The sequence below is a fragment of the Nelumbo nucifera genome, chromosome 4 (genome assembly GCF_055504915.1).
Source record: "Nelumbo nucifera cultivar China Antique chromosome 4, China Antique-T2T, whole genome shotgun sequence".
NCBI classification, from domain to species: Eukaryota; Viridiplantae; Streptophyta; class Magnoliopsida; order Proteales; family Nelumbonaceae; genus Nelumbo; species Nelumbo nucifera.
The window spans coordinates 21,967,334-22,111,512 of NC_142652.1; the positions used below are offsets into that span (position 1 = coordinate 21,967,334).

General features: G+C 39.0%; 7 protein-coding genes, 2 long non-coding RNA genes and 2 other non-coding genes across 18 annotated transcripts; 7 read left to right on the plus strand and 4 right to left on the minus strand.

Moving 5' to 3' along the window:
• Positions 1 to 17,374: 17,374 nt before the first annotated feature.
• On the minus strand, positions 17,375 to 21,119 carry ASPGA1 (N-terminal nucleophile aminohydrolases (Ntn hydrolases) superfamily protein). Its single transcript, XM_010259633.3, has 4 exons — positions 20,908 to 21,119; positions 19,422 to 19,655; positions 18,742 to 18,828; positions 17,375 to 18,046 (listed from the first exon to the last, which is right to left on the minus strand). The coding sequence occupies exons 1-4, from the start codon at positions 21,067 to 21,069 to the stop codon at positions 17,570 to 17,572; spliced, it is 960 nt and encodes a 319-aa protein (XP_010257935.1). The 5' UTR covers positions 21,070 to 21,119; the 3' UTR covers positions 17,375 to 17,569.
• A 6,940-nt stretch (positions 21,120 to 28,059) lies between these two features.
• TRNAS-CGA (transfer RNA serine (anticodon CGA)) lies at positions 28,060 to 28,141 on the plus strand. Its single transcript has one exon. It is a non-coding gene; the product is annotated as a tRNA-Ser (tRNA).
• Positions 28,142 to 42,707: 14,566 nt separating this feature from the next.
• Positions 42,708 to 47,077, plus strand: LOC104597873 (large ribosomal subunit protein eL8y-like). The gene is made up of 7 exons (XM_010259632.3): positions 42,708 to 42,840; positions 43,981 to 44,028; positions 44,411 to 44,612; positions 44,832 to 45,001; positions 45,523 to 45,651; positions 45,765 to 45,857; positions 46,738 to 47,077. Exons 1-7 carry the CDS (start codon positions 42,838 to 42,840, stop codon positions 46,867 to 46,869), a joined length of 777 nt encoding a protein of 258 aa, XP_010257934.1. The 5' UTR covers positions 42,708 to 42,837; the 3' UTR covers positions 46,870 to 47,077.
• Positions 47,078 to 49,853: 2,776 nt separating this feature from the next.
• TRNAV-UAC (transfer RNA valine (anticodon UAC)) lies at positions 49,854 to 49,926 on the plus strand. Its single transcript has one exon. It is a non-coding gene; the product is annotated as a tRNA-Val (tRNA).
• A 190-nt stretch (positions 49,927 to 50,116) lies between these two features.
• On the plus strand, positions 50,117 to 59,010 carry LOC104597872 (D-aminoacyl-tRNA deacylase-like). Its single transcript, XM_010259631.3, has 9 exons — positions 50,117 to 50,569; positions 51,053 to 51,233; positions 51,413 to 51,555; positions 52,604 to 52,667; positions 54,818 to 54,870; positions 55,840 to 55,895; positions 56,220 to 56,294; positions 57,073 to 57,261; positions 58,640 to 59,010. Exons 1-9 carry the CDS (start codon positions 50,468 to 50,470, stop codon positions 58,725 to 58,727), a joined length of 951 nt encoding a protein of 316 aa, XP_010257933.1. The 5' UTR covers positions 50,117 to 50,467; the 3' UTR covers positions 58,728 to 59,010.
• Positions 57,268 to 58,421, plus strand: LOC148792078 (uncharacterized). The gene is made up of 2 exons (XR_016085800.1): positions 57,268 to 58,091; positions 58,179 to 58,421. It is a non-coding gene; the product is annotated as an uncharacterized LOC148792078 (long non-coding RNA).
• An 861-nt stretch (positions 59,011 to 59,871) lies between the features above and the next one.
• On the plus strand, positions 59,872 to 63,261 carry BASL (breaking of asymmetry in the stomatal lineage). 3 transcript variants are annotated; one of them, XM_088904521.1, is made up of 6 exons: positions 60,575 to 60,707; positions 60,866 to 60,966; positions 61,755 to 62,092; positions 62,225 to 62,329; positions 62,502 to 62,662; positions 62,742 to 63,261. In XM_088904521.1, exons 1-6 carry the CDS (start codon positions 60,583 to 60,585, stop codon positions 62,848 to 62,850), a joined length of 939 nt encoding a protein of 312 aa, XP_088760647.1. In that variant the 5' UTR covers positions 60,575 to 60,582; the 3' UTR covers positions 62,851 to 63,261. The 3 variants fall into 3 exon arrangements, with proteins under 3 accessions (XP_010257930.2, XP_088760646.1, XP_088760647.1); XM_010259628.3 differs by having other exon boundaries at positions 59,872 to 60,966; XM_088904520.1 differs by lacking the exon at positions 62,225 to 62,329 and having other exon boundaries at positions 59,874 to 60,966.
• A 749-nt stretch (positions 63,262 to 64,010) lies between these two features.
• Positions 64,011 to 69,329, minus strand: MPB2C (movement protein binding protein 2C). Its single transcript, XM_088904427.1, is given in 6 exon segments — positions 64,011 to 64,457; positions 65,331 to 65,512; positions 65,515 to 65,548; positions 67,472 to 67,828; positions 68,670 to 68,753; positions 68,931 to 69,329. Coding segments are annotated over 6 exon segments (1,032 nt in total). The 5' UTR covers positions 69,135 to 69,329; the 3' UTR covers positions 64,011 to 64,286.
• Positions 69,330 to 79,490: 10,161 nt separating this feature from the next.
• LOC148792079 (uncharacterized) lies at positions 79,491 to 89,256 on the minus strand. Of its 2 annotated transcripts, XR_016085952.1 has the most exons (4): positions 88,763 to 89,256; positions 85,057 to 86,659; positions 84,556 to 84,780; positions 79,491 to 80,586 (listed from the first exon to the last, which is right to left on the minus strand). It is a non-coding gene; the product is annotated as an uncharacterized LOC148792079 (long non-coding RNA). The 2 variants fall into 2 exon arrangements; XR_016085951.1 differs by lacking the exon at positions 79,491 to 80,586 and having other exon boundaries at positions 84,035 to 84,780; positions 88,763 to 89,255.
• Positions 89,257 to 103,846: 14,590 nt separating this feature from the next.
• Positions 103,847 to 109,483, plus strand: LOC104597869 (uncharacterized). 5 transcript variants are annotated; one of them, XM_010259623.3, is made up of 6 exons: positions 103,847 to 104,597; positions 105,157 to 105,228; positions 106,763 to 106,876; positions 107,151 to 107,968; positions 108,649 to 109,073; positions 109,160 to 109,483. In XM_010259623.3, exons 3-6 carry the CDS (start codon positions 106,867 to 106,869, stop codon positions 109,266 to 109,268), a joined length of 1,362 nt encoding a protein of 453 aa, XP_010257925.1. In that variant the 5' UTR covers positions 103,847 to 104,597; positions 105,157 to 105,228; positions 106,763 to 106,866; the 3' UTR covers positions 109,269 to 109,483. The 5 variants fall into 5 exon arrangements, with proteins under 5 accessions (XP_010257925.1, XP_010257928.1, XP_010257927.1 ...); XM_010259626.3 differs by having other exon boundaries at positions 106,763 to 106,860; XM_010259624.3 differs by lacking the exon at positions 103,847 to 104,597 and adding an exon at positions 104,661 to 104,977.
• Positions 109,484 to 137,655: 28,172 nt separating this feature from the next.
• On the minus strand, positions 137,656 to 139,551 carry OBP4 (OBF binding protein 4). The gene has a single exon (XM_019197875.2). It carries the CDS (start codon positions 138,908 to 138,910, stop codon positions 137,999 to 138,001), a length of 912 nt encoding a protein of 303 aa, XP_019053420.2. The 5' UTR covers positions 138,911 to 139,551; the 3' UTR covers positions 137,656 to 137,998.
• Between the last annotated feature and the right edge of the window lie 4,628 nt (positions 139,552 to 144,179).

The following is a 144,179-nucleotide window of genomic DNA, read 5'->3' on the forward strand; positions in this document are numbered from 1 at the left end:
ATTAGAAAGTAGGAAAATTCCCATATTTCTTAGTCTAAAATATTTTATATCATAGATTTAATTTTTGTAATTTATTTTTTAATAATATCATTGTAATTTATGAAATTTAAAGTTAATTTTTAAGTTTAAATCTTTTGAACAAACAAACTAACAAAAATAGACCCAAATCGATACAGCCCGAATTGGTGGGTTTTCAGTAATGGTCAATTGGTTTCGAGTGACAAACTGTGGACTTGATCAAATCGATTTGGTTGGTGAAACAGCTCGCAACTAAACTGAACCAATCATTGAACACTCCTAATTTCAACTAAATTTATAGTCTAATCTCTTATAAACAACAATTGTTTAATCTTCAATAATTATTGAAATTTTTTAGCAAACGTACACAATCATTGAAAATAAGTTTACAATGAAAATATAATAGATATATAATAAAAATACAATAATTACAAAAATATAATAAATACTAAAAATATACTAAATTAGTCAATAAATTGTGTAATCTCAAATAATAGTTTAATCTCTAATAAGTATTAATCTATAAATTATAAAAATATATAACTACTAAAAATAAATTTATGACAAAAATACAATAAATACGATAAATTAAATTTCAAAAGTTAAATAATGGTTGTTTAATCTCTAATAATTATTGATAATTTTCTATTAAAAAAATAAAAATAGATTTATAAATAATTATTGAAAGCATATTTATAAAAAACAACAAATAATTACTGAAAATAAATTAAATTTTTATTATTGAATAATTCATAAAATTATTATTTATATTGTTACTACATAATTTCATGATGAATTTTGTAAAAATATTGAATTTCTAATAATATAAATATTATTAAATATATTAATTTTTTGTGTTTTGAATAAATATTTTAAATTTAGTATATAATTTTGTTATAACATTTAAATAGTTCTGAATTTTTTTAATCGAAACTTTCTTTAGATAGATATAGATAAAAAGTGGGGGAGAGGATAAATAGGAATTAGAGATAGTTTATGAGAGAATCTCTCTACTACATTAGAGATAATTTAAGAGATAAATAGGAGTTTGAGATAATTTAGGAGATAAATAGGAATTAAAGACAATTTAGGAGTAAGTGGGGGAAAGTGGTGCCACTTGGCTAAACGTTAGAAAAGCTTTATGGTTGTTAGAAATAGTTAGGTATATGTGATTTCCTTGTTGGTTTAATGGGTAATTATGTGGAATTAAAAAAATAAAAAATTCAAAAAAATAGAAAATTAGGAAGGGGGGTTTCTTGCAAGGAGAGATATACTAGCACTCTAGGAATACGGTTTGGAGTTTTAGAGTCATTTGGGGGGGGGGGGGTGAAAGAATCTTACTTTTCCCCTTTATTTATTTTTTTCGGTTTTTGGCCGTATCTTTTTCGTCGATACGCTACCGATTCACCCCGATACACGTCCGATACACCTCTGATACGCCCCGATATGCCCCTAATACGGGTCCGATATGCATGAAAAAGGACGATACACACAATTTCCATGTGTATCCCGTATCTGTTTATTAAAAGATACAATACGATATACCCCGTATTGGGTGTATCGTATCGAAATTTTAAACCTTGCATTTATCTGAAAAATTATATCATTTTTAATATTATATATTTTTCCTGAAATATTATTTATTAAATAAATGTTTGTCTCTATTTATGTTGAAAGTATTGAGGGGGTTTTCTTTTTAATATTTTTTTCTTGAACACCCAGCTGCTTTTTTCACTGTTCATCTTATATAGCACCTTATGTTACTTTAAAAAATCATCAACAAAACATTTTCAACCGTTTCTCTTGTTTTTCAAGATGAAGAAAATAAACAAAATAATAATAATAATATGTGTTAAATAAACGTTAACGAAACCGAACAGCCTTACAGCCCCTTTGTTTATCTCATATTTTGCTTGAAAAGCGATCATATACACTAAATATTTTTACACAACCAAATACCATAAAAAACTGCGATGCAACCAAACAGAACCCATAGAGAAAAGGTGCCCACATCTAAAAAGATTAAAGAAGATAACAGAGTATGTTGGCCTTTATTATAACAGCTCCATTATAATTACGTGCAGGTGTCACGTTTAGGTGGTATTTTAAGGGTTACTATGTAAAGAATATTAGCATTCCACTGGTTATAAACCATCAATGAATGGATATATTCCTTAAAATATTTCAAAAATCATCACAGAGAGAAAATGTTATTTAGCTCATCAAGTTAATCAGCGTTTGATCCATATTGAGATTGACTGTATAGTGCTGGTAGAACCGTAGAAACAATGAACAAAGAGAACAGTATTGATTTCAATTATTTGGTTGGAATCGGAATAACTTTATTGAGTTCGTGTTTGCGTTTTCTGATTTAGGTCGAATTTGATTCATAGGAATAGGGGTTTGGAATCGGAATTGGAATGGGTCATATTGATTTCAATTATTTGGTTGGGTGGAATTATAGAATCCTATTTCCATTTCTGGTGGAATGACATTTCCCCATTTGAGAGAATGGTTATTTCCTTCCCCACCTTTAGGAATGAAATCTCATTCCAACCGATTCTAATCCCTATTTCAATTCCTGTTTAAACCAAACAGAATATGAGAATAGACCATTCCGATTTCAATTTGAGGAAACACTACAATCCTCCGTCTTTTTCCTAATAAATATCATTGTCGAAATAAATCACTTGGCTTCCGTTCATTTTTTTGCATACAATTAATTAAATGCAACTCTAAAGTCTAAACTGAAGCAAAAGCAAGAGATATATTTAAAGAAAATCTTAGAAGGAGCAAATCATTTCCGTATTTATCATTTATGATCAGGATTGATGAAAACTTAGGACCCCATAGAAAACACAAAATTTAGCATTTACAATATTCAATGGTACACCATACAAATACAGCTTGATCAAGCTATATGGGTGGGGACAGAGCAGTATGCACATTTATGACTCTTTCAATATTTATTTCTTTTCCTTGTTAGTTATGGTTGTCATCACTGCATCATTCATCTAAGCATCAAATGGAAAGTCAAAAGGTAGGTAGTTGAATGTGCCTCCATGCATCCAAAGACCCGACGAATGGAAAATAAAAGATTAATTGAAGATCCTTGTACCCTTGTTTTATTGATTTCTTTATTTCTTTTAATTGAATTCATTTGAATATAAAATTGAGGGAAATAACAATTTTCATGCAAAACTTTCTAGAAAATGGGTACTGGTTGTAGAAAGAAAACGACATTCCTTTCTGTCTTCTGAAAATCTTTTCTTTTTTTTTTTTCAATAAGCGTTTTGGTCTTCTCAATTTGAACCCCAACAAACACATTTATGTCTGAACTGTGAACTATTTAGGTTTGTATTTTTAAAACCAAACATAAGGAAAATCAGAAAATAAAAAAGGTTGAAGGTTCGTTTTTGAATCGAATATCATTATTGATATAATATCGCAACATTTGCGTAAATTAAATTAACTTTCAGAGCATGCAACTACTAAAAAACTAACTTGGAATGAAAAGCTTTCTACTTCCTAGGAAGATTTTGTTAGTTGAGATGATCAGCTGTTCACATTAAATCAAAACGAAGAAATAAAAAAACCTGAAAAGAAAAAGAAAAATGGTGGGTCCTGATTCATGAAAATTTTAGATCCATACATAACAAAGAGGTCCAGAAGTTGTTGTGCGAAGAGGCGATGAGTACTAGAGGATGGGGGTTAGCTTTAGCTAACAATCCGTGTGGTTACAAACTTGATGACCCTTAGGCTGTGTTTGGTTTGAAAGAAAAAATAGGGAAAGGAAAAGAAACCTTTACAAACCTTGTATAAGTTTCCTTACATTTCCCTTCTTTTCCCTATTTTTTCCTTCAAATAAAACAAAGCCTTAGTCAGCAGACTCAGCACTGAAAACTGTAGATAGTTGGTTGATATTGAATGCTAATTAAAATCCTTCTTTCCAACAGAAAACTAGCTTAGTTGTTCCTCTGTTACTGGTCAGTGGCCACATCTAATATTAACTCTTACTGCTACGATGTTGCACCACTTTCATTTGCTCCTTTTTGCATTAAGTAGTTAAATCAAAACAAAGGCGACTTAATGAAGAATTGAAGAGTAGTGCTCTCCCTCTCATCACTTGAGGTGAAAAAAAACCAAAAACGAGAAACACAACTCGATCGGTTGCGGTTGCTGTCCCGAGTCCTGAGGATTTATGAAACTGGCTCTCGATGAGTGGTTAATTAAGCTTATTCGTAATACAACTTCAACATTTATAGCTTTGTGCATGCAGTACGTAAAAAGGGGAAAGACGGTTTTAATTAATGATCTTGACTGCAATATATCTTATGCATCCATGGATTTGAGGAAACCAAATCTGTAAAGTATGAGCTGTTACTAAGGTGGCAGTTGCTGTACTACAGAAGCCACTTTAAGATGGGGCTAATTCTTCTCACTCATGTATAGTACGTACGTTACATCTACTTGCTGCTCGCCTTCATGGATTGAACTTCACGACTGCACCTCTTGATAGATCACATTAAAGAGAGAGCTTGTCTCCGTTACAATTTTGTGTCGGCAGAGCTTTGTTAATTTGCTTCACTTCACATGGCAAATTACATTATCAAGGCTGCATGTTAATTAATGTTGGAAAATATTAATAAATAAAGTAGAATGTAACTTATCGGTGAATGATTTCTAAACCAAATTTCAGCGGTGTTGCAGAATTGTGGAGAGGAGATTAAGATTAATGGTATGCTCGTTTGTTTTGAAGTCTGACATCTGAAAGTGCAATAATTACATTAAGAGATATATTAGTATTGGTGAATTTTTCTTTCCTCTGCACTCTGAATGCAGAGAATGTTGTTTTAAACTCTGAACTCTGAATTTTGAATATTATCAAATATCTATTTTGACCCTATATATTAGAGTTTTTGTTTGCTTTTTTGGTGTATCATTGGAAAACAAAAAATTGTAGGATTGCATTTTAAGAGATAAGAGATAAGAGATAAGAGGAAACGAATAACCATTTTTCTCTTAAAGTTAAAAGGTTCCTCTTAAGAGATAAGCGTTAAGAGGAAACGAACAGGTCCAATTGTAGACGTGCACTTGCTTACCAGACTTCTATGAACCACAAAAGAGAATGCATAGGAAACAAGACAAAAAGAGAACTTTGATTTTGTTGTTGTTGTTTCACTGGGTTGACCACCACTCTACTTATAGAGTGTTCTCAGTCACCCAAATGAACACAAATGTGTCTTTTCAAAGAGAAGTATCTCTCCATAACAGTGCATAAGGCACTTGTTCGAAGGGCCAGAGAGACACAAAACGAACATGTAGAAGAAGAATGAAAATGTTTAAAAGAAACTTTGAAACTCAAAAAGTCAACTTGATCGGTTTAAACCAATCAAAGGCAAAAAATGATCAGTTGGGGTGCTCGTGTACCTGCACTTGCACCCTCGCCCCGACCCAGTACGGCTTGGCTTGGCGCATGCATGTGCATGTGCATGTGCATGTGCATGTGCATGTGCATGTGCAAAAAGCACCCCCACCCCTCACATGCATGTAGAGATATATATTGCTCTCCTCCTATGGGTCCCTACCCATAGAGAAAGCAATCCTAGTAATAAACTCCAAGCCAACTCTTTTCCCAAGCAATGTGGGACAAGAGTCTTCTATCTACATGCAAGAGGAAGGAAAGAGAGAAAAGAAAAAAACTAAAACAAAAATGAGGGAGAGAGGAGATTCTTGAAATCTTGAATAAACCTCCAACAATCCCCCATAAGATTCAAAATTACAAGAAGATCGGATATCCTGAGCATCACAGTGAGAAAGGTATTCATGGTAATGTCTTTTGGACTTCAATCAACACTTAGGTATGACAGACTATGTTACAGAGTACGAGTAGAGTTAGACTCGTTCTACCTTTCCTCTTTGTTGTAACTAGATAATTTGTCAACCAACTCAACTCACCAATTCCTTAGTGGTTCTTTTGTTTTGGAACATTTTGGCCTTGTTCCCCTTGAGTGTTTTAGAGAGTCAACCTTAGAGCTCTCATAGAATAGAAGTTGCCACACTTCACACTCACTTAGGTCAGTTATTTAGCGTGCATTGCACACATTGTTCTTAACCGATTATTCGATTAATAGTGTTACACTCACCCTCCTCAAACTATAGTTAGCACTATCTTACTTTGGCATTTGTAATTGGGCACAAATTGATAGTTCTTCTCAAGTCATCTAGTGATTGCCTTTCACATTGGTTGGGTGTCCATCACCAACGATTTATGTAACGTGCTTCAGCCCCATTCCTACCAATGCCTCATAAACCACTATAGAAGTTTGTGGTTTGGTTAACGAACTTGCAAGATTCTTTTCAGACCTTACAAAATCCAGTGCAAAGTACCTCCACTAAGGTATTTTCTTACCAAGTTATGCCTTAAGTGGATGTGCCTCATTTTACCGTTATATGTTGTATTCTTGGCTCTATCTATCACTGCTTGACTATCACAATGGAGAGATATAGTTGGAACCAGCCTTGACCAAAGTGGTATACCTGCCAGTAAGTTCCCTAGCCACTCTGCCTTGGACTTCGACAATTCTAATGCAATAAATTCGGCCTTCATTGTCAAACTTGTATTATAGGACTACTTTACCGATTTCCAAGAAATTGCTCCACCTCCTAGGGTAATGACATGCCCACTAGTGGAAGTACCATCCTTTGAATATGAAATCCAATTTGTATTAATAAAGCCTTTTGAAACAGGAGGAAAACCTAAATAATGCAAACCAAATTGTATTGTTCCCTTTAAATATTTTAATAATCTTATTAAGCTTCCTAGTGTTCATTCCTTGGATTGTGAGTAAGCTAACCTAGTTTTCCAACCGTTGTTGCTATATCCGGTCTTATGTAGTTCATTAAGTATGACACTGATCCAATTATGCTTGCATATTCCTTTTGTGAAATAGGTTCTCTTGCATGTTTTCTTAAATGGATACTACAGTCAAGAGGTGTCGCAACAGGTTTATAGTCATAGTGTCCAAATTTCTTAAGTATATTTTCCACATAGTGTGATTGAGAGAGGATATAGTTTCCTTCTTGTTTTATGAATTTTAATCCCCAGGATTAATCAGCCTCATCCATGTCCTTAGTATCCAATTTGGACAATAAGAACTGCTTTGTTTCTTTTACCACTTCCAAACTTGTACCCGTTATTAGTATATCATCAACATATAGACAAATCATAACTCCTTTATTATCTACAAACTTGTTGTAGACGCATTTGCCATAATCATTTCTGCTATATTCATTTGTGATTAACACATTATCAAACTTTTCATGCCATCGTTTCGGAGCTTTTTTCAAGCCATACAAAGATTTAATTAATTTACATAATTTGTTCTCTTGTCCTGGCACTATAAAGCCTTCAAGTTGCTTATTATATATTTCTTCCTCTAATTCCCCATTTGAGAAAGTTGTTTTTACATCTATTTGATGAACTACTTGTTTATAAATGGATGCTATTGCAACCCAAATTGTAATTCTAGTTAATCTTACAACAGAGGAATATGAATCAAAGAAATCTGCATGTTTCTTTTGTCTGAAGCCTTTAACAATTGATCTGGCTTTAACTTCTCAAATATCTACTTACAGTCTAGAGATTTAGTTCCAGGTGGAAGATCTATAAGTTCTCAAGTGTGATTAGTAATCAATGAGTCTATTTCACTTTTTATGCTTCTTTTTAGAATACTACATCAAAGGAGATTATTACTTCCTAATATGTTACTAGACCTTTGTCCACAAAAAATGTGAGCATTTTGTCACCCATTTGTTTCTTTCCTTTGCCTTTTACTTTTCCTTAAGTCTGGTTTTTGATTACTTAAGTTAATATTTTTAATACTATGTGGAGTACTAGCATCTTGAGAATTTAACCCTTGTTCATGGTTTCTGTTATAAACTTGTAGTGGTTACCTATTTATAATTTCCTCTTTCAATGGGAAGATATGCTCAAAGAATTCAACATCTCAGGACCCAATGATTGTGTTGTACATTACAACATTATCAATTGTTTTAATTACAAGGAACCGATAAGTTACAATATTTTGTGCATATCTAATTAATACACAATCACATGTTTTTTGTCCCAATTTCTTTCTTTTAGGTTTTAGAATCCCAACCTTTAGTAAACAACCCCAAACCTTTAAACAGTTTAAGCTGGCTTTCCTATTATGCCAAAGTTCAAATGGTATTTGTCATTTCTTCTTGGGAAGTATCCTATTGTACAAGTAACGAGCCGTAAGGATTGCTTCCCCCCTACAAGTTTAAAGGTACACGTCAACTAATTAACATAGCAATCATCATTTCTTGTAATGTTTTGTTAAGTCTTTTTGCAACTCTATTAGATTCGGGTTGGTAAGGGGTTGTGGTTTCATGTATAATTCTATTTTCTTTAAAGAATTTCCTTATGATTTCTTTATCATACTCAATCCTTCTATCTGTTCTTTTTATCTTCTTTTCTAATTTCTACTTCAGTCTTATATGTTATAAAAGCTTGTTCAGTCTCATCTTTTGGTCTAAGCAAAGCAACATTTGCATGTCTGGAGAAGTCATCTATGAAGGTTATATAATATATTTTTCCTCCACTACCTTCATGAAACTTAAGATCTCCTAAATCAATGTGTACAAGTTGCAGCAATTTGAATTCTCTTTCTACACTTTTATCAGGTTTTTTAGTAAATTTTGCTTCTACGCATATTTGACATTTTTTACTTGTAAAATTTATAAGAACTTTCAACATTCCTAACTTGCATAATCATTTTAAATAAGGAGCACTACGATGTCCTAATCTGACATGCCAAATATCAAATGATTCAACAATATAAATAGAAGAAGAGGCATTCTTATTCATAATAATATCAGAAATATTTAGTACAAATAATCCACAAGCATTATATCATTTTCCAAAAAATACATTATTTTTAGTTAACATGGCTTTGTTTGCTTCAAATGTGAACTTCAATCCTACATTGTTGAGAAGTGCACCCGATACCAAGTTTCTCCTGATTTCTAGCACACGTGGCATATCATTCAGCATTAGGATCTTTCCTAATGTTAGTTTTGGAGCATATTTCCTTTCCAATGACATTCGAAGTCTATGAATTTCCCATAAAGACTTGCTCTCCTTTAGCCTGAGTTGTGTACTCAGAGAAGAAGCGTCACGGTCTCCATATACATGCTTGGTAGCACCAATATCTAATACCCACTTCTTTGCTTTATCAACCAAGTTTGCCTCAGTAACCATTACTACAATGACATCTTTAGTTAAGTTGAACTTTGTTTTCTCAAAGTTTTTCTGCTTTCGGTAATGGTAATCCTTCTTGTAATGCCCGAGTTTGCCACATACAAAGCATTTTCCTTTCTTTTATTGCTTCTTAAATTTCTGATTATTTTTCACATTCAAATTCTTTTTGACTTTTGTAGTCATTTCCTCTGCCAGATTTGTTTTGGAAATCTGATTTTTCTCATCATCATATTTCTTTCTATTATTTTCTTCTATTTTGATTTGAACCATTACTTGGTCCAAAGTGTGTCCTTTCTCTTGTGCTTAAAACTTGTTTTGAAATCATTTCATGTATGTGGCAATTTCTCTATGAGAGAACTGACAATAAATTCATTTGATAGTATCATGCATTCCTTTGCTAGTTCCCCCACAAACACCTAAAATTCATCTATTTGGGCAGACACACCTATGTCTTCTTTTATGGTAAAATGCAGGAAATTGGCAATGGCATACTTCTTATTTCTTGCACTTTTCAGAGATATTTGTTTTCCAATGCATTTCAAATTTCATAGGCAAAGTTGTAGGAACAATAGACATTGTATAATCCATTGGATAGGCAATTTAGGATATGTGGTTCTTGTAGGAAATTGGCAATGACATACTTCTTGTCTCCAATGCTTGTAATTGGTTCCATTGAAAAGTTTGATCTTAGAGAAATCGAGAACTATTGACAATATCCTGTTCCTCATAATGGGATTAGCAGAGATAGGTTCCATAAATGTGGTTTTAAAAATAATAATAAATAAGACAGAAAGAAACTTATCGGTGAACGCTTTTCAAACCAAACTTCGCTAGTGTTGTAGAACTATGAAGATGAGACTAAGATTTGTAGGGAAAATGAGGGCTAAGTCATACCACTTGGTCACTCTCCTTAAAACCGCATTTTCCCCCTACGGTACAGTCGGGTGATTGCAAATCAGTCGCCAAGATAAAACAACCTACATGCTACTAGTAGTCGTGCATTCGCTTACCAAATGAGTGTTCTCAATCAATTGAATGGACACAGATGTGTCCTTTTAGAGAGAAATGTCTCTTCAAAATAGTGCATAAGACACATGTTTGAAGGGATACAGAGACACAAAACGAACAGGTAGAAGTAGAACGAAAACATTTAAAAGAAACTTTGAAATTCAAAAGTCAAATCGGTTTAAATCGGTCAAAGGCAAAAAATGATCCAATGTGGTGCTCACAAACACACACTCACGCCCTCACCCATGCCCTAGCTAGGCGCGCGTTGTGTGAAAAGCATGGGCCCATGCGGACCAGCCCATGAACAGGCTTAGCCCATTTGTGGCTCAGCCTGGCCTAAGACTTGGCCCGCGGACCAGCCTGGCCTGTGGCACTACACGGGCCCATGTGGGCTCGGGCTAAAATAAAATTTTAAGATCTTCTTTACTTTTTTTGTCTATTTTTTTATTTATGTTAAATTTCATTATCTTTTTCAAAAATTTTAAAAAACATGGATTTAGCCCGGTTCATAGCTCCCGACTTGGCCCGCGGACCAGCCTGACCCGTGGCACACCACGGGCTTGGGCCATATATTATATATAATAATTATATAATATAATATATATAATTTATTTTCAATTTTATTATATTATTTCACTTTATTATTGCATATATAAACAATTCTACACATCAAAATTCATACAAAATAAAATTTTAAGATCTTTTTTAATTTTTTATCTATTTTTTAATTTATAAAAACATGGCTTAGCTTAGTTCATGGTGCGATAATAAATTTTAAGACCTTTTATACTTTTTTTGTCTATTTATTTTAATTTATGTTAAATTTTTCATTTTTCAAAATTTTTAAAAAGCATGGCTTGACCCGGTTTGTGGCCTGGCTTGGCCTAAGACTTGGCCCATGGCACGGCACGGGCCCGCGCTGGCTCATGCCATATATTATATACAATAATTATATAATATATTATTTTATTTTATTTTTGCATATGTAAATAATTGTATACATCAAAATTCATATAAAATAAAATTTTAAGATCTTTTAAAAGTTTTATCTATTTTTTAATTTTTTAATTTATGTTAGTTTTTTATTATTTTTCTAAAATTTTAAAAAACATGGATTAGCCTGGTTCGTGGCCCGACGTAGCCTAAGACTTGCTTCGCAGACTAGCTCGGCTCGTGGCATGACACAGGCTCGAGCCGAGGGCTGCATTGTGCTGACCCCCTAATGTATCCTAGGGGAGGGAAGCACGACACAACCCAACACGACCCAATTGTAAATAAAATGAGAGATAAAGACAATTTTTAACAAATATGAAAATGGTAGAAATTTAGTGGCATCATTGTAAATAATTAGCAGTGGCACCATTATAAATAATTATATGTTTAGTATCAATGAGGAAAAAGAGAAAGGACAAGTTATGATTTTTTTTATTCAATGGCATCACCATAATTAATTAAATGTGTAATGGTAATGGTTAAAAGTATGAAAAGAGAAAGATTATAAGATTTCACATAGGCTATATAAAAAAGATTATATTTGGCAAATGCACAACAATCTACCATACAACCTTTTGCTTTTAGATTATATATATAGATATATAGATATTCTTTCTTAGCTAGAAGTTTGAACTAAGTCATGCTCAAATTGCTCTATCATGGTTCTAAAAGTTTAAATGGCTTTGGTGTATGCGCTCCAACGGTCTTTAGTTAAGGTCTAATGCTTTTGACGTGGCCAGAGTGAGATCAAAAACGGCTATTCCTACTAGTGTAAGAGGAGTCCGGATCTAGTTCCACACAAGGTCCTAACATCCGGTCCCAACAGTCTTTGCAGCCCCTGTATTGGGAACATCTTCCTTGTCTTTCATGGTGAAAAGTTTCCAATATACAGTTGGAATAGATGTTGGAACCAATTTTGGGGATATCTGGACTCCACAAGAGTTTGTTGGGACTTTGTGTTGGGACCAGATCCGAACTTGTGTGAGGGTGAGAGCTATCAAAATGTTTTCTGAAATGTGAATTCTAAAAGGTTTAACAGTTTGGCTTGACTCATTCCAATAGTCTCAACATATTGATTAATCACGCAATTTTTTCTTACATTTTTCTCTAGTCAAGCACTTATTTATATCAAGTAGGGGTGGCCACAAATCGAGTTCTTCACAAGTTATTTGAGTCAAGTTTGAACCCAATTTATAAACCCGTTTATTAATTGAGTCAAGCCGAGCCTTGTACTGTCTTGGCGAGCCGAGCCTAACCTCGGCTCAAATCCACTCCAAATACCAAGTTTCAATAAATTATCAACACTCACAATGAACTTTTTTTAATGAGTCTACATCTAGTCCCAACAAGCCATTGCAGCCGTGCATCAGGAACATCTCGCCATGAGAGACAAGGGAGATATATGGCTGCAATGAATTGTTGGAACCCTGTGTTGGACTAGACTTGAACTATGGAGGAGCATTTATTGCAATTCACATAGGTGTTGGCATATGAAACAATATGAAACAACTGTTTGGTTTCACCATTTATCAAATAAATGGTAGAAAACTAAAACACGTTGATTTTTGTACATGGGGCATTTGAGGAAACATCAAATTCTTGTTTCCCCCAATGCCCCATCATTTTTTGAATCCAAATGCTAATGTAGCACAGCACACTTTAATATGTATTATCTGAGGTGGAAAGTTAAAAAACATTTAAAGTGATGTCCAACCAAACAACAAAAATAGTAAATGTTTAAAGTGAAAAAAGTACAAATAAAAGGCCCATCCATAAACACCCACGAAACAAAATACATACGTTTTCGATGTCTGACCATTGGGTCTGAATGAGTGACCCACTCTGACAAAAAAAAATACAAATGGCCAAAAATCATTCTCTAAATCAATAGTTCAACTGCCCAAATCAACAGTTCACTAATCAAATCAACATCAACAGTTTTTGGCCAAATAGTGGTTTTGGAGTGAAACGGTCCGATCCGTCACCTGACTCGCCTCACTAAAATTGCACTTTCAGTCCTGCTCTCAACATTTATAAAATTGATTGATTATAATTCTCAGTACAAATGAATATTATTATACAAAACGTAGAGTTGCTTTGAAAAATATGTCATAGGATTGCAAATAGCTGGGCTCAACAGAAGGCTTTTTAGTTTCTGGGGTCTAACTTGAAGGCCCATTCCAATGTCTAGAGAGGCCGCCCAGTACGTATGTCCAATTGTGAGGCAAGAACGCTGATGAATAAAAAAAAAAAAAGCTCTTACAAAATAAAATTTCGGTATCAATAAATACTTACCCTTTACCGAAGAAACACATTAAAATATAAAAATTTTATTTGTTAGTATGAAAATTGGTTGTATCCATAATTTGTGTTGCTATTATGCCCCTCAAAATGAAAAACAAATTATCGTTGTTGTTGTAAGGTTTAAAGTATCGAAAATGCTATGTGTATTGGAAAGGCAAATTTAAAATATGTATCGGGATATGCCTTGGATACATATGGATACGGACGAAAAATTAAGATACGCATAGAAATGCTATAAATACTCCAATAAATCATAAATAAACATTAATATCATTAAATATTAGGAATAAATGAGCTATTTATGCAAAAAAATAACATATTTAGTGGGTTTTATGAAAAAAACATATTATAATCAATATACGGGAACAAAAACATACTATTTAATAAAGTACTTAATTCAGTTCCAATGTGTTTGCTTGCTTTATTCTATAAATTAAATTAAAATTAAGAAAAGTAAATATGTAATAGAAAAATTGAATGGACTTATGGACATGATAGATCGAGTAATTATTTTGCATGTTTCATTCTAATTTTCTAAAAACTAAAAAATTATTTATTTTTATTCAAATAATTATTTTGGATGTTTTAGTCTGAAAATTAAATTAAAATTAGAAAAGTAAATATGTAACAGAAAAATTGAATGGATTTATGGACATAATAGATCAAGTAGTTATTTTGTATGTTTTATTCTAATTTTCTAAAAACTGAATAATTATTTATTTTTATTCAGATAATTATTTTGGATGTTTTATTCTAAAAATTAAATTAGAAATAAGAAAAGTAAATATGTAATAGAAAAAGCGAATGGATTTATGGACATAATAGGTCAAGCAATTATTTTGCATGCTTCATTCTAATTTTCTAAAAACTGAACAATTATTTATTTTTATTCAAATAATTATTTTGGATGTTTTATTCTAAATATTAAATTAAAATTAAGAAAATTAAATATGTAACAGAAAAATTGAATGGATTTATGAACATAATAGATCAAGTAATTATTTTTCTTTTTTCATTCTAATTTTCTAAAAATTGAATAATTATTTATTTTTATTCAAATAATTATTTTTCATATTTTATTCTAAAAATAAATTAAAATTAAGAAAAATAAATATGCAACAGAAAAATTGAATGGATTTATGGACATAATAGATCAAGTAATTATTTTGCATGTTTCATTCTAATTTTCTAAAATCTGAATAATTATTTATTTTTATTCAAATAATTATTTTGCTTGTTTTATTCTAAAAATTAAATTAAAATTAGGAAAATTAAATATGTAACGGAAAAATTGAATGGATTTATGGATATAATAGATCAAATAATTATTTTGCATGTTTCATTCTAATTTTCTAAAAACCAAATAATTATTTATTTTTATTCAAATAATTATTTTTCATGTTTTATTCTAAAATTTAAATTAAAATTAAGTAAATATGTAACAGAAAATTTGAATGGATTTGATCTATGCAGATGGTAAATCATCCACAGATCTACAACATACTCAGCCTATAGGGTTAAATTACATAAAATTCAAGAAATTATAAATATTTTTTATTCCAAAAATTAAAATATATATATATATATAAATCAAATATTTATAAAAAAAAAATTCAATTGATCTATGGACGTGGTTGATCATCCATAGGTCTACAACATAATTAGCTTATAGGGTTAGTTCACATAAAATTAAAGATTTATATATTTTTTTATTCCAAAAATTAAAAAATAAAAAAAAATCAATTATTGAGAAAAAATTCAATTGATTTGTGGACATGGTAGATCATCCATAGATCTACAACATAATCAGCCTATAGGGTTAATTCACATAAAATTAAAGAAATTATATATTTTTTATTTTAAAAATAAAAAAAAAATCAATTATTTAGAAAAAAATTCTATTGATTTATGGACATGGTCGGTCATCCATAGATCTACAACATAGTCAGTTTCTAGTGGTAGATCACAAGAAAAAACCTAAAAATTTCATTTTTTTTCAGATTTTTTATTATTCTGGAATTTCTTCAAATATTCACAAAGATTTACATATAGCAACAAAATAAGTGAAATTTTTTGCACAAGAATAGCAGATCAACATACATAAAGATATTTTCAGGCATCCAAACTAAAACAAAAAAAAAGACAAAAACATTGGCTGAAAATGTAAAAAATTTTGAAAAAACATACCTATTTTCGCTACTTTTTAAACATACCCTCTAAGAATGTGAAGATTCTGGAGGGTTTAGGGAAGAAAGAGGGCTTCTGAAATGGGTTTAGAAGTCCTCTTTTGAAGGCTATTTTATTCATATTTCCGCAACAATGAATTCATAGTGTATCGGCCGATACACTACCGTATCGGTAGCGTATCAGCCGAAACATAATGAAACGGGCCGATACCAGCCCAATACGAACTCAATAATATTTCAGCACAGCGAAAAGAGTCGGTACATTTGATTTAGGATCGTCTCTCGTGCTGGTAAGTTGAAAAACTGATATTTATCAACCGATACGGGCCGATACGTGACAAAATTTTAAACCTTGTGTTATTGCATTTGGATAAGGAATTTGTGCTTTCAAAGCCCTAAAGCACAAAACCCCAAATTTCAAAACTTAAAAGTACTTTGGATTAGTATTATGTTTCCAAAAGCATCTCTTACCAAACTCTCAAATCACTCTTTTGGCTCATTTTTGTTTCCCACATCCTAAAGCTCAAAGCAGAAACTTTTATAAATAAAGCATTTTAGGGGGCGTTCTTTCATAGTTGTGTTTATAATTCATTTGGTTTACAAACACAATCAGCATTTTAGAAGTCATTTTCATTTTGTGTTGGTTCTACCGTTCTAGAGGAAATAAATCATGATTCCAGAGCCAACAAAATCCCTATTTCTTTAACACTATGAGAGATATATATAGCTTTTTAAACACAACCACATGATTCAAAAAGAAGGCTGATATGGCAAAATGATTATAAATGATTCTATGTAATTGGATACAACTACGGGTGGCCTCCCGTTGGATGCCCACCTCATCCAACCTTTGGGCTAGGTTGTCTAGCCTGTCAAGGACCAGCTTGAACTGGTCCATTGTGACTAGGTTCTGAGCACTTTGAGTTTAGTCTTGCTTATCGGCCATGTAAAAAACTTGATTAATTAAGTAAAGTTGTTTCTTAAAGGGAAGTCTTGAAAACATTCCTGCAGACGACGCCGACTGTTGCTGCCAAATATGAGGCCAAGAGTAACAAGGGAATTTTGCTGATGTTCGAGGCCGACAGGTCCGACCTATAAACAAGAGAAGAGTACATGTCAAAGGCCCAAGGTGTTATCCTAGGTGTAAAGACTCCGACGGTCAAGTTAGCCGAGTGCTTAAGAGGGGTCAGACCAAGCTAGAGACAAAGGCTTAGAGCTTAATCCTTATTAGACAAAAGTGATTCTCTTGAGATTCTAAATGCAAGTCAGTTAGTGTCTTTACCTTGAAATGAGCACCCCTTTTTATAGCTGATGTTGCCTTATAATGGTTGTAAGTTGATGATGTGCGACCAGGATTCGACTTGATCGATGCCATGTGGTGCAATCGGAGGCCCACCAAATATCCCTACATTATTAAGTATTAGCCCAAACCATATATTTGACTATAGTCAATTTAAAGTCAACCCTAACAATTGAACGGTCAACGAGATCAATAGGTTCCAAAACTTAAACCTCCTCCGATGGCCAAAAGGATAACGTCTAACATGTTTCAGGCGGTTCCAAGGAGGCCCAAGAAAAATTACAGGGCAAGGCATGGCATCATTTTAATTTGTTGTAACATCATCAACCATTAATTACATTTCATACACAAGCACCTCCAATTTTTATTTGTGATTGTTCAAGTAATGTTTCCCACTGATTGGGTGATCAAGCACAGGCTGCAGTGCTGCACAGCTCACAAACTAAAACTTGATAGAATCTCTCTGTGTTACAGTTACACTGAAGGCCATATTCCAATTTCAGAAAACCCATCTTCTGTAGCACAAGCCCTAAACATGCCTGTAGTATTGAACTGCATGGTGACTTCCCCCGTGGCAGAGACGGCAACTAAGCCAGCATCGCCTTTTGGAACGCATTCCTCTATGACGTAAGCTGCTGCTTCCTTGAGAGAAAGACCCTTGTACTCCATTAGCGCAGCTACATCCCGAGCCACAGTTGCACGAATTATTGACTCACCTTTTCCTGTAGCAGAGACCGCACAGAACCGATTGGCATAAATTCCAGCACCTATGACGGGGGTGTCTCCAATCCTTCCCACCATCTTGTTCACTAAACCCCCTGTGGAAGTTGCAGAGGCTAAGTTTCCTTGGTCATCAACAGCCACACATCCAACCGTTCCAATTTGGCTATCTCCACTGGCAATGTGTGTTTCATTTTGTAGGTCTTTCTGGATGGGCTGCGTGTAATCTATCTGCAAGGCATGAACGAATTGATAAATCACTTTAGCACTGCAGTTGAAGAGACATGGTAATTCGAGTGCTTTTATTTCTTTACGATCTGAGCTTTTGGATGTATCATCTCAGTGATAAGAAAAAACATGAATTTATTAGATATGGATCTGTAAGAGTGATATTTGCCTGAGAACAAGTGGTGCAAAGCAAACACTTGGAAGTTCTTCTAGAAAAGACAAAACGCATTGATATATGCATCCTTCTATCAATTTAAAGAAGATTGTTTGCATTTCAACTACCCATTTTTCAAATTTCCTGTCTAGGCCTGGCTATAAGAAACAACAAAACTTAAAGTAGTAATTCTGAATATCTACTTAGGCTCACACTTCAGGTTCACTAGACTGGTATAAAAGAAACCAAGAACAGGTGAAGCAAGCTGGATCATCACAAACTAGCTTCATATAAAAAGGTCATCATCAGCTATATGGTCACAAGCTACATATCAGGAAAAAAAAAATTGTAAAAGAAACAAAGAACAGGTAAAGCAAGCTGGATCATCACAAACTTCAAGCAAGCTGGTCATCACCAGCTATATGGTCACAAGCTATATGTCGGGAAAAAATTGCAAGTATGGTCAATTATGGCATTTAAAATGTAATGAGCACCGTTTTCTTCTCAGCTATGTCAGAACTCAGAAAGAAGGCAGGGGGCATACCTGAACCCTGTTGGCTTCTTTTGCTTGTTTTAGCCTTTCTATATTTTCTGGGGTAATGAAATGGCTTGCATCTACAGTTTCAACACCCTGTACATATAAAACAATAATAGAGAGTCAAGCACACAAATTTATAGAAACTGCATTTTTTGGCTGAAAATGTAAGAAAGAAAAACAAATGGCAAATGACAAGAGGAAATTTTAGATTAACATTAGGCCCCGTTCGCTTTTTGGTAAGTTATTTACCCGGCTAAGTGTTTCCCAGGAAAGACTTACCCGGCTAAGTGATACCAGGAAAATAAACTTTCCCTAGTCCCCACATAAATCTGAAAAAAGAACATGGGATTCTTGGTCAATGGGAATCAAAATCCCACCAACCAACTCAAAATCCAGAAAAAAGAACGCCCCCTTAGAATAAAACAAGACTTTAATTCTCCAGAATACCCATGGATGCCTCATTCACATTTATGTGTGACATAAAAAATGTGCTTACCAAGATCATTGATATTGATCCTTATGTAACTTGTAGAACTAGAAGTGGGAGCAGAAGCTGAAAAAAATACTGGTACCTGGGAAGCCCTCACACTCAAAATAAGTAGGGAAGCAAGATGACAGCTAAGAAAGGCATCCATATGATTACAATTTACAAAATAAGCATTTAAAAAAGGATAAACTTTACTAACTTGTTCCCTTGCAAATGCCTCTGCGCCTTCAAACGCCAGATAAATATGAGGGGTTTTCTCCATAACAAGTCGGGCAAGAGATATAGCATTGACAACGGTGGAAAGACCAGAAACTGCCCCACAGTTCTTTGTATTACCATCCATGATGCAAGCTTCCATTTCTACTGTGCCTTGGGTAGTCAATACAGACCCCTTACCCGCATTAAAGCAAGGACTATTTTCAAGCTCTCGAACCTGTGGACAGAAGACTCACACAGAAAATTTGTTAAGACCCTTCCTTTTTACACCGTCAGCAGTAGGGACTTCACTTTAATCAAACCAAGATATGAATTAACAACTAGTCCGAGTAGAGATAAAAGCCAAAGCCCATGAACACCAGAAGTCTTTAAGGAGCTAGAAGTTCTTATCTGAGGAAAATCATGCAAGTTTCCATGTAAACTAGCATGAAAATAAACATAAAGTATTTATTTGATTGACTTTTGTTCCCAAAGGAATATGAAAATGAAAACGGGCACATATTACTGTAATGCCTCCATGGATTGACTTGGTCTTGAACACTCGGTTCAAGTATGAAAATACCAAAATGAGCAGACATCTTCTATAATAAATTTATAAGCATTTAACTGGTAAATATAGCAATAAATAAAAACAAAGTCATCCAGCACTATGAAATATAAACAACCCAATATAGCCCCTCCAAAGGGCAAATGTTAAAAGGAGAAAACGGGGATTTCATGTATCTGCCAGTATATAGGAAGAACCAGCAACAAACTCAATCAAGGCACACAAAGATAATATTGATAATGCAGGTTCTAAGCAGTCACTAAGCAAAACCTACAAAAAGCAAATAAATCATATAAAAAAACCATTTACAGAACATATATCTTTGCAGAATGAGGCAACAATGAGAAACTCACCCCTTCTGATCACTGCACGTAGTGGCTCCGATCGAGCACAGTGACAAGTTCTATAGTGGTAAGTCAATTTAAATCAATAAAAAAAGTACAGGAGACGAAAAATATCATATACAGTTATGAACCAACACCAGCTACGGAAAATGCCGAGAACGATAAAGAGGGAAAACAAATCGAGACTGATAAAAGAATGGTACTAGTTTTTATTATAAATGAGCGAAACACAATAAGGAAGAAAAAAATCAAACACAAAGGGGGTAGCCCATAGAAGTCTGATATATAATTCGATATACAGGGGATAGATGAAGAATCGCGTTCGCTCGAGAAAATAACTAGATTATAAAGAAAGTCTCAACCATCAAAGAATATCTGTTCCAGAGAAACAAAGGTTCAATCCGCAGACCCAAACAGCACAATATGTCAACATAGAAACCGAAAGAAGAATTTTAGTGATTCCGAAAACTAGAGAGAGTTGCAAAATAATAAGTAGACATTTAAGTGGGCAAAACTTCCAAATAGCAAAGAAAAATGGGTATGAGATTGCAGAAGAAAAATGGGACGAAGTGGGTTACCACTAGTTCAACAACATCCAATGGTGGTTGTTTAGCCTTGAGAGCTGCGACGCCTAGTTGGAGACAATGGCGAAGAGCAGCTTCGCGTGGCGCTCTGCGCTCGGGTGGCAGCGAGAGCGGGATGTCTCCGGCACCACCATGTAGAGCAATTGCCCACCCCATCTGTGTGTGTGTGTGTGTGTTTGGACTTTGGATTAGTTTAATAGTGTGTGAGCATCCCCATTTAAGCAACGCGGAAATGCTTATTGAGGGAGTTTTGCGTAATTTTAAGAAGCTTTAGAAGCATACATGTTAGATGGTTAATGATAAAAATAGACATAAATTTTGTTGCATGTGACTGGATCTGTGTGAGCCGTCCTCTTCCACTCCAGTCTTGAATAAGATTCCTTGAGCAACACAGTTGATGATGATGGAGCAAGACAACCAATCTTTTTATAGCACCATAAGGTTTTGGAATGGATTCTTGTGCTGATGATGATACGGGAAGCCAGGTAGGAAGGCATTAATAACAAATGACATAACCAAGCCAGGTAGGAAGGCATTAATTAGGTATTATTTATCTGGGTCATTGTCTGGTCTGGTGATAGGATGCTTGGATAATGTCATTTGTTATTGGGATTTCAAACCTTTATATTGTTCTCATGTGGGAGTAAGTATGAGACCATCAGACTACTATTTTACAAGAAATGTGATGGATTCTCATTGAAGCACAAGGATAAGGATAGACGTGAGACTAGAAGATCCCATCTCCATTTTTTTTTCTGTTCCGAAAGTAGACAACCACCTCACAGTCTCACACCCACCATTTTTTATGATTGTATCTCAAGTGGTTAAGCCTAAAGGTGGCCTTTAGATCTCTGGAGAGTGGAAACAACCAAAATTATGGTCATTCATTCACGGGCATGGCCAATGGGCCCCATGTCCACTCTGCTTTGTCCCCTAAGCTTGTGTTTGGTTGCACTCTAAATCCATTTGCACTAATGCAAAATTACGATAGTATAAATGATTTGGGTGCAAATTATGATTTATTTTTATTTCAAGTTTTATTTTATTTTGTTTGATCGTAATATAAATGAAGTAAAATAAGACTTGAAGTACAATAAAGCAAAATACAAAACAAAATTAAACCAGAATTTACATTCCTATACAGTTGTACTAGTGCAAATAAAATTACACAGCAACCAAATACAGTCTAAGGATCACTTATTCCCACCCATGTGTTCTAGCAAATGGGCTACACAATGGATGCATAGCTACCCTCCTTCAAACCCCAATACCAGTTTTTTAAATTATAACCCATCCCGTTGCACCGATCATTTGGTCACAATTCGGTTTCGGATCAACATCTAATCCAGTTGCAAAAATCCATTGACCTGGTCAATAACCTATCAACCCCATATCATTGGTTGGACCGGAAAAACTAGGAACCGGTCATTTTCCCCCAAAACCGTTGATTTTGGTCAGCAAACCGCTGAACCGGTCGGTTAATAGTTCGAACCATTCAAACGGTTTTGACCGTTTTTCAAATTTTTTTGTCAAAATGGGTCGAATGGTCAAACCGTTCAAACCGGTAATCGAACCCCTGACCAGTTCGGTTTTTAAAAACCATGCATTGAACTGTTAACCTATCTGACTTGACTTGTTCAATGACAACAGCTTGACCCATTGATCCGGAGGGAAATACGGTTCAATCTCTAGACCAGATTATTTATCAAAAAAAAGTACTTTAGACCAGATTTTCTTCTAAAACAACATAAACAAATGCAGGATACAATCCCAATTCCCCTCTAACAACCAACATGAGAACTTACCATTGCCATGAGGCCTACTTTAAGCCATATAGGGATTTGTGAAGCTTGCATACTTGGTTCTCCCCATATTTGGCAAGACTCGTGGAATTTGCATGTAAAATTCTTTGTGAAGATCGCGATGTAAGAATGCATTATGGACATCAAGTTGGTCAACCAGCCAATTGTTGATTGCAGCAACTACAAGGAGATAACACACAGTACTCATCTTGGCAATGGGAGCAAACGTCTCATGATAATCAATGCCTTCGACTTGCGTGAAGCCTTTGGCGACAAGTTAGGCATTGTACTAATCAAGTGAACCATTAGAGTTGTACTTTATTTTGAAGACCCATTTGCATCCAATGGGTCATTTACCAGGAGGTAGGTCCACAATGGACCAAGTGTGATTAGCCTCAAGGGCCTGAATTGCTTTGGCCATAGCGTCACACCAATGTGGGTCCTTAACAGCTAAAGTGAACGAGGTGGGTTCAAGATGCGTGTTAATGGACATAGTGAAGGCAAAATGGTGTGGACTTAAGTGTTTGTAAGAGAGGTAATCAGAAATTGGATACAATTTACTTGATGAAGTGGTGAGTTGGCCTTGGTCTCGAACATGACAGCAATAGTCATCAAGGTAAAGTGGAGGCTGACGGGTCCGAAAAGGAGACAGTGGTGCAGCCAAAATGGATGTATCATGGGACTGTGTTGACGTGGATGAGAGAGGCACAAGAGATGTTGATGGTGACAACTAGTTAATTGGAACATCCATGGAGCGAGGGTACTCAACAATGGATTGAGGCAAGACACATGGAGTGGAAGAGGAAGAAATGCCAGGGGTAGAAGACTTGAATGGGAAGATGTCTTCATGGAAAACCACATCACGGCTTACAAAGATGGAATGGGTGGATAGGTCATACAACTTGTATGCCTTTTGACCATGTGGGTATCAAATGAAAATGCACTGGCGAACCCAAGGACCAAACTTGTTATGGGAGAGATGCCTCGTGGATGCATAGAAAAGGCAACCAAAAACACGAAGGTGATGAATAAGAGGTGATTTGTGAAATAACATTTCATGGGGTGTGCGACCTTGAAGCAATGAGGAAGGTGTGTGGTTGATTAAGTATGTAGCAGATGCATTCACCCTAGAAAGCAAGGGGAAGGCTAGATTGGAAATGGAGGGCACGTTGCCACGTTAAGTAAGTGATGATGCTTCCGCTAGACTATGCCGTTTTGTTGGGAGCTAGAGAGTAGAGATGCAACTATGGTGATGGAGAATGCCCTTTGTAGATAGGAAAGACTGCATGGGATGTGAAAAAAGATTCTTTACCATTATCAGTGCTAAAATTTTAATGGAGAGATTAAATTGGGTCGTTACATAGGAATGAAAATATTGTAAAATGTGCAAAGTTTTTTATTTAAATTGCATCAAAAAGACCCATGTGCATCTAGTGAAATCATCAACAATGGAAATGAAGTATTTTGCTCTAGAAAAGGAGAGCATGAAGTACGGACCCCATATGTCACAATGGATTATAGAGAAGGGTGAATCAATAGTAATAGAACTCTTCACAAATGGTTGATGTGTTTGCTTAGCAAGGGTCAAACATCACAATGTAAAGATGAACAAGAAGCAGAATTAACATCAAGAAAGCTAGACGTAAATGTATTCAAGGGCCTAGTGCCATAAGTCAAAACTGGATTGGGTAGAAGTGAGTGATGTTGGTGGTGTATCACCAAAAAAATAATAGATTCCGTCATGCTCTTTACCTAGTCCAATCACCATCTTCGTCACAAGGTCCTGAAACATGCAATGATCACAATAAAAGGTCACTGAACAATGTAATGAAGAAGTCAATTTACTGGCAGAAAGGATATTGAAATGAAAACTGGGTAGGTAAAGAACATTGGTAAGTGGTAGATCTTTGTTAAGTGAGGCACAACCAATAGATGTGACTGGTGTAACACGACCATCAAGTAAAGTAATAGGTGTTAGGGGTTTGTCGTGTTTGGTGGTGGAGGAGAGCAAGTTAGGATTCCCCACCATATCTTCACTAGCACTTATGTCAATGACCCAATTGGTGCTATTCCATGACTGAGAAATTAGGCAAGATGACATTCTAGCAAAATTAGCAGGAGGAGTGGAGAGCTTTATCTCATTCAGAAGTTTGATGAATTGACTATATTGTTCGGTCAAGATTTGAGTGTTGGCAGTTGATGAGGAATTCGAGTTGTTGTCTAGATTATCTCTTTTGATGGGCACGACTTACTTGCATTATTACTGTGACGCTTGAAATGTGGAGGGTATCCATGGAGTTTGTAGAACATGTCCCGAGTATGCCCCACAACTCTTTTGATTTTGGTGGTCACGATGCATTGGCTGCCAAGGGTAAGTTAGTAGAAATTTCTGTGCTGGTTGTCGACGCTGATTTCACACTAAGTGCAGCACTGTCAGGAATAATTGTGGAGTGTGATTCAATAGTTGTGTGTGTTTCATCTTGTAAGATCAAAGAATATGCATGCCTTCCCAATGGTGGGCAAGGGATCCATTAGAAGGATCTGAGAACGAACATTATCATTGAGACCCATCATTGAGACCTATCATTCAGACCGTAGCAGCTGAATCTGCGTACCACTGTTTTCAAAACCGGACCAGACTGGACGGTTGGACCAGAAAAACCGGAAACCAGTTATCTGACCGGTTTCATTTTCCTTCAAAACCGCTTTTTCCCCCAAAACCGTTGATTTTGGTCAGTAAATCGTTGAACCGGCCGGTTAACCGTTCGAACGGTTTTGACCGTTTTCCAAATTTTTAATTTTTTTTATTTTATTTTTGTCAGAACAGGCCAGCTATTCGGTTCAAACAGTCAGACCGTTCAAACCGGTAATCGGACCCCTGATCGGTTCGGTCACCGATTCGTTTTTAAAAACCATGTTGTGTATAGTACACTTGGAGCAAGATCTCAGTGTATGGCATTCAATATCCATGAAAGAACCATGTTATTTGTTCGCTGCCACGCTAATAAGTTTGCCTCAGATGTTTTGGGCTTTGTGATGCTTTTATCAACAAAATCAAGCTTATTCTTGGCCGAAAGTGCCATGGTCATGGCTACGCTCCAAGTAGCATAAATCTCCTCCATAAGTAAGTTGGTTACTAGAACTGTGCTAGGATTATCTGAGTGATGGAGGTAGTATGGACCATGGTTTTCAAAACCGGATTGGATGGTTGGACCGGAAAAACCGGTAACCGTTCAGCTCCCTGGGTCCGGTTATACTATAAATCGGTAAAGCCTTAAAACCTGTTGAAAAAGTCAAAAAACCGCTGACCTGGGTGGTTGAACCGCTAAACTGTTCGACTTGGGCAGTGGTTCGTGGGTTACAAATTTTATTTTTGCTGATATAAATAAAATAATAAAAACAAAAATAAAATGACCCCACATCCCCAATCTCACCTCTTACGAATGTTTAGGGTAGAACCCCATTTTTCATTCTAACCCTTCCCTCATCTCAGCCCTCACACCCAACCGATCACCTGCGGCAGCCATGACCTACAGCGTCTAACAATGATACACAGTGATTGACGGCAATTCACGGCAACCGGTGACAGTAGTGAGCTTCATTTATGGCAGCCAGCGTGGATTTTGCAGCAGGTTCAATAGTAACCTAAAGTGTTAATGACTTGCAGCGATGGGATAGAGGATACCCAGGTTCCGAAGGCAGTAGCAGTTAGTGCCTGAGCAGGTGGTGGATTTTGGACAGTTATGTTGCCATTGACACATTGATCCAGTGGAGATTGGTGAGTCGACATTCCTACAGACGTGTGCATCTTCAGATACACGATGTGTTGGTGAGTGTTGACTACTATCCGTTAGCACTCCGAATATCGGACATATGATAGAGGTACAGGATATGGGATACCCAGGCTCCGAAGGCAGCAGCAGTTGGTGGCTGAGCAGGTGATGGATTTTGGACAGTTATGTTGTCGTCGACATGTTAATCTAGTGGAGATTGGTGAGTCAACATTCCTACAGACACTTGCATCTTCATCTTTAGATACACACTGTGCTAGTGAGTGTTGACTGCTATCCATCGGCACTCCAGAGTCCAGATGTTGGACATATGGTAGAGTTACGAGATACGGGTCCAGCAGTAACCTCTGTGTATTTTTCTTTTTTTACAAATTTCTGTGTTTTTATGTAGGTTTTTGGATTTTCTTTTGCATTTTCTGTACATATATGAGTATGATTAAATACATCCTAATTTATCTTTATTTTTTAATATTTTTTGGTGTTTTTTCTGTATTTTTAGAATGTTTTTATACTTTTTTGTATTTTTTATTTGCTATGTCTTTTGTTATTTTTGTATTTAGATAGTTTTGTTTTTCTGTTTTTTTCTGCATTTTTTGAATTTTTTTGTGTTTTTTTCTGTATTTTATTTTTATATTTTTTGGTAAGAGTATTTTATTTTTATATTTTCTATGTGTTTTGTACTATATTATTTTTGTATTTAGATAGTTTTATTTTTTGTATTTTCTGTATTTTTTCTGTTTTTTATTTAATTTTATGCTATTTTTTATTATTTATAAATATATTTTTAATTTTTAATTTATTTATGACATCACGAGTCGAACCGTTCGACTCGAACGGTTGAATCGCTTAACCAGAAACCGGTCCCCTTACCGGTTCTATTTCCGGTTTGTTTTTAAAAACCTTGGTATGGAGTCTATGGACTGCTTGAGTCCTCAACACTGATAGTGTCGACCGTGGGTTCTTCAATCGCAATGATCAACCAAGGTGAGATTTGCTCTGATACCATGATAAATTCTTATCAGAGATTTATGATATCGATAGAAAACTTATATTCAATAATCGGAAGTACAAGTGTTTATATACAAGAAGTAAATGAAAAGATAAAGTTGGATAAACACAACAAGGATATCCGATAACTCTAGCTCGATGGGAAGTATTAGTTTTCTGTTGGAACATGCCTCGCCTCTAATAGCATCTTTAGAGTCTAGACTTTAGAGCATGCATCTCTTGTGTTGGGAGATTTCAGTGGAACTTTGAGCAACTTGATTTAACAACATAAACACGCACCTTTACTCTTTTAGGGCTGTTTTTATATGGATTAAAAATTTGGAATGGAAGACAAAGCAACATTTTGGACGTAATACAATTATAGACATTTGGCTTGTCCAGTCAGCACTAAACCTGAAAAGCTATTTCCCATATATATATAGGTTTAATAGGCCACTTTGGACTTCCAAGCTCCATCCTCCATCCATTGTGGGGGATTCATGGATCACGAAAATTTTGTTTCTATATACTATTTTATAATATGATTACTAACACGAAATCAGATTGTCGATATGTCCGAGTGGTTAAGGAGACAGACTCGAAATCTGTTGGGCTTTGCCTGCGCAGGTTCGAATCCTGCTGTCGACGGTTTGCGTTTCTTTTCATGCTTCTTCTCTTTCTTCTAATTTTTTACTATATTTATAACTTTATAATTATATTTATGAAAAAATGATGAGATCCGAACTCACACGTGTACCAAGTGTTGAATCCGGTCGGGATTTGCTCGTCACAAGGCGCACCTCACAGCCCATCCCACAATGTACTGCGAAAATCTTTCTTTAAATAACAACACAAAGTATGGGTGTATGGGAGATGTTCCCAATGTGCGGCTTGTATGCATTGTGAGATTTGTACTATATAATGTGAGTGAAAAGCCAATTTGACTACTAATATATGTTGGTTTTGTGCTTAGGCTCGGTCGGGGGTTGGCCCCCCTCAGGCTCGCAAATTTTAAGGTAAGGCTTGAGCCTAATACTTCAAATCCGGCCTACATATATTTAAGCATATACATTTTGTGTATAATGTACATATTATCTTACATTATTTTATGTATAAATATGATAATATGACATGTATAATTTATATTTTATATTATATAATGTATAAAATAAGTCTATAAACATGTTATATCTCATTTAATATAAAATATTATATATATGTATGTATGTATGTATGTAATGTTTGATATATGAAAGACATAGGCCCAGCCTAGCCCAGCCCAACCCAACCCAGGCCCGTATAAACGTGTTAGGGCTTATGTTTTAGGCCAGAAACCCCAGGTCAGGACAGGCCCAAGCCTAGGCTATAGCCCTTTTCATAAGTGCAAAGCCTGACCCAGCCTATGATCACCCCTAAATATATGGCTCCAAGGCAATGGATTGTAAATAGGGATGTAAATAGATCGAATTTGAATCTGATCAGGCAAAATCCAAATTCAAATCCGATTAGAAAATTCAATGCCTGATGGATATTGAAAATTAATATTCGAATTCGATTAAATTCGAATTTGACTAATTAATCATTTTAGGTAATTAATAAATATATAAAGTAAATATTTTATTGATATAAATCAAGGTTCAAAATATCGTTACGTATCGGCCCATATCAGTTATACGTATTGAATCGGGGTCTTCTCGATATACCCCTACAGGGGGTGTATCTGGTCAGGTCATGGTTCAAAGGGTAGTTGGGACGTAAATTGACCCCTCTAAAATATGCCCTGTATCAATATTTAGAACCTTGATATAAAGTATATAAATATATAAATTATTTATATAATTTAATTATTATATATATAAATTATATAAAACATTTAAATATTTTTATATTTTTATATTATACTATATTATAAAGCAATTAGGTCTCCTTTCTCTCTTACCCCCCATCTTTGCTCTCTTTCTCTCTTTCCTCCCTTTCCTCGACCCAGGCCTCTTATTGAGCCTAGGGTTGTTCATAAGAAGGCCCAACCCGACCAAACCGCCCAACCCGGACCGACCCAATCCGAGTCAGCCGGGTTTTCATCAGCACCGATCGGTTTCGGGTTGGGCAAATTTATAAACCGAAATATCGGGTCGGTTTTGGTTTTCTTGTGTAAAAACCGAAACCGAACCGAACTAGTCTTCCTACTTAACTAGTCTTTTACTAGTTCGGTAGTTCCTAGTTTCCTACTTAACTAGTCTTCTACTAGAACTAGAACAACCCTATCTTCTAGTTCCTACTTAACTAAATTATATATATCCTAATTTCTATAGTCTTTTACACTAAATAAGCAACCCATTAGGCAATTACAATTAGAATTAGGTGTCCTCTTTTACCTAGATTAGAATTTAGAAAGTTTCTTTAAATATAGATGTTTCAGCCTTCTTTCTATAAAACAGTTTGACTTTCTATTTTATGTCTTATTGAATATTGATAACTTTTGTCTTTTGTCTTTTAACTTTTGTCTTATTGAATATTGAATATTGATAACTTTTGTCTTCTATATAACAATTGTCTTTTATTTTATTGAATACAAAAGCTTTTTGAGTGGAATAGGGGTTAGTAAGGTTAACACTGGACCAAAGGTGAGACAAGTTTCAGAAATAAGGTTTGACTACAAGAGCAAAACCGAAACCCACCCAAATCGACCCAACCCGACTCAAACCGACCAGGTCGGTTTTGCCTATCAGTGGGTCAGTTTCGGTTTCCACCTCAGGTAACCCGATCAGGTTGGGTCAGTTGGGAAAACCCCAGTAAACCGACCCGTGTACAGCCCTAATTGAGCCACATGGCAAGACTCTATTTACCATTAACCCAAATCATGTTAAAGTGGGAAACTTCCTCCTTGGATCTCTCTCTCTCTTGTTTATCATTTCCAACTACCTCCTTAACCCACGTCATTATCCTATTCTTGCTCCTTGCAACTATCTAACATCAATCTTCAAAGGATTATATTTGGCTTTCAATAAATGGATAGGTGTTTCATCAATAACTCAATTAATTATAGGGCAATTTTCTTAAAGTATCCTTAAATTTTAGTAAATTGACTAACTCTACCCCTATTGTTTACATATTATCTTAAAGTACCACTAAGTTTTCTGACAATTGACTAAGTCCTCCTTACCATAGCATCCATTAATGGAAAGATGAAAAAGACTATTTTACCTATTATTCTTTTCTAAAGGTTCAAAATAAAACATTTGACACCTTGCTGAGTGCTTAACAGTCGGTCATCCTTATCGGTGGCAACACATCAAAATGCCAGCTCTACCACTGCAAACATAGTGCTCATCGTTTCCCCTTCCAGTATCAAAACTGGGTCCACCACCAAAGCACCCACTTGAATCTTTTATACAAATCCATGGACTCCACTGTTAAATCCCTAGAATTGTTTCTTACGGCTGGGAACCTTTAGCAAGTTGCTGAAGATTACCGTTTGGACGTCTCACTTGGACTTCTGCAGTTACGCTATCATCCTATTTCAATTATAAGGCAGAGGAAAAAGTTGCTGAAAGATAATTTGTCTAGGTGCCTTTATATTATTCTTAGCTTTTGTGGATTTTTTATTAACAAATTCACCTATAGTTTCGGTTTTGTCTTTTGAAACATTTGCATTACCATGGAATTCAGAGATGGTGCTCTGTTTTCCAAACAAGCACAGAAAACTCCAAGGGGGCGTTTTTTTTTTGAATTTTGAGAGAGGGGAAAGTTGGTCAATGGGATTTTGATTCCCATTGACCAAGAATCCTATTAGAAAGTTTATTGTCCTATGTGAGTAAGTGATACCTATCTCCTAAGAGGGTAAATAACTTTCCCACCTAGGGGGAAATTGCCAACACTTGAATGGGACAAAATACCCTTTTTAATAATAGATTTTTATGGTTAAAATGGTTATTGCCTTATTTACATGAGAAATAAAAGAACATAAGTAAATGCACTTTTGGTAAGTTATTTATCTGAGTAAATATAGTTATCTGGGTAAGTTTTGTAACTATATTTACTCAGATAAATAACTTACCAAAAAATGAACGGGCCCAAGTATAAATTTAATTCACCCATACTCTAGGCTTACTTGTGCACAAAATCCCTAGTGGCGACCTAAATCAGTAGATCTAGCCACTAATAATGACCTGAGTTAGAATCTTCAGAATGTCAACATGATGGCTTTGGACGAGAACCATCAGAGTTGGTTGCTTGGCCAAATTAGCTAAGGAGGGAATAAGGAACTAATATCAAATGTGATCTAGGTTGCATCATTTCAGTCACCGGTCTTATTGAATAGAAACCAACAAAAGAAACAGTAAAAAAACTAGTTGAATGAAAATAGAGTACCGCATCATTGCCATTGCTTGTAGAGATAAACTTAGAGGACTCACCCTTTGAACCAAAATTGTACGCTCCATTCCCACCATGGTTAATGCTTTGCTTCATAGCAGTTGACTTGTGGATGGTTGCACACCAATTTACCACCGTTCCTGTCCCAATAGTCTCTGTAAACCCAACCAAAGTCTCCCAAAACACTAGCAAAATCTTTATCAAATTGAGTGAAAAACAGCCAAATTTCAGCTAAAATAAACACGCAACAAAAAACTTTCAATGCCACGAGCTTGAACTCTTACTCTAACTCTTTCATTTGGACCTCTATACCTCTCAAGTAACTCATAGGAACTGTTCATTTGCTATTTTTTCCATCCTACAGAAGAAATAGTCCCAAGTATTGAGCTCCAAGTTATAAAGCCCCCATATCTCCTTTCTGTTTCCGATAGTCCAGAAATTAGAAACACCCAAAACCTCTTTCTTCTCTTTCCTTGTGCCTTAAATCCATCTATTTACTCCTCCCAGAATTTCTCCCTCTTATAGTGTAATCATTTCAGAAGACCAAATTGAAACTAGAGGTGACTTTGTTAATAAAAGACAAGGGTAATATTAGGATTAAAAAAAAGTTATACATCACATGGTGTCACATGTGAACGGTTTGTGATGAAATACTAATGGTGGGAGAGGGCTTAGTCAATTATCAGAAAACTTAGGGATACTTTTAGACAATAAGTAAACTTTGGTCAATTTCCTAAAACTTAGGGGTATTTTAAGAAACTTGCTCTTAATTACATTATAATTTTAATTGAACATAATACAATCTAATTAAATTATAAAATCAGTTTATTTAATTAAAATTTCCACTGCGTAACTAATATTAAAAATTAACTTGCTTTTTGGTAAAATTAATAGAAAAAGGATAAAATAATACAAGTTAGTAATTTTTTAGTTTTAATGTTTATTTTCAATAAATTGTAACCACATAGTAATTAAAATGAAAAAATAATAAAAATGAAAAATTACAATTAAGTACAAAAAATACTAAATATAAAAACAAAACTAATAATTTATAATAAAATTTGTTTATCTTAATAAACATTAAAGCTAATAATTATAAATTAAGTAGAATTTCAAAATATAATTAATAAAATATAAAAAACAAAATTAATGGAATAACTCTGAGAATTAATAAACCTTAATTAAATTAATTAACTAAGGTTTATTAATTAGTTATTAGTTTCTTAATTACATTAATTAACATAACAAATTTAGTTCACTTAGAAAATGATTATATAATTAAAAAGATTAACTAAATAGTAAGATAATTATATAATTAGTTAACTAATTATAACTTAATTACTAAAGCTTATTTAATTAGTTAACCAATTAAGTAATAACATGATAAATTAGTTAACTAATTAAGTTAATAATGTAATAACAAATATAGATAAGAATAACATAAATTAGTAAAAATTATTTTAATATAATTTTATTAATAAAGTTTTTTAAATAAAGTTAATACAAACTACTACATGTTTATTAATAAAACAACAAAAAGTAAGAAAAATTTAGTTTCAAAATTAAATTTTATATTTTGATATCTATTTATATTTCACTTAAAAAAATAAAAATGACCCCGAAAATTTGTTAATATAATTAAAAAATTAACAAAATTATTAGTCTTAAACTTATTTATTATTAATTTAAAATCCCCTAATCCACTAAATAAAAATTTAGTAAAAGTCAAAACATTTGCTTGGAGATAAAATCCCCTAATCCACTAAATAAAAATTTAGTAAAATTCAAAACAATTGCTTGGAGATAAAATCCCTTAATCCACTAAATAAAAATTATAAATTGTTTTGAATTTTACTGATTTTTTTTATTTAGTGGATTAGGGGATTTCAAATTAATAATAATTAAGTTTATGTCTAATAATTTTGTTAATTTTTTAATTCTATTAACAACTTTTTAGGGTCATTTTATTTTTTAAATGAAATCTAAATAGATACCAAAATATAAAATTCAATTTTGAAACTAAATTTTTCTTACTTTTTGTTGTTTTATTAATAAACATGCATTAATTTGCATTAACTTTATTTTTAAATAAAACTTTATTAATAAAAATATATTAAAAATATTTTTTACTAATTTATATTATTCTCATGTATATTTTTGTTACATTATTAACTTAATTAGTTAACTAATTTATTATGTTATTAATTAATTGGTCAAGTAATTAAATAAGCTTTAGTAATTAAGTTAGAATTAGCTAACTAATTATATAATTATCTTATTATGTAGTTAATCATTTTCTAAGTGAACTAAATTTGTTAAGTTAATTAATGTAATTAATAAATTAATTAATTAATTAAATTAAGGTTGATTAATTCTCAAGGTTATTTTTAATAAAAAATAAAAATTAATACAATTATGAAAGTCACAATGCTACTTCTTGGGGTGCAACTTGGGTGAGTTGGGTTGGGTTGAGGGTCAACCCAAGCCCAACCCTAAGTCTCAAACCTCGTGATTAGGCTTGGCCCAACTCAAGGTTTAGCTTGAGTGTACCAACCCAGGCTTAACTTGAGATTAACCCAAATATCAGGTTAGGCTTGGGCTTGGGCGTGTGTAGCCCAAATTTTAGGTAGAATAGATTGATGGCATGCATATATGTATATGATAAAATGTTGGGTGGGCTCAAATTAGGTAAGGTGACCCAAGGCCTCAATTCAAGCCCAACTTGAGTTTTGGTTAGGCGTAAGTTTTATTTATTTATTTTTTTTTTCAAGACCAGCTTGAAGTTCAAAAACTCAAGCACAATCTATACAAAAGCTTTGGTTGAGTTGGGTAGGGATCAGATTGGGCTCACTCAAGTTGCACCCTTATCTCCATTTGCTCTAAATTCTTTTAACAAGTTCATGCACGGCACGAGTCCCCACTAGTTATAAGAATTAAATAATCAATTGAATTCAGATATTTGTTGAATCAAATAAGGTCATATTCTTTAAATCCGATTAGATATTCGTTATGAATAGGATATCTGAATTCATCCAATTAAATATTCAAATTATATAAATTCGATTCAATTATGTCGAATCTCGAATTAAAATCGGATTTTCAAATACCATTGACACCCTAAGTGTAAATATAAATGTAAATGAATATTGGCCTCGTTCATTTTCCCAAAGTAAGGGTGGGTTAGTTGATAGGTCTCATGGAAAATAACTAAACCCACATTTGTTTTCCTGTATTAGGGAAATAATACTCTCCTCAAACTTGGGTAACTACCCATGCATGCCAAAAATCATTAATATGTGATGGGACAGTACTATCCATTCAATAATGTCAATTTTTTGGATAAATTGGTCATTATACACCTTTACTTGGGGAATAAAAGAATACTAATAGATACTATTATCCATGCAAGTATTTCTCAAGAAACACTTATTTGAATAAGTCCATTTCCCAGATAAGTCATTTCCAAGAGTTGGGCCCGTTGGGGTTCATAGGAGTAATGTCACTATAAAGTTCATCCAACGATGTTCCTGATGTGCGATAGTAGTGGCATGTACATAAGATTGTGAGAAGGCTTGTGGGTAGTTGATCTTAGCTCAAAAGGAGTTGGTAGAATGTGTTGTGTGGTTGATATTATCATTCATAGGAAGATGTACCCAATGCATGGATACAATGCATTGTGAGATTGATGTGAGGCATACTCTGTGAAGAACAAATCCGAATAAGATTTCTAAATAACTCCTATCCCCATCAATGGTTTAGACTTTAGAACACATTCACAACCACATAAGCTTACAAATTAAAATACATATAATGGTTAAAGTCTTGATGGTAAATACACTTTGTGAAATATAAAATCTATATTATGGATGTGAACAAAATAAACCAAAACTATCTAACATCTTTAACGTAATTTATTGAAGTATAAAGTATAACGCAGACCTATATAGGCCCAGTCTACTTTGGGCCTGTATCATTACATATAAAATATGATATATTTGTAATATTTTATATTGTTTAGCATATAATAATATATTATATATGTAAAGAATTTATATAATATAATATATACATAACATAGATATATTATTAAACATATAATAATATACTTTGGGCCAGGCCCAAGACAGGTCTAAAGCAGAGAGCCCAGGTCAAACCGAAAATTTCCGCCCGGGGCTGGTCTGACACTGAAGACAGAAGAACATAGGCTTAACCCCGAAACTGAAATTTGAAAATTGGGTGAGTGGTGGCCAACTGAGATTGATGTCAACTTGTATGTTTATTAACGAATTATGAGTTCAAATCTGATAATTTACAAAAAAAAAGTTATTTTAAGTTAATTTATTTTTATTTTTAACTACATACGATAATTTTTAGTTTAGTTATTAGTGTATTAACCCCCCAGTTTTTTTTTTGGCAAGATAAACAAAAATTATATTACTGATAGCAACAGGATACATAGTTCTGGATTACAGGGATATCAGTAGGGAAATAGGAAGTCAAAAACCTTTCCTGTGGATTATATTTGCATCACTTGGCTAGTTCATACACAGGAATATTGTACTTCCTATTTATATATGCAAGCTTGATAGAACTGAAGTGGGAAAATAAGTTTAAAGTAACAAAAAGAAGATGAGAAGTATTCCAATGTAGTGTTGCTTGCTGTTGTAGTGCTTGGATTACTACTTGAGAGTCAGAGCAGACAACAAGATGAATTTTTCCCAGTTGGCGCGCAATAGTTAGACCTTGATTAATTCCAAAAAGTTCTGCTTCTTCAATTGAGTGTAAGAACTTCCTACCACCTGTAACTTGTAAACATTGAAGATGGTTATCCAAAATTATTGTGCCATAAGAAAAATAAGATTGTGAGATTTTGTATTATACGAGGTTTGTAGAGTGAAAGTTGGAGGTGAAGTAGAAGATGAATGATTACCCTGATGGGTATTTTGGATTCGGTTAAAAATAGAGTTGGTTTTTTGCAAAATCCACAAGTAAGAAGTTTCAATCTCCTTGAAAATTTTTTTGGTTTCTTGCAAACCAAATATAATATAAGGCAATAGCATACCAGTTAAGAATCTGAAAGAAATCATCTTTATTTGAAATTTTTTGTTCAAGATAAAATAAACAATCAGTCCAATTATGAATTGTAGAGATATCAGATTGATGTTCCAAGGAGAAGCAAACAAAAAGGATTGCGTGAAAGGACAATGAAGAAACAGGTGAGATGTTGATTCTAACTGGTTTTGGCAAAGAACACAATCTTGATCTTGACTCTGATTGAAGATTTTGGTTTTCACAGGAAGATAATTGAAAATAATTCGCCAGAAAAGTAATTGAAAACGAGGAGGAAAATTTATCTTCCAAGTCCAATTAATACAGGTGGTTAACCGAGTGTCCAAATGGGGTAAAGAAGTTTGGATTAAATCTTTAAATGCCCTGTATGTAGAGAATTTTCCTGAGAAATGCTTCATCTAGACCCATTTCAACAATGTATTTTTAGGTAGAATGGGATTTTGGAGAATAAGTGATAGTTGGGGAGAGTCTAATTGGGTCTTAAGAAAATGTGAATTCCATTCACCATTCCTAATTAAGTCTTGGAAAGTACAATGACGAAGGTGACCATTAATAGGTTGATAAATCATTTGAAAGGAATTGCTATGTTGAATCCAAGGAACTTGAGAGATTGACATTGTAGAATCTGCTGAGACCATGTAACCGATTTCATGAAACAGATTTTGAATTTTGGGTGCCGTGGATTTCCAAAAGAAGGAGCTGTTATGGGGAATTGAGCGAGGAAAATTCATTTCGAGGGAGATATTTTGATTTCCATAACTGAGACCACCATTTATGTTGTTCATTTAAATATCTCCAAGCTAATTTTTTTAAGAAAAACCAAATTTACTAATTTAATTTCCCTAAAACCAAGACCTCCATGCGACTTTGGCTAGGTTAATTTTGACCAAGAACACTAGTGGTAAGGATGAGATTTTGTGGAGGATTTACCCCACCAAAAATTCTTAATGATACTCTCTATGGCTGAAGTTGTTTTTTGAGGCAATTGGGCTACAGTCATAACATGATTTGGAACAGATTGGAGCATTGATTGAATGAGAATACATTTTCTAGCTTGACTAATGGCTGAAGCTTTCCAATTGCTAAGTTTTTTCCTAAGAGTATCCAAGATGAAGGAGAGCTGACTGTGTTTATTTCGACCCCAAATTAAAGGAAGCCCTAGATATCTTGAATTATCTAAGAGATTCTTCATTCGAAGCTGTCTTCGAGAATTATTTTGAAAAAGTTGAAGAATTCCTTTGAGAATGTCTATTTCCTCTCAATGGCTTCTCATAAAGAGAAGGATGTCATCAACAAAAAGAATATGGGAGATGGAGGGTGCTGTGGAGGAAATTTTGATTCCTTGAACTTGATTGTTCTATTCAGCTTTATGGATCAAACGGCTAAGGCACTCCATAGCTAGAATAAAAAGGTAAGGGGATAAAGGATCGCCTTGCCTAAGACCTTTAGAGGGAATGAATTTTCCTTCTGTTGATCCGTTTAAGAGAATGGAATAAGAGACAAAAGAAATACATTCAACAATAATTTCACAAAAATTTGGTGATAAGCCAAAGGCTTTTAGAATCGCTGGAAGGAAGGACCACTCAAGTCTATCATAAGCTTTGGCCATATCAAGTTTAATAGCTAAATAGCTACTGCCCCTTTTGTGATGTTTGAGATAATGAAAAACTTCATCAGCAATAATGGTATTATCTACCATTTGACGTCTTGGGATAAAAGTTGATTGGTTCGGGGAGATACATTTATCCAGGATAGTACAGAGTATATTGGCTATAATTTTTGAAATGATCTTATATAAAACATTACAGAGACTGATGGGAAGTCTTGTACTTTAGTACAATTTTCTTTTTTAGGGATAAGACATAAAAAAAGTGTGATTTAACCGTTTCAACAATCTCTTATTTTGGAAAAATTCTTTAGCAAAGTTTACGATTTCAGTGCACATCAGGTCCCATAGGGGAAAAAAGTTCATCCAAGAAGGAAATATTAGACAGGGATTGATGGGAATAAAACTCTAAAAAATAGGAAATGAAAACTTGAGTCATTTCCTTATGCTCAGTTATCCAAGTTCCCTGATCATCTTTGATACCTTGAATATCGTTCCTTTTTTGCCTACAGATGGTACTTTGGTGGAAGTAATGAGTATTTTTATCTCCTAGTGATAGCCAATGTTGTCTTGACCTTTGTCTCCAAAAGCTTTCAATTTGAGATTGGATATTATTATATTGATTGTAAAGAGACATTAACTTATCCTGATCCCAAAGTGTATCTTGTTCCACCGAAACTATAAGAGATTCTAGTTTCTTTAATCTGATTTGGGGATCAGTGAATTTGGTTTTCCTCCAAGTGATTAGCTTCTATTTGATGTAATCCATACGGGAAGAGATCCGGAAGGCAGCATAACCATTTGTAGGACAACCCCAGCCCTTAGTAATTTCACTTCTACAAGAATCTTCTGCTAGCCACACTTCATAGAATCTAAAGGGTTTTGGGAACTGGGTTCTTCTAGGAGATAAATCAATGATTAAGGGATGATGATCAGATTCCCATTTAGCTGCCAGAGATAATGATGCTCTAGGAAAAGCTGTGATCCAATCAGGGGTGGCTAAGGCTCGATCTAAGGTACGGTTGATTAGACCACTTGATCTCTTATTTGACCAGCTAAGTTAGCCACCTTGAATAGTGAGTTCAGATAAGTCTTGTTCTAGAACTAGGTGACGATATTAAGTAGAAGTGGATTTGGCATCTAAACCAAATCGAACTTTGGATTCAACTTCATGACCTCCCTTATGAGATACTGTCTAAAGATATTGGCCGTCCAATCTTCAAAAGCATATGACCCACTCAACAAGTTACTGTTATACAAAACTATATCCGAACCAAAGTTCTTGTAACCATTGACCAACCTTTGAAGATTGGTTCGTTCTTTAGTGCTACCCACTAGGTTGTTTACCGTTATGAAGATCTCGTAGCTACTTGTTACCTCTGTGGAAGAGTAGGTCACTTTTACCGTCGTTGTTCTCAACCTCTCCCTCGTATCTCTGGGCAGACGTATGAACAATTTTTTAATCAATGAGTTATGCATAATCTTGGACCCTAGATGAGAGTAGAACTTCCCATGCGTAGATCCTAGAGACGCCCTACACTTTATGCCTTTGTTCCCAGCCCTTCCCGGAGACAGAATGATAGACCATCCTCTTCGTCTGCACCACCTTCTGACCCTCCTTCCCATACTCATTCTCTACCTACTCCTACTAAGTCAACCATAGTTAGAGTTGTCTCAGCTTTTTCCACCTCTAACCGGTCAGACCAAGCTTCTTCTTCTCTTCAGGTTTCTCCAGAAACTTTCCAGTTGGCTCTACAGACTCAAACTGCCCTTACCTCAGTCTTTTCTGACCCTTCAGAACCTTCCTCGTCTCGAGGCAAGCACCCCAAAATAGACCTCCTTCAGCACCTAGAACTCGAAAACTTGTTAGATCTTCCCACCTATGACCGACCAGATCCTTGCACCTTAAGCAATTAATATGAAAGAATATTATCAATAGTCGGTCGAAATCAAGGCAATGGTAGTTCACTGAATACCCATGAGGTTCTGTCAAAAAACAATAATCCTATAGATACTACAGATCGGCTTTGTTTCTTTCCTTGCTCTCATTTTTCTTCTCTAACAAAGGCAGTGGTGGCTGGCCTTCAACAACCACAAGACCGTCAATGTTGATTGGCAGTAAGGACTAGGAAGTTTGGTGAAACACCATAATCCTGACTTTATCTTCCTCTGTGAAACCAAAATTCCTACTGACAAAATGCAGCTTTTAGCCAATCATTTCCATTACCCTAATTCTTATTTTATTCCTCCTAAAGGAAGAGTAAGAGGATTAGCGGTCTTCTGGAATTCTAATGCAAATGTATCTTTTTTGCTAGCTGACTCAAGGTACGTCTTTCTCAAAATCTCCTCTCCTCTTGTTTTAGGTTATTGGACAATTGGTTTTATTAATGGACCTTCTATTAAAGCACATAGGAATTCCTTATGGTCCTCTCTTCATCAAAACTTATTAACCCCCCAGTTCCATCCTTCAATTGAATTCCGAATACCAATTTGACTTGGAACATTCACATATTATATATCATCAAACGATCAGCCCATCCCTGCCCATGAGTACGCTTCTCTTGCCCATAAAAGCTCATGCCACCAATGCGTGACCGACCCCATTGACCAAGATGGTTTATCAAGGCAAGGTCCTTGAGACCAAAGCCCTTAGGGTTGGTATTTCGATGATTAAACCTTATTGAAGCTTGGATAGTTTAGGAAGCCATTAATATTGCGATCAACTATAGGGATCAACAAATCACCGTAAAAAAGGATTCTAAGATTGTAATCGATTGCCTCAATGGAAGAATCTCACCCTCGTGGAAATTGAAATGCATCATCAAGGAGTGCTGATGCTACTCGATCTTAGGTAGTTCAAGAACTGGGGTCACATTTAGATAATCCTTGCCAACTGGGCGGAGCCGAGGTGGAAGGATGAAGCTGCGCAATGAGATCTGCGAATAAGAAAATGTCAAAGGCCCAAGGATTTATCCCCGGGTAGATACTCTAACGCTCAAGTCAGTTGAAGGTAGTAGGGAGACGGGCTGAGCAGTTGGAGAACAGTGCTGGTCCGAGCAGTATAACGGTATGAGAACTAGAAGTTGGATCCCTTTCCTCGAGTGGGGAGTACCTCTTTATAGCCAAAGATCCATGTCTTGATCGGATTAGGCTTTCGGGGTTGTTGGGATGAGGTTAACTGCCGAGGTTTTTGGGATAAGACCTAATCCCCAACGGGGTTGTCCCCATCCACTCTCCTGTGTTGGTCATGTTTATCCGCCTGACGTGGGGTTGTCGTGGCTGGGGGGATAAGGTAGGGACCACGGAGGTAGCCTGGCGCTAACGTGGCCGAGGTGATTGGGCAGCCATGTGGCGTTTGGAGCCAGCTTGACCATGACTCGAACACCACTCCCCCAGTTTCAAAGTCGAGGAGTAAGGTGCTTGGCGGAAGTGTAGCGTGGAAGAGAGCTTTAGTCCTCGGTTGAAAAACTCGAAGTTGAAGTCTGGTTGAGCATCTGGTCCGGTTCACGTAGGACTTGTCGAAATTCGGAGTCCGCCACCGCTTTCTGGTGCTCATCTGCGGGGTGTGACCGAGGAATTCATCGGCTAAGGAACTTTGACTTCAAAATTCGGAATCCGAATAAGTGCCGGAATTTTGTCGATTATCTTCAACTTAAATATCAAATTCAAGCATGCCTATCATAAAAGTAAATTGAAGTAAATCAAGCAGCTGATTAGTTAGCTTGTAAGGCTCAATTTAGAAAGAGTACAAATGTAAATATATACATTGTAAATACATATAAAACAATACAAAATATAAGATTTTATACTCTACATATTTGCATTTATACTCCGTTATAACTGATTCTAAAGATATAAATAATTAGGATTCGAGTAGAGAGTTAGGTTTTGTGACTTTGTATTTATTTGTGATGCGGATTTAAGGGGAAAGGCTACACCAGTTTGTGTAACTCATCTTTTTCCATCAAAAGATGATTGTCATTTCTCACTTCTCACTTTCTCAGGGTCAACGGTCAAGATTCAAGAGTCAGGACACAGGACAGGCTTAGTAGCATTTTTCTTTCTTTTACCGTACCACCTAAAATGGTGGACAATTCCCTCACTGATTCCAATCTAACGTCAAATTAGTTTTCTCCGCCCGTGTGGGGCCTTTGTTGAATCGCCACCCTTTAGGGTTTCGGGGTTTTTGATTTCAAGGATTAAAAACCTAGCAACTGTACTTCCTTTCTTCTCTAGCGGCTACGGCGGAAGTTGGGGATTCGATCTATTCCCTTCTTCGATCAAGCACAAAGAAATGGTACGCCCTTAGCATCCCTATTCTGTTTTCGTTTTCATTTTCCACTTCTCCTGCACTTGAATCTCTTTCTCCAAATATAAGAAAAGTTTGTTATATTAAAATTTACTTCATTATTTTTTTGATAGATAATTTACTTCATTCAATCTCTTTTGTTCCTCATCTCCTGCAGCTATAAAGAGGAAGATGTCTTTGTTCGTTTTTTTATTTGTTTGTTAGGCAAACGCGATGCTTGGTATCAGTGTCAGTTCTTTATTACACTAATCGAAAGTTTGGAAATACAAGAATGCTTCAATTATTTTTGTATTATTCCAGATGCTAGAGTTACCAAAATTTTAGCTTATCACGGTTCCAGTTGTCCTGATTAATCAGTTCTGGAGCTAAAAAGACTTTTTTTTTTTCTCTCTCTCTCTCTCTCTCTTTTCTTCTGTACAATTCGTTTACTATTTACTTTGTGTATCAATAGTCCCAATATGCATATCAAGCATAAATATCAACGATTTGTAGTAGTTATTTTGATGCTGTTATGACTATACTAAGGCTAAAAAATGTGCAGAATTATACTTTCAGTTATCAAATTTTCTTCTCGTTTCCCTTCTTAAATTGCATGTATGAAGGGATCCCCATAGTAATGGGGGCCAACTTGCTCCAACATCGTGGTTGCGCCTAAAGTTCTTACATTTACCACTCGAAGTTTGAATTTGACAACATTGGGGAGATGCTGATTGCTGGCTACCAGTCTATTTTAGGCTTTTTGAAGTTGTTTTTACCCTAAAAGGCGAAAAGGGTCTATATCGAATTGTTTTATCACAAGAAGTTGTGTCATTAGTGACTTTAACTGAAACATCAGATACAAGGGGCTGCTTGATGTGTGCCTATACAGTAAAGCTGTTTACTTTGCACCTGGGTTATGATACTTAGAATAGATATTGTGGACGGATGACCTTAGTGCTAGCAGTAATGCAGTATGCATGCTTATTTATTTGGTATATTGTTAAGAAACATTGAGTAAGCTGTTGACGGAGTCGTCTTTATAGTACATGTTGATATTGATATAATGGCCCAACATTTCAATATTTTGTATACGTCTTCATGGTCCTTCAAATACTTTTCTGTCTCCCTGATATATATTTTTTTCTCCAGGCACCTAAAAGAGGTGGAAAGGCCCCTGCACCGGCTAAGAAGAAGCCAGTAAGTTGCACAGTTTGTTTTATGGCTAAAGAGTGGAATTTGTCCTTTTTGTTTTCTTTCTTCAGTTTTGGGGTTCTACCATTCCCCCTATTTGGTTGTATTTGGAATTCTTAGTGAACCATCATTTGAATTTTGAGGACCATTTCTTCTTTAAATTTGACACTGATTCAAACACAAACCATTGTTTTAGCCATTTGCTTGATTATAATCATTAGGAGATTTATCCACTATCGTGGAATCTTAATCAGTTCTTTCTTACCATACTGTCCCCCCATTCTTCTCTGGTTGCTTCCTTGTATGTGCATTTATTTGTACAGAATCACACTAAACTATGCATTTTCTATATGAGCTCCAATTGAAGGGCATTCTTACTCTTTTACAGGAAAAGGTAGTTAACCCATTGTTTGAGAAGCGCCCCAAGCAGTTTGGTATTGGTGGTGCATTACCACCAAAAAAGGATCTGCATAGGTTTGTCAAATGGCCAAAAGTTGTCCGTATTCAAAGGCAAAGGAGAATTCTAAAGCAACGATTGAAGGTTCCACCTGCTTTGAACCAATTTACGAAGACACTTGACAAGAATCTTGGTAAGTTTCCTTCTGTTTCCCTTTCTTTTATATTCCCTTCTTTCATCTCTATCTCTTATGTTCTATTCAGAATGCATTGTTCCCAATTACTGCTTTTTAACATGATCAATGTTTATAAACTAGGTGTTGATTTCATGACTATGTACCTGTGTTTAAACAGCTCATCATTATTTGATATTTTTAATGTTATTTTAATTGTTTTAACACCTTACAATGTAGCAACGAGCCTTTTCAAGATGCTACTCAAGTATAGACCTGAGGACAAAGCTGCTAAGAAGGAAAGGCTTCTTAAAAGGGCACAAGCTGAAGCTGAAGGGAAGACCGTTGAGGTAAAGAAGCCCATTGTTGTGAAATATGGCCTCAATCACGTCACCTACCTTATTGAACAGGTATGCTCATTTTGATTGATATTTTTCCACTGCACTTTGCCACTTGTTGATAGGAATGTTGACATGTGTGTTTATTTGCAACACAATATTTAGACATCCTTTCTTACTTGTTTGGTTGGACTGATATTGTGTGTAAAATCATCATTGGGAAGAGTAATTATTTTCAAGTATGTGGTGTGAGGTAAGTTCATTCCAGCAGGGTAGTTTCATGTTCTTTCCTTTTCATTTCTTGTTCAAGCATGAACTAAAGATTACAAGCTTAAACATAAAAAATATGAACTACTTATTACTTTTCTGTGTTTTTTCTGTATGTTCTTTGTCTTCCCACTTAACAATCATTATTCACTTATCAAAAAAAAAAAAAAACATTTTCTGTGGTTTTTCTGTATGTTCTCTGTTTCCTACTTAACATTCATAAATGTGATTTGGATACAAGGATTTGACTTGTACTGCTAGAAAATTGCATGTGCATCACCAAGATGTGGATTTAATTACAGTTTTTTTTTTGTTAATCCGTGCAGAACAAGGCCCAGTTGGTTGTTATTGCTCATGATGTGGATCCAATTGAGCTTGTAGTTTGGTTGCCTGCATTGTGCCGGAAAATGGAGATTCCTTATGCAATTGTGAAGGGGAAATCACGTCTAGGAGCGGTTTGTTTATTTTCCACCTTTACACATAGGAATACCATTACAGCATCTTATGCATGATGCTGGAAAAGGTAAAACTTAAATCAACTAACCATTCTCTTGTTCATTTTATGCAGATTGTTCACAAGAAAACTGCTGCTGCTTTATGCTTAACATCAGTGAAGAATGAAGATAAATTGGAGTTCAGCAAGATTGTGGAGGCAGTAAAGGTGAGAATTACTGAACTTGTACCTAGAGGAGGCGTTTGAACCATTCTTCTAGATATGAGAGATACTTAGGTTTATTTTAAAATATATTGCTGTCTTCTCATAGTTCCAAAATCAAAATCTAACTTATTTTGCTGGTATTTGTTTCTGTTGAAAGTTGTGGATCCAGTATCCTCATAAAAGTTTCAAGGATTTTACCCATGTATTTTGCCTGAAACTTTATATGTGGTATTAAATAAAAAAAAGATTCCATAAATTGAAATTACTATAACTATAACAAATTGTCAAATAAAATGTTTTTTTTTTCGATGTAATTTGTGATATATATCCACGCTTTTATTTGAAGCAGGAAACCGACAGAAAAATAGTATGTCAAAGAATGGCAAGAATTTCTTTTTGTTTTTAATTTTTTTTGGGGATGGGAGAGGCAGGACTGTGTCTCCCTGTAAGTGCTGAAGAATAGTTCTAGCTATAACTAAGTACTTCATGAATTATGATGCCATACCAAATCTAGAATGTATTCCTCCTTGCTAGGCTGGCACCTCCAAGGTTCAAAGTATCTACAAGCTTGGTACTGAAAGTTTTAGCATGGAGCATATAAGCTAATGATACTGCTACCTCTTGTACTTTTGTTCTGCCTGATGATAAAGGATTGCATTACTATAAGGGTTCCTAACATTTAAACTCACAGAAGCCTCCTGCCCACAAAATTGTTTTATATTTACTTTGAACCTTGGGTACCATTAGAGTAGAAAAGCTCCGTTAGAACCTAAAGAAACTTGAATTCATCAATGGCCAATAATTTGATGTGAAATTTGAAGTTTTAGACATCTGAACTTCCTGAAACTGATATGAAGTTATTGTGTCTCTCTAATTTTTCCAGGCCAACTTTAATGACAAGTTTGATGAGCAACGTAAGAAATGGGGAGGTGGCATCATGGGTTCGAAGTCTCAGGCAAGGACTAAGGCGAAGGAGAAGCTCTTGGCCAAGGAAGCAGCTCAAAGGATGTCATGAGCCCATTCAGTTGTTAACCATGGTAGCTAGAACACCTTATGAACTTCATATTATTTGTATGTCCTTATTTGGTTTTGGTTGGGGAAGTTTACATATTTTTTTGTAGCCTTGTTAACAACTTATGTTTTTGGTTCTTGCGCCCATGAGAAATTTTGTATCGTTTTTGTAGCTCAGCAGTAGTAAGCTAAAGCTCCAGACTTCACATTCATGCCAAACAGTAATTAACGAAATTTCACATGTGCCAAATCAATCAGAAAATTAGAACGAAAAACATGAACTACTTGAAAGAAAAACAAGAAGGGACTGCACTGTTTTGTGTGTAGGTGTGGATAGAATTGTTGTGGTTTGTGCCCTAAGGCAGATTGTGACCGTTGGTTTGGTAGATCAAGCAACAAATAAACTCCGTATCCTCTAGGTAATGAGAGGATACTCATCCAATCATGATATGTTGAGCCTCACATGTATAGACCTGATTGGCGTAACGCTATTGTCCCAGTATTACAAGCAAAAACTTCAGACGGTTTAAACTTCAAAGTTCAAATATTCTATCACTTTCAGGCTAACACCTATTTTCGGTGAATCGACCCTGCTGTAAACCATTTATTCTAACTTCAACATGACTGTTCTGTTCTGCTATATGACCATAATTTGGCATGTATTTGTTATCAAGTATTTGATAAATCGTTTGTTGACAATTAGATGCCACTAGGCACCATTAGATACTATATCAGCGGGGCAATGAATATACATTCAATGAATATGATGCAAAAATGTTGATTTGATGATAATTTGGCTGTGTTTTGGTAAATGTATATTACGACCCGTATCAGTCGATACGTATCGTTTCGGGACCCTTTTAATACACCCCTACAGTGGGTGTATTGGGAGTTTGACCGGTTCAGGGGATGGAGGGGTTCTAAACCGGCTCTCCTGAATCAGTTTTGAAAAAACAATAAAAAAAAGGTAAAAAATAAAGTATCGAAACACCCGTACCAGCGTATCATTATTTTGAACCTTGCAACACATTGGTATACACAATGCAAATTATAAGGGGTGCTAGTTGACTTAATTGGTAATGTCTTTGATAGATATTAACAAAAGACCATTGATCCAAGGTTTAAAATTTTGACATGTTATATTCAACATGGGGTGTATCATATCATAGCTTTGAAGGCTTGATACAGGATATGGTGGAAAATATATAGTAAAAATTGCTTGTTTTCTCGCTTGTTGGCTTCGCCATATCTTGCTGGTTTGGTAGATGTTCTGAGCAAGCCTGTGCATTCCGAGGGACTAAAAGTCCTTACGGAACTTGGAAATACTTTACACTGACCCAATTGAGACTGGCCACACCTTGATTAAACAGTGATGATGTGGTCAACCCTGGATACGTGGTTCTTCGATGGGGGCACTAGTCGTCTGAGTGTGTGGTGTGTAGTGGGTGCATCTTTGTGTCTTCTTACTATGAGAAATCAATGAGAAAATAGATGACTCTCGTTCTCATTTTTTTTTTTCCACCATATCATACCCGTATTAGCCATGTACCAAGTTATTGGACAATATGCTACAAAAAGATACATGCATACATCATCATCATTATTGTAAAGATTACCAAGAAAAGTGGTATCAGTTGGTTAAAAGATTCTCATGGAAATTGGGCTCGAGATGCTGATGAGATCTTCTATGGTACGTGAATTTTTTTACAAACTTGTTCACTTCTTCGAACCATAACTTTAAGGATCTTCCTCCCTCCATCATCTCTCATCAGATCTCAAAGGAGATTAATTTTATGCTCTGTGCAATTCCCACCAGCGAGGAGGTTAAGAAAGCTTTATCTGACATCGGCCCTCTTAAGGCCCTCGGTCCAAACGGTATTCATGCTTTGTTTTACCCGACATGCTGGTTAGAAGTTGGACAAGATCTGGTTAAATTTGTACAAGACATTTTCTCAAACCCCACTTTGATCAAGAAGATTAATGTCACTTTTCTTGTTCTTATTCCCAAGAAGGATAATATTCAATATGTGGAGGATCTTTGTCCTATAAGCCTTACGAATGTCACTTATAAAGTTGTGACCTAGATCATCACTCATAGACTTAAGCTTCTCATGGAGTCTCTCATTACAAAATGCTTTATCTCCAGGAAGACGAATCCATGACAATCAAGTCCTTGCAAATGAAACTATTCACACTATGAGGAAAATGAAGGGGCGCAATGGTAGTTTTCTGTTGAATCTCGATTTATTGAAGGTTTATGATAGGGTGGAATGGGACTTACTTCTCTAGAGTCTTCATTTACGTGGTTTCTCTCCTCAATTCTATAAGTTGATTGACGCCTACATTACCTCTTGGTTTTTCTCTATCCTTCTAAATGGATTTCCTGCTTATCCTTTCAAGCCTCAAAGAGGTTTGCGTCAAGGCTGTCCTCTTTCGCCATATCTCTTTATTCTTTACATGAATATTCACTCTAGAGTGCTGATACAAAATGGTCTATTCTCATAGTATGTTTGGTTCAGACAGGAATGAGAATGGAAATTGAGGGTCTGTTTGATTTGAAAGAATAGAGATCTGGAATCGGAATCAGAATGGGCTATTTCCGGTTCCAACTGTTTGGTTGGGCAGAATCGGAATCCCATTCCTATTCCTGTCTGAACCAAACAGACTATGAGAAATGGACCATTCCAATTTCGATTCTGAGTACGAACCAAATGGACCCTGAAATCAGCATGAATAGGATTTCATTCCCAAGAAAGGGATAGGGAATTCATTCTAGTAGAAATGGGAATGAGATTTTAATTCCACCCAATCAAACAGTTGGAATCAGAATTCCGATTCCAGACCCTTTTCCCGCGAACCAAACGAAGCCTAAGTTGCAATCAAAGGAACACCTGGTACATAGTGGTCGGCTTAAGTAGCATATGAAAAATAAGTATTGGGATATCGGTCAATAATTATAGTAGAGCCCCATTATCCATCATCCACTCAGATGCTGTGGTGTAGTGGTTATCACGTTAGTCTTACACACTAAAGGTCCCCAGTTCGATCCTGGGCAGTATCAATTTTCTTTTCCTTTCAACACAGTTAGCACTCAGGAGCTGACGGGTTGACGCGGAAGGCGGAATCATGTACGACGAGTACGCGTACGACTATATGTGGACCGTCGAAGTGTAGAAGAAGATGCATCGTAGGGAAACACTCCCAAGTCCCAACATTATATGGTGCCATGGTGGTAATACGCAACTCGCTCGCCGACTTCGATACCCTTTGTTTCCTTTTCATTCTGATTTTGTGACGCATTGGCATAGGTCCAACACTCACCAGATACAGGACACGTTGCGTGAATCTCAGACCAACACTCACCAGTCCTTAGTCGCCAACAATGGCGGCTCTTTTTCAAATAACTAGGGGTGTCAGAGCCATCTGTTTTTGCAAAAGCAGGGGCAGGCGTCCTAACTCCTAAGGCGGTTTTCGAATTTCACATTCCCATCTCTATGTTTATATATACAAACATTGAAATCACCTCAAACTCTCAAGTCTGAAGTGAGATCGCCTCTTTACTTTTGTCTGAATTCAGAGAGAGAGAGAGAGAGAGAGCAAAGATGGTGACACTGCTGGTAGCTACGACCCTCGATCCGGCTTCCATTGGCCCTGCCTCTGCGCTCTTAGCCATGCCCGGTTGGCAGCCAGGCCCTTCTCTTCAGGTTAGCTACTTATCTCCTCTCGCGCGTAAAAGAAACACCAACCTAGCTGGGTATGCTTTAACTTGCTAAATAATTCATCTTTGCTTTCTACCATTTACTGGCATAGCAGGGGCACAAGCAAAGAATGAGTACCCCCACAGGCCTCAGCATTTTTCTTCTTTTCCTTTGATATTTTTATTTGTTTGTTTCTTGGTTGGGGAGTATAGGTAATTATTGAATTTTATCAAGTACAACGATTGTGTCATTTCCCTCCCAATTCACACGTTAGATTGAGTTGATAGATTTTCCCCCTCTATTCTGCTCGTCTTTTTAGTGGTAGTATAAAATTTTCATTTTTTATCAACCCTAGTCACTGGACATTCTTAATTAATTTATTTCAAAACACGTGATTCTTTTTCTTTTCCTTTTTAAGAGTAAAGGGTTCGAATGAATGCTAATAAGCTGTTCGATCACAAACCTTATTTATTTGATGGGTTGGATTAGGATATACCAAGCTTCGTGAATGGAGAGGTGAGACTATTAAAGCATGACAACGGCATTGTGGCAGAGGATGACCTTGATAAGCGTTGGGAGGAGGCCACCGGTGAGGTGGTGGATGAAATCATGTTCTTTAGCAGGCACACTGCTGTTTCAAACCGCCCTGCCCTCACTGTTCATCCTATCGGTATCATTTTTATTCACTAAAACCTTAGTTTACAATTTCTTCTTGAAATTGTTTCTCATTTCGTTGGTTATGTTCCTTCGCAATTCAATTCTTATCGCTAATGGTGGCTCTAGTTTAATGTACACAACAGAACCATGCTAATTGTGTTGTATGGTTATAATAGTGACCTTTCTTTTCAGGTATACCCCATTTAAGTGAAGGTGATATACCTCCTCAAGGTGGCAAGCCTGGCTGGGCTGCGCTTCCAAGTCCTCGGGTAGGGCCATGGTTGAGGCTTCTAAAGAAAATTGCCGAAACTCATAATTTAATTCCTGAATTTGAGGTATCGTTCCGTCCTATTAATATGATGAAACTCTATTCTTCATCGTTACTCTGCACTTTCCGAAACTCGTAATTTAATTCCTGAATTTGAGGTGTCCTTCCGTCCTATTAATATGATGAAACTCTATTCTTCATCGTTACTCTGTAGTTGGAGAACTGAGATGAATACTAGTTAATAACTTTTTTTTTTTTTCCAGTGGATGTTCCATTCATGCTTTGCCATTACTTGTTAATTTCTGGTTCTGTTTCTGTTTTAACTACTGTAGTGGGTACTTGCTACTTTACATCTATCTATTCTTCTAGATCTCTTTAATGAGATTTCTGACACACATACAGAGCCAATTTGATGATGTTGGTCTGTTGAGAATGTGAGATCAATAATTTCTTCACATTTATTTTGGTTGGGTTTCATATGTTACAAGCTTTCATTGAACAAGTCTTTAACTCTTCCAGTATTAAATTTCTAATGAATAGAGAGAGATTGTGAAGTCTCTTCTCTTTAACCATAAAAGATTTATCTTTAGATTCAGATAATAATTATTCAACCTTAACGTCTACTTCGCTAAAGGTAATCTAGAATGAGTAATGGTTAAGGTGATTTTTTTTTTAATTTTTTTCTGGTTCATCTGTATCTACTAGCACACAAGTTGATTGTACTATAGTGTATATCTTATGGTTTTTGATTAGGACAACCTGATCTTGTATTCTTTAACCACAAAAGGATCTGCCATTAGGTTCAGATGCTATTTTTAACTTTAACGTCTATTTTGCTAAAGCTCATCTAGAATGGAGAATTGTGAAGGTGATTGGTTTTTGGTTAATCTGTATCCTTGGTTGCACCATAGTGTGTATTGTATATTTCTCGATATGGAATCATGTCTAGCTTTGTTAATTATTACGGGCCTTTCAAGATTATGTGATTCCCATGGATTATTTCCTAGCTTCTCTTAATATGCATGTGATGAATGTTTGTCATTTCTTTTAATTTCACCATCTTTTGGTCCAAATCATAAAATGTGGTTATTCTTTTTCCCTTTTCTCTCATTTAGGTTACTCTGGAGGGTACACATCATGGTCCTGTAACCAATTCGCCAACCTTGTTTTTAGAGATTGGTAAACTTCTACTTGTTACACTTTTTATTCAATCAATTATTTGATTATGGTCGTTTCAATATCTTTTTTTTTTTATTAATAATAGTGAATTTTATTAACGGATTGAAAAATTACAAAGCAAAGGAGCTAAAATACATCCAATGTACACCCAAAATGTAAAGCAATTACAACATAGCCCAAAAAATAGAGTTTCTGTTCACCCCTTGCCTAGCTAGACCATCTACCAATGAATTTGCATTTCTTTTTACCCATGTACATTGAATTTCAATGTCCTTAGTCAGCCACTTAAATTTCCTCTTTTCATTGCTGTAATTCCAGAGCCTAGAGTCCTCTTTTAGCCAGTTCACCACAACTTCAGAGTCTCCTTGTATGATCAATTTATTAATATGCATGTCATTGACCCTTTGTACCCCTTCACTGATGTATCTCAGCCCTCAAGGAATCTCCCACCCCAATTGGACTAAAATACATAGCTAACAGGTTCCCTTTTCATCTCTTGTAACTCCCCCTATTCCGGAGGACCCTGGATTGCCCATACTGCTGCCATTGAAATTCAGTTTAGTAAAACCGTGAGGTGGAGGGGTTCAACAAGAACTTGAAACCTTCTTAGCTGAAGCTGATACTACAATCTCCTACCAAACTTCTCTCCTTATCTGAAAGTTTTCAACCAATGTATCACCCTAATATGAATGACCTCTAATATTACTTCCAAGCTTCTCTCCTTATTTGAAAAAATCCGTGAATTTCTCTTTTCCCAAACAGTCCAACAAATTGCAGCCCTAGTACATCTCCACATAATCTTAGCCCTTTTTGTTGGCCAGTTAGGTATGGAAGTGAATAAGCTTTGCACATTTAATGGGCGAGTCCACCTGCACACAAACAGAGAAGTAACCCATTCCCAAATGACTTTAGCAAAACTGATAGGAAATTAGTAAATGGTATCCAGATACACCATCAACTTTACAGAGGACACACCAGTGAGGATACAAACAGCTATTGGGTCTTTTTCTTTGAAGTAAATCTCCTATAATTAACTCTTTCTAGAAAGGTTTTCCAATAGTAACTCCCAACCTTCGGAGGTATAGGTCGACACCACACCTCTTTAACATGGAAGGACAGTCCAACAAAAGAAGGTTGTATTAGACTATTAGGGCTTTAAAGAATGAGGCACAGGTGAAGGAACCCGAGGGAGTGTGTGTCCAAATTCTACTGTTATGATCGTTTCAATATCAGCATGGTTAAACTGTTATGGTTGATAAATTTGTTTCTTCATTTGATAGATAATAAACCATTTATAGTAATTTCCATGACTTTATAACTTTAATAAGAATGCTTTTTTTAATGATGAGATAAAACTGTGCTGTTTCTTTGTCTTGTTACAAGGTTTTTAAAAAGGGCCTACAAAAATTCTAAAATGTTTTTCTTTGAAGTTCCATCTGATTCTCTTTAACTGCAACTTATAATTCATAAATTTTATAACTTAGTTAGGCATTCATGTAGTTGTTTATCGTTATCTTTATCGGTTGTTTGCTACTTCTGCACTCAGAATTCTAGGAGTTTCTCGAGGGAGATTTGTTTTAAGAGTTTTTTTTTCTTTTTACTTGGAGTAGTGTGAGAGGGTCAATACTACGGGTGCAAAAGATATTGTTGGTTGACAATGGCTCTATCTGTACATGAAATTTAAGTGGATTTGCTCCTATACTCGCTGTGGAGATCTTTCTTAAACTCCCAATAAAAATAAACTACATGAAATTGTGGATGTGGGCATCTGATGCAAGACAAAAAATGGGAAAAGGAAGTGTTTGGGGGAGGGGGGAAGGGAAGGAAAAGAATAAACTTTAGATGTCCCTTCTCTTTCTTTTTAAGAGTTACCAACATGTGTAATAAATGATTGAAACAGGTTTCTGAATTTACTTCTCTTCCTTTTCAAGGAATCTCCTTTGGCCATGGAAATTCAAGAAATCAGCTCAAGGCATGTACTATGAGCACAACCTAGCATAGGATATACATAGCAACTAGGGTAGATCACATTTACTTTGTTCCTATATGCTTGCACGTAAGTCTATGGAACTTCTGCAGTTTTCATGTATTGTATATGAACTTTTTATGATCCTTTTACCTTATGTATGAAATTCTTTTGGTTGTTACAGGTAGTACAGAGGAGTATTGGAAAAGGCAGGATGCTGCACAAGCTGTTGCTTTAGTAGGTTTCATAACACTGAATATTTTGAGTATTGATGGGTGGTGTATAACTAATATATCTTTGCATGCTGTCTCTTGGCAAACATAAAATTCTCGTGCATAACAGTATGAACATTAGTAGGAAGGTGCCTTCTTTAATTAAAGGAAGAAAAAAGAAAAGTACAGTCTGTCAACATTTGAAGTCTAATTCCACTTTAGGATAGTTAACTCTCAGTTTGTAGGAAGGTGCCTTCTTTCATAATCTAATTCCAGTTATAGACGTAAAGGTATGTATCCATGTATTCTTTAGTTCTAATAAGAGTATCATGTACAATGCTTTGGTAAACAGAAAAAGTAAAATGTTCCCCTCTTTTGGTTTTCTACCCTCTTCCCACTCTTTTGTTGTCTGCCTCTCTCGCCAAAAAGCCTTAACTACCAGATAGTTGCAGCCTCTCTCTCTCTCTCTCTCTCTCTCTCTCACTCACTCACTTGCTTGCTTGCCAAAAGCCTTAGTTTTTTCTTTTTTAGTGATAAGCAACAGTACAGAGAGCTGAAGTTGTGAAAGAAAAAAATTGGAGCATACTTGATACTTGTACTTTTTGTCAAGTTTAATACATTACTTTACCTCTTTTCTCAAAAAAAAAAAAAATCTGAAAGAAAAAATGCTAAAGATAACAAAAGTGAAGCAGAGTTTGCTGACATTATAACTCTTCTTGCTTTGTACCTTAGTTTATACTTCTTTAATGTTGGCTTTAAGTCACAAATATGATGCTAGCTGACTGTTGTAGAAAAATTAGCATAAACTGGTAGAGTTGCTAAAAAATATGGTAAGATAGCAAAAACAGAAGCATAAACTATAAAATATCATGGGTTGTATTGACTTTATAGCACCAACTAGAAGAGAGAATAGTGTACCTTAGTTTAATTTATACTATCTTTTCTTCTTTCTAGTCATTTTCATTAACAAGTTTTTTGTTTGTGGTTCTTGAAGCTAGTATGGGAAGGACTTGGGCTTGGGGGAGGTGGTTCTGTAGGAAATTGGGTCAGGTATGGTTAATCTAACCAAGTTCCTGTGCAAGGTTTTTTCAGATGCATTTCTAAAGTAATTGTATAGTATAGGAGATGTTTAAATTTCCTTCATTTGTATCATAGGATGCCACTAAGCCATTTTATGTTATAGAGTTATTCATGTTTAATGTTCAATAGTGGTTATGCTATACTTGTTGGATTGACCATGTTTTTTCTCTGACCTCAAAATGTCAGGCCATCTCTTGTCCTGATGAAAAATAGAGGCTCTTTGCTCGTTTCAGTTGCATGTGCAGACTTCAGAGCAGTTCTTCCTTCAAAATTCTGACATTTCTGATGATGCAGGAATGACAATAGAAACAAAGTACTTTTGGGAATAGGTGGTGGACATTATGCACCTCGACATATGGATGTTGTTCAGTAAGTTCTTACCACATGCAACTTTCTGCTGTGCATAATCTTTTCCAAAAATCTGGTTTTTGTATCAATTATATGCTTATGCCAAGAACCAGTTGCGTGGGTTCCAGAAGATGAACACCTGATATGGAGTGGATATGGATGAATACAACGGCTATAGTTTGATTTATTATTTCAGAAGAGGTCGTAAACCTCTGAACTGGGGCTATGCAAAACCCATTATTAGTTCATGTGTTTAAGATACACCTTGTAGTAGCAAATACTAGAGGGAGGCATGCGCTTTGCTTTGCATGTAAAATATGACATTAGACTCCTAATTGTAGTTAGGACATCACCATCTTCATGCATATGCTTTGCTTTGCTTTGATTGTAAAATATGACATTGAGACTCCTAATTGTAGTTAATGCTATCCTTCTCTCTACATTTTCTATTGTGTTATTAAGTAACAATAGGGGCAGTAAGGAATTGAAGGTAAAAATTAGGTTTAAGTTTCTAAATCCATGAAAGTATGAAGGTTTTCTCTTTAATGATTGGATATTTATGTTGGGTTTACTCATCTCATGTTAACGCAGAAGCTCAAACAGAATGGCGCACACACACATCTAAAAAATTATGGATTTTTATCATTCTAATGAGCCAGACACCAAGCCATGACTGCATGCGTGTGAGTTGCATGCGTGTGTACCTTTGTGCAAATGCCATGACATTTTGTGGGACATGTAGTGTGGATGGGTAGTTGGTACTTTCTGCTAACAAAGACTCCTAATGCAATATTTTCAGAAAAGATGGTGTTTGGGTGGGTCACCTTCTTTCTGGATATTCCTTGCCAATGGAAGACCCAGGTCGATCAAAAGGAGAAACTAATGGAAAAGACATTGGAGGAACATGGAAGCAGTCAATTAAAGTAGCACTTGAGGCCACTCAATCAGCTTTTCCAGGTGGAGAAGTAATTGCACATCTGGATCACAAGTAAGTTATTTATATTGACACTCAAGTTGGTTATAAAATGGCATGTACAAGACAACCGAATTTTGATTCTTTTAAAGGCATAAAAATAAAGAGAACACAAGTATGTTCATCCCAATAATTGTATACTCAATGCTTATGCTTCCCACATATGACCGAGGTTCCCAAGATAGAGGTCTAGATCCAATTTGGCATGAGTTCTTGACTATTGATTGGGGCCAAGGTAATATTGATGGTATCAGGATAAAATAGTGTAATATAAAATGTTTTTATTAAAAGGTTTCTTATAGTTTTGTAGATTCTGTTGCTTGAGGCATCAATTTTTAGTGCTCATTTTTAGTAACTTTATCTTAAATTTGGTGAATTGGGGTTCAATTAGTTCTCTGTAATGTATAATTAATTATAGACAAAAAATGGTCAGTTCAGTTAAGGTGGCTAGGTTGTGTAGACGTTTTGGCCTGATGAAGTTAATCAATCTAGAAAACAATTAGGTTTTACTTAAGCAACAAAATAACATTTTTTATGAATAAGAATATATATACATTATTTCAACGTACATTTGTAATAATATATAACTATTTATTACATGCTAATTATAAGCTATTAAGCTACAAAACAAATCAGTAAATGGTTTACTGATCTGATGTCAATTTAAACCAAATTTCAAAAAAAAAAAAATGAATGATAAGAGTTTTTAGCAACCTCCTTGATTCAAAGTGGAAAACGCATGTACAGCAGCGATTAAAGAGCCCTAATTGTTAGAACACGACGGTGAAATAAGAGTCAGAGAAGGCCTAAAATCTCTTAAGAAGTCTGAAGAAAAAAATTGACTGGTAAGTAGGCATTACACCAAATAAGATAGTGGGCAGAAAAATGGCAAAGAAAATGTCTTTCCAAATTTAACACATTCACTATTTCAGGTTTATGTTGCAGAAGAAACAAATAAGAGGGATGGTTGCTGCTCTGGCTACATGGGAGCCCGGATGCACATTGAAAAATAACTCCAACTACGTTCTGTCATTGTGGATTTACCTTTTAAATTTCTATTGTTTGCATCTTGTGAGTTTCCGTGAACAGTTCAGGGTCCAACAGCAACACCATACACCATATTTTTGTTTAGCAACCATAGCTTGCAGTCTGCAGCTAGTGAGCAACAAAAGTTAGTGACACACCATATGCACACACAGACGGGTTCTTGACTTGTTGCTCCCATATGGTGATTTTATAAAATATATTTTGAGTCTTTATCCCTGTACCTATAGTCTATAGGTAATTCTGATTTTTCATGAGATATTTTTGAGATTGTTTTAGATGGTGGCCTGATTTTTGGCTGTTAGAAGCAAATTGATTGTGGGGCTCTTATTCTGATTGGTGGATGCAGGAGCTTCAAAAGCTGGCAGAAAAATGCGATTATGGCTTTCCTTGCTGAACAGAATATCCGGGTTGGCAAGCCAGATGACTTTTTGTAATTTTCTTTTGAGAGATGGTTAAATGCTTTCGGTCATATATATTCTGCTATTTTATAATTTTGGGAGGTGGAAATGGAATGCATTTGTATGAGTGAGTTTTAAAGGTTGTTATTTATCTTTTAATTTTTTAGAGATTTTTCAACAGTCAAGTGGAAGGAGGGGATGCTGTTAGAGTTTCCTTTCTGAGATTCTTGTACCGAATTTCTGAATTGCAGAGAAATTTACATGTAAGGTTGTTAGGATGAACGAAGCAAAATCAAATATTCAAAAATTGTGAACACAATTATGGACGAGAACCACAATTCCAAACGATGTTAATGTGCAAGGAATTAATGTAGGCCATGCAACTTGTTGGGTGTGACGTGTGATGGACTAAGTAACCAATTATCAATGCAGAGATACACATGGTGGATTAATTTTACATTGACGATGTGCAATGAAACCAAGGTATTCACAGTTCATAATATGGAATGGCTGTTTCTCCCCTCAATCCTTCTTCTGTACTGCAGGACTATTAACTACCTATCAGGAGAATTATTGAACTTCTAGCCTTATTGGGGGCAACCAAACATCCCCCAAGTTTCACATGCGGTTATTGCTATCGTCACAGGGTGAGAGTAAAGGGAATTTACCATCTGACTTGTCCCAACTCCCAATTAAGGATCTGCTACTCCAAATTTACCCATCAAATGTTCATAACCGTCCCGTTTATTGTATCCTTTGGGTTGGGGTGCCCTAAAAATTGACATGCTGGACATGGCGTCCAGTTGGGGTTGTTACAGTTATCCATCTAACTGGATTAATTATGACATCGAAGTCTGTTAAGGATTGCTATATATCCAATAAAAACGGATCGAATTTGAATTCGATTAGTAAATTTGATATCCATATTCGATGGATATTAAAAATTAATATTCAAATTTGAATCTGATTAAATATTTGAATATTCGATTTGATTCGAATTTAATTAATTAATTATTTTAGATAATTAATAAATATATAAAATAAATATTTTATTGATATAAAGTATATAAATATATAAATTATTTATATAACTTAATTATTATATATAAATTATATAAAATATTTTATATATTATACATAAGAATTAAATAATTGATCAAATTTGGATATTTATCGAATTGAATCAGGTCATATTCGAATTCCAATCCGATTAACTATTTGGTATGTATAGGATGTCCGAATTCAACCAATTAAATATTCAAATTATTCGAATTCGATTCAACTATATCAAATATCGAATTCAAAACCAGATTTTCGAATATCGTTTTCACCCCTACATTGGTGATCCCATCCGATCCCAATCCCAACTCGAACTTACGTTATCTAAGTTCTTGATTCAAGTTTGACACTTTGGCATATCCAACCCCTTCTGGTAAGGTGCCGTGCTTTTTTAGTCTTTCTTAAATGACTTCTCCCGTGGAACTCAAAAGCCAATTAGCCAATCTTTTAACTTTTTTAGACGGACCTTTTCTGCTTTTAGATCCGATAAAAGCCCTTTTCCAAATGGGTTTTTTTCCCGTACCTTCCAAGAAAAAGCTCATTGAAGAAACACCCTTAACTGACCTTGTGCTGCTGAATTATTTTGGTTGAAGTTTCTACCGTCCTTGAGCACAAATCACCGCCACCCAAGTCTTCAAACCCAATCCGGACTCAACCCCAGTACCACACACATCCAATACTACATGCCCAATATTGTTGGATTGGTGGTCCAAACCCAAGTACCCAAGTACACGCAACGTCATGGGGCTGGGGCGCGCACGGAGATATATGCCTTGTCTTCACAACGGAATCAGAATGAATTCAGCCTTCTGATGAGTGATGACGCTTACATATGCCTTCGTTAGCGCGCCATATGAGGAAGGTTGCTGTCTTTTTGCAACTCTCACTCTCTCTCCACATTATTCTCCTCTGGTTACCATTTCAAGAATTAAAACCGATGTTATTGAATTGGATACTGTAACTCCTCCCCCCTTAGTGCTTTTCTTTGATTTTATTTTTTCAAACTTGGAGGACCCTTTCAGCACCATTTCCCTATCAAACTCAACCTCTTCGTTTATCATTCGCTCACTGACTCTCTCTTTCACATTGGTTTCCATGTCCACCTGCGAGAGAAGAGGTGAAGAAACGATGTGCACGCCGTGGACAATAGCAAGGCTGATGGGATGGCGGCTTCTGGATTGGGCGTCGGGTGTTTTCACTTGCAGGATTCCTTCGGGTAAAGCCAAACTTGATCTGGTTTAAATGAACAACAGCATTGTCCTTGTTTGACTCTTCAAGCATCCTTCTCCATCCCATCTTGTAGACTGATGGATTAAGAAGAGCGGATGGATGCCAATAAACTAGTTTTGGTGACTATGGTGATCTCTTTACCCTGTTGAATCAGGCCGGATAGGATTTCAATATGCCATCAAGAATCGTTTGCAACATTGGTTTGACAAAACAATTCCATCTAATGATCCTAACAATTCAACTTTTCTGATTTCATCCAAAGGGATATATTTTTGGTTGGTGTTTTTGTTTTTGGGTGGCAGGAAACCGGCTCCCCCAGGTCCCACTTTTTGTTTTCAAAGTAAAAGGTGTTTTGAAAATGAAAAGCTCGATAAGCATTTCTCCGAAATATTTGTTATCAGTGATGCTTAGTTTTGAAATTGGGGCCAGGGGCTCTGGTTTAGTTTTGGCTATGAAAACATGATTTTGGATCAAGATCCTAGGTTTTTGCTTCTTCTGGCGAGGATTTGCAAATTTGAATAGAATTTTACCTTACAACTAAGAAAGAAAACTACTGTTACTGTATATTGCATAGCAGAACGTTTTTTTTGGGTATTGAACAGCTACAAGTTAGAACATGGAAAATGATATTAAAGCATCTTTAGTCTCCTTAGTTTCTTCTTCAAAATTCAGACAGTTTTGACTAGATACTTTGATGGTTATTTCCGCCACAGAATTAACATTTCATGTTTTCATTTGGGTCAACATTTTTTTTTTTTTTTTATGGATTCACAGATGACGAACCAGATAATTTCCACCCTTCTGTACCGCCACCACGTGAGCCCGCCGAAACCAGAGTTTCTGAAGCGAAGGATGAGACCCGATACTATGAGATTGACCACGACTCGTTTCTCGCCCACAAACACAACCCAGATGGAAAAGTCCCCGGTTTGACCCCAACTGGAGATTCTGGACAACCGGATAATGAGGTGGACTCACGCCGGCCAATTTTCCGAGAGGAGGACTACATCGTGTTTTGCTTCAGGAAGGATGGAGCCATTCACATCATAAAGGATGAAAGGTCTCATAACCTCGAATGCAGAATTAGACAGTTAAGGACCGTTAACCGTAAGGTTGGTAAAGAACCCAGTCTAAATTTCAGTTTATTTGCATAGATCCAATCTCCAAGTGAAGCTAATCAGCCGGTTACTTTGCTCTTACTTCTAATGTGATATTTTCTTCACGCTCTCTTGGTATCGGAACAGCTTGTTTATGGTGATCAGGATGCGGACCTTGTGGACAAAAACAGCAATGGAGATGTGTTAAATAAAGATGGTGTTGATTTTGAGGCAGCAAGATCAGATGGGAAGGTCTAGTTGTGTACTCTAACAATTCTTTCTGCGCAACATCATCATCAGATGGAATATATGCAATGTTTTGTTGTGGTTACTGCATATTGAATCGTTGTGTTTGCTCTTCTATGGATCTGGTTTTTGGCTTTATAAAGCTGGAAATAAAGAGATTGGTTATTGTTGTGAACAGGGTGAAGATGGAGAAAGTGTTTACTTTGATTCCGAGTCGACAACAGCAGATATCATAGGGGAAGAGCAACGTGACAGAGGTGAAGATTTTAGAACAATATCCCTGGAATCAAGCATCTCTGTTGAATCGGACAGCAGCGCAAGTTCTTTTGCGTTCCCTGTGTAAGTTGGATGAAGTTATCGTCAGCTCCACTAGTTTTGGGTTTTATGAGGTTGTTCTAATTTGAGTTCAGACATGCAGATTGAGGTGGGAGTGGACTGGGAGTCCTGTGAAGATGCCAATGTCGGAGGACATGAATCTAAGGAAGCAGAGGGCCTGGTGTATGGGCCTTCACTGTTGTAGATATTGAAAAGCTTGAAAATTTTCAATCCCTTTAGCACAACCATATAGTTTAGTACTTTATTAGTTTTGTTCCAGTGGTGCTTTCGTTTCATCGTCTTTTCTTCAGTGTTTTGATATGTTCATTTTTCTCTTTCAAAATTAGTGTTGATTCCGAAATCGGAGCTGTGGAAGAAGTCATATGTCTAGAGGGTGTAGAAAGCAACAGTTTATTTATTTTGACAGATTTGGATTTTTCTTGAAGGTCCACGAATTCTTGGTGGGCCTCCAAGAATTCCTTAAGGCCTATATCACTGTCGTCTGGTTATGGGTTGTTTCCCTTTTGCTTCATCATTATTCGATGGCATGAAGCTTGAGGGTGTTCGCCAATATGTATGAATTATGATTTTTTTTAAAAGAATAAGTGCAAAACACTTGTCATTTGCTACATCATCAAACACTCAAGTTAATGAGTGATGAATACCATAAGACTCACACAACTCAACACAACTCCTGCTGGACTATAACTTCATACTACATGATTTTAGTTAGTTCAACTCAATAAGTGCCAGTTCAGCATTGTAGACGCGATTAACAAAAATAAAAAGTTGTTTGGTTGAGCTGTTTATCTGATAAATGGCTCTCTCAAAAACCATGTAAATTGTTTATCAAAAAACATTAAATCTGACATTTTTCATTTTCAAGACCGTTTTTTACTGTTTGGCTTATATGGGACTGATATAAATTGTTTATCAAAAAAACACTAAATCGTACAAAACATTTAAAGCAGATTTTTTGTCTTGTTTTTCAAGACAAAATCGTACAAAATGTTTATTTTATAAACACCATCAATGCCAAACAACCCCTAAATGAGAGACAACATGGTAGCGCTCACTCAATATCAAGAGCTGCCACGCTGAGTAAACTGGTGCTACTGTTAACTGATCGGGTCTGGTCCAGGTCAGGGGTAGATACAGTCCCGAACCAATAAGTAAATATGGAGAACCAGTCCTGAATATAGGGTCTGACAACCAATAAGTAAATATCAGGACTATCATGTTTTCCACTTTTATTTTTTGATATAATACGAGAATAACTAATGAGCTACCCCCCTCCTGAGTTGGCATGTTTCCCACTTTTTGGCATCACCTTCTATGAAGTGAGAGGCTGAGGTTTTCCATCACCATTATATTTTCACACCGTAATAGAACCCATGGTAATATTACGAATATTACAGAAATGTTCCATTGGAGTATTTTAAGACATTGAAAAGAGTTGATGGAAAAAAATGGGGAAAAGCATTTTTATATTGAGATACAATTATGAACAATGACAAGTCAAAGTAACTATTTCACAAGCCCTATGATGGTTTCACATATTTAGGGTCTTGAACCAAAAAAAATCTAAAAAAGTTAAAATGGACAGGCATTTTAGAGGGGGCTCTGTAAACTTGAAAGCTCTTTTCCATCAACTTTCTAATTGTTTGTTTTTGAGAACAAATGATTGAAGATGTAACCTTGCCCTGGCTGCAATAGCAATCGATTCCTCATCTTGTTTTTCTTTTGCAGCAGCGACAGCTGTAATATATGCGCTCCTTGCTTCCTCCATTTTCCCCATATCCATCTCATCCATATCATCCTGTTCAGACCAACTCAGATGTTTTAGTCAAAGATCAAAACCAACTAGAACATTCAGTCTAAACAACCTACTAGTTTTTCTGTTTTGCTTGGCATACATTGGACAACCGAGCATTGAAAATTTTGCTTGCTTCTAAATCACAAGAAGCAATTAGGAAGAAGAAAAATAAAAAGGGGCAGCTCACTTCTTTGTCGATTATGGTTTTAGTTGTATTTGTTCAACCACATATCTTGCTTATTGTTTGTTTTCTTTTTCTCATTTATGAGTTTGTACAATATTTTGCTTCATGATATCATCTCCTAGGAAGCTAAGATACTTGCTTTTGAAAAAACAAATAATGAAAAGGTGTTTTTCGAAATAAATTAAGTGGTCCTACCAGATCTATAAGGCCATAATGTTGTTAATATTAACTTGGTTCTCTTATTCTTCTTTTGTTTTCTATTCGATCGGTTGGTATGGTAGTAGCTCCAGTCTTTGTGATATTTGCTTCTAACTAAACAAAATGGGACTTGTTATGTGGAAAAGATTTAAGGAATCAGTATATGTCTTCAGGTAGCATATGCAATCAAGAATAAATTCTTCACAATAAGATGTTTCCTCTTTTCAGTTGTTCCTCATCTCCCTTCTTTACAGCATCACACAGAAAATAGAGATTGTTATATATGACATTCTATTAAACACATTGAGTTACTCTGGAAACAATTTACATAAAACACTCAAATACCAAGATCTAAATCCCTGTACATATTGAATACCTGCCATTCAATATCCAGCCCAGCACAATCACTTAGGAAATGCTTGTTGGCATATTACCTAAGATTCCGCAAAATGAGCCTACTACATAATTCATAAAATAGACGGAGCAAAGCTGACCATATATGGAAGTGGATTCAAACAATAAAGAGTGATATCATAATCTTCAACATATGCATTGGAATCATTCTTTGTCAAGCCTTCAAATAACAGCATGAATGATGAAATCTCTCCTTGCATGGAACCTAGCTCTTTCTGCAGCTTCTCAACTTTGCTGTTAGATGTCATTGCTTCCCATTGTAATTTTCAAGAGCTGCTTGCTTGTCTGCAAGCTTAATCTGTGGAAGAAGCCAGCTATTAACTGTTGTGAAGTGATTCTGTACAAATACAGACTTTCATGCATGCTCTCCAACAAGCATATACAAAATAGTCAATTAATGGTGTAATCCATATTGTGAAACAAAATCTGAAATTTGAACATAAGCATGCAATGTCTATCCAAATGTCAAATAATGAAGCATACCTCTATAATAAAAAAACAGAAAATATCTCATGCATCAGTACTGGTAATAGGGGGAAAACAAAGGACTACAAACACTACATACCTTGCAAAATCAGGAAGACTGGATCAGAAACTCATGAGAGGGACTGATTAATGAAGTGTCTAGAAAATTTGACTAATTTTTCACAATTATATCTAATGTTTTTTTAGCCAAATCCATATAGTAGGGGCAAGGCTTTGTTGAGTTGAGATGAGTAATGAGTTGAACAATGTTTCTTTCTTTTCTTTTTGATGGGGCGAGGATCAGAAGATGGGTGATAAATTCATTTCACTATTTTTACAATTAACTAGGCAGTCCTAATAAAATCTAGTGTTGCATGACAGAGACATAGGAGTTGTAATCTGTTACAGTCGCTAAAATGTTAAAGTGATTGGTTTGACGTGTTCCATCAGTCTTAAGGCTTTTGGTGTATTGGTCAAGCATGCAACATTTGGTATCTGACTATCTGAGGCTATCACCATGTCTCAAGTTCGAATCATGGAAAGGGCTATCTGGGAGAAGAGCTACCTAGAGTAGAGTGAAAGCCGTCACGGAAACAGCTACCTGGAGCCGAGCAAAAGCCACCACAGGGAAAGGGCTACCTGCTGCTAGAGGTGAATCATCGTGGAAAGAGCTACCTACCGCTAGAGTGAGTGATGTTGTGAAGAAGGCTACCTACCATTAGAGTGAAGCAGCCGAGACAGTGGAAGTGGAAGTGTTGTAGTATTTTATGGTCCTAAATTTTAAAGTGTTTGGCTTGATGCATTCCATCAGTCTTAAGGCTTTTGGCGTATTAGTCAAGCATGTAACAGAATACAACACATCTCCTAAGGGTTTGACTCGGCAAGATGAGAAAACATGGACTCATAGACATGTCTATGAAAAAGTATATGCTATTAAAATAATTCAATTTTTTTGAACCTACAAAAAATGTTGCCTTTGTTAATAAGTGGCATTTAATACCATAGATGGATTAATCTTGTAGGTTAGTTGTTTATTTATGTCAAATAAGTTAGGAGATAAAAAGGAAATGTTATGTAGAAGGGTCCTCAAGAATCCATGGAGTGTCAAGACTCGGACACGTGTCCAAGATGACATATCATCCATTTAGGAGGTTACATGCAACACTGATAAAATCAGGAATCAGGAACCAGGAACTCACTGCAGTAAAACATTTATCTTTTTTTTCCTTAAGAAAATGGGGAAAAATGAAGAATCATAAACTCATCAGAACATAAACTTGCTGGAGTCCATCCAGTGATTCAGAAATATGAATGTTTCTTTAAATAAAAAATGCCTGATGAGTAAATACTGAAACATCCAGTCTTCGCATCATATATTTAATATTTCTCATATAATTCAAACAAGTATGAAGCCTATTCCTACAACTTCAACTACTCATCTTAAGTTGGATTTCTACTGTAATTAGGGCTAGTTTCTGGAGTGTTCATAGAGAAAAGTATCAAAACTAGACAGGTTATTATCAGCAGTGGCTGGTATGAAGAAAGCCTTTTATCTTTGATACACTAGAAGAGAAGACAAAGTGCAATTTTGGCATTAGGGCATTGAACCCAGTTATCTCCAGGTTCTGCAACCTAGTTGCCCCATAGTAATCACAGGTGTAACTAGTGCTAGGAAATAAAGTGAACATATAACTACTGGCAGGAAAAAGGAATAATGAATGTTCATTCTTAAAATGCAAGAGAATCATAAACATACCTTTGCATCAGATAGTTGTGACTGTGCAGTTTTAATCAAAGAGTCCTTTTCTGCCATCTGACGTCTAAGTTCATCAAGTTTTGCTTGAACTGCAGTCATTTGGTGCTTTGAATTCTCCTCCAATTTCAGAAGCTCATCTTTCTCTAATAATTTCTTCTGTAGCTCCTCTACTTGTTTCCTCAATAACATCAACTCTTCCCTTTCCCTTTCTGCCACCAGTGACTTTGATGAGAAAATTGACAAGTCATCAGAACATGCATCTTGGCTAGCATTTTTGCCAGGTCCCTTATCCCCAAAGTCCCTTGGTTTTTTAGTTGAAATAGATTGAGCTGCTTTCCTACCTTTCGGTTCACCAATCTGTAAATGATTGACAACCAATGTGAACATCCATTTCCATAATCAGGAGATCATAATTGTGAACATTGAAGCCTCCACTCCAGATATGACTAAAATAGCAAAATGATTCGATCTACCGATCTAGAGCTGACATAGCATAGAAATATAGAATATAGACATTAAACAAGACAATAGCTCCAACAGAAAGGTTAGCATTAGAAGTCCACTTAATTGTCAGTGCCAAGTGATAAGACTTTGCCAATTTGTATGTTGTAGGTTGTTGCCTTATACATGGACTGCAGATCTTGCTCATTTACTATCTTCATGAAACATATTTGTTGTCTTTAATCTAGTGGACTTGGTATTCGTCTATTAGACTCTAATACTTTTTTTTCCCTTGATTATAAATCATAAAATTGCTTAGAATCAGTTCATAATCCTTAGTCCTTATACAGTTAACGCACATCCAGCAGCATAATAAATCATGTCAGAAGGAGTAGAACATAAAAGAGAACACATGTAAAACACAAAGCAGATGTCACCCATAAAATGGGATGCTTCAGGTTAAAATTGTAGAGCACCTATATTACAGTATAGAGAAACCATAAAATTAGCAATTATATACAGAGAAACCATAAAGAAACACCAATGATCCATACTTCAAATATCATCACTAAATCAACAGTGAGAGCAATACTTATGACTGAAACGGCACATAAGTTCTCCGCACTTCTCTAGAAAAGGTTCAAAATCTATATTCCCATTTGGTTAATTTGACATAAAAATAAAAAATCCAAACGAATTTATATTCCCATTTGGTAAATTTGACATACAAATCGAAAATCCAAATAAAAAATCTTACTTTTTTGGTATAAGATTCTCTGCAAGGCGTCTTTGTGTAGACTAACGACGCACGACGTGTGAACGAAGTATTTGCTCTCCGGTCCTGAACAAATAAAGAATGAAAATTAATATATAAACGGAACGCAATTTTTACAAAATGGAACAAAATTGAGCTAAAAATGTTTCTCAAAAATCTAACGCATAAAAGAAAAAATGAAGAAAAATAAAAAAATCAAATGCACATGAAGATCCCTTTGAAGCATCAAAGTAATGAGCTTACCATGAGAGACTCAACAAGCGGGACCATCTCGACGAGGTTCTTGTAGAGTACTTTGTCAACATTGTTGTTACTTCCATTTCCATTAGAAAGGGAAGAGTTAGCTCGTTTGGAGAGGAGGGGAGATGAGTGATCTTCTCGCGAAAGCCATGATTTTGGGTCCCCAAAGCCTTCCTGCAGGTCGACAAAATGCTGTTGCTCGAACATTTGCTCTGAAGATCGATTTAGCTCTAAAGAAAACAAAGAAACGCTAAAGAGCTCGAAAAATGCTCTCTCTTTCTTGGTAACACAGCAAGGTTTGAAACTTAACAGAGACTTCGCTTCTAGATCATGACTTCCTCCTCTTTCTCTCTATTTCTGAGGACAGAGATTTTCAATACTCAAGCAAGAAATGATTCAGAAGGAAGTAGAGGTCATTTTAAACATCTCTGGTTTTAGATTAAATTACTGAACTGCCACTAACCTCACTTTATTCAAAACCAATTGAATTCTGACGACATAAAAAGTCCCAACTCCCACGTGGCACCAAAGATGGCCTCCCGCCTGCATCCACGAGTACATTTCCTTGTTACTTGCGAGTCCCTTACGTGACAGATGGCGCAGCCAGATTGTCCTGCGGGATTAGCCACGTGTCTAATCCGACGTCCATGTCATATCATAGCACTCCTGTTGTTCACTCTTCTTCTTCCTGGATTTCCCATTTCTTCTTCCCAAAGACAACTTGAAAAACCGCATGCACCATTTTGGGTATTAAGTCGAAGTTCCATTGAAAACTTAACTAAAAAGCATGGACCCTACGACGTTTCATAATTCTTGGGTTTCAAACCTAACTACAAAAATTTATGGGATATTGGAAACAGCCCCACCTCTAACCTCTTTTGTCCAAATTCCAAACAAACTACATTTGCTACAACAGTGCCCTACCGCTGCACTGAAACAACTATCAAAAAGCTTTGATGTGTTGACATTCACCAACCTTAAATTAGATAAGGTCATAAGACAGTGTCGTAGCAAAAGTAAATTCAATTCCAAACAGAATACTATGGTCATTTTACATGTTTTTCTTTCTTTTACTGTAGGTTGAGCAAGATGATCAAGTATGTGTTTGATTTCGTTTGTGTTTATTGAATAAATATTTATACTTTATTTGTTGATAAAACTGAAAATGCAATAATTGAAACTGTTTATAACAACTAGGTACCACTTCGGGTGAATAAACGCCTGCCTAATCATTTGTGGAAGCTTCAAAAAATAACCTAATATGCACATAAAACAAAATTCATTTTTTATATTTTCAATATATACAAAAGAGTAATAGAAAAAAATATTAAGATGACACCTATGTGACACCACCAACAAACATTTACTAAATAAACATAAATGGAACCAAACACCCCTGCAAAATAACTTATATGATTGTCTTCTTTCTCTTGACAGATGGCCAAGTTTCAGTTATATAGACACATTGCCTCATGGCAAGTAAAATTCATTTTCGACAAAGCTTGAAGGACAATTACGGCAAATGGTATCCGGCCCAAAAGGCCCAACTCCTCTTCAATCTCAAATGATTGGGTCTGAAAGACGACAAAGAGTTACGTGGCCTCATAACTTCTGACATGGCTTCATTGGATTGGAAATTGGAATCCACTATTTGTCTGGTAGTCTTTTTAGTTTTTTCATTATTGCAGCCGGTGTGATTTCGTTGCATGAACTCCAAGGCTCTAATGATATGAGTTGTTAACTTGTTAATTGTCATACATAACAGGTGAACTGTTAATTAATTTAGTGACTATATCTTTGGTTATTGTCTAATATTATTCTTACTGTTGTTTATTATTGTGTAATACTATTTCTACTGTTTTTGATTATTGTCTAATATTAGCATCCGTTAATATTTCGTCAATATCCGTTAATACTAATTTTTTTTTTTTTTAAATCAATATTACCCTCGTTCCCTTCCTCTCGACCGGCACCCCCTTCCTCTACCTAAGCATTTAAAGCTTGCCAAAGTTGCTAGGAATTTCAGCGGTGATACAGTGAAGGCAGCATCACCAACAAAGAGACGAAAGAAAGCTAGTTACCAAAGGAGATGAGTATGTTGTTTCCTTCGAGCTTTATACATCCGAAAGAACTGTATTCGAAGAGCAGAGAGGCCATTTGCATCTTCAACAACAGTTGAGGCAACAACTGAGCTCAGGTTTGATGTGGTATTGCTCTGCTCATTCTTTGCAAATTTCATCGACGGTAAAACTGATATTTCATCCCTTCCGTCGATATTTAAGGTTAATGGTAATTTTCTGAAACAGTAAAGATAAGACAATAGTCAAACAGTAAAAATATATTTAGTCAATTAGCTAAAATAATTTAAAAAAATTGCCATTTTTATTTTTATTTTTTGTAAGTGTAAGTGTGGATCCATCTAAAATTCCGATCCATGACTTGCTTTAGTATTCTGCATACTTCTCTTATTTTTAGGGAATCAAATGGATAGGGTTAAAATGAGTAATTAAAAATTGCAGTATAGCGCTTTCCAAACTCACCGTTTTGACCCACGTACAATCAGGGATTTGAGATGCGCTGATGCCAAATTGCCAACTCCCTCTACACGACGAGAAAAAAACTTTGTAGGTACAATCGCTTTTAACGGTCCACGCCCCCTTGTTTTCCAATGTTGAATTTAAATCCACCGTGAAATGAAATTGGGTGATTTATGATTGTACCTACTACAACTACAATTCAATAGGAGTGAAAGTTCTCTCACAAAAGCCATATTGGATGTGCATATTCAGTTACAAAAGGCTCAGCATGAAAAGACTAGGAATATAAATATATAGAATGCAAAATCTTGTGTATTTTATATTATTTTTTATACATATTTATATTTATATTATATTCCTTCCACACTGAGCCAAACATACAATCTCTATCTCACCCTAAACAGTTAGGTTTTAATGAGCTGAATTTAACTATATATGACTTTAATTAGACGCTGCATAGCGTACCCTTTAAACCGTTGAAAACGGTAAAAGGTGAATTTCAGCTGTTTTTGTTCACATTTGAAAATCTATTTGGATAATAAAGTACATACATGAAAAGATAAACTTAATTGAGACGATGAAGGATACAACAAGGGAACAATAAGATCAACAAACACAACTAACTTCTAACACCATGGACCCTAACAACAGTAGTAAGACGAAACTGAACGACACAGTAATAAATCTAAAAAAACAAAACACAAGGAGGAGGTTAAAAGTTTTAGCACGTCTTTTAACAAGATATCCTCCAAAAAGAGTTCACCATTAATTTGTAGAACAGCACTTCTGTACTGCCATGTGTGTAGGTGTAGGTAGAATCATTTCCTCTAATCGGCACACAAGAAAAGGAAAACACCAAAGCCTTGTTTGAGAATACCCAGCAAGTCTTTAGCCTTAGCTTAGGCTAAATGTATATGCTTCTGCTTCAATATAGGCGAGGGTATTGAGCGCGAACCAATCTTGGCCACAAAACTCCCAATCTCCCATTGTAATTAGGGGGCCCAGATTTCCTACACACTTTTCCTATCCACCGTGAATTCGAGCCACACATCTTTCATTGAGAGATGTGGTAGAAAGTTGGTAGGAAATCCCGAGTGTTGTAAAGTACACGCTACAGCATCCATATCCTGCTACTATCTTTCCTTTACAGTTTAAGACCATCTATCTGCAGCGAGTTCAGATCTCCTGCCCACAAAAATCTTATACACGTCTATTCACATAATATTACAACTGTACATTGGAAACATCTCCCCGTGAAATGGTCACATGTAGATATTGAAGATGTTTCCAATGTACATCTGTAGTATCATGCGGGCAGACATGGATAGGATTCTTGTGGGCAGGAGATTCGGAGTCATCTGCAGCACCTCTTCATCCAATGGTAACCAAAAAAAGATTGGGCGGCTGGATCACTTCCCATTTTGACAGAGCTCATAGATTTTCTCTCCACAACCTAACAAAAGTATGCTTTATATGGGTTGGCCCGATTTAGCATTTTACGATTACACTGCATGGGCCTCAACCCTTTGGCCAGATTCATTCAAATTTTGACAAAAGCCCAACACCTAAGCCCGCCGCCCAATTGAGGGCTTTTGTGTGAAATAACTATTCTTTATACAAATAATAACAATTACTCTATGCAACTTACATGTTAGATATAAGGGACATTTTTCTTTTTAATTTCTAATTTCAATTTAAATTTCCCTAATAAGTGATTGTGAACAATGTACAATAGACTTGGCCATGTTTGTTTAACTCAAAATTTTGGGCCTTAATGGATCGGAATGAACTCGACTAGTAGATTTTGACAAACCACCCAGAAAGAAAATTACAAGGTAGAGAGATTCGCAACATTGTAGTAAACCAAACTTGAGCTCATGAAGCTAGAGGTGTTGAAGCATGAATCCTCACAATCCAAGAACCATGTATTACTCAAGAGTTCTACGGACACTACTAAGGTCACAAATTTTCTTACCCACTAATCAAAGCAGCAAAATAGCTTAAAAATGTGAAGTTTAAATGGCCAAAATCACTTAACTTTGATAGATTTCATAATTGCTTTGTTCTATGCCCAACCTTGGGCTTAATGCTGGCTCAAACCCTCGATTTTATTCCCAATTTATACAAGTCATATAAGGTGGCTCGCTATTATATATAAACCTCGAAAATAAGTGTTTATTGAATAAGTGCTTATTTGAATAAACACTTATTTATATTTGGCATTCAACTTTTTTAAGTGCTTATCTTAAAAAATAAGCACTTATTTTATATTGGGCGTTTGGTAGTCTTTTTCTCCAACAAGAATTTAAATAAACATATGTGATTATTTTGTCCTTTATTTTCTTTCAAAGTTTACGAAAACACTTTTATGAAAGTATTTTTATAGATGCATTTTTATGAAAACACTTTTATAAAATCACTTTTATGGAAATACTTTTATAAAAGCACTTTTATAAAAGTATTTTTATGAAAGCACTTTTATTCAAATAGGGATAGTTTTATAAGTGGTATTTTAAAATTCAACTAGAGATAATTTTAGAAGAAAAAAATTAAATAAGTGCTTAATAAGCACTTAGGCCTTGTTTGATGATTAAGTGGTTGTTAAAAGAAGTACTTATTGCCAAATCATTTCTTAGAAGTACTTATTTTAACAATCACTTAAGGTTGTTTGGTGATCCACTTGCCAAATCACTTATTATGTTTTTAAGCACTTATTGGGGTGGGGATGTTTGGTAAGATACTTTCTCCATAAGTGTTTATATTAACACAAATAACAATTTTAGCCATCACTTCACTCATACATATATACAAACATACCAAAAAAAACACCAAACATGGAGGGGAGAAGTTGGGCGAACTAACCTCCTTGTCGTCGGTGGCTAGACGGTGAGATTGCCGTCGTTAAACTCTTCCAAAGTGCAAATCTATGAACACAACAAACATGGGAGTTTCAAGTTTTAAAAAACCTAAGAAAAATGATTTAATGAGAAGAAAAACTTTACAAAATGGAAGAAAATGGCAAAATGATAGGTACGCCGACCATTTTTCCTTACCACCGATTGTTGCCAGTGGACCTGTAACTAGGTGCGCCGCTACCTGGTTCGCTATGTTCAAATGAGAGGAGATGGAGGTAAAACCCTCGTGCGGGGGTATTTTGGGTATTAAAAGAAAATACCAGGGATTGGTCCATCCCATTCTATTGGAGAAGTACTTCTCCTAGAAGTGCTGAAAAAAAAACCAACTTCAAGTCACCTTTTAGGAAGTACTTTTAACTTCTCTACTTTTTTACCAAACACATATAAGCACTTAATAACCACTTAATGTGTGGTCCTGGCTCTTAAAAGAAGTACTTCTTAGAAGTGAAATCAAACAGGGTTTAAAAAAAACTAAAAATTTGGACTTACAAATAAGTCCTTATTTTTAAATACACTTATTTTGGGCTTATTCCCCAAACACCAATTAGTGCTTAATGGTGTGGTCCCAGCCCAAATAAGCACTCCCAAACATGGCCTAAATAAAATACTTAGGGTAGGGTGGCCATTAGGGGTTGTTCCCCTATATCTATATACATGATTTTATTTTTTTATAAAAAGTGTTTGTATTGGTAAATAAATAATTTTAAACAAAATCTGAAGATCATTGGCACATGACTGATTAAGGTAGTTTATAAAGCCCTGTTCACTTTTCGATAAGTTACTCAAGTAAGTCTTTCCCGTTACCCGGGTAAGTCGTCAATTTACCCATGTTCTTTTATTTCCCATGTAAATATGGAAATGCCCATTTTAACCATAGAAATCCATTATTAAAAATGACATTTTTGTCCCATTCAAGTGCTAGCAACTTTCCCCCTAGGTGGGAAAGTTATTTACCTACCTAGGAGATGGTTATCACTTGCATAGTTAAGTGGTACCCAGGAAAATAAACTTTCCTTGACCCTTACATAAATCTGAAAAAAAGAACATAGAATTCTTCGTCAATGAGAATTAAAATTCCATTGATCAACTTTCCCCCCTCTCAAAATCCAAAAAAGAACACCCCTAAATGCGAGGTAGCTTGCGAGTCACGAGTAAAGTCTATGACTATGAGTTATAATAAGCCAAGATTTGGGATCAAATGCTGCAATCACAGGAGATCGGGGTGTAAGGGTTTAAGGGAGGACTGTCCCCAGAGAAAATCCCTTGGAATGAAAGGGAAATATTTAAGAAATGAACCCAGTTTACATGACAAAGTGGACAGTAAGTAGGGTGAAAAACAAGTAACAGATATTAGACTCTAGGCTGAATTCTTGGCGGTACACACTTCACAGTAAGTACCAATTTAACATGAGTACATGACAAAGTGGGCCTCGCCTTTGCCTCGTAGAACAATAGAGTAAAAAACAAGTAACAGATATTTGCCTGAGTTTTTGGCAATTCACAGTGCCCAATAATGTTGATTGTTAATCTCTTTTTTCCCAATCAACACACACAGTAGTTAACTATAGGAGGAGTAAGACATCAAGAGTGGGGCTTGACGTTGGCATCATGGCATTTTCTTGAATCAGTCAACTAGTTAAATCATAAGGATAGTTTAAGCCCTTTATTAAAACATGAATATTGTTCCTATTCCTAGGTAGGGGTAGGAATGGCAACAGGGATCCCTGATTCCAATTATGAAATTAATCTCATTTTTATCCCCGATCTCTGTCGGGATAAAATTTGTCCTCTATTACTGATTCCCAATGGGGATGGGTTTTTCGCAGGAACCCAAATCCCCAAATTTTTTAGACCATAGTATTTATTTGAAAAATAAGTTTATTTAAAATAAATAAAAAGTTTAAATCCCCGTTCCCGCCCCGCCAAAACAATCCTCAGATGGAGTCGGGGAAGTCGGGTCCCTGTCGGGGACGGGGAAAACTGTCATCCCTAGGTAGGGGAATGTACAGTGGTGGTAGAAAGTGGGGAGTGAGTGAGTGGTGGTTAGCTGGCGTTACGGCTTTGTATTGAATATCACTTATTCACTTAGGCCCCTTCACTTTTCGGTAAGTTACTTACCCAGGTAAATGCAGTTACTTGGGTAAATTTTTCCTAGGAAACACTTACTCGGGTAAGTACATTTACCCATGTTCTTTTATTTCTCATGTAAATAAGGCAATGACCATTTTATCCATAAAAATCCATTATTAAAATGGGCATTTTTGTCCTATTTAAGTGTTGGCAACTTCGCCCTAGGTGGGAAAGTTATTTACCCACATAGGAGATGGGTAAGTGATACATAGGAAAATAAACTTTCCCTGATCCTCACATAAATCTGAAAAGAGAACATGAGATTCTCGGTCAATAGGAGCCAAAATCACATTGACTAACTTTCTCCTCTCTCAAAATCCAAAAAAAGAACGCCCCCTTAATGACTTAGAGTAGCGTAGTAGCTCTCTCCCTCCATAGTTCCTAAGGTTACTGGACTGCATTATGAATTGAATTGCCATTGATGTTGCATTGTATCGTGTAACATAGTAATGCACTAATATATATATTCAACTTTATTAATATAGTTCCATCTCCCAAATCCTCATCCTAGCATTTAGTGTTACGATCCATTTTCCCATGTTGATAGTATGGGGATACTAATGGGAGATATCCCATATCGTTAGTGAAGGAATGAAAAGATCCATCATATGGACGCTCGGATAAAGCGGAATAGAATGGGCAAATTTCAAAAATTTCTTTCCTTCCTACAACTGGGAATCGCATTCCCTATTTTAGAAAACTAATTTCTAAGAATCAATCTTGAATCAAGAACCGAATCAGATCTGAACAAAACAGTAAGAGAGGAAAATACCTGATACGGAGAATTAGTATCTCCCAATGAAAGTGTTCACGCCCAGAAAAGTCACCAAAGACCGCTCCCACTAAAGATGGCGTAGTGTAGGACGGAGCAGAATCAACAACGTTCTTCACAAGAACTGGATCCTTCGCAAGAACCCACTGGACGGCAGGTGAGCACAACTTCTTTTCAATTCTTTCACAAAGAACTGAAATCAAGAACACTTCTTGATGACTCCCACGTGAATGGAGATGAACTGCTAATGGCGGCGGCGGCAGGAAGGAGGCGGTAGGGAGAAATTGGCACAGTCTCACTGTATGCTGATTTCTCTCTTCTGTGTTGTATTTGTATCTGAGATGAGTGTGTTTTGAAGCTACCGCCCCCTCATCCTTTTATAATCCTAAAGGGATCAGCTCCTAATCCTATTAGGAGATGTTGATCCCTTTAAGTGATAAGGTAGAGTCCTTATCTAATCTACAGATCATGATCAACCCTACTAATTTGATTAGGAGTTTCCAGTTTTGAATCATATTCAAATCTGGACTCTTATTGAGTGGATAGGGACTTTCCCTTATCATTTAAGGCTGGTCCATATCTCAGATTTGCCTCATTCAAGCCAATCTAATTAGCCCAGCTTGTATTGGGCTTTTGGCCCATTAAGTGTATGTGCTCACTTAAGCCTTCCAAATTGTTGCCTAGTTGGGTTTTCTCTGTATGGCGTGGGACCCAAACATTGATCTACACACCAGCCACAAGGGTTTGGTCCAACCTTTGTCACAAAGCCTAGCCGAATTCACTGGAAAGCCCAGTGAACCCCTTGAGCCCATCATATGGACTCTATGGGCCCAACACTTACACTAAGTGGTCCTTGGGCCAAGCCACCTTGTAACACCCAATGGCTGTAGGCAGATGTAAGATTAGCCCATCAGGTTTAACCCTCAATGGCCTTACACTTAACCTCTCAGCCCATAATGATCAAACACTGCCCAACAAGGGAGGACTTCTCCTCCGACTGCAAGGTACAGTGCTGCACTCTCCTCTTACATGGACCCTGGGGATTAAAACCTTTTGCAAACAATTTTGGAAACCTATAATATATTATATCGCATAAATATATTTTGCAAAACAAAATTTCAACGATTGAAATCAAATGCCGGCAGTTTGGTTTCCATCAAAGATAGTGCATTTCCCCGATCATTACCTTTGTCCGACAGAGGGGCTGATCTTGTCACTATGATCACCCACTCAGATAGGTTCATGAACCATCTCAACATACCCAGGTTTTGACCCCCTCTAAGGGTCTCACTGATTGGCATATCAAAGATGGCCCAATCCTCCACCTAGTGTGGTACCATAATCGAGTCTAGGGGTCAGGTGTAACATTCCAGTTTTGCCCACTAATTGCCAAGGTCCAGGGCAATACTGGAATTCTGGTCCGATTCAAGGTCTCAAGCTGATCCCACACTGCATGTACCTCGTGTCTCACCCTAGTGGCAGAGACAGGCCACCCCAACCGACTTGGTGGTACATCAATGTCAGCCTTATCAAGATAGATCTCCCCAGACCGACCCACTGACTGTGAACGTTCCAATCCAACACAAGTCTCATAAGTGTCTGGTTTTAAGGGTATTACACAGAAACACACCACATAACATGAATCAAATATGCACTTTATTCATTTGCAATAAATTTCATAAGTACATCAAACTGATTGGAACTATGGGCACACAAAACTGTCTAACAGTTAGTATGGGATGCTGTTGCTGGATATACATATGTTTGGGTTCCCTCCCTCTGACAGCTAACTTTTAAGGATGATTTCTCCTTAGGCATATAACATTTAGCCACGACCTGATCTATCAAATTACAAGCCCTTCAATCATTTTTCACTAGACGAGTGACGACGACCCATCAAATTGAATTAAAAAAAAAATGTGTTTGTGGGTGGGGGGTGGGGGGGATTAACTAATTATAAAGCAAGATGCGTGTTCGTTTTTCCTGTTCCTTTAAAAAAGAAAAGAATGGAAAGAATGCTAGTGATACTCTCATTTGGTTGATAGTGGGTGCTGGTACTGGCTAATTCATCAGTTACAAATTATGCACACATCGGTCTCATCTATATGTCCTCTCCTCAAAATTCAATAACCCAATTCTTGGTTGATATACCATATGGTGTTCGGGTGTACTCGGGGTTGTATTTAGGTAGGGTAGGTGGGATTTCTTTATCTGAGGTCAAATGTCCTAACAAAGCTCCAAATAATCAACAGAGTTTAACATCTCTGCAGCATCAGGCGGCAATTTACATGTATCTCTCGGATTGTGTCCTGATCACTCTCAAATCCCAGTGTGTCCATGACCATGTGGGACGAAGTAAAGACATTTAGCAATTCAGCCACCGGAGATAAACACAGTATTGGCCCAAGTCCTGCACCAGACAGAAGGGGTACGTAGTGTCCATGTCGAACTAGTGGTGCCCTTAACTAATAAGCTAAAGTCAATACCAACCTCTCAATTGCTGAGTCCAATACAAAGGACATATATCAAGCTGCATTAATTTGAATCACTACTACTACTACTAGTATACTACTGTAGTAATGCACAACTGCTCTCACACCAGTAGCCACTAGAGCTCATCTCACTCATCATCCCACTCCCATTGACATTGGTTGGCATCATGGTATGCGTCGTTTGTTTTGTGCATTGTATTTTAATGCACGACAACCTTGCATTTCAATCGTTCAATTTATATACACTAAGGGCCGCCCGGGCCCTCCCTTAAACATTAACTCGGGTACTTTTGGCCTTTTGGGGAAGGAATCTAGGAAATGAGATCATGGGCCACTGTGGGCCTGGTTCAAATTAATGCCACTGAAATTGGCACGGCCCACCCACCGCATTAACCACAAACCGCCAACTGGGTAGGGGTAGGGATAGGGATCGGATCTCCTACCAACAAAACTCTCCCAACAGTAGGCCATTGCAACCGCACATGGGAACATTGCATGTCATGGCTGGTTGGGACGTTGTTGGGACTGTGTTTTGGTAACTGATCCGAACACCGACTAAGCAGGTGAGAAATGACCTGGAATTAGCCATTTGATTGCTAAAATTAAATCAAATGAGGTCAGTGCGATCATCAACCTTGAGAGGTTTAATTTGTGGACTACGACTACCGGATGGAGGCTAGGCCGGCTCACCAATTTGCGACCCCAACTTAACAAAGAGATGTGCGTGCGCGTCATTTTCCATTTTGGCAGTTTGTGTACAGCACAGCCAACTTCCTGCTCAGCTGCTCTTTTCCGGCTCTGGAGAGCAAAAGTCTGTAAGAGAGAGAATTGAAAGAATAAGAAAGATTCTGTACCGTGTGTGAATGTGTGTAAGTTAAAAAAGCAACTCACGACCGATAAATGAGCCTGCTGCACGATATTCTTTCAACTTTTGGATCGACCTTCTCCTCTGAATCAACTACTTGAAAGATAAAAAAAGTTGCAGGCATTTAGCCGCTTCGTGGATTGGTCACATCCAAAACTTGGGCTGGATGTATGGACGCGTGAACCCGTGAATAGGATTCGAACACGTAGACCATCCCGACCATCCCAACGTTAACAGTCAAACGTGTTAACGTGGTCTAGTCGGTTCAATCGGATACAAACTGATTTCAACTTAATACACTAATCGTGCGGTTCATCGGCGGCAACAAGGAGAACCCTTCCTCCTCTTCTCTTATTCTTCTCCTCTCCATTCTTCTTAAGTAGCTCCGGTGGTAGGTTCTGAATGAAAGAACCTACATTAATTCTGACTATAATATGTAGAATTCAGCAAAATCTTCTAATTATAGGAGTTATTGATCTATGTAGATCCAAGAAGGTTCAGGCTCACCCATCAAACATCATTTGGCAAACGACATCTGAAGTACTGGAGCCAATACCCTTTCTCAAAAAATCATTTAACCTAAAAGCTTAAGCTGTTAGGTGAGATTTTTGAATAAATTGATATTCTCTGACACGCTTTCTCACACAAAAGCCCATTGGACTTGAAGTGTGAACAAACACAGGCCTATCTATACCTTGTGCTGAAATTTAATTAATTATAATGGGGGTAATGAAGATCAAACACTAGACCACTTGGTCACTAAGTGGCACTGGTACCATCTCAAAGAACCATTTAACCTCTGTTAGGTGAGATTCTTGAATAGGCTGATATTCTCTAATAGCCTTTTACTTCTTTGGCCTGTAAGCTACGTGCGCAGAAGAAGCAAGATTTTCAGTTCCTTGTACCTACGTACCTGCTGTTTGGTCTTCCAATCATATGATGGGTCTGTCTCCAAAACAGATTATTTCACTCTTCGCCATGGATTCATTACAGTAATTCCAGAACAAGTTTCAATAAATTAACACAGAAGAATGCTTCACCTGGTTTTGATTCTAACAAGTAAAGTTTCTTGTTGTTGCTCTCCTCCTAGGCTCACTTTGCATAAGGTAGTGAGTTCGACTTGCAAAAGTTTCTCAGACGAGCTGTGGATGAAGATTTTCACGTGGTGGTCGGAATAAGGTAATTATCTAGAGGAAGATATCACTCAGTTGATTATATAAATATATTTGTCATGGTGCACTACAAAATCTAATTAACTGATTATTGGATGCTTTTTTTTTTTTGTTTTTCTTTTGCAACCTGTTGATGTATGTGGATATTCTCTGTGTTGTTCATACTTTTCAATGCAAATGGTAACATTTTTGTTTCTAGTTTTCAATGAACAACGCTCTGTTTAATAAACTAGGCGAAGTCAACTAACTTTCTTTCTTTCATCTGCAGGATTTTACAATTATTTATGGCTTCCATTTATTCCTTTAGTGGTGAGCCCTTCATTTTATATGGCTTGTTATTGTGAAATTGTAGAAGATTGGTGTTGCAGATGCTTCTGTTGGTGGGGACAAAGCTGCAAGTTGTGATAACCAAAATGGGTTTGGAAAGCCATGCATGGTGAGGCTCCTGTTGTAAGAGGAACTTTCGTTGTGAAGCCCAATGACGATCTCTTCTGGTTCAAACGACAACAATTGCTTCTCCACCTTATCCAATACATCCTATTTTAGCTGGAGACCTTAAATCATAGAACATAGAGTCATTTCTGTTGAAAATAGAACAAAAGTGGACACTTGTAAGAAGAAGAATAGTAAGAAGAATGGAAGAGGAACCCTACCACCGGAGTTATTTGTTGAACAAGAAGAGAAGAAGAAGAATGGAGAGGAGAAGAGAAGAGGAGGAAGGGTTCTCCTTGTCGCTGCCGATGAACCGTTGGAGCTCTCCTTATCGCCGCCGATGGAGGAAGGGTTCAGTGGAAGGAGGAAAACTCCAGGGGATAATCGGTGAAGAAAATTGCACAATGAGGTTTTACACCCATTTAATCACAACCAGAGGGTTAACTTGAAAACGAATCGTGTCCGATTGAACTGACCAGACCACAGTAATGTGTGTTTGACCATTAACATTGGATGGTCGACGTGTTCGAATCCTATTCGTGGGTTCACGCATCCAGTGCACCCACGGGTGCACAGAACGCGGACTCCCACTGCAGCTCCGCGAAAATTCCAATAAGTTCGATCAGCTAGTTATGAGTTCATGAATGTTCTCATGAGTTGGAGCCATCAACTCAATGAACTGGGGGACTTTGCATCCAACTCCATGTTTACAATTCGTCGTTGATCCAACCGGTCCCATCATTATTTAAGGCATGATGCTAGTTCCCATTAATCTCGGAACGAAATGGACAATATCTATATATGAGTGATGATGCTAGTTTCAATCGGTCTATCTCTTAGGGTCCGTTTGGTTTATAATTAGAATTGAAATTAGAATGATCTATTTTTATAGTCTACTGTTTGGTTCAGAGAAGAATGAAAATAATAATTAAAATCAACAGGAATAAAATTTCATATTTTTAAGAAAGGGAGGGGAGAATAGCCATTCATTCAAATAGAAAAATGTCATTCCAACAAAAATTAATAAAAATTAGTTTCTAATTCTACTTAACCAAACAGTTAAAATCGAAATAACACATTCTAATTCCAATTCCAAACCTCTATTCCTGTAATTAAATCTTTGAAAAAACATATGAAGCACAAATGATTATTACTTTCTTGTCAACTTTCTCTAGATACGATCGAGAAATCTTATTGTTGTACGATAAATAGATGGATAGATACTGTACATATCCAATATCCAAAGGGTAAAAAAACAGGATAAGGACGCACCAACACCAATGCAGGGGTCCCGCAGAAGGGATCAGCAGGTAACTTGTAATCATTTATGGGTTAATAGTTAATGGAGCTCTCTTTCTTTTTGATTTCCTTGGTCTAAACTCTAAAGCGGCAATGCAACATCATATGTTGATAGTGGTGTAGTCAGTTCAGTGGAAATCATTGAATGGCAGCTGGTACTGTCAATCTGGCAATTGGGAGGTGTGCAAAGCTTTGATTTCTATAAGCCAAAAGTTATAGCCCGTATAAAATTCCTTACATATATATATATATATAGCCGCTGGCAATTGGGAGGTGTAGAGGTGGTACACTACTGACTACACCCAGATAAATAGAAGCAACAGCTAAAGCTGTTAACTTTTCCATTCTAAAAGCTGGGTGATGGTGTGGATTAATGTGGTCCAACTCTCTTGTGCACTGTGTCCTAGAAACTGCAGCTACCATTTCTTTGATTCGTCTAACCATCAAATAAACGCTTCGATTGGAACTTAATCATTTACTTGATATATATATATATATATATATATATATATATATATATATATATATATATCACGACTTGAATACTGACACTCTGACAAGATTATCTTGGTCTAGGTACGTAGGACTGATTAAAAAAAATATACACACCTTCACCTTGGGGCTTGGTGGTCCAATTTGTTAATAAATATATATCTCCCTATATATTACTTAATAAACATACATAAAAGATTCAGGTAGTCATTATTAATTGAGTGCAGCCTACAAAGTTGATGCATGGCATGTATGATGAAGGTGTGTGGATAGTTTGGACTCATGCCACGCACCATCCCCGGCCTCACAGCCAATGAGCCAAAATGACCATGAGAATGGTTGAGATCTCCATTTTGCCACAAACATCCTGTTAACTTGTACAAAATAAGATGTGGCCGGCCATATGCGAGATATGGAACTGTGGAGCCTATCCAGTGGGGTGGGTTGACTGGGTTCCCTATATCTGATGGAGCGGAATTTTCTGTGAGTAGTTGTCAAACACATAGTAAGTGTTACCTATACCTTACAAATAATTGTATGAGGATCAAAGGCATCACCATCAAAGAGTTTAGCGTTCCTGGCTTGCCAAATAGTCCGCAGAAGAATACCACCTGAAAGCAATAAGCCTCGATCAACAGATGGATCCATTCTTCATATCTTCACACCACTGGAAATAAGAAAAATTGCAAGTAGTAGGCTTGAAGTTGAAGTGCAAATGTGAGCCGAAGCAGACAGCTTGCATTGCAGCTGGGCAGAGAAAAATGGTATGTAGAAGAGTCCCATCAGTAGTAGATCTAACATATATAAAGGGCACACACTATCAATAGAACAACTATGTTTTTTAGATTGTCAAGAGATGGGCAGATGGGAGAATATTTAAAGCGCTCCTCCATAAAAACATCTTAACAGCAAGTGGCATAACTTTGTGTTTCCATAAATGAGTCCATGGCATGTTAGCTTTTATGTATATATACTGTGAAGAGGAGGAACTAGGAGACAATAGTTTCAGTATTGCCGACGTACATGTAAAGTGTCCATGACCATGAGGAGTCTTGCACCATACTAGTCTGTTAGTCCGCCACTTGTGAGTGAGGAGGATACGGAAGAGGAACATTTCTGAATTTTATTAGTAACCAAGTTTGGAGGTAGAACGTAGTGTAATTTAGCCTGCAGATTCCAGGTGTGTGAGTTGTCATCAATAAAATAAGCAACACACGACAAATAAGTGTCATTTACATAAAACTCTTGGAGAGAAGATCCCACAGCACTCCACGGATCAGAGAAAAAGTCTATGTCCCACCCATCTTCAATTAACCACAATGCTAGCTCCTTGTGCCAATAATGACTTTGAACTGAGCAAACTTCTCCAAATAGAATTGGGTTAGTTTTGCACTAACAAATTTATCTTACCAAACAGACTTTTAGTTGTAATGGATGTAAACATGAATTCCAATAAATCATATGCTTTTTTTTTTAATCAAAAACCCACTTGAATGCAAATTTACTTCTTTTTTATTGATATAATTTTACATCTTATTATCAATGTAAATATGCATTGATTTGTCATTTGTCAATGCATAAATGTAGTGTTGTCAAACACAGGCAAAAGTGAACCAGAGTACAAATTTACCCTAAAGTGGGATTTACACTCTTTTTCCAAACAAAGCCTTATTTGTCGGACAGGAGAAAAGCATGGGCCAATAATTTTCTAGAGGAGTGCCTTCAATCTATTAACAAGAATTTTTGCAATGAGATTATAGGAGACATTACTAAGCCCGATTGGGCAAAAATCAGAAGCAACATCTAGGGCTGATGTTTTAGAAATTAAACAAATAAAAGTTTGATTCAATGATTCTATCAATTCCGAGTTCTCAAAGCACTATTGAACTAGATTTAGGGGTGCAACTTGAGCGGGCCCAGCCTGAGCCCGAACTGACCCAACCCAGAATTTTATAAGGGATGGGCTTGGATTTTCGGTCCTTGGGCTGGGCTCGGGCCCAAGAAGTTGCGCTTTTTTATTTTTCGGGTCAGGCTCGGGCCTAGCCTTTAAGTAGCCTGAACCTGGTCTGAGCCCAGCCCAATGTATATATACGTGAATGTTGCATACATATTTACATATATATACATACATATTTGTATATATAACATTTGTATAAATATTTTGCATACATATATATATACCCAAGCCCGGCTCGGACCCGAGCCCAACCCGAGTACATCAAATTACAGGGCATGCTGGGCTCGGATTAGGAAAATTGAGCTTGACCTCAGGCTTGAGCAAACTCAGGCCTTAAGCCCAAATTTTAAGGCCAAGCCTGGTTGACCATAAACCCGGCCCAACTCGCCCAACTTGCACCCCTATCTAACTTCACTAAATCTGAATCCATTATCGTCCAACATTTCTGAAACACTGTTGCAGGCATACCATCAGGACCAGGTGCTTTAAGGGCTCCCATACTAGTATTTCTATCTCCATCCCTTTGCCAATTCACTCTTGGTCGCTGCATCCAGCCGTTCAACTAATTCACTCGATGAGATTTAACCTAGGCTGATTTATCATGAATGCCCATCTCCATTCTCCAGTTCGTCTTTTTTAATGGCTTATGTCCGACATGCATCCATGTTTCTGACATTTCAACAAGAAAAAAAAAAAAAAAAACTGTCAAAATTGATTCTTCCATTACACATGGGTTTTCTTTAAAAAAAATGTACACATGGATTCACCTTCACATATTAATTTTATCTAACTACACAAATTACCATATGAATCAAATAGAAAGATAACTTTTCATAATTAGAGTAAATTAGAACTCAATTCACAAAAGAGCTATCCTTCGATGGATGATGATCCTCTGATTAATCCACATAAAATTTTCATTTTTATCAGTCAATTTAGAAAATTTAAAAGAGCTCAGGCTTTAATTTTATGGGCTAAGAAATGAGAATTGTCCCATGAATGAGCTCCCATTTCTAGCAATCACATCCAAAGACCCCTCAATAAAATGTTGGTGAACTGGTGGAGCTGAGGATTTATGGCAACCTACAAGTACTAGGATGGATGGTAAGAGGCCCCGAGGTGAATCCCTAAGGTTATGCTTGGTTTGAAGGAAAATGCAGGGAAAGGAAAAAAAGGTAAAGAAACTTTTACAAACATTGTATAAGTTTTCCAGTCTTTCCTGCTTGGTTTAAAGGAAATTGTAGAAAAAAGAAAGGAAAGGTAAGAAAAGTTATACAAAATTTGTAAAGGTTTTTCTACTTTTTCTTTTCTTTCCCTACTTTTTTCTTCAAACCAAACATAACCTAAGAGAACTAGGTTATCCAATTCTCAAGTCAATCACCGCATAGGGGTGATCAATTAGACCAAGCTGAACTGACAAGGTGAGCTATGAGCTTATGATTGATAAACTAAACAGCAAAAGAGCATAGGGTGTTAAGAGTGCGTAGATAGTGTTATTTAAGTCGGTGTGCCCTTATAACAGGTGTTTGATGACCCATTGTGTCTCTCGTTCGTGCCTTCGTGAGACACGTGGAATCCCAGTCCAAGCTGTTCTCCGATGTGGCTTGCACAATTTTTGGGTTAGGCACGTTCATAGCAGTTCTTCAATTCACTGGCATGTTTTTGCTTAAAAGACAATTATTAATTTACCCAATCTCATAGTAACGTTCCCAACAGAAACTCTGTTGAAAAGGCTGTTGACCCACTAGTGGGATAGCAAGTTCAAGCTATTAAACCAACTCTAATCATGCATCGGTATTTGGCAGATGTTCACCACGTGCCTGCCCCTCAATTGGGGCTTTGCCAAGACATTTTATTTCCTATTGTGCATGGATTAAAGATTGCATCAAAATTGATGAGATGAAAAGTCGCGGACGACCTTGAATCATATTGAAAGGTTCCTACAAGGGAGGACGGAGTCAAGGGCCCGGGGTGATATTCCGAACTTAGATCTCCGACAATCAAGTCACTAAGCCGAGTTATGTAAGGTTGTTATGTGAATAATTAATGAAGCATAAAGTATGAAATGAATGTTGTATTAACTGTTAAGAGGGTGTTTGGTTGCATTTACATTTATTAAGTAACGATTTGTATTTGTGTGGCTGTAAAATCGAAAAAAACAATTAATAAGAGTGTTTATGATACATAGGCACCATTTGGCACTCCATTAGAAAAATGCTAATAAATGCCTATCTGTTTTAGGAAGCTCCAAAATGAAACTTCCTTAAACAGGAGAGACGCACAGATTTGCAAACATTGATATGCACGGATGCAATTAATGAGGCCTTTGCTTATTGGGCGCTTATGTGGTAGCGTTTACTCAATAAATATAAACGGAACCTATAAACATCCCTTTCCTTTGAAATTGGATGTCACTTCATGACTATGAGAGGAGTCGCCCATCAACAATTTGAACAAAAGAGTGACCTCCCTTGTTTGAGTAAAATCATGCACTCAACACTAATACTCGGCCAAGAGGTAGCTGACTACACAACAAAAAAACAAACATTTGACCTAGCCTTATTTACCCAACATTAAGTAAAATCATGCACTCAACACTAATACTCGGCCATGAATTCTTGAAAATTCGTCAACCCAAAACAAAAGAAATCTAAGGTAATTGAAATACCGACTAAAGCCATTAATTTCAAGCATTTTTCCATGGGAAAATAATACAAAAAAAAATGAAAAGAAAAAAAAAACAAAGAAAAGTATCATTAGAAAAGTTAGAACCTTGACTGTAAATTATTTTTGAGAGGTTGAAGACGATTACTTCTATGTGCGGCCCTTCTTCCTTGCTGCCGGGGGTTATGGGAAAGAGTTTGATGGCCGAAAGAAATGGAAAAAACCTAGTGTGCGGTTGACAATAGAGAGGATGTAGAGTTGTGCTGAACTCGTCCTATGCAGTGAGCTGCAAATCCGAACTGAACCTCCACTTGTTGTTTCTTGTTGTTTTAAATTGTTTTCTGAGTCTGAACCTAGTGGGGAAGCTCCAGTTGTTTGGCGTTACTTCTTTCTCTTGTACCTAAATGTTGAATAGAGGGAGCAGGAAGATGAGGGGGGGGGGCAGACTTCTTTTGTAAGAAGATGAGGGGGGAGAGGTTTTAGTTCAGGTGAGTAGAGACATTTGAGAGAGAGGGAAATGGGAATGGACGGTGGGAATTTCTGTGGTGGAGAGGAATGGAGGAAAAGTGGGTTAGAGAGGGAGCAGAACAAAAATTGGGTGCTGATAGAACCAAATACATACTAAATAGGGTTCAGATGCTCATGCTAGAAAAATATGTGTCCAAGAAATGTTGAACATCTGGCAGTTTTATGAGACACCTAGAACTGAAGTGGAACACGTATAGGTGACTCGCTCGCCATGTTGCCGATGCATGGAGGAGGCCTAAGGCCCCTTGAGTGATGAGAGAACCACACATAATGATGATATTATTAGACCAGGCTGCCAAATGGTTACTCTACACACACGTGGTAAAGCTCGGGTGTGTTTCTTCTAGGGTAACTCGCCTTGAGAGGGTGTGTTTCTCTATGCATATGGCTTGGGTCGTATGTTGAGCTATTACTTGATTTAATTCAATTGGGGATAGGGGTGGCTACGAGCCGAGCTCTTCATGAGTTACTTGAGCTCGCCTCGTGAAAAGCTCGGCTCGGTTCAGTTTCAACCGAGCTTCGAGCCTAGTTCAAGCCCAATTTACAAGCTCGATTAATAAATGAATCGAGCTCAAATATATATAGAAATAATATATATAATAAAAATATTATAAATCTTAATTTTTTTAATATCAAATAAAAATATTTTTATATATAATTTTTTATTTTTATAAAACATTCTTTCTCAGCGCAAACTCAAAATTCTAACTTGAACTGAGCTCGAGCCTTGTAATACTTTGGCGAGCCAAGCTCGAACCTCGTACTATTCGACTCAGCTCCAATCCAACCCTAATTGGGGATAATGGTCAGTCTACTTAATCTACACACGATGAAGTCGTCTCGTCGTCGGTAAGCGAACAAAGCAAGGTAAGAGCGAGGTGACCTATAACCACCCAAGGTGGATTCCGTTTTTCCAAGGTTGAATCAACCCAACGAGATTGAAGTCGTAGACTGAGGTGTAGACATCCTTGTAGTTGCCACGTGTCCAATCATTTTGAAGGTTAGTTCTAGCCCCATAAAATATCATATCAATTGACTTTGTTTTATTTTATTTCCAAATGCTAGTGTGTTTGAAATGAATCTAGATCACCTCACATACAATAAAAGAGTCCCCTCCCTTCAAATACGTGGCATCCTAAGATTTAATTAAATAGCATCTCAGAAGTGGGCTCTTCTCACTTTCAAAAGAGAAAACCACTCATCATATACTTAAATTGCTTTAAGTCCATTTAAAATTTTGAAATATTAATAACCAAACACGTGGCGCTTTAAAACAAATGTCAACATTCACATTCTATTATTTCAAGAAATAGAATCTAAGAAGAGAGGGCAGTTTCATACCTAAACATTCTCACAAAAAAATTCCATAGCTTTGACAACCGTTTAATCACATTCAATTAAATTCAAACGGTGGGACCTATTAAACAAGACCACAAACTGTCAAAGTGGTTATTTTCAGCCACAAACAAATTTGAATTTTAATCTTAATTAAGAGCCCTACGGTTCAAACACTTATTGCGCATTAAAGTTATATAAAATTACAAGAATTTAGTGTAATTGAAAAATCTATTATAACAACAATTAAATTCTGATTATTAATAAGAATATAAGAAAATAATCAGCACTATTACTAATTAAAAATAATATTAATATTTAATTAAATAATTAAGTAAATATTTCATTTTGAATAATCTTTAAATTTTTTACATTACAAATTATAGTTATTATAATTAAATACTTAATAATAACAACAATAATTAATTACTTAAATATTATAATACAAATAATCTTTAAAAAATAATAAATCATTTTTCGCTTAAACAAAATAAAAATTAATATCTCGATAATTAGTACGGTCATTCTCTGGTGAATAATAAAATAAAAGACATGAGGAGCAGAGCAGATCCCAGTAAAGAGGTTGCAAGGAAGTGTTTTGTGGCAATGAAGGGACAGGAAAGACAGCTTAAGGCCCGTAACTACAATGCCACGTTGGAGATTGGTAGTTCCTTGGTGGTTAAGCTTCCTCTATGTAATATTGTAATGCAAGCAGATCGACCATCGATCAAAGCCATGGTCTATTTAATTAATGAGCCAATAAAAGCAGGTCACCCCCCACCACCACCAGTTTGGTGAAGCTAATAAGTACAGTTATGCTATGCATGAAATAAAAATTAATGGTCCCAAGATTCGGTTGTTTGGCGGTTTCCCATGCTTTCTCTATGAACTCTCTAACCGCCTCAAGAGAATGTAGAAGAGGAGTTTGATTTGTTTTAACTTTGAAGCTTATCTACTTTCGGCCATCTACCACTTGGCATTTTTTCGTGAGAGTGATTGACGTTACAAAGATTTTTTTTTTTTTTTTTTTTTTATCTACATTATATTTCATTCAACGTAGTGATAACAATATCAAATAACAAAGTACAAAAGGGCAAAAGGCAACATCTTATAGGCCTATACATTTATAATACAGGAAGACGTTATGGTTTTAATTCCTGGGGTTGACGTTTAGTTTAGACCGTTGGCCTACTTCAATACTGGTCCATATATGTAATAAATGGTTTGTTGGCATCTTGAGCTGTAAATTAATTGTAGTTATCCGTCAATTTCGTCACTGCTACCTTTCACAACTCACCCTACAAGGCTGCCGTGCTTATTATTATATATACTTATTTTCTCTCGCTGGGACATTCCGGCAAACTGCTTCCTCAGACGGTCAGACCTCAGGTTGCTTCCTGCCGAGCAACTGCCAATCTGAGAAGTGAGAAGCACCTCTAATTCCAAGCACGTGTTACCTCAAAACTCCATTCGAGGATCTGGGTTCATCAGAATTCAGGCTCAATGTGGAACCAAAAAAAATGTGTTCAACAGTTCAACGGTTTGATCGCCCGGGTCAAATTAACAGTTTTGGGCCAAAAAGCAATTTTAGGGTGAAACAGATTCGGTTACCTGGTCGCTTCCCAAGTTTTCTGATCCGACCGTTTGGTCCTGTCCGGTTTTGTAAACCATGAATTTTGTAATTGACGAGGCTTTCTTGCTCATTAATAGAAGCACCAACAGCTAGGGGTGTCAATGGACTAGTTTTCGGTTGGATGTCGTCTAAATCAAAATCAATTTAGATGCATTGGATGAACCAATAAGATATATTGAATTGGACCGGTCCAGACTTATTTGTGCAAAGTATTTATTGGATTAGATTGGAACTGGTCCATCCGTAATGGATTTATATTGGATTGAACCAATATTTGATCCATTGATAAAAGATAAGAATATAGGTGTTAACGGATCAGGTTTGGGTTGGAACCAATCTAAATTAAAACCAATTTTAACAAACACTCCAAATTGTTCGAGTGGTGCCCTAGCTAGCCAAAACTGCACCATGGACACTTCCGTGGTTGACGTCCTTGGACCACGTTAGCGCATTGCTCACCTACAAGTGTGGATAACTACATCACTAAAGACATCATGTAGAAGCGGAATCCCACACAAATGAGGATAAGCGCCTTCGTCGGGGAAGGCGGAGCTCCCCAAAAACCTCGGTGGGTGGCCTCATCCCAATGACTTCGCAAGGAACATGTCCATGTACAACTCAGACATTCAATTATTTAAAGGCATTTTTCCATAAGTTAAAGGGGCGTCAACTCTTTAGACTCTCTTTCTCTCTTACTGTCCTCCTTGGCTCGACCCAGCTCGTCCTCTATAGCTTGGCCCAACCGACTCCATCACCCCATTTTTGCTTGAGTGTCGGAGTGCCTTTCCAGGGACCTCATCCCCAGGCTTATAACTATGTCTTATTTGCAAATCTCTTCGATGCACGACCTCATCCTTCTACCTCAGCTTTATCTAGTTGGCAAGATTATCTGCTGCATGTTCAGTTCAACACACCTTGGATTGGACAACATCATATTGTCGCTGTCTATGGAATCTAACACAAAAAGATTGTTTCCAATCTCTTCTCTCCTTGTGCACCAAAAGCGGTCATGCATCCCAAAAACACCTCTGACCGCTTTGGCGCTCACTACACTCCCCATCTTGGGGATTCCATTCTCGATGTAGTTCTATCCCCGTGAAACTCAGCCGTTAAACCAGTTGAATTCGAAAAAGTTCAACGCCCTACAGAGGAATGTCAGCCACCTCATCCTAATGATGATTGAAGCGTTAGGGCAGCAAGGACATGCCCCTATAGTAGTGCAACCAGCCCCACATGTGCCTATGGTGACAGATCCTCATGCCGAGGACCCTAAAAGGCACCCTGTAGATCCTTAAAAACTTCTTGATGATTTGTTCGTCATACTACACATACCAAGTGCCCTCCACGATGACTCAACTGAATGCAAACGATTGATCACGAACACTTGAGATTCCTAGCTCAGACTAGGTGAAGCAAGAATGGTGTCCCTGCCACTCATCGCTTGAGGACAACTAGTGAAGACTGCTCCATAGTGTCATAATGGCCTTAAGGAGCTGAGGACCCATGGCAAGTCCATCGACCTAGTGTTGAGGGAAGAGTTAACTAAGCACTATGACCAACCCATTAAGGAGTAGTCGACCAACTCCAAGATGACCTGGCTTCACCAAGCTCCCTAAGGAACCTAAGAGTAGGGGTGAGGAAATGGTTTGTTCGGTTAAAAACCGAACCAAATAAACCGAAATTTTAAATGGAAAACCGAAATAACCAAGTTAAACTTGAATTTCAACACTATATATTTTAATATATATTATAGTGTATAATTTAATATATAATATAACACAATATAATATATTTTATACATATTACATATGTATTATACGTTAATATATATTATAGATAATAAAGTTCAGCTAATTCAGTTTTTTCAAGTAGCCGAATTTCTAAACCTAAAAACCGAAACCGAAACTGAAACCAAAATTTTACAAAACCAAAATAACCAAAAACCGAAATTGAAATTTATGGTTCGGTTTTTCAGTTTTAATTGAACATTGCTCACCCCTACTTGAAAGTAAACCCGTTCATGGGTCGGGCTCGGGCTTGGCTTTTGTCGAATTTTGAATGGAACATGGCTTGAAGCCCAAGCCCAACATAGTGTAAGTTAGGCCCAAAGCCTGGCCTATGAACAAGTCTACCTGAGAGCTTGGAAGTGCCTTGGCCATCTAGACTTGGGGTCACTTGAGCATCCAAGTTCGGGACCTCGGCCAGTATAAGACCAAGGCCACCTAGCCATCAAGTTTGAGATCTCGGCCAGCCTAAGACCAATGCCACCTAGCCACTAAGTCCAAGACCGCGGCTGGCCTAAGACTGAGGATACCTAACCATCAAGTCCACAACCTCAGCCAACCTAAGACTTCGGCCACCTATCCATCAAGCCCAGGACCTTGGCCAGCATAAGACCAAGGACACCTAGCCATCAAGTTCGAGACCTTAGCCAGCTTAAGACATCGGCCAATCCAGGAGAATCAAAGCCAACCAATGAACGAATCCGGCTCCCTAGAGACCTCGGCCTCAGCGAACTTGACCTCACATTTGAACTCCTTGACCTTGGCCTCGGCCAACTCGACCTCCTTGTTCTCGTTCAACTTGGCTTCACATTTAGTCTTATTGACTTTGGCCTTGACCAACTCGGCCTCATCTTCAATCTCCTCGACCTTGGGCTCCTTGACCTCGGCCAACTCGGTCTCACCTTCGGTCCCCTTGACCTCGGTGGATTCAGCCTCACTTCCAATCTCCTTGACCTCAGTCGATTCAGCCTCACCTTTGGTCTCCTTGACCTTGGCCTCGACCATGTTGGCATCAGTCTTCAACACAATGAGCCCAACAACCTCTAGTTTGGGCCTCGGCTTAGACGCACTACTCGAAGTAGATTACATGAATGGGAAGAAAAGGAAAAAGATAATGAAGAGGAAGACATCTTTCCGAAGCAAAGAGTGCAGAACACCTGAAGCATTAGACCCGGTTCGACCAGCCAAAGAAATGTACTAAGTTCCTCAATCGAGCACTTTAGGAGCTCTTCCACTTCACTATGAACGAACACCTCACTCGACTTTGGAACTTGGGGACTGGTGTTTGGGTGGGGCCCTAACTGGTCGAAGTTGCATTATGGGCACTTCCGTGGTTGACGTCCTCGAATCACATTAGTGCATTGCTCACCTACAAGTGTGGATAACTATGCCACCATAGACTTTGGATAGAAGTAGAGCCCGCAAGAACGAGGATAAGCACCACCTCCCAAGGATAAGCGCCTTCGTCGAGGAAGGTGGAGCTCCTCGAAAACCTCGATGGGCGGCCTCATCCCGATGACCTTGCAGGGAATGTGTCCACGTACAACTCAGACGCTCAACTATTTAAAGGCATCTTTTTGTAAGGTAAAGGGTCTTCAACCCTCTAGACTCTCTTTCCCTCTTAGTGTCCTCCTCGGCTTGGCCCAGTTCAGTTTAACTGACTCCATCACCCAACTACTAAGTTGAGCATTGGAGTTCTTTCCCTAGGACCTCATCCCCGGGCCTCTGACTCTGCCCAGTTTGTAGATCTCCTTAGTGCACAACCTCATCCTTCCACCTCGGCTTCATCCAATTGATTGGATTATCTGTTGCGTTTTTTATTCAACACACCTTAGCTCGACACAACTCAGATTAGACAGCACCACAAACATTGTATTGGATTGGTCCAAAATGGTCTAGAGTATTTGATAGATTGAATTGGACTGGGTTTATTTGTAATGAACTCATATTGGACCAAATCCAATCCAACTAACACTTCTACCAACAACCAAGGTACTGAACCATAGCCTAACTTATCCCTAAAATACATAGAAATCTGATCCAACTAAAACCAATTGGTATCTAATAGGAATGGGTTTCTTTCTTACAAAAACAAAACAAAATAAAAAAGAAAGAAAAAAGGGCAAATTTCTTAAACCACCCTTACTATTTAGCTAATTAACTAACTCTACCCTTATTGTTTAACTGTTGTCTTAAACCACCCGTACTATTTCTAACAATTACCATTATCATTAAATCCTAACAGAAATGGTAAAATGTCAATTTTACCCTTCTATTAAATTTGTCTATATGCAATTATCCATAAAGAGGAGGAACTCTCACCGCTGCAACTTCTGACTAGCGACTAACCTTTTTAGTCGTAGCATCCCTATCTTGTTCCATTTGCATATTGAATTCATTGTCGAGAGCTTGAACACCATGGTGGATCTAGGCAATCTAATCCTCCGCCACTACCCCCAAATCTCTCTCACCTGTAATCCATATCTCAAACCTCTACCATCTGATCGTTCACCATCAATCTCTTTTGTACCTCTCTTCCTCGTATAAACTCTGATTTCGAGAAAGAGGGCCAAACAAGGCCCTCTTTGGATGAAGGACACAAAGAGGTAGGTGTAGGCAGAATTGTAGAACCAAAGACTCAGAGAATAGAGAGCTCCGGTTGGGAGGATGGAGAGGTACAAAAGAGATTGATCGATCAGGGTCCTCCATAAGAATCATGCCTGCTGTCGTTTACTCGACTAGGGTCCTCCTTAAGAAGGAGACTTTAAAGTTTGCTACCATGGCCAACATGGTGTCCATCTCCGTTGGTGTCGCCATTGCTGCTTACGGGGAAGCATGATTCGGCACCTGGGCGTAATTCTCTAGCTTGCGGATGTCGCCTTTGAAGCCGCCAAGCTTGCATATAGTCTTTTCAATCTTCGGTGATGTGTGTTATCTTCAAACTCCAAGAGGGAGTTCGTGTCGAAGCAAGGAATTCGCGCACGCATCTAACCTTCGCAGTTTCAACAGCTCCCCTGTGGCACTAGGGAAGAGAATGAGGTGGAGAGGGAAGTGGGGGGAGTCGACTAACTAACTCTCAAGTTGCAAAGGGTATTTTAGAAATTTCTAAAAACATATCAATCACGTGATGTCACATGCGAATGGAATGTAATGAAAAGTTAACAGTAAAGGAGGTTTTAGATAATTGTCAAAAAAACTTAAAGATGCTTTAAAACAATATATAAACAGTAAGAAAAAAATAGGCATTGGTTGCTTTGGATTTGATAATACTTTTGGATAATGGATATGAAAAACTGGGAGATCAGATTAAAAGAAATTCTCTAAAATCAGTAGCTATAATAAAGAACCTAACGGAATAATTAAAAAAGAATTGTAAACTGTTAAACTAACTAAATCAACAAAAATAAATACCTAAAATAAAGGAAGAAAGGTTGAGGTCATCAATAAAACAAGAGGAGGAGAAGAAAAAACTAAGGCCCTGTTTGGAAGGAATACAGTACAATAAAGTCGGTGTGAGGCTGTCATCCGAGGAGAGTGGTTGAAATTAAAAAATTGCACAGAATACAAACAGGTTCCAATTGCCCAAACATTTGCTATAGTTTACAACATTTTTAGGACTGTTATGTCCCTACCATTTGTACTGGGTAACAAGAAGATAAGGAAGAGGGGAATATTTTAGTCAGAAATTGACAACCCGCATGCCTTCAATTTAATTTGTTTGTCATTTTCTTGTTTTGAACATGTATTTGAAGTCAGAAAATAAAAGAGTGATTAAATAAAACTTGCCCACCCAAAAAGAATGGGAGAGACGTATCATTCATAAATGTTGTAAGCAGCCTAAGGCCGAAGCTCTGTGTTAGACTTGTGGGAATTCGGGGCCACATGTGGATCTTTAGGGAACAGTGTCCAACACTCATAGGCCAAACAGCATTTGGCTTTCTTTGGTTGACATATAACATAGAGATACAGTTGGAAGAAACAGTAACGACAAGCTATGGTGTTTGAAAAAAGCAGCTCCGCCCATACATGCATTGAAAATGAAAAGTATTGGAAACTGGCATATGGTGCTTTTATCTGGAAAAATGTCAAAAGAAAGATGAAGTGGTACAGGACAATGGTAGAAATAATGGGTCTTGGCATCCGAAACTTTGGAACTAGAGAAATGATGTTTAACATATTCAAGTTAAAGCTGCGTTTGGTTGCGGTATAATTTTATTTGCACTAGTATAAATGCATGAGAGTGTAAAAGAAAAAAAATTGTAAATTTTAATTTAATTTTGTTTGGGGTTTTACTTTATTCTGCTTTATGTGTCTTAATTGATCATTTCATTTATACTGCAATCAAATAAAATAAACTAAAATTTGAAATAAAAATACATCGGAATTTATACTTAAATCATTTGCACTGTCATGGTTTTGCATCTTTTGCATTACAACCAAACACAGCCTAAGGTTCAATTAAAGTATTAGAATTAGGTAGGGGTGCAATAAAATTGAGTTTCGACATGTCTTGGTCTAGTTTGACTAAAATATTATTATGTTCTATTTGATGAATTTGGTTCAATTAAATGTTGTATAAGTTTAAACTAGGCTTGTAAGCTTTCCGGCCGAATCTTTTATTGGTTGAATTCGAATTCAAATAACTTATTAAAAATTTACCCTAAGATTGAAACTCGAGCCCAGACATATTTGATTGACGCTTAATTCAATTGCACCCTTAGTAATGAAGGAAGATTTGGCCCGATCACGCAATTATGTCACGTGGCAAAAAAACAAGTAGTTCGGCACTTGAAGCAGCATACCTAGGGTGTAAACACCAAAGGGAAGAGACCAGTAGTCCGAACTCCCCTCGAGGAGACCGAACTCCCTTCGAGGAGACCGAACTCCCTTCGAGGAGCCCGAACTCCCTACGAGGAGCCTGAACTCCCTAAAAGGAGCCCGAACTCCCTACAAGGAGCCCGACTTCCCTACTAAGAGCTCAAACTCCCTACGAGGAGCCCGAACTCTCCCTTTGGCCCCGAGCCACACAAAGCAGTGACCCGAACTGGCCCGTCTCATGGCAGTTCAGGACACTCCCCTATCCAAACTCAAGACTTCGCCTCGCAGACCGCTCCAAGCACTTCGCCTCCAGGGCATTGAGCTGGACAAACCATACCATACCTGACACCGAAGGAGTCCGTATCCAAGGGCGGCGCACCTGACTGACTTGGGATCTGACGCTTGACGGTCGCACTTCAACGGCCTGTCACCGCCATCTCCAATTACAGAGACGACTCCGACAAAAAGAGCAGTGACGGTTCTGCCCCAGCAGAGGCGATGACACCCGAAATGGTAGAAGCACGGAAGTAATCATACCTGACCTGACAGAAGTCTAAGAGTGAGTGCGCGAGGTGGTTATAAAAGGCTCTCCACCCCCCAAAGAAGAGGTATGCAAACTTTGCGCTATCTGGTTTTATCTTGCCTTTGAAGGATTCTAACTTGAGCTTCGGAGCCTTTACACCGGGTTCCCCCCGGAGCTTCCTCATCTCCTCCGTTTCAGGTTCCCTGCTACTCAGTTCAGAGGCAAGGTCGTTGACAGCTAAGACCGGCCGGATTGTGCATCATCAATTGTCGTCGTCTGTGGGAAAGCTTCAAAAAGCCTCCCTCCAAACTCTCATAACCTCTTTTCTTCAAAAAACCCAACACTCATGGCTTCTTCCAGAAACGCCGGACGTGGCACGGAGACAAACACCACCGGGGAACAACTTCAAGTCCTCGTGGTGTGCGTTGGACAGTTCGCCATCCCCCTTTCGGTGGATGGGATCCCCAGCTTGAATGCGCCACAAGCAGTGGCGCCCGTAAACCTTCCTGCCACGAGCATCCCCTTTCCTCCCCCTATTGAGAGAACCTTTACTGAACCAACTGCCGTCCCCCTGGCAGCCAGCCAAAACCGGTTGGACGACCTGATGCAGTGTATGCGGGCAATGCAAGCCCAAATGCAACAGTTCCAGCAACACCAGCTTCATCAACACCAAGTACTGCACAACATCTCCCAGTATCACTATCAACAGCAGTTCCCCCAACTGCCGCTGAACCAACCACTACTTCCACCCCGGCACCTTGCTCCGAGGCCGGTTAAGGCCTCCCCGCAGGATGGACGCCCCCACCAAGGAAAGGCCTCCCGGCCCCAGAACCCCCCTAACAGCCAGGCCTCGTCCCCAGGCCGAAGAGAGAGAAAAATCATCCCCGCCTCGCAACTCGCAGGCGGGTCGGGAACCTCGCCCACAAGATCGGCACCTCGGCGCTCCAATCTCGAGTTCCCGCTCAGGGAAAACCGATTTGGCGCCCTGGCAGCAGACTACCAGCATTCCGGACCCATCGAGCTCGGCAACACGGAGGCCAGTAGCGCCAGTACCAGGCCCACTCAACAACGAAGGCACCGGTGAAGTCGCCGAACTGCCACCCGTGTCTTGTCAGAGCTCAGAGGCAAAGAAGAGATGAGCTCGGACGAGGTAGGAGCTGCCCCGATTCTCTCAGTTCCTTCCCCCCTCGCATCAGAACTCCTGGCGGTCCCCTTGCTCAGAGATTTTTGCCCATACTTCCAAGCTCACACCGTCATCGTCCTGACTGACAAACCTCTGAGGCAAGTTTTACTCAAACCCAAGGTTTCCGGTCGACTGACGAAATGGGCCATCGAACTCAGCGAGTACGACCTCCAGTACAAGCCAAGAACTGCTATTAAGGCCCAAGCCTTGGTAGATTTTATCGCCGAGTGCACGTTTAGCCTCGAAGCCCTTGAGCCGGTCGAGCCCGAGATCCCCAGTTCGGGCGAGCTTGGAGCTCCCAAGCCAATAGAGTCTAAACCCCGTGAAGTAGCAGCCAGTGTAGCATCTCTGCTGGTTAGGCCAAACACGAATTGGGATGAGGAGCCCTGGATCCTTCACGTAGATGGCTCCTCGAACCAGCAGGGCAGCGAGGCTGGAATAGTGCTACGCGGCCCGAGCGGAACAAAATTGGAATACGCACTACGCTTTGAGTTCGCAACATCCAACAACGAGGTGGAGTACGAGGCACTGATAGCCGGGCTGAACCTAGCACACAAGGTCAGAGCAAAGCACGTAGTTATCTGTAGTGATTTCCAACTCGTGGTCAACCAAGTTACAAGCGAGTACGAAGCACGCGAGCTCACTATGATTGCGTACTTGGCAAAAGTAAAGGAGGCTCTGCTCAACTTCCAATCACACTTCATCAGGCAAATCCCGAGGTCAGAGAACACTAAGGCCGACGCCCTGTCCCGGCTAGCCAGCACGAGTCACAACGCCATGAGAACTGTGTACGTAGAGGACTTACCTCGGCCCAGCATTCTCGATGGGGCAGAAGAGGTCGCTCCCGTCTTTGAAGCAGAGCCGAGCTGGAACGACCCACTCGCGAGCTTCCTGCTAGATGGAACCCTCCCTACGGACCGCAATGCAACCAAGAGGGTGCTGCGCCAGGTAGCCAAATACGTCATAATAGACGAACGGTTGTACCGACGATCCTACACGCTCCCCTACCTGCGTTGCTTGCGACCTGCCGAAGCCGAGCTCGTACTCTGCGACACTCATGAAGGCTTGTGCGGCGGACACTTGGGGGGCAGAGCCCTCGCTCAAAAAGCACTTCGACAAGGATACTACTGGCCAACGATGAAGGCAGAAGTCGTCGAGCTCGTCAAAAAATGCGACAAGTGTTAGAAGCATGCCAATATCCACCATCAGCCTACTGCCGACCTCAAGTACCTCACCAGTCCATGGCCCTTTGCACAATGGGGCATCGACCTTCTAGGGCCATTCCCGCCAGCAACAGGTGGGAGAAAGTTCCTAGTGGTGGTAGTAGATTACTTCACAAAGTGGATAGAAGCTGAACCTCTAGCAACAGTTACAGCCCGAAACATACAGAACTTCTTTTGGAAGAACATAGTATGTTCCTTTCGGGCTACCTCAGGTACTAATCTCCGACAACGGCAAACAATTCGAGGATATCAAGTTCCAAGAATGGCGCCAAAGTATGGGAATTCGTCAGAACTTCACGTCGGTCGCACACCCGCAGGCAAACGGTCAGACAGAAGTAATGAACAGAGCCATCCTCTGAGGACTGAAAGCACGACTAGACCGAGCTAAAGGGTTGTGGGCGGATGAGCTACCAAGTGTCCTGTGTGCTCACCGAACCACCGAAAAAACCGCACTTCAACGGCCGCCTGCCACCGTCACCTGCCACCGCCATCTCCAGTTACAGAGACGGCTCCGACAAAAAGAGCAGTGACGGTTCTGTCCCAGCAGAGGCGATGACACCCGAACTGGCAGAAGCATGGAAGTAATCATACCCGACCTGACAGAAGTCTAAGAGTGAGTGCGCGAGGTGGTTATAAAAGGCTCTCCACCCCCCCAAAGAAGAGGTATGCAAACTTTGCGCTATCTGGTTTTATCTTGCCTTTGAAAGATTCTAACTTGAGTTTCGGAGCCTTTACACCGGGTTCCCCCCGGAGCTTCCTCATCTCCTCCGTTTCAGATTCCCTGCTACTCAGTTCAGAGGCAAGATCGTTGACAGCTAAGACCGGCCGGATTGCGCATATCACCTATTATTAAGATGCATGCAATTTGGTAGGCTTTAGGTCGAAGAATTGTTAATATATGAATAGCTTTGAAATGTTTAAAAAAATAAAAATCTTTTTGTTCAATTAATTTCATTTCCACTTCCAAACTCTCACACGGATATAAGGTGTTTCTTGTAATCTCGATGAAATATGAGAAAATGTAGGAAACCCAACTTGTTTCAATTGGATTAATGGTTGATCTTGTGCATGCACATCGCGATCTGACGGTGTATTGGGTTGACATACGACAGCCATAAGTTGCACAACTATGCTTCGACTCAGCGAGCAGTATTGTTTGCCTGCTTCTCAGTAAACATCACAACTCAGAATGCTTGTTTGTGACTTTGTGGGACAGCAAAAACAAAAAAAAAAAAAAGAAAGAGGCTCAACTCATTACTCATGAATGAAGATACCGGATTGGACTGGAGTGGACTGGGCTGGGCAGCCCGTCAATTGGCACTTGGCAGGCCAGGCCGCCTATCCATATTCCATACTGTTATTGGTTTAAATCCAACTTTCTCACGTGAAGTGACCGTTGGCCTTGGTGTCAATAGATTATTGGACCGGGTTCAGCAATGAACGTGGCAGAAAATCTAACGTGCGCCGCTGGAGTCCACCACTGCGGTTTTGTCATTCATTACTCATTACCCCCTCATTACTGGCTAATCACCGTGGTAATGAGTAGAGCGACCGTCACGTTTGCGTCATCTTCACGATTTCTTATTTATTTTGAAAAAAGAAGAAAATAAATATATAAAGGAAAAGCCACCATCAAAGTCAAAAGGCTGTTAAGCAGTAAAAACAACAGATCGTATAACGGTGGGAAATTCAATTATTCATTGGGTAGTGCTTTCGTTTCGTTACTCTATTACTATTAGGTCTGACTTCTTTGTTCATCATGATTCGTGATCGACTTTGGGTGGCCAAGCCCAAGCAGAAGCACATTAATCAACTGGGATCGAGATGTTCAAAGTAACAAATGTGCGAACTCAGAAGTGGTGGTCCCACTGAATCGCGACTCTATTATTTACCCTTCCCTCGTCACTAATTGACGTCACTGTCATGCAGATGCAGAGCTGGCCAATTGCCACCGGTACAGCCAAGCAAGTCCATATCTATTTTCCACGTGGAAGTCAGAGAGTTGAAGGATCATTCGATTAGAACAGTTAATTTTGTTTTTTTCAAAAAAAATAAAAGAGAAAATATCAAAATAGATTGGTCTTTGCAATTTTCCTTCTTTTTTTTTTCGCTGAAAGGACCTTTTGCAATTTTCAAATGAATAAATAAAACAAGGAAACTGATTAACCGGCCCAGCTCAAGTCTGCCCAACTCTTTCGTCATGATGAGGGGAGGGAAATATCAAATATGATAGAAGAACATCTCGCCCATCCCACCGAAACTTTTTCCCGGGTTTTTACCGTCGACTGATACGAACTCTACGGCGAACTTCTTCAACTATCAAGGAGACATCAATTGCCGGCGGCAAGATAAATTTCGGTTTTTCGGCGGTACTGAGGTTTTTGGGTTGAAACCAAGTTCCTGACTGTAACGGAATTTCTGTTTCGGTTCAAGTATCGGGCCACGACTCTTTTATGCGGTTGTATTTTATGTGAAGAAGTTTTACAAGAAGCAAATTTTCTGAAAGCGAGGAGTATTTTATAGATCCGATGCAAATCATAACATCTCCGAGCTAATCTCCTCGGTCTTTTCCCTTCCTGTCTTTGGAGAAAAAAACGGAAACCTGTTCTCCATCGAAGATCAAGTCGGTCCTTTTCAATCAGAGCGAAACACGGTTTTCGTCACGGAAATCAACTGTAAAGCATCTCCGAAGCGGAAGATACAGGACACACCTTGTTTGTTCGACCGGATACCTCTTGTTGGTATCTGAGTAACGACGCGATCTCCCCGGAGAGAAAAGCTCGGTCCGGTGTGCACTTCCTTGAAATCGCCGGAGAAGTGGACGGGAAGCGGTCTCCTGGAGGAGGAGGAGGAGAACATAACAGATGTGAAGATATCGTTTCTCCGGCAGCATACGTCGGAATAGAAAGTTTACAGGTCAGTGCAGGAGATTATCAGATTAGCCATTAAGAATATATGATAAACATTCGTAGAGTAAAGCCAGTAAATGCTGGCAAACAGACAATCTGCTTATTTATTTTCTGTTGTGATATTTAATGCTAAAACCTGCCGCTTTGTTAGGACCTTCTGAACTTTAGATGAGCTGCTCGCCTGCTCCTAAAGTAAATACTATAGAGTTATTTGACTTTGTAGTGTATAGGGTTAGGTTCCTCCTCCTCCTCTCTGTCTCTCTCGAACCGACAATATAATTTGACTATTTTCTACTCCTCGCCGGCTGGTTTATAATTTTCTGTTTGTCCGTTGTCTTGAATTAATTTGAGAGGGGATCTCTCTTTTTGCTGCAGAATGGAACTAAGGTTGTCGCTGTGCTCTTTTATTTTATTTTTGAAATAGGTTTTGGTTTTTCTTTGAGCTAAGGTTGTTCCAGTGTTCTGTTGGCGTGAATCGAGTCCGCTTGATCTGAGAAGTTGAGTTTGTTGTCTTCTGTCTGTCTAATTTGTTCTATGTCTCCATACGATTACTTTTTCTTCTGCAGATAAGGTAATGGTTGTCTCTTTTGAAGCAATCAAGAAAAGGACTGATTTTTGGACCGATCAAAATTCAAAAGGTACCTCCTTTTTCCTTTTATTTATCTTTTCTCTTTCCATTTTTTTTTTTGGTAAAAAAAGCCAATAGATTCTTTCGATTCATTCTTTTGTTCTTTCTGAGGCTTGTGAGGATTTTTTGGGATCTAATTTAGATCTCTCAGCCTCGGCCGTTTTGGATTTTTTTTTTCTGGTTTTCTCCGGGAATTTTGAGAGAAGCCATTTTCGATATTCCTTCACGTGTGGGTAGAAACCTGGAACCCTAGTTTTTGAATGGGTTTAGATCTAACTGAAGGTAACTGACAAGAGGAAAGAATAAAGGGCCAAGAAAAATAGCTATAACAGAGGAGCCTGTTTGATTCTGAATCAGAAGTTGCGTTAATGTTCATTGAAGATTCCCAAACCTTTTAAAAAGTACGCACTTGCGTGTATTTATTTATGCTTTTTTTCCCCTTAAATAATTCCTGCAACTTCAATGCTTCTATAAAATCAGAGGGGGGTTGTACATGGATTAGAAACAAGTTTATGAGTTTTAATACTTTTAATGGCTTCTAGCCTTTTCCCTAAACCCCTACTAAAGCTGAAATGAAGGAAAGAACTGTGTATTTTTAGTTCGTTTTCTCTTCTTTTAATGGATTCCCTTTTGCTCAAGGGACTGGTTCCTGTTAGGTGTGTTAGGAAAACACATCACGTTCTTTGGTCTTTCTACCTGGCGGTCTCCCAATTTCCGTGCTTTACTTTGTTGGAGTTTAATATGGTCTCTTTTCCGCTTCTTGCTGCTTTCTTGGTTGTATCAAAGTACTGCTTTACTTTTTCCTTGGCTTTTTCTTGGTAGTAAGATAAAATACGATGTTTATTTTGGTAAGAGTGCAAATGCTGAATGTAAGCCAATTTGCACTCTGGTTCAGTTTTGCAGATGTTTTGGTAAAAATACATTTTTGTACTGCAAATGAAAGCAAGTTTGTTTTTTATTCTGGATGCTTTTTGCTATGACAAATTTGAGGACAATGGAAAAAAGAAGCACAATTAACATCCATATCATACAAGAATTTCCATTGCTGGTGGCTCATCAATATGGACAATTTTACTTCCATCAAATTTTAAAATTAACTGGAGCAAGTTAACAGTTTGTAGTTGTACCTTTATTATCCATGGTTTAGTCAAAATGTTTCCTAGTCTCTTTCTGAAATGATATTAATTTCTGAGAACAATAATAATAAATATTGTTGTTTTTATCCAATTTAAGCTGTTCTTGAGTCTGTATTTAGTTCCTGCGTATGAATTTCACATATGTTTAGTTTCCTTGAATGCATGTTGCTTCTTCTGTTGGCCTTTTAATGCAGTAGGCTGTTCTTCTTATGAAACTCCATAAGTATGTAACTATTATTTAGCTCATTTTAATTACTTGTGGTCAATTCAACAAAAGCGTTGATTCATAAGAACCTGAAGAAAAATGTTTGTCTTATCTAATCATTTACTTACTCTTGATGTTAAAAGTTCTTCAAGTTGTCGAATTCAGAATTGGTTATTGATCTAACTGATTGCCTTTCCTAACAGGTGGGATGATCAAGTCAATATTATTTGCTGCAATGGATGACTGCTCAAAATGCTGAGAGAAATAGTTATTTTTTGATTTATTTTCTTCCCCAACTTATGTAAGCATGAAACTTGGTAATCTTCTGATCTTGCCTCCATGAATTTTGCAGAACACTCTAGCTTAATGATTACATTTTCTTTCTTTTCTAAGTTTATATTTTAGTCAGAGAAACTTTTTCAAACTTAAAACTGCAGTATGCAATTGTGATTGGCTCATATATGCTCTTGCCTTGTGTGAAATGATGCTTGTCCCTTTGTGATTTGTATAGTGTTACTGCAAGTGCACAAAGCAGTTTTCTACTTTAAAATTTGTTGCATTGCCTTACTGAGAAATTAAGTGTAACTGCAGATAGTGAATCCCTGTTTTGCCATCCAAGTCCAGCTCCTAAGACTGATACCCAATCTTTTGATGATGCTCTGGAGACTGGGCAATGGAAAAAAGACAACAAGAACATGAAAGACAAGCACAAAATTTCATATGACTTGAGAAGCCAAAGTTGTGAAATGGATAAGGATTCATTACCAGTGGAGAAACAAACTGGAGAGAATGTAAGGAATGTAAAAGGGTTACACGATTTTGTGAGCATGGATGATTTAATAAATGGCAGAGAAGGAAAGATTGGAGATCACATCCCAACATATGTCCTTCCTTCTGGAGAAATCAAATTGTCAGAGAAAGTGACAAAGTTTTATACTGATAAGAGTGTTATGGAGTGTGAAGTGCCAGAGCTGATTGTTTGCTTCAAAGAGGGTCCTTATCATGTCGTCAAGGACATCTGTGTTGATGAAGGAGTACCTTCTCAGGACAAGATTTTGACCGAAAATGGTCAGGTGGACTGCAAGCCCTGCTCCATGCATTCTGACTTGGATGTAAATAGTGATTTGACTAAACAAATGGTGGGCTCAGTAACACTTGATTCAGACGTGATGAAATCTTTGGTTCAAAGTGATTGCGAAAAAAATACTGATAGCCAATGCAATTCCAAGGATTTGTTTCAGAAAGATGAGAAAAATGCAGATGTAGAAGATGAGATTGCACATGCACACATCTTGGATAAAAAGGTTATGTCTGAAAACATGCTTTCGGTGGGAAAGTTGAAAACAGAGAAATCCTGCCCTGAGTTAACCAATTTTGACAGCAATGGAGAGCAACAAGCCCACAACCAGGTATTACCATTGGCCTTGTTTACTTTTTATCTGCATCATTTACAGATGTGGCATATTTCTCAATCTGGACTTGATCCTTTTTTTGTGGTGGGGGGGAGGGAAAATCTTCTGATAGGATCAAAATCAGGTCTGAGTTTGGATTTACTGGATCAAACCATTATTTGATGTATGAAGCTCTGCACTGTATTTCTCTCTTACATTCTATCTAGACATATTCCTGGGCTTGGTTGAACTACCAGATCCTGTACCTAGAAGTTGCTGGCTTACTTCCTGGCATTATGTTATGGAAATAAGTTCTTTTTCTTCTTGCTTCATTCTTTTTTTTTTTTTTGGGGGGGGGGAGGAGGGATGTCAGTCTCCGGTAGTTCAAATCTTCTGAGAGGATCAAAATCAGGTCTGAGTTTGGATTTACTGGACCAAATCATTATTTGATGTATGAAGCTCTGCACTGTATTTTCTCTCTTACATTCTATCTAGACATATTCCTGGGCTGGATTGAACTACCAGATCCTGTACCTAGAAGTTGCTGGCTTACTTCCTGGCATTATGTTATGGAAATAAGTTCTTTTTCTTCTTGCTTCATTCTTTTTTTTTTTTGTTTTATGTCTGCATAAGCATATGAGAGAGAGCATCTTTAGTTTTCTAGAATGAAATAGATTTTGATGATTTTTTTATCACAGGATATGAGCAGAGAAGGTACCTTAGCAAACTCTGCAGTGCCATCCCCTGCAGCTGAATCTGATAGCAGCAACCCAGACAACAAGGTCCCTTTAAATAGTAAGGTGGAGAACAGAAGCATCACCTTTGATTCCAACCCTTCAACATCAGCAACCAGTGGTAGAGTTGAAAGCAAACAAAAAGCAGACTCTCCACAACCTCTTCATACTCTACTAAACACATCCAGGCTCGAGGATGGACCAGTGGAAAGCCTAACAGCTTCAAGTAGAAGTTTTTTCATTCAACATGGTCATGGAGAGTCGAGTTTCTCTGCAGTAGGTCCTATGTCAGGCTCAATAACATACTCAGGACCCATACCATATTCTGGTAGCATCTCTCTTCGGTCAGATAGCAGTACAACCAGCAATCGCTCTTTCGCATTTCCCATGTAAGTTACCATCTATATTACCTATCTATCCATCTATTTTTGAGGGCCTATAAGTGATGGTCTGACTTGGTTTATGACATCTGCAGATTGCATTCAGAATGGAACAGTAGTCCAGTGAAAATGGCTAAGGCAGATCAGAGACACTTCCGGAAGCATCGCCGTTGGAAGATGAATTTTCTCTGCTGTAGTTTCTGATTGCTTCTCTTTGTCCACAATGTTTAGGCTCAGCTATACATCATCAAAATACTGCATTTCCATGTGGTATATCATATTCATATCCTTTGCTCTTGCTTGGTATGTATTGTGTAGTTGGTCCAAAGTGGTGTGCTTTTGGTTACAGTTTGAAGCATGAAGGTGGAGATGCAAGCAATTTATTAATGTTGTTATGTCATCAGCATCTATACCATAAATCCTTTATCTAGAAATTATCAATTAGAACATCATTACAAAATATAATCAACGCATTAAAGGCTGCAATGACATTCTTGAACGACGGAATTAGTGATAGCAGGTAACAATGTGGGAGTTGATACAGAAACAACAAAATGGCAGCGGTTATGCATTACATCTTAGTCCCCCAGTCCTCCCCAACTTTATCTTTATGATCAAAGTGAGAGTGTTTTCAGTTAGAAATGAAATTCCTGTTGTTTTCTTATTGTTACCTATTTTTCTCAACATAATATAGGTTGAAATTTATCCTTTTTTTGGGTAGAGAAAAAATAATTCATTAGAGAAATAGAAACACATACAGCCACCAAAGACAAACAACTATAACAAGGAAGCAAATGAAAACAACGACCTACAAGCAGCACAAAAGAAAACTGAAGAAAAAAAAAACTACTGAAACAGATTGTAGAGCTACTAGAGTTAACACTAAGCAAGTTTTGTTGATCATCAGAGAGAGAAAAACAAGAAAGAAAACCAAACCGAAACACTATTAAATATGGTATCCGAGCTAACAAGGCCTTGTTGAGCCACCCTATGAGCTACATTGTTGGCATCCCTGCAACACAGGTTAAGGAAATTTCCAGATCTCGACTGAGCAAGAAGATCTTAAATTACAGCCCAAACGTTTTTTTTTTTTTTCATTTTTAAAAGATATTTTTGATCTTGCTTTAGAGTAGGATGTTTATTTTTTTGTATGTAAACAGGAAGTTGAACTCCCTGGAACATGCTCTTGCCAGGTGAGGCTTGCAGGATCAGGACTTTTTGTTTTCAACTGCCCTGATTGGTTAGTTTTGTTAGCTAGCTCGGAGCTTCTCCTGATTGTGGACATTTTCTTTGGTATTCCTTTTCTCAGTATTAATGAATTATCCTTTTCTGATAAAAAAAGAAGACAAAGATGCGTTTGTAGAACGATTTTCACCAAATCATTTCCTTTTTTTCAAATTGTTAATTTGTCATTTGGAATACTATAAACGTAGAGAATTAAGACTGAGCAGTTCAATATCTTTGAGGCAAAAAAAAAAAAAAGATTTCTTTCGCGCATCCAACAACTTTCTTCAAAATACAGAGGATCAACTGCTTACAATCACTGTCGATTTACACAAGAGGGTGACTTTGGCTTCAGGCTAACTTAATTGCTTCCAGAATTGCTATTGCCTCAGAGTGAGCAGGGGAGCGAGACGGAAGTAACAGCTGAAATATTCCAGTCGGAAAAAATCCACGTCCATGTTACAGTGATGTTTATGCTCTGTATCATCAGAAAACTTGAATCCAGCCTTTTAATTACGTTGTTTGAACATGAGACAAGGAGCGTCAAGAAAATAATGAGTGAGATGAAATTATTCGAATTTGGCTGGGTGAACAAGTGAGCAAAAGTAGGATAGTTCTTTGGAATCAACTTTCATCAAGAGAAGTGGTCGTTTAAGTATTTTCAGTTTAGTTATGGTGTAATCGTTTCGGTTTTCTGGCAAGGGTATACTTGGTACACCTGTTTTTGTTTTCAAAAGCAAAACCAATCATGTGACCCCCTAAATCGGCCAAATTCATGACACAGAAGAGCTGTCATGTTCCGGGTCTAAGGGTGGGGTTGGCCGATTGATATCTACTCATTGTGCTGTGTTGCTTTGCTTGATACCTTGATGACTAGTTAAACTGAAAATAACAGTGATAAATCTGAGGTGGCTAACCAGAGCAAATAGATTTTCCATGTCGCTGAAGTGTCTTCTGGTTTCATGTCGCTCATGTCTTTCTGGCATCATAGATTTTCCATAAATAAAATGCATAACATATTTGTATTTGTAAATGTTGTGCATGGTGCGAGTTTAAGCTAAGATGTTTTAAATAATTAAATATAGTTTCTGGTGTATATTATATTATAAGTATGTAATATACATCCGCATCTTATTCTACTGATACACAAGACAATATACATATCATGCAATGGGTTGGATTGTGCAGGGCTCAGGTTGGGTTTGGGCTACCCGAGGCCTCAGCCCAAGCCCAACCCAGCGCAAAGCCCGAAAACTCAAAGCTTAACCAAAGTACAAAAGTTTGGGTTGGGCCTGAACAAGTTGCAGCCCTATATGATGGTAAACAGAAAATTTTATTAAAAATAGATATATCCCCAATTAATATGAAAATAACCAAGACAGCGTGAAAATGAACAATCTCAACTTCCTAGAGCTGCTGTTTCAAACTTCTTTCACATCTACAGATCCAAACACCAAAATCTTGCTAACAGCAAATACCCCTTACGATCCGAAGACACCTTTTAAGTATTAACCATAAAAACCTCGACCTTAATACCAAATTTTCAGATGAACCAAACTTCTCCCCACCCTTTCCTCTTTAGACAACTCCTTTGCCACTTCCATTAAACTTCCCCCTCTCTTCCCTCCCCCCCTTTTGTCATACCAAATTCATCGACACCTTTTTTTTCTTATCAACTACCCCATCAATTCAACTTTATTTCCAATTCTACAAATTTCATGAGTTGGAACAAAATCCATGTGTCTTCATCCCTTAAAATCAAACCATCAAGAGCTTGCATTGCAAAGCTGATGCATAATCTGGTCGCTCCTAGCTGGATGGCAGGTTGGACATTAGTTTGCTTAAGTGGCCGGTCAAATTGCAAGAGAAAACAATTAGAGGACCCAGGGATGACTTACCCAATGTGGGCACTCTAATGCTTAAGTTAGCAAAGAATGTAGTGCGAATTGAAGAGCTTTGTAAGCAAGAGAGCTAAAGAGCTAATATTGCACATACCTTGTAAAGTTGGAGGTGATACCCTTGTATAGGCGAGCTGCAGTAGGCCTCACAGAACACATCCGAGATCCCGGCCCACGTTACCTGGAGTCCGTTTTGCACCCGGAGATGGACTTTGCATAAACCGATAATTCTTATCAAGTCCGTCCAATTCGGACAGGATAAGGATAAGGCTCACGAACGTGCGACGTGATCCCAAAAGGTCGAAGACAACTGGCTAGATCCTAGAAGTGGGCTCCATGGAAACTCATCTGGTTAGGTCACCACAACCTGCTCGGACCTCGGTCTTGGCCGAGGTACCCGAGCTGACCTGGCCTGCTGAGGTGGCCAAAATGCTGAATTGTCTAGTCATTAGGCTGTTCCACGTGACCACATGCTAACAGGTCAGGCCAAATTACCCCTCATCACAAGCATCAACACAAAACTCAGATAGATTGATGAGAATGATAAATTCTTTAGTTGTATCCAAACAGCCCAGCAAATAATTGACAGAATTATATACGATGTACTCAAGACAAAATTAATTCTGCATTAAAGGATATGACCATGATTTTTGAAACTAAGAACAAAATAACTGCCATAAAAAGGAAGTGGCCACGCCACACAAAAGAGAACATGATGGACTAATTTCTTAGGCATTACGCACAATGCACAGCCCCTATTAGTTAAAATGATTCACAGTGAGCATTTTTTTGTCAAGAAAAGCACACACGAGGACATTTTTGGATCGAAAACAGAAGATTCCACAAAACTTCTAGCAAAGGATATGTAAAAAGACCAGAACTTGGGTTTTCTCCTCACAAGTCACACCATATTATATCCCTAAAACCCTAGTAGATCGGGGCATTTTTGGAGCAAAAGTGCATCCAGTGACTTCTCTACTCAGTAACAGCCCACATGAAGAAGGGGTCGAAGCGACCTTGCTGCCTTAAACCGTGAAAAAATCAGAATGTTCCTACCAGCTTGAGTAGACACTATAAAGCCTTGAACAGTTAACACAAGGAACTGAACTTACTGAAAGCCTCTTCTGATCCAGCAGCTGTTGTAAAACCAGAATCCAGTAGCAGCAGAAACATTTGTAGTAGCACAGTAGCACTTGGAGTCTGTCAAGGGAAACAGGGGGATAACCCATTCTCCTTCATTCAGCTAATACTTGTGTAAACAGGCTTGATTGAACTGTTACAGCATTTCTTCAAGATCAACAGATCGGGGAATGCTGCTCCTGGTGGGAAGACAAAAGGGACGTCCCATTGTTATTATTATTATGGATTAGCTGAGCAGGTAATTAAGCTTCTTGGCTTAGTATTCCACATGGAAACCTGTAATATTTTTATTATTTTTTATAAACCATTAAGGCAAAATTCATTCGTCCATGCTCCGAATACAAAATAAGATCAAACAATGAGCAATAAGACCCCAAGTAAAAACACCGGGTACAAGTACAAATATGTATAAGGTGCAAAATCTTATATTTTGTGGAGTTCACATCTCCACTCCACAACGCCCCACAAAACATTCCCGCCGTGCATTGAGAGCATCTCCCGATGACGGCATCGGTTCTGGTACATCATCGGTTTCTGTATTTGTGGGGCCGAGATGTGGTCTCTATTTGGTACGTATATTTGTATTGTACATATTTGTCTTTGAACTCTTTCAAAACTGCTGAGAAAATGAAGTTGAGCACTGCTAGTAGACCACTCATGAAGCCCCTCCAAGCATTGCAAGAAGTTCAGAATTGCCCAAACGGAAAATAAACTTCTCCAACAGAGGACCAAAACCAGCAAGCGAGACTCCCTGTATCAACAATACAGACCCAAACGTCATAGGTTTGGCATGGGACACTGAAAGAATTCCCTGATACATCTCATAGCCCATAGACCTGGCCATGGGCCTGTGGTACTTAATGCCCACCCTTTTTTCAGATTTTGAGAGGGGAAAGTTGGTCAATGGGATTTCGGTTTCCATTAACAAAGATACAAATATTCTTTTTTTTCAGATTTATATAGGGTTTATGGAAAGTTTATTTTACTTGGGTATCACTATCATTATCATTAGTGATACCCATCTCTCAGGTGCGGTAACTTTTCCACCTAGGGGGAAGTTGCCAACACTTGGTGATGAGGGGTAATTTGGCCCAACCAATCAACACCCAGACACGTGGAAGCGACCTGCTAATTGGATGATGACTCAGCATTCCTTACCACCTCAATGAGCCAGGTTAGCTTGGGTACCTTGAGCACCTCAGCTAAGACCGTGATCCGAGCAATTCGTGATGCCCGACCTGTCGAGGTGACATGTAGCCAACTTCTAGAAGCTAGTCAGCTGTCTCTGAGCTTTTCGAGATCATGCTGCATATCTGTAAGTCTTATCTTTATCCTGTCTGGATCAAATGTATTCAATAAGAGCATCCAGATTGCACACCATCATTTGGATTGGACAAAATTTCCCCTTTAATAATAGTTTTTTATGATTAAAAGAGTCATTTGTCTTATTTATTTGAGAAATTAAAAAACATTGATAAATGCATTACCTAAATAAATATTTTCTAGGAATCAGTTACCCGGTTAAAAGCATTTAACCGAATAAGTAACTTCCCCAAAAGAAGAATTTTTTTTGTTTCCCGTTAGATTTATTAATTTTTCTTTTTTTTTTTCACTCTTTTCTAAGTTTCAATTAATGAATTTTTGGAGGCATAATACCCAAATTTGCCGTTTAACTTAATCCACACATACGAGATGTGGAGACATGTGACATGTAATATGATCGAGAATCAGATTCGAAGTGCACGATGTCTCACACCAAAATGAGTGCAAGAAATCCGGATTTGAAAAGTAAATGGGGACTTAGACTTTTAAATTAAACAATTTGAAAAATCAAATGGAGGGACACTTTTAATGGAATAAAAGATCTTAGCGAATGTTGGAATGAGGTCGATGCAGTGATGATAGAAAAAGCTTGGGACCGGGGGGAACACGACCTATAATGTATTTAGGACCTATAAATATGTTTTCGGTCTTGAGCATTGATGAGGGGTGATTTGACCGGATCTAGTAAGTGAAGGACATGTGAACATGACTTGTCAGTAAGACACTTCAGCAAGAAGAGCCTTGTCAACAGCTCAGGAGCTCGGGTGTTCGGGCACCTCGGTACAGAAGCCACTTCGGCCCTTAAGTATCGAAATGACACGTAATCGACTCTAGAAGCTTTTCAGTGGACTACGAACCTCCCGGGATCACGCCATAAGGGCTGAGGATCCCGGAAGGTAACGATAAATATCATTGACTGATACGTTACTCTTCTTCTAAAACAGAACGGATCCCAACTACAAGGGCCGAGGATCCCGGAACCGTTTCGTGAGACCCACGGTAGATCAACTATATAAGGGCTTCAACTCCCAAGACCTAGGTACGCGTGATTAAGTGCATTCTAGCTCTTCTATTTCTTAAACTCTTAGATCACATCACAATTACTAACCTAAGCATCGGAGCGACCTCGCCGGATTAGCCACCCCGGGTTCTCTGATCCTCCTTTTCTTTGTAGTTCGAGTGACCTACTTGGCAACAGTTGTCCGAGCTGCCCTACAATTAGGAGCATCCAGATCGCGCACCATCAATTGGCGTCGTTTGTCTATAAGGACGTATCGAGCTGATTGACGCTCCACCCTCCGAGCTACATTGCATTCCACTGGTAGGGTCCCGTGGAGCAGATAATCGGTGAGCGGGTCAATCCAGCTTGGTTCTGCTTTCAACACGGGAGGGACCTCTTCTGCCCCCCTGAGAATGTTGGGCCGAGGAAGGTCTTTTATGTACACAGTTCGCATGGTGTTGTCGCTGGTACTTGCTAATCGTGATAGGGATTGGCTTCAATGTTCTCGGACCTCGGTATCTACCTGATGAAGCAAGAGCGAAGACCTGGTAGGATTTCTCTGACTTTGGCTAAGTAGGCTGCCATAGTTGTATCGCGAGCTTCGTAATCACCGCTGACCTGGTTTACTACTAGCTATGAGTTGCTGCACACTACAAGGTGTTTAACATCCATCTCCTTCGCTAAGTTGAGCCGTCAGTTAGTGCTTCGTACTCCAGCTTCACCTTGCTCGGGCCATACAATATTAGTCCAACACCGCTTCCTCGTAGGTTAGACGAACCATCTACGTGGAAGATCCAGGGCTCCTTGTCCCAAGTTGATCCGACCCCGACCGAGACCGGTGCCACACTGATTGACGCCTCCGACGTGTTAGCGGGCTCAATCAGATCTGGAGCCAGCATGCTAAATGTACACTACAACGAAATCTGCCAAGACTTGGGCTTTGATCGCTGGACGTGGCTCAAACTAGATGTCGTCCTCGCTCAAATCGATAGACCACTTCGTCAAACTTCTTTACACCTCAGGCTTAAACAGAATATAACTCAGAGATCTATTGGTGAGGACGAAAATGGTGTGGGCTTGGAAGTACGGGCGTAGTTTCCGATCTGCTACTACTAGCACGTATGCCAGTTTCTCGATGTCAGGATACCTGGTCTCCGCATCCTACAAAACTTTACGTACGTAATAGACTAGTCGTTGGACCCGGTCCACTTCTTTGATCAGTACCGAGCTGACCGCCTCGTCACTCGCTGAGAGGTACAACTTCAATTTATCTCCTTCCTCAGGTTGGGTTAAAACTGGGGCGGTACTTAGGTACTTTTTTAGCTCATCAAACGCAAGTGGTACTTAGGTACAACTTCGAAGTCATCATTCTTTTTATCGCCTTAAAGAAGGGTAGGCACCAATCCACCGATTTAGACATAAACCGGTTTAGGGCAGCTACCCGGCCAGTTAGCCGTTGGACTTTCTTTATTTTTTGGGGTGGTCGCAGATCTAAAATGGATTTAATTTTATCCGGATTGGCTTTGATGCCACGCCGGTTTACTATGTATCCGAGAAACTTGCCTGACGTGATCCCGAAGACACACTTGTTCGGATTTAGCTTCATATTATACTACCTTAAAATTTGAAAAACAATATTTAAATCATCCATTAAAGAATTAGAGAACTGGGTCTTCATGACCATGTCATCAATGTAACATTCCATTTTATTGCCAATCAAAGGCTTAAAGATTTTATTTACAAGTCACTAGAAAGTTGCCCCAGCGTTTCTCAAACCAAAGGGCATGACTTTATAACAGTATCGCCCAAGCTCAGTTACAAAAGCAATTTTGTCCTGGTTAGCTATGTCCATCCTAATTTCGTTGTAGCCAGAGTAGGCGTCCATGAAACTCAGCAACTCATGCCCCGAGGTCACATCTACTAGGCGATCTATTCTGGGCAGGGGGAAGCAGTCCTTTGGGCAGGTACTATTCAGGTCAGTGTAGTCGATACACATGCGCCAATTGTCGTTGGTCTTTTTCACCAGCACAGGGTTGGCGACCGAGCTCGGGTAATGGACCTCCCTGACGAAGTCTGTAGCGAGGAGCTTTCTGACCTCCTCATCGACTACCCTCCACCGCTCCGAGGACGATGTTGTGTTTTCTTTGTCTAACCGGCCTAACTAAAGGGTCCATATTTAATTTGTGAGTTATTACTATGGGGTTGATTCCGGGCATTTCTGCCGCGGACCAAGAACAAACATCTAAGTTATTGAGTAAGAAACTTACTAGTTGTGTCCAGAGTGGTTCACTTATTAGGGCACCGATCTGGAGAGTCTTTGTCGGCTCGGTCTCAGAAACCAGTATGTGGCCTGTCCCCTCCATCGGGGCAGCTCGCTCTTCGGTGTAGTCCGCTGGTTTCTCTAGTTTGACGTCTTCCGCTAGCTTTGCTTTTCCCTTCAGGGCAACCACGTAGCACTTACGGGACTCGAGCTGATCGCCTCATATAACCCTTACTCCATAATCTGTTGGAAACTTCATCACCAGATAGTAGGTTGATACTATTGCACGTAAGGCGTGCATGATGGGCCAACCTATTATCGTGTTGTAGGGGGACGGAGTCACGACCACCAGGAAGGTATACTCAAACCGTAAGATGTTCGGCAACGTGCCCACCTCCACTAGTACTGTGATCCTACCGAGAGGTCAGACTTCTTATTTGTTGTACCCTACTAGGGGGGTATCCGCCGGCTTCAAATCGCTTTGTTGCATTTGTAACTTTTCGAAGGTCCCTTTAAAGAGGATGTCAATCAAACTGCCTGAGTCCACTAAGATCTGCTTCACTTCGAAATCGTTGATGATGAGTTTCACGACAAGGGCATCGTCATGAGGGTATTGAACCCCACGAGCATCGTCCTCGGTGAAGTAGATGGGTTCTTCTATCCGAGGTCGCTTTGGTGGGTTCTTTGCCTCATGCTCTAGTTCTCGCATCGAAGTCTTCCTTACTGCTGTTGTGCACCCCGCTACAATGGATCCACTAGTGATCATGTTGATCACTCTACGGATTGCTCTCTTTTGGTAGCTGTCAAGGTGGCTGCTTGTTCTGTTTGCTAGTCTCTAGGACATCTTTCCTCTGATCTCCCTGCCGGTCACCATGCCTTTTCTCCTCGCGTAGAATATAGTTCTTCAGATATCCGCAGCGGATGAGTTCCTCGATCTCGTTGTGGAGGTTCATGTAATTCTCCGTGCTATTAAAATGTATCCTGATGAAAGTGATAGTAAACATTCGGGTTCCTGGTCGTTGGGTCCCCCCGTGTCTGTTTGTCCAACCTAACGTCGAGGTCTTGAATGGCAGGCCTCTAGTGAGTTGGAAATGGCCACCCCGTAGTGTTACCAACTATGAAGTAGCGTCTCTTCCAGGCCGGGACTTTGTTCAGGAGATCATGCAAGAGTTTGTACCCGGGATGAGGAGACATGTAATAACATCGCCTATGCTCGGGGAGAACACAGATTGAATTGTTTTTTATAGACAAAATCGAAAAAAATGTGTCGAGGTCCAAAGGCCGGTTATAGTCATGGAAAAGGGAGATGGTACCTACAATATTGCAGATCGAGTTGGGATGGAGCTGGTCTATGGCAATGCCGAAGAATTTGACGGCATCGACTATGAAAGGGTGAAGTGGGAAATGCAACCTAGCTACGAGCTGCTCCTCAAAGACCACAATCTTATCATGACTGTGAACCCAAGGAAAATTACCTAAGGGAATGGTATACACAAGGCTATCGGGCAGCCTATACCGAGCTACCAGGGATAGGAGCCTGTCAGCCGTCATCGTAGATGGGCTGAAGTTGTTTGGTGCCCGACCCCGACGCAAAGTGGAGGCTTACTTGCTAGAGGCCTTGCATTCTTGTCGAGGTGAGTCCACCTCAGATGGGTTGGAGTCCACATCCTGTGCTGAGGTATCCACCTTGGCAGGGCAGGACTCCGCGGCCTGTGCCGAGGTGCCCACCTCGGCCCCAGCAGACTCACAACATTCATCACAAAGGCTATCTAAACTAATACTAGACATGTCGAGATAAAGAAATTGGACAAACGGAAATTATAAACAAGGGAAGGCGAAATCACCAAAAAGACCGAAGAAAGCGGGATGACCTCAGACACAGGGATAGTTGACACCGAGCTGGGAGACTTGAATGCAATCTCAAAGAACTCAATCACGTGGTTTATGGTGAGAAAAATGGGCCCTTCGGCCCCTATTTATAGCCATCGTAATTAAGATTCAATGGCCAAGATCTACATGATCCAATGGCTCCTATGAAAATTGGCTACACGCCACCCGAGGTTGAAATCAGTTGAGAGCACATCCATGCGTACCTGATATGCAATCTGGGTCATTTCCTGGACGAGCCAAGCGGTCATATAGGTCCGACCGAAGATGCACCCTCCGTACCATCTAGACATCGTGCCAAATCCACCTGGGCTCATCATGAACTCCCTGCATCGGATAAGGACCCCTGGCACGAGGAGTGGGGGGCAATTGATAAGAGGTGATTTGGCTCGACCTAGTAAGTGAAGGACATGTGGACACGACTTGCCAACAGGATGACAACTTAGCAAGGAGAGCCTTGTCAGTAGCTCAGGAGCTCGGGTGTTTGGGCACCTCGATACCGAAGCCACTTCGGCCCCCGAGTACCAAAGTGACACGTAATCGACTCTAGAAGCTTCTTAGCAGACTCCAAACCTCCTGGGATCACGCCACATAACAACAGGCCTTATTCTCTCCCCGCCCGTATCGGAAGGTAACGATAAACATCATTGACTGATACGTTACTCTCCTTCTAAAGCGGAACGGATCCCAACTACACGGGCCGAGGATCCTAGAGCCATTTCGTGAGACCTATGGCAGCTCAACTATATAAGGGCTTCAACTCCCAAGACCCAGGTACACGCGATTAAGTGCATTCTAGCTTTCCTATTTCTTAAACTCTCAGCTCACATCACAGTTACTGACTTAAGCATCAGAGCGACATCGCCGAGTTAGCCACCCTGGATTCTCTGATCCTCCTTTTCTTTGCAGTTCGAGCAACCTACTTGATAACAGACGTCCTAGCTGCCCTACAGTTAGGAGCATCCAAATTGTGCACCATCAATTATGATGATCAAGACCATCCTTAAAAAACTTTGTGAATTTAGTAGTGTCATGATAATTTGCTTTTAGTTTTCAAAAAATAAAAAAAGTCCTCCCTCAAAGTATTAACCGGGCGATTTATCAGAAAACAAAAAAAAAAAACAAAACAAGGTTTGAACTGAAAGAAAAAATCAATATGGACTCACACCTAAATGTGAATTTGAAGCAACTATTCCGACATGGATCAAATTTTCTATTTGTAGTTCTTTAGAAGGTCATGATATATAGAATATAATCATTTCTGATTTTCAGAGTGGGCCTTCTTAAGCGGATCTATTCATTTCATACGATGTCTTCTGAATATCTGCCATGTGGTAAGTTACAAGGACCCGTTCTTATGGCTGTCAGATAAAAGAGGACTGAGGGGAATAAGCAAGGTTATAAAAATCGGATCGGACATGGAATCGTTTTGGTGACTGGTTATTGGGTGGAACGCAGGAACGGACAATCCATTATAATTTAAAACAAATAATTAAAATAAAAAGTGACTAAAAATCATTATTTGAGTTAATGGTTCGATCACCTGGATCAATGATTCACTGACCAAATTAACAATTTTTGGCTCAAAAACAATTTAGGATTAAACGAAACCGATTACCTGATATATTTCCAGGTCAATTGATCTAATCATCCGGCTGGTTTTTCAAAACTATGGGAATAATTACTGATAGAAACAAATATGTATCAATAGAAGTATGGATATGTCTAATGCAGAATTCTGCTACAACTTTATAAATATTCAAAAATTAAAAAACCCACACCCTATGCATCCATACCTGTCAGTGAATTGACATCAATTCTGAGCTGGCACTTACCCCAAATATACTTTGAGCTTATAAATTCTGACCCTAGGATGAACGGTCATTCATCCAATACTACAATAACCCTCTCTCTTCTTTCCTTGTCAACTTTTGATATGAACTCATGAATAGAATAAATATTGGTGCTAAGGTTTGTTAGATTTAAGACCATGGGTTTGGGATTTCCACTTTCTCAAGACTAAAGATAAATGTGATAGGTCTGGTACTGAACGATAGGACTCTGATTCTCCCTGACCAGTGAGTGTACCGACACTCCCCAAATGTCAAATAGGTGGGTACAGGCCAGCCAATAACATTCTCGTTATGGGAAAGTAATACTCGAGAAAAAATTTTGGCTGTTGGAGAGCAATTTTGGGGATACAGGGTAAGAATCCTTCCTGATAAAAAGTAAAAACATGGGGAAGTGCACGAGTATAAAAAAAAAGTACTTTCTTGGCGTCTGAATCATGTAGAGATCATATCCTTCCCATTCCGATAAATAATAAATAGTAGGTGTTGGACGGAAAATTTTTGGCCCATATCAAATAAGATGATGGATGGATGGGCTGAGAATTGAATGTTACTTTGAAGTTTTTTTGGACAAATGGGACGATTGAATGAGTTTCCATCGCTGAGGTTGTAGACAATTGTCACGTGGACCAAGAATCCATTCCATGATCGTGTTTTTTACCTTTACTTTGGTTGTTTCAACGCTGCTATGGGTCACCAATCCGGTTTGGTAAATTTTAGGAAGGCAGCCATGTGTTTCCACGTCACGTCTTACACATACAGAGAAAAGGGAAATAGAGCCAAGCAAGATTTTTAAAATCGAACTGCACAACAAATCGGTTAGGGTCTGGTTCATGGGTCTAATGATCTGACGTTCGAATCAAATGAATGGCCCGTTTTAAAAAAAAAAAGTTGAATAACAGCCAAACTTATTGAACAGTTCAAATGGTTTGAACAGTTCAATTGCCTGGATCAACAGTTTTCCAACTAAATCAACGGTTTTTAGCAAAATAATAGTTTTGAGGTAAAACAAAACTGATTATCTAATCAAATCCCAGTTTTTCGGTCTGATCCGGTTTTGAAAACCATAGAACCAAAAGTTCAGAGGTACAACTCTTACTTCATAGGCAATTTTTGAATAATTATAAGTGAATGGTTTCTTAACTGTTATAAGTGAATAGTTTTTCAACAGTTATAAGTGAACAATTTTTCCAGTGAAAGTAAAAGATATATATACTCTTTTTTATGCCCATTTTATATTACTTAGATAAGGGATAAAAATATCTGATAATATTTGTCCATTCTGGTTTTAATGATATATAGGACAAACCGACTCTCTATCTAACCTAATCATGCCACTGCCACGTGGCTGATGAGTTCAACGATGAGACCTCCCATTGCGACAATGCCACGTAGGCTCGGTAACCGCACAATCAGTAGGTGCGAGGAGATGGTCCCCACCTTTCCAACGACACGTCCACGAGGACTATTACTGATTACAACGGAAAACCAAATGCCACATTAATATGAGAGTGGCGTAAAATAATAATTGCCTCTATGTCCTTTTGACCACCAAAAACATAAACATAGCGTAAATAGGCGAATGTCTTCGGTTATTGGCCCTCAACAGCAAAGTTAATTCCATTACAAGGACGTCAATCACACTAGTCTATACTAAAAGAGCGAATAGCTCAATTTTCTGAACTTTTCAGTGAACAGTTTTTACTCTTACCTATCTATGCATATAAAGGGCATATAGAGGGTATATATGCATTCTCATTATGGTAGAAAGTAACAAACAACTATTCAATCTCACTCCCACAAACTCTCCCTTTTTGTCTCTCACTAACTTTTCTCTCATGCTTCAACACAAGATGCATTAGTATGGATTATCGTTCATGAGCCCAGCCAAGGCCGGGAAGGTGGATTTGATCACGCGTTAATTGGTTAAAATTAGGAAGCTTGGAACTCATATAAATATCGGAAGATTCAGTTTGTATCTTATCACTCTACTTTATCTTATTCATGCTATCTCTCTGTGTATATCTGAATTGCATAAACTAAGCCTAATGTAGCCCGACTCACAAATGCCTAGCAGCGCCAGCCATAGCAGGGCGGAGCCTTGTTGCCTTTGTATGGAGTCAATCGCAAAGCAGTTAGGCGTACTTGTAAGGACCTGTCGCTTGACTTCGTATGGCTCTCATATGGTGCGTTCATCTCCACCTGTCTCCAACTCGCTCAAGTATAAATATGAGGTAACTCTCCATTGACAATGGGTCCAAGTCTTAGAATCCTGATATAACTCCCGCATTTACTTCTAGTGCCTTGAATTAAATTCTTGCACTTATCTCGCTTTATTAGCATTTACTCATGGGCCCCCAATGCATCTGAGGGCTACCATCGAGACCTCGTCTGCACCTTCCCCCACCTTACACCTCGTACTAACTCGAGAGTTAGAGTCTCTGCCTCAGGTCTTCACCCGAGGTTTCTGACATCTCTTGTTTTACAGTACCTCGGATCTCTAGAAACATCGTCACCGGGCTGACAACCTGCAGTCCTCGACTTCTACCATACTCAAAATGGAGCATTTCGCCTCAACCTCGGCTTACCCTCCTCTGAGTCCTCAAAGCCTTCGGCCTGCCTTTGGAACTTGGGGGCGAATTTATCTCATGACCTCGACTAATCTGGGTGGCAACAAAGCCCATTCAGATTGAGGAACATGAAGCCAAATGTTTGGTTTGAGTAACTGCTAAGTCATTATTTTTTGCATTTCCATTCATTTTGTTGTCAGGTTCAACCTTTGTGTCTATTTCAATTAATTGAATACAGTTCTAGGTGTGCACAACCAGCATTGATGGAGCAGAGTGGGGAAATTTCGCTGGAAGAAGAAATAGAACGCCTGAACCTGAGTACGTAAGTCTCTGTTTAATCACAAGGCCTGGAGTTAGATTCACCTCTGGGCTCACAGCATAGAGTTGCACTTTGTGTTGTTGTTTTCTGCCACGGTTTTCGAGCTTCGAATTCCCAACTCCATAGTCTTTTTCCTGTTCATCTCTTCCTCCACTATTAGAGTGTACAGTGGTCTTTCATATCTCTCTCCCAAGTTTGACTCTTGTTTGGTCTCTACAATGAACCTTTCAACATTTCTTTAGGGTCCGTTGGAGTTAAAATCGAAATCTTCCTGAATCAGAATCGGAATGATTCATTCCCATAGTCTGTTCTGGTTCAAACAAGAATAGAAATAAAAATTAAAATCAGCAGGAATAGGATTTCATTCCCAAGGGAGAGGCAGGGAATGGTCATTCCCTCATTTGAGAAAATGGCCATTCCAGCAGGAACAGGAATGAAAATCCGATTCCAACCAACCAAACAGTTGAAATCAGAATAACCTATTCCGATTTCGATTCCAGACCCCTCTTCCCGTGAATTAAACGGGGCCTAAATGTCAATCGACAAACCATTAACGGAGACTGAATTTTGACAGAAAATTAAAAGATTTATTTGGCTAATTTCCATGGATGTTCAATGTCGGTAGTGCCCACATAGAACTGTATTCAATTAATTCGAATTTCTGCTGCCCAAATTCGATATGACTACAAAAGCAAAATTGTAGCACAAGGATCTTGATACGTAAATTGGATAATTTTTACTTTGTTTTCTAAGAATTCTTATATAAGATCTAATCTACTATATTAGATACTCTGTTCAAGAAACATGTTAACAAGATGAAGATTGTAGCCAAAACCTAAGCTTAAATTTTCTCTTGATTAATTGTGTCCCTCCAAGGAGGGGCGGCTGACTCTAGATGTTTATGAATTTCTAGACATTACAAAACCTTTTAGCAACTTGTGAATTCTACACTGGGGGGAAAGGTGATTCCAATGCTTGAGACAAGTTTCGGACGGGTGGCATGTTAACAATGATCAGTGGACTACATTGAAATTGATGAATGGTTTTTCAGAGTCGTAAGAATTGGACACACCCAGATGGTTGAACCGGTGACCCAGGGATTGATTTGTTAATTGAAATGAATTACTCTTTAACAAGTGTGCCCTGTTTCCATCACAAGTTGTTAATCACAACTTTAGTATGATTGAGTCATACAATAGCTAGAATAATCTGATTAGGGTTCCAAGTGCTGTGTCCATTCTGTCTTTCCAAGTATTCTGTAATCTGATTAGACTTCTTTACACCAGTCATTATTCCAAAATTAGACCCTTTCACCATTCCCCACTTTGTATTTAATACCGTTCAGAAACTGGGTCTGTATTTTTTGAATTACCTTCCGTCCATCACCAGCCTATTATTTTATTTTGTAAAAAACAGTTCATTTATTCAATCATATATATATATATATATATATATATTAATTAACCTCTATTTTTGTTTATTTGAAAATATCTTTATTTGCCACAAAACATTATTAAAGATCTCTCTGTTAGTTGAACCTCCAAAGCTACTTCCTTTTATTTTTTCATACTTTAAACCTGTATCGTTATAACTTTCCACGTGCTGTTGCACGTACCCACTTCAAATTCATCTTAGCATTAACGGGCTTTTGGGCCTTAGTCAATTGAATCCGGTTGAACCGGACAGAAAAATTCTTTTGAATTATTTGGGATTTGGGACATCATTTGAACTCCCATTTTCTCCTAGCCCTAACCCAGAAGCAAACCACCGGTGATTTCATTGTACAGCTAATGTTCATGAGTGTGAAGTACATCGACGGCAAGAAATCAACTGGCGATAAGTATGCTTGTCTCCTTCTTCTTCTTCTTTGAATTCTCATCTCATTATTCTGACACCGGCGGTCATCAGCCATCAGAACAAAGGTCCACCAGGGGAACCGGTACTCTCCCCACCGTATCATTTGAACCCTATCCTGTTACCAGATCATCGGCGACCAACACCAACCGACGTCCATGAGGAGCTTCTATCCAAAATGGTACATCGCGAACATTACTTCCCCCGTCCCCACTGTGGATGCACTTGAAGTTACATCAGTGTCATGTTGCTTGACTTTTTTAAATAATTTTCTGAAACTGTAGTGACTGCTGTAAGCTACAGGTCTCTTGATTATGAAATTCAAGCTAGATCCTTACTAGAAATTGCAGGTTTCTCAAGACGTACTAGTTTCCTGTCATGAAGATCAGTACTGCTTTGGCCATTTTTAATTTTGGTAGGTATTCTTTACCACATTAAACCAAGCAATGCATTAGTTTGTTTACAGAAGTGCAAAGAGTTGAAGGTTAGCCTGAGCTATATTTTCTGTTTCCTTACCTATTTTCATTACTAAAGTTTAGTTTTTGGAGGAAGTTCCATTAGATGTTGCTCCACATTCTCTATGGAAGTTTAACACCATTGCTTTTCCAATTGCAGAGTTCTGTCTGCTGGCCTGTTCAAGATACTGGGTACTGGAAACAAGGCCAAGCTACTGGAAACAAGCTAATGCCATTCATTGGGTACCCTAGAGTTGCCATGTGACAATTCATGCCACCTGCTACAATTGGTGCCTCACAAGATCATGTTCTCCACCCCCGGTTGCTTAAGCTGGAAGATCTTGGTGATAGATTAGCCTTAATGTGCGTAAAAAAATGTTCAGTGTCTTTGATCTTTTTTTTTTTTGGAAAATTTCCTTGTTGACTTCATTTTAGTTGGAAACCAGAAATAACCCGATTAGATGGGTTTAAAACATTCGGAATTTTGTAATTTTGTTAACCTGGTATTGTTGGTCGTTTGTAAAATCAGATCCAAGTAATTTATTTTGGATTCTCGTCTGTGTGCATTTGGCACATCAATGTTATTCATTAGATAATTAATCTGCATATGCTATTGTTGTTTATTTCAGAATCATTCTGTTCCTTAGGTTAATTTTATTGTCCCATGTGTGGTGTTGTCTAAACGCCAAGAGGCAGACAAAACTGCTCAGATGGAAGCTTGATTTCTAGATAGGCCACCTGTAAAATTTCAGCCCGAGTTGAATGTTAACAGTTAAGTCAACATTCAAAACTTGGTAGCACCGTTTTTTGCACAGGTCCTACAGACATTGTTGTGTATGACAGGATGAATGAATACTTCTTGTATTGGTCCCGATTTTCACTTGGCCATTGGTCATGTCAGATTATTGCCTCATCATTTGTGGACTGTCATGCGGGATATGCTCTCATTTTCCGGCAAAACGCATTACTAGTTATCAATTGAATGCTCTCATTTTAATGAATACTACTTGACTGGTTCACGTTTTTTTGATACTTGTTGCTTGGATGTAAGTTTTTTTTATACTTATTGCTTGGATATAAGTTTTTCGGGTATGAATCTAGAGACAAAGAAGATCGGGAGTAGGGCGGGGAGGCAGCTTCATTCAAATCCCCAACAAAATCAAACAATGGATTTATACTCCATGGAATCCAAAGGCTCCAAAGCTGGTAATCAGAACAATACTTGTAGCCATAACTAGTTATACAGACTGAGAATACAATGAAGGCCCTACCATATTTCACTATGGCCCTCTGTACTACCAGTAACCCAAGAAGTGATGCCACAAAATCAGAATAACCAATTCCGAGTCCGCTCATATGCGAGCTGGGCCGTCGGGCTCGGAGGCCCCGGGGGACTTCAGGAGCGTGCTGTCGCCTGTGCATGCTCTTCAACGGAGTAAGGAGGCGATGTTTCCTGAGGAAGTTGCGGCGTGGACCGAGCTCCCTCTGCACCAAGTGGCCTGCCATGCCGTTACTCATGCCATGGTGGTAAGTGATCCCTTCTTTCGGCTTCTATTTTTTTTTTATTCGTTTCTCTGATCTTGTTTTCCTTTGATAGGTGAACTTCTCCATTCACGCCATGGCGAACCAGGTGGAGAAATGCTCGCGGCAGGCGCGAGCTGCCGAGGAGAATGCTCGTGCTGCTGATGCTGCTACTCGCCGTGCACGGTCTAGGCAGGCGAGGTCTCAGAGGGATGCCGAGGCCATTGGGGTGGTGGTGCAGCGCATGGCGGAAATGAAGCTAGACCTGGAGCACCAGGTCGAGTATCTTCAGGAGGATATCAGGGAGAGGACTCAGATCTTCTCTCAAGGCATCGAAGACGCGAAGAAGAAGGCTGTCAGCGATTACATTGCTTCGCCGGATTTCGATGACCTGATGGTAGACTCCTACAGGAGGGGTTTCAAGCTAAGTCGGTGGATGATCCGGAATACGTACCCCGACCTCGATACCAGCGCCATATCCACTTCGCGCATCACTCCGAAGATGGCTAATGCTGCGGATGCCGAACCAGACTCCGAGGGGGAGGCAGGTCCTTCGGGCGTTGTCGGAGAGGCTTCTGATAACGATGAAGTAGTCCCAGGCTTGTGAAATGAAAATGAAATGAAATGTCTCTTTTTTTTTTTTTGTACACATCTGTTTTGAAATGAAATGTCTTTTTGTTCATGTACTGGTGTCTTCGAGCTATATATATTTTTTTGCCAAACTGACCATTTCGGTCCTTCAGTTCGTTTTATGAAATGACTTCGGCGTACTTGCCTTGGTGGCTTATAGATAGTACCTTCACAAATTGACAACGTTCCATGCTCGGGGTACTTGTTTCCCTTCTAGGGTTCCGAGCTCGTACGCTCCCCCACCGAGTGTTTTCATTACTCTGTAGGGTCCTTCCCAGTTCGGTCCAAGTTTCCCTATGCCGGGTTCGGGCACCATGACCTTACGGAGAACCAGGTCGCCGACGCGGAAGTTCCTCTTTTTTACTCGCGCGTTGTAGTACCGAGCTACCTTTTGTTGGTAAGCCGCAGTTCGGATGTGCGCGAGGTCTCTCACTTCGTCCAGTAGGTCGAGGTTGGTGCGTAACTCGCCCTCGTTTGTCCGTTCGTCGTACGCTTCTAGTCGTAACGTAGGCACTTCGATTTCCGCCGGGATCACTGCTTCGGTGCCATAGGTGAGGTTAAAGGAGGTCTCACCCGTGGCGGTCTTTTCCGTGGTTCGGTGTGCCCATAAAACACTTGGTAGTTCGTCTGCCCACAAACCTTTGGCTCGGTCCAATCGCGCTTTCAGTCCGCGGAGGATGGCTCTGTTCATTACTTCCGTTTGGCCATTTGCCTGCGGGTGTGCAACCGATGTGAAGTTCTGACTAATTCCCATACTTCGGCACCATTCTTGGAACTTGATGTCTTCGAACTGTTTGCCATTGTCAGATATCAGTACCCGAGGTAGCCCAAAGCGACATACGATGTTCTTCCAAAAGAAGTTTTGTATGTTTCGGGCCATAACTATTGCCAGGGGTTCGGCTTCTATCCACTTTGTGAAATAATCTACTGCCACCACTAGGAATTTTCTCCCGCCTGTCGCTGGTGGGACTGGCCCCAGGAGGTCGATGCCCCATTGGGCGAAGGGCCATGGACTGGTGAGGTATTTGAGGTCGGCAGCGGGCTGATGGTGGATGCTGGCATGCTTCTGACACTTGCCGCATTTTCTGACGAGCTCGATTACATCTGTCTTCATCGTTGGCCAGTAGTATCCTTGTCGAAGTGCCTTTTGGGCGAGGGCTCTGCCCCCCAGGTGTCCGCCACACAAGCCTTCATGGATGTCGCGGAGTACCAGCTCGGCTTCGGTTGGGCGCAAGCATCGCAGATAGGGGAGCATGTAGGATCGTCGGTACAACCGTTCGTCTATCATGACGTATTTGGCTGCCTGGCACTGCACCCTCTTGGCTGTGTTGCGGTCCGCGGGGAGGGTTCCGTCTAACAGGAAGCTCGCGAGTGGGTCGATCAAGCTCGGCTCCGCTTCGGTGACGGGAGCGTCCTCTTCTGCCCCACCAAGAATGCTGGGCCGAGGCAAGTCCTCTACGTACACGGTTCTCCTGACGTTGTGGCTCGTGCTAGCCAGTCGGGACAGGGCGTCGGCCTCAGCGTTCTCTGACCTCGGGATTTGCTTGATGAAGTGTGATTGGAAGTTGAGCAGAGCTTCCTTTATTTTTGCTAAGTACGCAATCATAGTGAGTTCGCGTGCTTCGTACTCGCCTGTAACTTTGTTGACCACGAGCTGGGAATCACTGCAGATAACCATGTGCTTTGCTCCGACCTTGCACGCTAGGTTTAGCCCGGCTATCAGTGCCTCGTACTCCGCCTCGTTGTTGGATGCCGCAAACTCAAAGCGTAGTGCGTATTCCAGTTTTGTTCCGCCCGGGCCGCGTAGCACTATTCCAGCCCCGCTGCCTTGTTGGTTCGAGGAGCCATCTACGTGAAGGATCCAGGGCTCCTCATCCCAGTTCGCGCTTGGTCTAACCAGGAGGGAAGCCACGCTGGCTGCTACTTCACGGGGCTCGGACTCGTTTGACTTGGGAGCTCCGAGTTCGCCCGAACTAGGGACCTCGGGCTCGACCAGCTCAGGGGCTTCGGGGTTGAATGTGCACTCTGCGATAAAATCTGCCAAGGCTTGGGCCTTGATGGCAGTTCTTGGCTTGTACTGGAGATCGTACTCGCTGAGCTCGATGGACCACTTCGTCAGCCGACCGGAAACCTCGGGTTTGAGTAAAACTTGCCTCAGAGGTTTGTCGGTCAGGACGATGACGGTGTGGGCCTGGAAGTACGGGCGGAGTTTCCGTGCTGCTACCACCAGGGCATACGCTAGCTTTTCTATCTGCGGGTACCTTGTCTCTGCTCCCTGCAAGATTTTACTAACATAATATATGGGTCGTTGGACCCGGTCTGCCTCCTTTACTAGTACCGAACTGACCACCTCGTCGCTAGCCGAGAGGTATAGCTCTAAGACTTCGCCTTCCTCGGGCCGAGCTAAGGTTGGCACAATGGCGAGGTAGCCTTTTAGCCCGTCAAACGCGAGCTAACAGTCTTGGGTCCATTCGAACCCTTTGTCTTTGATTGTTTTGAAGAAGGGTAGGCAGTGGTCTGCCGACTTGGACATGAAGCGGCTTAGGGCGGCTATGCGGCCGTTTAGCCTTTGGACTTCTTTTATTTTCCGAGGTGGTCTCATATCTAGGATGGCTTGTATTTTGTCTGGGTTGGCCTCGATGCCACGTCGATTGACAACGTAGCCCAGGAACTTGCCCGAGGTGACGCCAAAGACACATTTGTTGGGGTTTAATTTCATGTTATACTGACGCAGGATTTGGAAGACAAAATCTAAGTCTTGTATTAATTCTTGCGAAAACTGTGTTTTGACGACCATGTCGTCTACATAGCACTCAATCTTTGTGCCGATTAGGGGCCGAAACAGCCTATTTACAAGTCTTTGGAAGGTCGCCCCGGCGTTTTTTAACCCGAAGGGCATGACCTTGTTACAGTATATACCGAACTCGGTTATGAAGCTGGTTTTTTCTCGTCGGACTGGTCCATCCGGATTTGGTTGTAGCCTGAGTAGGCATCCAGGAAGCTTAGCAATTCATGTCCCGAGGTCGCGTCCACTAGGCGGTCGATCCTAGGAAGGGGGAAGCAGTCTTTCGGGCAAGCTCGGTTCAGGTCGGTGTAGTCGACGCACATGCGCCACTTGCCGTTCGCCTTTATCACCAGCACAGGGTTGGCCACCCAGCTCGGGTAATGGACTTCCCTTATGAAGTCTGCCGCGAGGAGCTTTTCGACTTCCTCGTCGACCGCTTTCCAACGCTCCGGGGCTAAGTTCCGTTTCTTCTGTCTAACGGGTCAGACTAAAGGGTCAGTGTTAAGTTTGTGAGTTATAAGACTAGGGTCAATACCGGGCATATCGGCCGCGAACCATGCAAAAATATCTAAATTTTGGAGTAAAAAACTTACCAGTTCGGTCCGTAGGGGTTCCTTGACAGAAGCACCAATCTGGAGTGCGCGAGCTGGGTCCGTAGGTGAGGCCGGGATCGCGACTGTCTCTTCTGTTGGCGAGGCTCGTTCTTCGCCTTGCTCCGTGGGCCGCTCCAGGTCGAGGTCGCCGGCCGGCTTGGACTTGCCCTTTAGGGCGGCGACGTAGCACTTGCGGGACTCGAGCTGGTCGCCGCGCACTACCCCCACACCGAAGTCCGTAGGGAACTTCATCGCCAAATAGTAGGTTGAGACCACCGCCCGCAGGATATGCGTGATTGGCCATCCTATTATGGCGTTGTATGGGGAGGGGGTCGCGACCACCAGAAAATCGTGGTTGAGTCTGACCGCACAAGGCCACGTGCCGACTTCCACGGGCACCGTTATCTTTCCTAGGGGCCTGACTTCCTCCCCGCTGAAGCCCACCAGGGGAGTGCTGGCAGGTTTTAGTTCGCTCCTTGGCAGCTGTAGCTGATCAAACGCCGACTTGAATAGGATGTCCGCCGAGCTGCCTGAATCTACGAGTACGCGCCTAACCTCGAAGTCGCTGATCCTGAGTTTAATGGCAAGTGCGTCGTCGTGAGGGTAGCGAACTCCCCGTGCGTTGTCTTCTGTGAAGAGGATCGGCTCCTCGGTCTTCGGCCTCTTCGGGGGGTTCCGCTCCTCGAGGACTGCTTCGCGAACTGAGGTTCGAGCTGCCGCTGATGTGCACCCCACCACCACTAAACCTCCCACAATTACATGGATGGTTCCCCGAACTGGCCTTTCTGCCGGAGGCTGTCGCTGCATCGGTTCGGCAGGCCTGCTGCTGGTCTCCGGGGCGTCTTTTAAGTGTTCGCCCGGCTGATCCGCTTTATTGCTATTATTGTTGTGCTGTACAAAGTTTCTTAAGTATCCGTGACGGATGAGCCCCTCTATCTCGTCTCGGAGGTTATTACATTGCTCGGTACTGTGACCGTGGTCCCTATGGAAACTACAATACAAATTATTGTTTCTTTCGTTCGGATTTCCCTTTAGGCGAGGTGGCCATTTCACGAAGGGGGCGTCCTTGATCGTCATTAGGATCTCGGTCCGCCTCGTGTTCAGTGGCGTGTAATCCGTCCGAGCTGGCAAGGGAGCTCGAAACGATTGGTTCGGTTTTGGGTCCCGGGTCGGGTTTTTTCGGTCGGCCGAGCTAGAGGGCTCGCCGTCCCTCTTTCTTTTCTCGTTTCCGCCCTCGGTTCTTTGGTTGATTTCCTCCTCCGTCCTCATGAACTTGTCCGCGAGTTTGAGGAACTCGGCCACGGTCGCGGGCTGGTTAGCTACCATGTGCCACTTGAATTCCTTGTGCGTCACCCCTCTTTTTGCTGCGGCGAGCTGTACCGCGGGGTCTAAACGAGGTATCTGTAAGCATGCCTCGTTGAATCGTTTGATGTAGCCCCGTATGGGTTCTCCTTCCCTTTGGACTACTCCGAAGATGCTTTCCTCTGCTCTGGGGCACCGTTTGCTGGTGACAAAGTGTGCAGTGAAGACCTGCACGAACTGAGCCCAACACTTTATTGATCCGGGAGCCATGTTCCTGTACCAAGTGCGGGCTACCCCCTTGAGGGTGGTGGTGAAGGCCACGCACATGCATGATTCGCTGGCCCTGGCGAGGTGCATTTGGGACTGAAAAGCGTCCATGAGGTCGTTGGGGTCGAAGGATCCGTCGTACTTGTCTAGGGGCGGGAGCTTGAAATCTCTAGGCAAGGGGACTGCCAGGAGTTCTGAGGCGAGGGGGAAGGAACTGAGAGAATCGGGGCGACTCCTACCTCGTCCGAGCTCGTCTCGCCTTTGCCTCTGAGCTCGGATAAGACGCGGGTGGTAAGTCGTCGACTTCGACGGCGCCTTCGCTGCTGAGTGGGCCTTGTACTGGCGCTGCTGGCCTCCGTGTTGCCGAGCTCGATGGGCTCGGAGTGCTGGTAGTCCGCTCCTACCAGTGCGTCGAATCGGTTTCCCATCGGTGGGGACTCCGGTTTGGAGACCCGAGGTGTTGACCTCGCGAGCGAGGTTCCTGATCCGCCTGCGGGCCACGAGGCGGGGATGACTTTTCTTTCTCTCCGGCCTGGGCACGAGGCCTGGCTGTTTGGGGGGTTCTGAGGCCTGGAGGCCTTTCCTTGGTGGAGGCGCCCATCCTGCGGAGAGGCCTTTACCGGCTTCGGGGCAGGGTGGCGAGGTGGAAATAGTGGTTGGTTCGGTGTCAGTTGGGGAAACTGCTGCTGATAGTGGTATTGGGAGAGGTTGTGCAAGACTTGGTGCTGGTGAAGCTGGTGTTGCTGGAACTGCTGCATCTGGGCTTGCATTGCCCGCATGCATTGCATTAAGTCGTCCAACCGATTTTGGCTAGCTGCCAGGGGGACGGCGGTTGGTTCAGTGAAGGTAGTCTCAATGGGAAGAGGAAAGGGGATGTTTGCGGATGGTAGGCCTACAGGTGCCACTGCTTGTGGCGTAGTCAGATTGGGGATTCCATCCACCGTGAAGGGGATGGTGAATTGCCCGACACACACCACGGGAACTTGGAGCTGTTCCCCGATGGTGTTTGTCTCTGTGCCGCGTCCGGCGTTGCTGGATGAGGCCATAAGTAATGAGTTTTTCAGAGAAGAAGAAAGGGTATGTAAGTTTTGGAGGGAGGCTTTTTGAAGCGTTTCCCACAGACGGCGTCAATTGATGATGCACAATCTGGCCGGTCTTAGCTGTCGATGATCTTGCCTCTGAACTGAGCAACAGGGACCTGAAACGGGAGGAGAAGAGAAGCTCCGGGGAGAACCTAGCGTAAGGGCTCCGAAGCTCAAGTTAGAATCCTTCAAAGGCAAGAATAACCAGATAGCGCGAAAGTTAGCATACCTCGTCCCTGGGGGGGTAGAAGCCTTTTATAACCACCTCGCGCACTCACTTCCAGGCCTCCGCCAAGTCGGGCATGATTACTTATGGACTCCTGCCAGTTCGGGTGTCATTTCCTCTAGTCGGACAGAACCGCCACTGTTCCTTTTGTCGGAGCCGTCTCTGTGGCTAGTGACGATGGTTGCAGGTGGCGGTGGCAGGAAGCCGTTTGAAATGCGGCTGTCAGGCGTCAAATCCCAAATCAGTCAGGTACGTCGCCCTTGGATAAAGACGTCCTTGGTGTCGGGTACGTTTGGTTGGCCTGGTGCTTTGGAAGTGAAGTGTTGGAGTGGCGAGCGAGGTGCCTTGAGTTCGGTTTGGAGTGTTCTGAGCTGCCACGAGTCAGCTCGGGTCAGCTTTGTGAGGCTTGGGGCCCAGTATGGTTCATGCTCCTTGCAGGGAGCTCGGGTTCTCAGTAGGGAGCTCGCTCTTAATAGCAAGCTCGGACTCCCAGTAGGGAGTGTTCTTAATAGGGAGCTCGGTTTTTAGGGAGCTCGGGTTCTTGGGGAGCTCGGACCCTTAACAGGGATCTCACTCTTAACAGGGAGCTCGGGCTCCTAGCAGGGAGCTCGGATTTAGGGAGCTCGGGTTCTTAGGGAGCTCGGGTTTTTAGGGAGCTCGGGCCTTTGACAGGGAGCTCGCTCTTAACAAGGAGCTCGGACTAGGTACAGTGGTCTAGAGTTCGGGCTCGGTAGTGAGTTCGGACTTGCTTCCGATGTTCGCTTTGGGTGCTCTACTGTCCCGAGCTGCTTGCCTTTGCCACGTGTCGGACGATCGCGAGGTCGGGCCGAATTTCCCTTGATCAATTTTGAAGGCACCTCTCCCGAAAAGAAATAAAGTTGTAAGTTTAATTAATTACAAACAATACAGGAGTAGTCTTGATTTTCCATCTCCCATGTTTGAACGCCTACTCATTGGTTTAATTGAGGAAGTTCTCAAATCATCCAATAAAAATCCAACAGATTTTTAAAACTGGAGAGAAAGTAAACCCACTACTTCTTCATAACTCATTGGCTATGAAGTCGATTGACAATGCTTATGGTTGTTTTATTCTGTTTTGTTTCGTAGAGGAATTAAGACCAATCTTTCCTCCGAAACCATATTTATAGAATCTCCTATAGTTGAAGCTGGTATAGATTTTTTTTCTTACATATTTTGACTCATGAAGAAAACAGAGATTATATCTAATAAATAATTTAAAACAAAAAACAACAGAAATACTGAATAATGAGACAAGAAATAGTGGAAAGGGATTTTTTCTGGTCATCAGAAACAGCCAAATTATATTGGGGTTTCAATTTTGAATAAGGGAAAATTTGGATTTTTATAAAATTTTACCTGCACATGATATCAAGTGCAAGTGGATCGTAGCATATTTGTTAGAGAAGAGGAGGTTTTTGTCCAATGATCTCACCTAATAAGGGAGGTCTTAGTCCAATTTTAAAAACAGAGGAAGTTTCAGTATTTAAGAGATGTGTGATAGGATGTTTTTAAGTCCTTAACCCCATTGAAAAATGGAATTTGAGGAGGTCCAATGGCCAAAGGGCCATGACTCAACTATGCATTTTAAAATCCCCACAATTTCTACTTACATCCCGATGATTTTCTTGTACCTTGTATGAATCTTTTAATCGACCACACCGTTGGTTGTAAATCTTTCTCATTTATGGATGGCTATTCCGGGTATAATCAAATCCGCATGCAGCACTCTGACATACACAAAACTGCATTCTATACCCCATTCGGTACATTTACATGCCGGGTGATATCTTTCGGTCTCAAAAATGCCTGAGCTACTTATCAAAGGGCTCTGATAATAATTTTTCATGATTTCCTGGAAGACTATGTAGATGACCAAACAAAAACAGCGGATCAGCGCTTAGCCGCCCTGACTCGAGTCTTGGAAAGATGCCCGGAGTTTAACTTAAAGATGAACCCTATGAAATCTGCCTTTGAGGTACGGACAGTCAAGTTCCTGGGATTTATGGTCAATAATCGGGGCATCGAAATCGACCGAGACAAAATTACCACCATACATAAAATGCCACCACCAAAGACGGTAAAGCAGGTCAAAAGCTTCCTCGGAAAATTTTCGTCCACTTATATTTTCATACACGTACCTATAAATCAATAATGTTATTAGTTTTTAGCCCCGTCCTGGCTCCACCCCTGAGGAGAGAGATATTTGTCACTGACCTCATGGTACACCAAAAAAAAAAAATTATAAAATTCAGGAATGAAAACCTACTAATCGGCGATGATCATCACAAAGCACCGGCACTCAACTGCACAGGCCAAATAAGAATTGTCTTAACTCTTAACTTTCCTCGTTCATTCATCAAGAAAAAAGAAAAAGAAAAATCTTATTTCTGTCTATCTCTAATATATGTTTATTTAATAATTAATTCCATAAATAAACAGTAGAAATAAGTCCTCTAAGTAAAGAAAAGAAATTATAAAAGGAAATCAACACGTACACAAAAAAAAAAAAAAAGAAAAGAAACTGGCATGCAAGTCAGTTGCAGAGGAACGCCATTATCTTCAAACCAAGCACTTCGCAGAAGTGAAGAACCTCCGAAGGCCCAAAGAAAACCCATGAAAGTAAAATAAAAAATTTACACAGATGGATGGTTCCTCTCCGTTTAAAATATATATATATATATACGTTTTCGTCGTTTTTCTCTTATTTCCGACTTTCGGAATTGGCAGTCAAAATGGTGAATTTTGGGGGAGGTAGAGACCTTGATCGTTGTCAGTCCACTGGTTCTGACCCCAGTAACATTGATCAATGGAGCTTGGAAAATCAAACAAGCCTCCTACTCCATCTCCACTGCTCGCCCAATCTAATCCCATTATCCCTCCTCCGTTGCCATTATTCGTCCTGTTCTGCAACCCTGGTTCTGGCAACTCTACAGGAAAGGTCTGATCTATGAACCCTCCCGCGGTTAATTCCTGCATCTTCATCTCTTCCACCATACTTGCCATCCTCCGTTGCTGTGCATGCATCCGGAACGGTGAAATATCCGAGTAATTTAGCCCCACAAGTCCTGGGTTTGATCCTGTTATCAAACTCGTGAAGCTTCCGCTCTCGGGGAAGATACCGCCGTCAGCCGCTGACGGTTTCTCGAGCGTGTCCAGCATACATGGCTCGAAACTTGGGCTGGGATTTTGAGATAGGAACAGCCTAGAATCGGGAAAATTAAGCAACCCTATTCCTGGCTCTGCTGCTGCAGAACTCGAAGAAGGCGCTGACGCTGTTTCCGTCGTTGTCGCCGTCGTGGCTGCAGTAAGGCTTGAGCTCTCGCTGCTCGAGTGCGAGGAGGTGGTAGCTTTCTTCTCCTTGTTGGTATCCGGAGAGGGTTTCGGCTTCGATCGTTTGGTTTTCCGACAACCTCCACCGACAGGAACGTTACGGAGGACACCGCCCTTGGTCCAGTACCTTCGACAGCTCTTACAGAAATGGCGGGGCTGAGAGAGATTGTAATTGTTGTAGTAGCAGAACTTAGTGTTGAGAGAGTCGCAGCGCGGGCATTTCAAGGCTTGATTTGGGTGAGGACGCAACCGTCGGTCTCCGACGAAGACACGACCGCCTCCATTCCCCATTGACTGGAGATCTTGCATTTCAGATACCTTTGGACAGAAAAGAAAAGACAGGGTTCCGATGACCACGAATGTAAAGGGACGGCGAAACAATTGTATCACACTAGAGCCCAAAGCTGGGTGCAATTCAGCCTCAGAAAAGTTTTGAAAGAATCTTGGTTACGAAATTCCGACGATTCAAAGGAAAGAAACCTGTCATTCTCCGGCGACGAAGCGAGTGTCTCCGTCCATGACCATGTGCTCAGTGCTCTCAAGTTTCAACGGACATTAACAACCATAAACTCTGACAAATATCCGTCGCTCACATCACATTTCTGTAAGTTGTCTTTTGTTTTCAAATATTCATATTGGATAGACTTGGATTTGATTACCGAGAATAACCTTACAGAGAAGCAGGGTAAAGACCATGTAGCCACGAAGAAAGACGTGAAACTACCACAACTACCTTACTAAAAGCGTAATTAGGATAAAGGGGCATTCTTGGTAATTCAAGTGAAAATCAGGCCTATCACTTGTCCGGGTGTAGGATTTGGATTAGGATATCTATCATCCACTCCAGGTGAGAGGTCAGAGATGAGGTCACAGTCCCCCACTCACGTCTCTCGGACCAACCGGGTGTATATGTATTGTCAAGGGGTCCCACTACCAGCAGCTTGGCAAATGAATGGAATGATTTGGACTAGGGTTATGAGTTTTGTAGGGCTGTGACTGTGAGAATCATTACAACAGGAGCCTGGACGGCCCTGGACCGTGGAGGACTACAGCTACTGGAGGGAGGAGGCAATCTATCTCTACTCTCTACTCTCTACTCTCTACTCTCTACAGCTCTACTTGGTCTCTAGACTCTAGACTCTAATAGGTGTGTAGGAGAGATTAGACCAGATTGACCGTACGAGTACGATCATGGTGCATCTGTTATTGGACACGTGAACGGCTACAAGTCGGGGCTTGACAGTGTCCACGAATCTTCTTGTCGGCCATCCGCTCCCTCACTCAATGGTAGAGGGTGGCGCTACGTTGGCGGCATTGATTGGAGGACGTCCAATGATTGCGGGCAGTGGTGGTTACTGTACGGTCCACCTGACCTGTGTTAAATGTGCACAAAGAAGCAAAAGGAAGCTGTAGCCTATCAATTCTCGTTCAATATACCCTGGCTCGAGTGACAATTTATTCCCCCATCTTTTAAACGCGACAATCCAATATCCAAACCTTTAATTTGTGATAATCTGGTATGTGGCGTTAATTTATCGTTAGTCGGTGCATAAAAAGATATAAATACCTATTTCATTTTTTAATAACCGAGTTTGAATCATTTTCGAAATGACAAAAATGACCATTATACTGAGGGATTTCTCTTCCGCTCCGCTTGACCACAAAATCCGATGAACTTGTTCTCAAATAATAAACAACCTCAAAAAACCTATTTACTCTCGCTAATTCAGCAACCTCTACTATAGATTTAATGGAACCTTGCCCCCACCACTCCTTAAGAACCCCTCTTTCATTTTCACAATGGGAGAAGCCGATCCAACATGATAATTCCACCAAACTCAATCTATATTGCCGCTTGACCTCGCAGTGCGCCTTACCCCAACAAAAAGCTATCCAGTTTGGTTCTTCATAAAAACCACTGAATCTCCAAGAACAAGTCTACGAACTTACTCTACCCAGTTGTCAAAAAATGCTGACATGGCGTTTCATAGTAAATGTGCCGAAAATCCCACATCACACCATGAACATCTCTCACTATAATCGTCTATATTGGCGACTCCGCCTTGTAGTTCAGTGGGGGGAAATATTGAATCTTCACAAAACCTGGGAATCGAAAATCCACCTCCATTGTTTGCATCGCTTAGTGTCAGGATATTCGAGAATGACAAAATCTTTTCCTCAGATTCCTCAATGCCATCGTCCTACGACAATCTCGTTGCAACCGTCGGCATATGAACCATTCCGGAAAACATCTTTTCCTCAGACGTATTTTTGCAAAAACTTCATCAGTATCAAGATTCGGTAGGAACATAACCGACACGGTTCTACACAAAACCATGTGCCTAACGCAGGCTAAAGAACTAAAATCTAGAGAAGAAGCTTGCTCCACATGGCCTTGTGGGAAGTAGTAAACTGTGGAACCGACGGTGGGGATTTTTAAATCGTTTTGAAGTTATACTATGAAAGACAACAAGTAGATTAAGAATAAAAATAGAGATAGGTTGTGCCACTTTCGAAAATTCGTTCCTCTCAAAAAAAAACAAAAAAAAAACAATGATCATAGTCTCCTACAATATTGCTCGCTATCGAAAGCCCATCTCTCCTCTTTACTCTTCTTCAAGGAAGCGAAGATGCTTCCCTACCAGATGGACAAACCCAAGGTTCAAAGTATTGACATGTATCGGCCCGTACCGGCCGATACGTATCGTTCCAGCACCCCACCGATACGCCCCTACAATGGGTGTATCGATGGTCTAACCGGTTCAGGGTGTGGCGAAGACCTAAACTAGTTGGCGAAAAAAAATAAAAAAAAATAACCACCAAAAAGAGTATCGATTCACTCGATACGCCCATACCAACGTATTGGGCGAATCGATATTTTGAACCTTGGGCATACCCTTCAAACACACGATACCATGTGATAAACTTTTCATTTCTACAACCTATTCTTCTTCTTCTATCTCGTCACCGCTATTGTAGATGAATCGAGTGTGCTTCCCTATAAACCCAAGCATTCTCTTCTGATTCATGTTTATCTTTCTCAGAAATGACCAAGACCAAGTGACCAGAGTCTTTCAAGATTCAGCAACATCTTTGTTCTTTCCATCCATCCCCGTGACAGACTGAACACAAAGTAAAATAGATTTTAGAATTCAATTGGATAGGAGGGAAAAAGAAGAGGAAGGGAACAGGGTAAAATGAAAGGAAAAGAGTAAAATCCGAATATTATCACAAAGGTTAGTTTTGTTATTATGAAATTATTTAAATGCAGTTGATGTCACGTGATGATTTTGATTGATGGTGAGTTAACATTAGGTATCAGATTGTCCCAAATTGAAAGTTTAAATATTATATTATCTCATTTTAAAGTTTGAAGACCAAATTATCAGTCGAGCAAATATACAGAATATCATAAGATTTGATGTACACAAACTAATCAGCGTACATGAGCCTAGGTACGATATACCTGTTCCTCTGTGCTCTTTCTCTTCTCTTCTCTCTTCCTTTTCTTAACGCTCGAGCTTGGACTAAACCACTAAACCAATCGATCACCTTTCCAATGGGATGGCCCATTGATTCAGGCATTCATCGATACTCGATGGATAAGGTATTGTTCAGCTCTGAACCGTAGCCTGTATTCCATAAACCGTCCAAGTATATATACAACACCACCATGAACGACCGTCCAGGCGTGCAGGTGCATGTGCAGGTGCAGCATATATCAATGCCATATATGGCAGGGCAGGTAATGGGATTGAGCGCGGTTCTTGCCTTCTTGGTTTAGTTCGTCTTGAATCTTGAATAATGAGTTATGGGCGGTGATAGAAGGTGGCCCCACCCGATCAATTTAAATAGTACAAACAGTGGTACGGCATGTCAGAGAATGGGATGAGTACGAATCTGATCCACAACCACAAGTAAGGTAAAGGCCTTTTTTTATTTTTTATAGATCTCTCTCAATCTTAGAATTCATAACTTAACTAGCGAGGAAAATATGAAAGATTTAATAATTTTATTTTTCATTTAATGTTGATTTATAAAAATAATTATTGTTAATTGAATATGAATAAATATTTTTTAATAAATTTAGTTTTATTAATAATTTTTAGTAATTTTAATAATTTTTATTTTTTTTATTATTTTTAAATGAAATTTTGATTAATTTTAAATAAATAAAAATAATTATAAAAGCTAACATTTTATTAATTCTATCAATAATTAACAATTATATATGAACGACAACGGGGTGGGTTCAGAGTAGGGCACCCCATCCCTTTTCCTGCCCCATAATCAAGACACTTTACCCCATTCCCGTCCCGTCCCCATTGTCACGCGAGTTTAGGGCAAGGTAACCACTCCTCAAAGTCGGGCGAGTTCAGGGGCAAAGCACCCCACTCCTCATCAAGGATGGAGAATCCTCGAATTTTCCTGCCCCGTCCCCAGTATTGGGTGGGTTCAAGTTGATGTGTAAATTGGGTTGTGTTGGGTTGGCACGACACAACCCACATGTGGCCCGCACAAAGTGCGAGTCATGCCATGCTGGTCCACGAGGTGTCCCGGGCCATGCCTCCCTCCTCTAGGATAATTTGGGGGGTCGGTTTGGCACGGCCCACGGCCGAGCCCGCACGGGCCTGTGTCGTGTCGTGGGTTGAGCAGGTCCATGGGCTAGGCCTTGGGCCAGGCCATGCCGCACACCAAGCCAAGCTCAAGGCAATGCACCCACTCCATGTCCAAGGTTTTTAAAATTGGACTGGATAGGGAACTGTCTGGGGTCGAACGATCTAACTGTTTGGTCCGAACGGATGACCTGCTTTGACAAAAAAAAATTAGAAAAACAAAAATAGACAAAAACTGCTGTCACAAAAACTGCTGTCTAGGTTGACGGTTCGACCGCCCAAGTCAACAGTTCGCTAACCAAATAAACAGTTTTTGGACAAAAAGTGGTTTTGAGGTGAAATGGTGTCTGGTACCCAATTTTTTTGGTTTAACCATATGGTTTGATCTAGCTTTGAAAGTACTGTCCCCATCAACCCAATATTCAAATTGATGATACAAATGATTAAAATGATATATTGAGTATCAACCACATGGTAAATTTCTATTATTGTTAATTGAAAGATTTAATAAATTTCCATTCAGTCGGACCTCAATCCCCATCCCCGACCCCGACCTCGATCGGGGATTCCTATTAATCCTCGTCCTTGCCTCCATCCCGCCAAAACAATCCCCATCCCCAACCCCATTGGGTTAGGGAAGTCAGGTCCTCGTCGGGGATGGGGAAATTGTCATCCCTAAAAGTGTGTTCTAATAAATGACCATAATGGAATTGTTTTATATATAATTGATTTATATTTTTAACTTTTAAAATAATTAATAATTATTCATATTTTATATACTACTTTTAATAATTTTTTATAATACAAAAATAACAATAATTAATTTCAATTAGGTTTATTTATCAAACTGATGAAACCAACCAACCCAATTAACTCGACCCGAGTTGATCAGTTTTCTATTATTTTAGGTTGGCTTTGGTTAAAAAATTTCCCAATTCAACCAAGTTGGATCAGTTCCACTT

What these genes read in the sequence shown, in the direction of transcription:
- ASPGA1 (XM_010259633.3), bottom strand. Translation starts at nt 21,069, where the DNA reads ATGGGGTGGGCAATTGCTCTACATGGTGGTGCCGGAGACATCCCGCTC. An exon ending in TGGATGTTGTTGAACTAGTG is followed by an intron (nt 19,656 to 20,907) that starts GTAACCCACTTC and finishes TTCTGTCCACAG; the next exon opens with GTTCGAGAGCTTGAAAATAG. An exon ending in AAGAAGCCAACAGGGTTCAG is followed by an intron (nt 18,047 to 18,741) that starts GTATGCCCCCTG and finishes CATGCCTTGCAG; the next exon opens with ATAGATTACACGCAGCCCAT.
- LOC104597873 (XM_010259632.3), top strand. An exon ending in TCACCTACCTTATTGAACAG is followed by an intron (nt 45,002 to 45,522) that starts GTATGCTCATTT and finishes TAATCCGTGCAG; the next exon opens with AACAAGGCCCAGTTGGTTGT. An exon ending in GGAAATCACGTCTAGGAGCG is followed by an intron (nt 45,652 to 45,764) that starts GTTTGTTTATTT and finishes CATTTTATGCAG; the next exon opens with ATTGTTCACAAGAAAACTGC.
- LOC104597872 (XM_010259631.3), top strand. Translation starts at nt 50,468, where the DNA reads ATGGTGACACTGCTGGTAGCTACGACCCTCGATCCGGCTTCCATTGGC. An exon ending in CCTCACTGTTCATCCTATCG is followed by an intron (nt 51,234 to 51,412) that starts GTATCATTTTTA and finishes CTTTCTTTTCAG; the next exon opens with GTATACCCCATTTAAGTGAA. An exon ending in TCTGTAGGAAATTGGGTCAG is followed by an intron (nt 55,896 to 56,219) that starts GTATGGTTAATC and finishes CTGATGATGCAG; the next exon opens with GAATGACAATAGAAACAAAG.
- BASL (XM_010259628.3), top strand. Translation starts at nt 60,570, where the DNA reads ATGACGCTTACATATGCCTTCGTTAGCGCGCCATATGAGGAAGGTTGC. An exon ending in CAGCAAGATCAGATGGGAAG is followed by an intron (nt 62,330 to 62,501) that starts GTCTAGTTGTGT and finishes TGTTGTGAACAG; the next exon opens with GGTGAAGATGGAGAAAGTGT. An exon ending in AGTTCTTTTGCGTTCCCTGT is followed by an intron (nt 62,663 to 62,741) that starts GTAAGTTGGATG and finishes TCAGACATGCAG; the next exon opens with ATTGAGGTGGGAGTGGACTG.
- LOC104597869 (XM_010259623.3), top strand. An exon ending in AGCAACAAGCCCACAACCAG is followed by an intron (nt 107,969 to 108,648) that starts GTATTACCATTG and finishes TTTTTATCACAG; the next exon opens with GATATGAGCAGAGAAGGTAC. An exon ending in CGCTCTTTCGCATTTCCCAT is followed by an intron (nt 109,074 to 109,159) that starts GTAAGTTACCAT and finishes TGACATCTGCAG; the next exon opens with ATTGCATTCAGAATGGAACA.
- OBP4 (XM_019197875.2), bottom strand. Translation starts at nt 138,910, where the DNA reads ATGCAAGATCTCCAGTCAATGGGGAATGGAGGCGGTCGTGTCTTCGTC.